Here is a 123,624-nt window from a genome sequence, read left to right as displayed (position 1 = left end):
TTGTACAAGAAGAAATTGTTAAGGAAGGAAGTTTTATGTAAAAGAAAGGAGAAAGAGAATCATGCAACCTCCAGTTTTTTTTTCTTCCTTACTTGGTGGAGGTCTGTGGCTATTTTCGCAGAAACACTAGGACCAGCTTTAGTTGTTTGCATTTGTGGTGGCGGGAGCAATGCCCTCAGGTAGTACTGCAGGACTCCTGGCTGGGTGGATGAACAGATGTTCTGGTGGTAGTCACCAGCATGCTGTAAGGACCAGGAGCAGTTCTGATTGGTTGGGGCCCATGCCATCTGAGCTGTTAAATATTTTAGGTATAGTTGGGCATATTGTGAAAATCATATTCAATTTTACAATAGTTTTATAGATGGAAAATAGAAAAGGGGATTTCTCTTGTAATTCAAACTACAGGAAGTGAAGTTCAGTGAAATCCTTTGACTGTTGACAATGGTGACATTGGGGTAAAGCAAAAGACAGACGGAAGGGAAGAGACTACTGGGGACCAATCCAGACTTTGGGACAGTGGTAGTAAGAATTTTGCACTTATCAGAAGGGCACTTGAATGCAATAAGGTTGAGAAACACTCAGTTACATAAAACAGAGGTGATTTTGGCTAGGCATCAGCTGGGGTAACAGGTGGAAAGTAACCTTATTATAATAACCTCTTCTGTGTATGTTGACTGTGGGGGAGGGGTATATTGTCAGACATCGGGATTGAAATCACTCATCCCTGTAACCACTGGAGGTGCAAATGGTGTTCTTGAGTCTGGGGGCTCCTAAGTGGTCTTCCAATATACCCTTGTCTGGTCTTGTCATTCTGTGCCTTTAGGCTTCCATGCTGAAAAGGGGCTTTCTGAAGCAGAGATCCATGGAGGACAGTGCATAGTGGACAGGAGCATGGTTTGAGTGTCAGGCATACCTAGTTTTAGTCCCTTGCCATCACTGACTGGTCATGTGAATTCAGGCAGGTGACTTCACCTCTCCAGCCCCCAGTGTCCTCTTTGATGGACAATATTAGATTGGACAATATGGGATCCTCCCTCAGAGGAGAGGTGAGGATTACATGACATAATATACTGAAGTATTTTCCATAGTGCCCAGCCCACAGTAAGTGCTCAGTAAGTGGTAGCTGGTACTGCTAATATCCAGGGTGGGAGAGAGATTCTAGGGGTTCCACTTTCATGCATGTAAGAAGAGACAGAAATGTTATGAAGGTTCTGGAACTTCTTAAGTTTAGGGACCTGCAAAGGGTGGTGATCAGGAATAATGAGCATGAGAAAACTAAGACTTCTGAATCTTAGCTTGTTTATTTATTTTTGGGAGAGAGAAAGCACTAATGAGGAGGGGCAGAGAGAGGGAGACGGGGTCTCCAAAGGGGGCTCTGAGCCATGAGATCATGACCCAAGCCAAAGTCAGATGCTCAATTGACAGCCACCCAGGCGCCCCAAGACTTCTGAATCTTTGAATAGTTCCCAGTCCTCAGTATATCTCTAGTTCTAATGAAGAAGAAAATCTTGCTCCTCATCTTCAAGAGTGTCAAAGGTAGCTGGAAAGATGTGTCCTAGGCCCAAAATTAGCAGAGGAAAAAACTCCCAGGAAACAGAAAGAAAAACGAAACAGCTGGTAACCGGGACCTATAGGAAGGAAGAAAAAGTAGCTGACAATCAGTCAAGGCTCAAAATGTGGCCCTGAGGATCTGGTCAGTCTGTGGTACTTCCTGACACAGTGGATCCTGGAAGTAACCCTCCCCGCATGAGCTCAGTCCAAGTTCAGCGCTTACTACAAAAAAACGTTTGTTTAATGATCGCATAGTTGAATGGGCAGGGTAGCTTAGCTAATGGTTCTGTTGACTGCCAAAGGTATCAGGTGCGCATTATCCAATCAGCAGGGGGAGCAGCAGAGCTGAGTAGGTGGTGGGAGTAGCCAGCTGTGGTGTTTGCTTGCTCGGCGTCCCTTCTTCCAGCAGCAGAACCTATCTTTCCCTTTTGGAGAACTGCTCCTGTCCTACTAGTGGCCCTTGGTTTGGGTTCTACCCTTTAAGACTCAGTTCTAGCAGGACACGACTTCTGGTGAGTTCTCAAATCCCACTGTGGGGGTGGGCATGCGACACAGGCTGGCCCATCAGAACCAAACCAGTATGTCCAAAGTGAGGCACGTGATACCACCAGAGCCTATGAGATGCAACTCCCTGGAGCTATTGGGATACAGGTGTTCTGTTCCTGGAAGGCTTTACGTTTGTATACCTCCACCTGTTGACATTTTGCCTTCCCTTCAGGAAAGTCTGAGTGATGATGAAATCAGCCAGAATAAAGTGGAGACAAGAGAGGGAGAAATAGGTACCTGATAAACTTATTGGAACACCTGCCTCTGGTTCAGCATGATCCAACCCTGAACCTTTCCATTGCCTGGGCTTATCAAGTCTCTTTTTGGCTGAAGTTGGTTTGAGGTGGGCTTCTTTCACCTAAGTATAGCAGGAAACTTAGGAGGAACTTTCTGTTTTCTTTTCACAAGGGTAGTAGAAAAGCAACAGGGTCCTTTTCCTTGCGACCTAGATAATAGATTTCCCACCATTTTTAAAGAGTTGATCTTTCTGTGCTCATTCTTGGTTTTCCAAACTCATTTCTTGACTTAAAGTCTTGAACCTACTCTGGAAATAATTTCACATTTTCTAAAATAAGGGGAAACAGAAGTTGGTGAGAATGAGGAAAAAAATTCAAACTGAGATAGGTTTTTTTTTTTTTTTTTTTTTTTTTTGCCAATGTCTGCTAGTGTATCCACTGCCAAGCCTGGATCAGGGGCTTGATCAAGCTTGGATCAGGCTCCCAGGAAGGAATGTTGCCTTTTTCTTCATTGTATTTTGACAAAGAGTAGGAAATGGCTTTAAGAAAGTAAGTGAAAAAGATGAAAAAGAAAAAAAAATGCATCTGGACTATGGACATGAGTATTCTGTTACTTTTCAAGATCTATGGCTGTGTGTTTGGGTTTAGTAAGTATGAAATATATGTTGCATCTGAGGCTCCATGCCTGTGTCTCTGCTAAGAAAAAAATGTATATCTTAATTGAACCTGTGAGGCAACTGTAAACTGCCTTTAGGTTCACCTGGCTTGACAAATATTCTTTTTTTTTAAATTTTTTTTGAGGTTTATTTATTTTTTGAGAGACATAGAGAGAGCACAAGTTGGGGAGGGGCAGAGAGAAGGAGACACAGAATCTGAAGCAGGCTCCAGGTTCTGAGCTGTCAGCACAGAACCCGATGTGGGGCTTGAACTTACAAACCGTGAGATCATGACCTGAGCCAAAGTAGGACACTTAACCAACTGAGCCACCCAGGCGCCCCCAAAAATATTCTTTTTTAGCCCGTGGGTCAGAAGAAATTTGGTTCTTTCTTGTTCCTTCTTCTCTCTTTTTCATCATATCCAAAATGTTCCCTACTGTGTGTGACTTAGGGAAGGTTCCTATCCTGCTAAGTGTTCTCATTTGTAAAATGAGAAGTTTGGATTAGACCAGTGGTTCCAGCTTAAAAAGCAAGCAAACAAACAACAAACAAACAAAAACCAGAAACAAGCGTCAGGGTTCTTCAAACATGGCTTGTGCAGAACTCAGCCTTCCCAGGGGACTCCTGAGGTAACTCCTTGAAGCCCTAGGACTCTGAGGGACTGTTGGGATGCCCCCTCCCCCTAGATGTTTGCCAAGGCCTTTCCAGCTCCAAGCATTACACTTCTGTCATTCTAAGTGCCACCTCCCATGAGACTTCTTTCTTGCCCTGGTCCACGCAGATCACATCTTTTTCTGTGCTGCTGTAGCATTTGGGAGTATAGCACACACACCGTGGCCCATGTTTGTACACTGACCTAGATATGGAGGTCTGTCTTTTTTTGAAGTTAGTATGTCCTTGTGTTTCTTTTGGGAAGTGGCCCAGAAGTTACTTGAGAGACTGAATGTAATGGAAAGAACTCCAGGAAATGGGGAGAGAAGCTTTGTTCACAGATTGGGGCAATCTGGAGTTTTGCCTCCTGTGGCAAGCCGCCTGTCCTGGCAGAGGCTGAGCTTCTACCCCAGACCACATACCAGGGCAGAGCAGGGCCATCCTACTGGAGGCCCCCACAGTGGTCCTTTGCCTAGACCTTCTTTCCCTAGCGCACATGCCAGTCAGGCTGTGGTAGTTGGAAGGTCATGGAAGAGCTCTTTGTGAGCTGGTTGCTGGCCTCACCGTTCAGCATCACTGGGCCAGTCCCTGGAGTGGGAGATTAAGTTACTATTGAAAGCATGACCAGGAAGAACAGCCTGGGCCAGTCACTTCTACCCCACCCACCTTAGTCATTTCCTTACCACTGTGGGTAGACGTCTGCTTTTCTGAATAGAGTACCTTACCACTATCGTCCTCGCTCTGGGGATCTGGGTCAAGTTTATCGGGCTTAGAAACATACTTCATAGGGTATATGGTGCAGTTTCATTAAAATCTGGCCGTGTCCAGTGTGGGGACTAACCTAGGACCTGGTGAAAGGCAGATGCTCAGGTAGAGACGTTAATGTGTGAGCACCACCTAGTGGTGGTGAAGAATAATGTGTGCGATGAATGAATCTGAGGAATCTTGCCAATGGGTGGATAGTAAGATAAATAGTATTCAGGAATCTTTGATCTGTAAAAACAGTTTTGTTGAGAATATGCTTTAAAGAAAAATTATAATAAACATACTAAATTATATACACTAGTTAGACTAAACATAAACATAATTTTAGTTTTTCCTGAATGATTCCAAAGACATATGAGTGTCCATGATGAAGACCGGTTATTATTATAGAATGCTGTAAATGTAACAGATTGGGGAAAAATATATATAAGAAATGCCATCCCATCTAAGGTTTTATTTTTTAAAAAAATTTTACTTCCAGAAATAATGTACCATGTCACCATTGAAAAAAAGAGGCTTATATAAAGAGCTAAGAGATATTAAAAGATAGATGTAAGATGTAGAACAGTATCAATAGAATGTTGCAATTCACATGGGAAGCACAGAAAAAATATATATGTATAGAAATCCATACATACATATATACTATATACACACACATATATATTTATGTGTATATATGTGGGATTTACAATATATCAATACATACTTGTTTTGTTATCCTGGAAGGATACCTAATGAACCAATAATTGTGGTGGTCTCTGGGGAAAGGAACCAAGGGACTGACGAAAGGAACTGAAAGAAAACACACACATACATAACACACACACACACACACACACACACACACACACATTTAATTTGTTGATGCTTTGTTTCTTTTATAACTTTTGTATTCTGGCAAGTAATATGTTACATATTCAAATAAAGAAAAAACTTAAATATAAAGTGCTTAATAGTACTTATCAATAAATAGTAGCCATTATTATGGTTATTGGTAGTAGCAGTATTAGCAATAGTCATAATATTGTCAGTTTTCACTTCCTCCTAGAAAAGCTGTATGCAGAAAATAAATCTGATTCTTTGAGCTCTTTGGTTATTTGCATCCTGGAGAAGTGGGATTGAAGATACTTTCCAAGCTAATTAATTCAATTGCCTAGAGCTCAATGTTAATGAGTCTAAGGAAAGGGTTCTCAGTGACAAGATTCTTAATACCAGCCTATAAATGACTATCATCATTTATAAGAGAAATTAGGAGAAAGAATATAGCTGATTCAATGGAAATTCACTGCTCAAAAATAAGTCAAGCTGCCAGAAGCTCTTTTGAAATATTGAATCTTAGAATCTTTGTGTTGTAAAAAGTCTCAAAGTTAATACAGTCCTGTACTTATTGTTTTCTTGGCCATGGAACTCTTTTCTAATGAAATCTTATTCTGCACTCTATATTTAGGTTTGTAACCCATAGCGTTTGCAAGAAGGGAAGCTATGCAGTTGTCTGTTTGAATTCAGTGTACATATGAGGTATATCTTGTGCTGCATCAGAGTTTTACAACAAACATACTGATGTATATAATAATTATCATTAAAGTAATTATCTTGAGAGGCACTTCATGTATTCCAATGGCATGTCATTGATCTTTAAAATTTGGGGACTCCTCTTTTGGAATTGCCTCTTTATCAGTTTTCACTGGTGAGGCGAAAATCACATTACTTTGGGCCATACTCCTTTGGAGCTAAAAACTCCGTTATGCAACTTGGCCAACTTTCTTAGTCATCACATTTATTAGAGATTGTTTATTTCTAAAAATTCAATCTCCCCAAATTAGGCAATGGAACTGTTCCTCCAACTCCAACAGATGCTTCAAGAGAAGGAGTTTAAGATGCAAGGAAAGGGATAGACGGGCAAACAAGTGCAATAAATTTCCACTTAGAAGATGTTCCTCATGTGGGGCTTTAAAATGGTGGAGTGGGTAAGTCTAGGATGGGTGGAGGGGATGCCAATGAGAAAGTCTTTAAAAAGAGGAATCCCACTCACTCCTTCCAGATGGTTTTGGTATAATGTGTAAAATTGTAGAGAGACAGAAGATGCAAAAATTAAAAGGCAAATATATTCTTTTCATCATAAAATATTCAACATGAACAAAGCAATTTGCTGAGGTTAAAGGCAGATCTCTAGTTAAACCTAGCATATAGTCATAGTACTAATCACAGTACTCTTTGAATTAATATTTGTTCATTTAGTTTAGGTGGAATGGAAAAATAAGCTTTACAAATATAATTTAAATAACTTGAATTATTTTAAATAAGCAACCTACATCAATAATTGGTTTAGAACTCTGCCCAGCTGTTAAGAGGTTAAGAGTGTGGGCTCTGAACTCCCCATCCAGGTTCAAATTCTTGACGTTGGGCAAAATACTTAACATTTCCTGTGCCTCAATCTACTGCTCTGTAAAGTGGGGATAATAATAACTGCACTATCTGAAAAGGATGCGGTGAAGAATGTAAAGGGAACTCTTCTGCTTACGGCAGTGCTTGCTTAGGAGAGATCACAATTGGCAGTGTGTTTTTCACAGCTGGCTCTGACTAGCTGGAGCTGATAAAGGACCATGACCTTGGATTGACCCTGAGACATCAGACTTGTGGTCCTAACTGAAGATTTTCCTAAATAACGGGCAATATGGTTTGTTTTAGCTGTGTTTCAAGCCGTGGACTCATTCTGTCCTCTCCAGAGTACTAGATTTCAGTCCTTAGTTAGCAATAACCACATGAATACGTCCTTACCCTCAGGACTTTAAAAGCTCTGACTTCTGGGGCACCTGGGTGGCTCAGTTGGTTGAGTGTCAGGTCATCATCTCGCAGTTCATGAATTCAAGCCCCACATCAGGTTCTCTGCTGTCAGTGCAGAGCCCGCTTCAGATTCTCTGTCCCCATCTCTCTGCCCCTACCCCACTCGTGCTCTCTGAAAAATAAACATTTAAACAAAAAAACAAAACTCTGACATTTCCCTCTCAGTGACCTCTTATTTACTCAGTGAATTTTTTTTCACTAGCCTGTATTCGTTTGTGTGGCAAATCAATAGACTCAGCTTTTATTTTTATCTATTTATCCATCCATCTGTCCATCAATCTATCCATCCATATATCTATCCATCTATCTCTTCTCCACTTATTCATTACCTCTGATGGCCTTTTTAAAAGAATTTTTTAAAAGATTTTATTTTTAAGTAATCTCTACACCCAAAGTGCGGCTTGGATTCACAACCCCAAGACCAAAAGTCGCATGCTCTGTTGATGGGGTCAGCCGGGCACCCCTTACCTTTGATGGTCTTTGTTTTACTTGTTGACAGGCACAAATAAATTAGCATATGTAAAGCACTGAAATGTGACAGTTATTATTATCTTATTCACTCACTGGTATCTTGTGTATATTATAACAATAACATGTCACTGAAATATTTTAACTCTATCTCTGTACAAGTATACATGAATAATAACACAGACTTTAGATGATAGAATGTTTCTAACTCAAATTTGTAAGTATGATGTGGTATTCGGGAGCAGGAACAGGAGCCTCATTTAGCATCTAGAGAAATGGCTAGTAAGATTTTGAGTCTGACCGACCAGTGGGGATGAGGCTTACACATTCAGGTCTAAGTTCAGGGTCAGACACTGACCTTCAAAAGATCTGTCATTCTGATTCTAACTTACGGGTTTTTGAAAATTATCTCTGAACTCTTTAAAGAAACAGGGTTAAAAGGCAGTTTGTTGGTATACAAGCTTCTACAAAAAACCTGTTTCAAAAGCTCAGCATATGCGTGCATGCACACAACATAGCCTTAGCCTTTTGCTGTAGACTCCTAGCACAGCACACAAGGACATGCCTTTGTTACCAAGGAAATGACTGTTTCTCAGAGCGAAGAGATATTGAGGACACTTCTCAGTAAGTGATACAGAACAAGGCCCTATTATTTCCTAGACCTGCTGGTTGTTGTAACTTGAAGCTCTCTGTCCTGTCCCTCTCCACCTGGCCCATCAGTGCTATGGTGGCAGCAACCAATCCTGGCTTTCTTGGTCAAGTCCACCACATAGCTGACAATCCACCTTCTCTTCCTACTTTCTCAGGCAGTTGTGGCACATGTTTAAACTGACTAATGAAGAAAGGTCTTAGGCAATTTTGAATCAGTCTCCGAGTGTGGCAGAAACTTCAAACACAGATGTGGCCAGGGTCACTGACAAGGTCAGGACTCTAGATGCCATTGCCTTGTGGTCAGATAACCTGTTTCTGCATGTCAGGTATAGGACCATTGGGGACTGTATGACAAAGACGATAATAGGGACACTCAGGGACATCACAAGCTGGGAATCAGCTTTGCTTCACATGTGAGTTCTTCTGCTTCTAATGGTCCTTTTAGTTGAAATTAATTATTTGGAATCTGCACTTCCTGACAATTGTTCGCCTGACATGACTGCAGCTCCTTTCCCCAGATCAACACTGGAGAAACCGTAGAAGCAAGAAAGAAACAGATTTTTAAAAATTATCAGGAAACCACCCGCCTCCATAGTCTTCTCCTAAGGGTGTTGCAAATGGGAATGAATAGGAGCAATGGTTCTAGTGCTTGGGGCTCATCACCTCCCCTTTTCTTTTCTTTTCCTTTTTTTAAACATTTATTTATTATTGAGAGACAGAGACAGGCAGAGCATGAACATGGGAGGGGCAGAGATAGGGGGAGACACAGAATCCAAAGACAGGCTCCAGGCTCCAAGCTGTCAGCACAGAGCCCGACGCGGGCCTCGAACTCACAAACTGTGAGATCATGACCCGAGCAGAAGTTGGACACTTTACCGACTGAGCCACCTAGGCACCCCGTCACCTTCCCTTTTCTTTTCTTTTTTTTTTTTTTTTTAATATATGAAATTTATTGTCAAATTGGTTTCCATACAACACCCAGTGCTCATCCTAAAAGGTGCCCTCCTCAATACCCATCACCCACCCTCCCCTCCCTCCCACCCCCCATCAACCCTCAGTTTGTTCTCAGTTTTTAAGAGTCTCTTATGCTTTGGCTCTCTCCCACCTTCCCTTTTCTTAAATGCTTTTCCTGATGTGCAGTACCAGAGAGCGGCCGAGTCCCCCTTTCAATATAAGCTCAAAGGAAAAAAAGACCAAAACTGGACAGTACATACTACACAAGGCAAAAATATTAGAACAAACAGAATGAGGATATAAAATGAGGTTGATGTAAACATCCTGAAGGAAATGAGAATATATTAGTAATTTGAAACAAGCATAGGAAATCATAATAAGAATCAAGTGGAAATATTATTTTTTAAAAAGTTGAAATAAATAACACAATATATAAGACAAATAATAGGATAACTATAGTTGAAGAATAAATTAGATAAGGTTAAGGGAACTTTCCCAGAAGGGAGGAAGAAAGGAGAGACAACAGTATGAAAAGAAAGCTAAGATATAAGGAGGAAAGAAGAGGTGCTAATAACATCCAGATCACAGGAGTCCCAGAGAAAGAACTAAAAACCAAGTACAGGAAATATTTGAGGAAGTGATGGAGCCACATTTCCCAGAATTAAAGAACTTTAAAGGTTCTCAGATTGACTAGACTCGTGGAGTACCACACAGAGAGAAAGAAAAACCCATCCCTACACAAATTTTAGTGCAATTAAAAGTTTCATAAACCACAGGAAAGTCTGAAAGCTGCTAGAGAGAAAGCAATCATCTTGTAAAGGAGCAAGAATCAGATGACAACAGATTTCTCACAACAGTACTGGATATAGTTAACAAATGGAGTAACCCACTGCCAACTTAGACCCTTGTATTCCAGCCACATTCAGATGGGAGGGGATTTTCCAAAAGAAGGAGGACATTCAGATCCTGGAGGAGGGTGAATGACAAATGTCCACTATGGTAGCTTTGGCAAGTTTCTTTAGCTCTCTGAGCATCATTTCTCTAGGAAAGACAATGACCCTGTGAAGTCATCAATCCATCCATCCATCTATCCATCCATCAGCACACATTTATTGAGAGCTGTTCTAGTTATCTATTGTTTTATAATTACCCCAAAGCTTAGTGACTGAATCAACCATTTTATTATATATCATGATTTTATGAATTTGGAATTTAGGCAGGGTAAGCTTAGCTGAGTGATTCTTCTGCTCCATGTGGAGCCAGCTGGAGTTCTTTGGGACATTCAGTTGGTGGCTGATCTGACCTGGATAGTTCAAAATGGCTCTGATTGTTTGGAAGGGGTGGTTGGAAGGCTGGGATCATTTGGGCTCATCTCCCTCTCCATGTGGTCTCCACATGGACTGTCCAGTAGGATAGCTGCATTTTGTATGTGAAAGCTCAGGGGTTGAGGACACCAAGTTCTCTCTCTCTCTCTCTCTCTTTTTAATATTTTTAAATGTTTATTTTTGAGAGAGACAGATAGATCATGAGTGAGGGAGGGGTAGAGAGAGAGGGAGACACAGAATAGGAAGCAGGCTCCAGGCTTCATGCTGTCAGCACAGAGCCCCGTGCGGGGCTCACATTCACAAACCGTGAGATCATGACCTGAGCCAAAGTCAGACACTTAACCAACTGAGCCACCCAGATGCCCCAACAGCAAGTTCTCTTTAAGGCTAGGCTTGGAGTTGGCATAATGTCACTTCCACTCTACCCAGTTGGTCAAAGCACAGGCCAGCCCAGATTCAAAGAAAGGAGAAATAGACTACATCTCTTGTTGAGAGTTGTCAAAGAATTTGCAGCCACCTTTAATCCATTGTAAGAACCAACTATGGACCAGGCATGCATAGGCCATACGAAAATAAATAAGACATGGCTTTGTCTTCAAGAAGCTTATAGTCACTGTTACATGGCAAACAAAACAAATGAAAGTAGTAAATGAGATCAAAGCAAAGATGCATTGTAAATTGCAAAACACCTCTACTATGAAGATTTACTCTAAAATAGGATATTACAGACTCCTCTAATGCTCTCTAATATCAGTTACCATTTCTTGACTGGTTTGCCAGGAATCAAGAACTTAGCTAAGAGTTTTTCCAGCATAATTTTCCCTACCTCTCAAAAGAACACTTCAGTTACAAGTTGTACACAGTAGAATCAATGCTTCTTGCTTAATTCCACATCTTGAGATCTTGTTAGATATCAGCACCCATCACTCTACTGCCCATCAACACCATTTTATAGATGCTTCTCAAGATGCCCAGACAGGCCTCTGGCTACTTAAGGAAAGATTTTCAATTCATAGTGACTCACCCAGCTAATCTCTCAAGGCTCTGATTCCTTCTTCTCAAATTTTTTATTTTATTTTACATTATTTTAAAGTTTGTTTGTGTAGAGAGTGCACACAAGGGGAGTAGAGGTAGAGAGAGGGAGAGAGAGAATCCCAAGCTGGCTTGTTGCTGTCAGTGCGGAACCGAAGCAGGGCTCAGTCTGCTGCCCTCTCCTGAGCCGCGAGGCAACAAATTGTAAGACTCCAAAGCTGACAGAGGTGAAGCCATATTTAAAGGTCCTTGTGTTTTATTAGCAAAATGTATTAAGTTCCTACTGTGTATAAAGAACTAGACAACAGAACACTTGGAGCAAATATATTTTCTGCCACAGAGACTAGTCACCCAGAGAAGATTTTAAAACCATACGTTTGTTTCACCTGGTTGACAAAGTGATACATAATAAAAACAGACAAAATTGTAATGTAGAAAATTTGAAGAGTGAAAACAAAAAAGAAATTAGTCATAATTGCATCATCCAAAACATGGTACTGTTAGCATTTTGATTATTTCCTTCTGGTTTTTCATTTATTTGTTTTTAGTTTGTTAGCAAAAGTAATGGACTTCATTCTTCAGCACTGTTTTAGGGTCACAGGAAAGTTGAGCAGACTTTGTAAATACTTCCCATATATACTTCTTCCCTGCACACAACTTGCCTCATTTGCTTTTATAATTGATGAACCAATATTGAAACACTATTATTAACTGATATCCCTTTGTTTACATTAAGGTTTATCTTTGTGTTATAGGGTTCTGTGGGTTTTGACAAATGCGTAATAACATGTATCCACCATTACTGTATCCTACTCATTAGGTTCACCATTTATGTTTTGTACATTCACAGGCACACAGCTGTTTTTCTCTGCTTTTCTGTCACAGCCTGACACAAGCCTTCCTTTACACAATGGCGCTTCTCCTCTATGTGGTAGTAAACTCTCACAAACATCGCAGAGTATAGCGGCCTATACTTAACCATTCCCCTAATGGTGGACATTCATGCTGCTGACAGTTTTTCAGATGTCATAAGGTATTTTAAAATCAGCTCATGGAAATAGCTTTCAGGATGTAGATAACATTTAGAAAAAAAAATATTTTTAGAAAGAAACGTGTTGTGTGGCATCTCCCGGCACCTCCTAGACAAAAGGCTTTTGTGTGAAGGCTTGAGGCCTGTGCCACCTAGAGTACCAGCGTCCTCCTGCTCGCTGCTGGAGTGTGGGGGGCGGAGGGGAGATGGGGCGGATGGGCCTCGTTAGGAGGCCAGGGAGAGAGAGACTAGCTGCGTCTTAGCACCCCGTTTCCACAGTGAAGCTCAGGCTTCTGCATTCACTCCCCTCTCACCTTTCTCCCTCCAGTGCTCCTCAGAGCCTTCACTATTTTCTTTTGCTCTTAGGACTGATTGGTCTAATGGGAAATAGCACTGGGGTTGGCAGAAGCGACCTTGGGCTGTACAGGACAGCTTTGATGAGCGTGTCAGTCTGGTGAGCTAGCCGGGTCAAACTGCCTCACAGAAACCCCAAACTATATAACTCCATCTGGAAAGTTTTCACCAGAGGGCAAAGCCTGCGAAGGTAATATCCCTTTACTATTTCTCATAAAAGTGCATGCCAGAAATAATGAGAACAAGTTGGGTTTTGTGTGTGTGTGTGTGTGTGTGTGTGTGCTTTGTTTTTGTTTTTGTTTTGTTTTGTTTTGTTTTAGCTGTGGAGCTGATAACCGTACAGCTATATCTGCAGAGCCCTGGAACATAACAGCACTTGCTCATACACCGGTTCACATTACCTGACAACAGTTTAGCGTGGTGGAGGTCATTACTGCCACTTTACAAAGTGAGAAGCTTTGGTGTATCTCAAGTTCTCAGAGATGCCGCCATATGCCGTAGGCCGCCCTTCACGTCTGTCCCACGGGTTCACAGCTGGTATGTGGAGGAACTGGAAGCTGAATCCAGGACAGTGTTTTCCTCGTCCGCCCCAGCTACCTAAGAACGGGGCAGGCCACCTTTCATACCCAGGGATCCTATTCCGAGACACGTGTGCAAGCCCCAACCTAACAGCCCCCACAGGGCACCGAGAGCCACTTTGAGAGGCCTTGTTTGTCTTTGCCCTGGGAGTCTGGTCTGTACCCTGACCTCTGACCTAGAACTATTTGTTCCAACCACTCTTAGTCTGTCATCCTGGCTCAAAACAAAGTGAGCGAAAGTTCTCTCTTCAAGCCCTGCTTTCATACTCAAGGGGTCAGTGAAAATGAGTGGTGTGGTCATGTGGCTGATGAGTCATTTTGGCCCTGAAATACCAAGTTAAAATATTCTATAGTTCAGGGCCTATCCGGGCACTAACAGCTGGGGAGCAGTAAACATTAGGAGCATAGTCTTTGGGCCAGAGAGACGTGGGCTTGAGTCCTACCTTTACACCTCTGAGCTGTGTAACCTTAGGCCACTTAAACTCTCTGGGCCTCAGTTTCCATATCTGTAAAGCAAGGCTAAGCCTCGTGCTTATCGTATAGAGCAGTTTCCACATCCGCCTCTATCGTATAGAGGATTACATGAGGGAAAACAAGGTAAAGTACTTAGCCTACTGCCTGGCATGAGTAAGCCCTCATAATACTGTTTTTATTATTCAGTCACCAGGAAAACCCAGAGGAATCAATCTGTTGGGTCACAGGTGTTCCTAGAACTGTCTGCAAACACTTCCACGTTGTCAAAGCAGCCCTATTCTTCACGAAATACCTTTGCTTTTGTCTTTCAGGCCTCCTGCTTCAACAAATGTCCACGGTTTTAGGTCAGTAACCTGTAGGTAGGGAGATTCACCTCATAATTGTGACACATGTGAGTTATATCTCTGAAGCGCCAAAGAGGTTCTGGCAAAAACCCACACATGCAGGTTTGTCTGAGTTTCCCGACATAACCATTACCAGCCTGTTGGAGGTGGTTGAGGTTTGATCGCTGGCTTCTTCCCACAGCGGGCTGGAGTTTACTTCATGTCAGAGTCTGCCCTTGATTTCCTCCCCCGTGACGACCAGTCTTGCCTGGCCAGGGGGATTGTGACAGTCTTTGCTTCCATGCGGGTGAAGTCTTTTGAAAAGGGAGAAAACTCATTAGTTTGCTGTCATCCTCAAATGTGCTTAGGTTATGAGTAATTCTGCCACGAGAGCCAGGGCCCTGGCCGTGCACTTGGCTGAGACTGTTTTATCTACTTGTACAGGGTGGTGGGAGATTAAATGGGATAATTTACGAAAGAGTGTCTGTCCACTGTAGACTTCCCTACAAATCCAACGAGGAAGATGACGATGATCACGCTTTTCCCACCTCTGAGAGATCACCTACAGATACCCTCAAATGCACAACCACACTGTATCTAGACACACATGCGTGTGCACACACACCACACTGCATTCTATAGTGAAGAAAGGATTGCGTTTGCCCTTGAGGACTGGTTTGGATAAAGAGTGCATATTTCCGCTAGTGTTTCTATTCTCCTTCCCGTCAGGCCTGGCTGCTGCCTCAGAGCAAACGGGGCACCGACAGCGCTCAGGTCTCCGCGGTCAGCTCCAGTCTGCTGCTCCATAGGCCGGCGTCCAGCAGGTGGCGCTGCACCCCGCGCGGTCCCAACCGGCCGGCCCACGCTCCCTAGGAGGCCCAAGAGTTCCTGGGAAGTCGGGATGTGGGTTTTCGGCGGACTCAGAGCTGCAGCCACGGCAAACGCAAATGCTGACACACCGGCTTGACGAGGGCCTTTGTCAGAGGCACGGGGGATCTGGCGTCACCGCACAATGGAAAACAAAGTGCTTTGCCTGCCTGGCCAGATTTCACATTTGCTCACCATTGATTCTGGGGCATTTACAGGCAGAATGAGTTCATGTGAAATTTCAGGCCCTGTCATGACTCAGATTCACTTTCTGTAAACCAGAGTCAGCATTACACTTCCCCTCATTTTGGGCCATTACTTGAACTTTTAGGAGACCCATTGTATTTGTGCCCACTGAAGAGCTTTGAGTATTTCCTAAGCACTTTTATTTTTTTAAAGGGTACTTTCATTTTTTAAAACCATCTTGGGGCAGATATGTATTTTGAGATATGTCACTCTTAGCTCCAAAAATAGGTTTGCCTTGTATATTATTTACATGTTCAAAAGTGTGCCATTTAGAAATTCAAGGGAAACTTGCGAAATACTATTCTGGCAGGAAGCCCAGGAGGGGATTGTTCTCCAAGATGATGATTTGGTTGGTGCAGGAGCAGGAAATGTGGGTGAGGAGGGAGTGAACTGAGGGGACCTCCCAGAGCTTTTTTTTTTTTTTTTTTCTACACCTAAAGAAAAAAGGTAGATGACTGGAGTTGATATGTTCTGAGGATTATGGCAGAATTTTGGTATTGGGGAAAAGACCCAAGATGGGGTTAGTATTGGAGAGAGAGAACAGACCTGAGAGGATCTGAAAGGGGTTGAGCAGGTGATCTGGGAGCCTATAAGCCTGGGTTTACAGCAGGAGAAGCACCTGAAGAGAATTAACTTGAATTAACTTGGGAGGAGGGTGGCACAGGAAAGCTTTTCACCTTCGGGAGAGGGGTGGGAGCAGCAGCCGGGCTGGACAGGAAGGTACACTGGGTAGCATCTGGGCCATGCAAATGTGATTCTCTTACCTGCCTCTTGCCAGCATGTTGCTCTGACTCTTCCTTCTCCCACATAGAGGGAAACCAATTCTGGAGAAGTTCCCCACATCCTCATTCTTAGTTTCAGCTAATTGTTCCTCCTGGATTTTTCCTACCCTGACCAATCCCCTTTCACACCTTTTACACCTTGTGTAATCTCCAATCTCATTGTTCCCTAAAAATTCTCCTACAGAAATCTATATATCTGGTTAATTTTGTTGTGCTTTTATTTATGTTTTTTTTTTTTTTCCCCTGGTTTTGGGTTCTTGTAGGTTTTTATTGAGAAAAATGATCTTTGGGGACTGGAAAAGGTAAGGGAAACCCTGGTTTCTCTTGAGCTCCCTTTACCTTCCAGGGCTCCCTGGTGGGGGAGGAGGGAGGAGCTCTCCAGCTGCCCCAAGGTCTACTGCTTTAGTGGAATTGGATAGGGGCCCATGGGAGAGGTGTGAGTGCAAGCGCTGAGCTCCTTTCAGACACGAGGATGTGGATGTGTCAGGTGAGTGAGCAAACAAAAACACAAACACTTTGAAAACCAAGTCCAGCAGAGTTTAGCTTGGTCCAGATAAACTCACCCCCATCCCCACCCCTTAGGGCACACAGGAAGAATGATGCTTGTGTGTGTAATATATTCTCATGGAGGTATGCAATGTTATGAGTAATTCTTGTCTTGTGATGTCACTTCTATGCTGTTCTTACTCAGAGAAATGTATTGGAGTTGAAGAAAATGAAAGAATTTGGACTCTTTATAAGCGTGTCTGTTTGAGTGTGTTTTATATGAGACAGGAAACAAATGGAGACAGAAACTTTGCTAAGACATGACTGATCCCAATTTATCAGTATAGCAGGTAAGAATAAGGCCAGAAAACAACAGTCACCCACACAAAGTACCATGCTTTTGTGTGGCATTTTGTAATATGTGACCTTTGTAGAGTAAATAGGTCAGGCAAATTCACATCATTTTGGAGATGATGAAACAAAGACTTTTAGAGGATTTATGTGAATTTTTTAAGACCATGGTATGTCAGAAGTGCAATGGGGTATTTCAGCTTCTGATTTATGCCTTTAAACACCTCTTACCCTTTGGGAGGTGAGTGGGGAAGACCAGGTGCAGGTGTGAATCGTGCCTCATTCCATTTTCAGAGAGGCTGAGGTCAGGTGTCTCCTACAAGTCAAGAGGGCTTGCCAAGAGGACGGCCATGTTCCCCAATGCTCAGGTGAGCGTGCTCTGAGTGACAGTGTGTGATGAATGGAGCATTTGTGAAGCACGCAGGCAGTAGGCTGGCTAGAATTGTGTTGAGTATTCTCAGGTTGACAGCATTGGTTTTATGTAATTTGAGACGTGTGTGGCATGACAGCCAGGCTTTTATCACTCACCCCTTTCCCCTTCCTGAGAATTGTTTGTGTTGTTGAGATTCCCGGTCTGTATTTTTAGCATCTGATTCTCCATGGTTGCTCAAGTATCTGTGGCCATGTTTTACTGACTCACGCAGATGTCCTGATGCCCCCGATAAAACTGATGACTGCTGAATGGAAAGCACTCCGCGTGGAAAGCCAGGAATTGTCCCCATAGCTTGCCTTATTAGTTCCAGCTGATTTTTCAGAACAGGGTTTGCAGAGAGCTTAACTTTGAGAATTAGAGTTCTGTTAGCTTTCTTCATGCTAAATTGGGGGGGGGGGAAGAGGTGATATTCTGGGGTAAAGCAAAAGGGATTGGGCGCAGCAGATATTCATACAGCATTTCTTTCAGTGTCCCCTCTCCTTGCTGCTGCTTTTATGCCAGCTGGAGTTCCCCAAGCCCCGCGTCTGTGGGCAAGACTACATGGTGAAAGAGCTGAGTCACAGCTTTGCTTCTCTATAATTATAAATTTTTATCACCTCATCTGACATAGAAAGGGTGTTGGTTGTAAATGAAACACACATTAGGAATAAGCTCTTTAGATATAGCAAAAAAACAAAAACAAACAAAATCCATACAAAAAACAGCTTTCACAGAGTGAAGGGTCTTCCCCGCCGCCCCGGTTGTTAAGGTCATGAAGAGACAGAGGAGTCATTTCTCCTTCTCACCCATGCAATCATGAAAATTAAAACATCAAAATAAGCAACACTATACATTTCTCATCAAACCCTCTTCTAGTTGTTTTGTTTAATGTCCTCAGTGCACATGCCTGGATAACCTACTATGCCAGCTGCCACCACCCCATCTTTTCTCCCATCTTCTTTGCTGTTCTCACCGTCTCTCAAGACCTTATTCAAAATCACCTTCAACATGAAATCTTGTCTCCCTAGGAGATAATGTTTTATGGTACATTATTGTGCTTCTGAATCTTAAAAAATTGTTCTCATGTCATTCTCTGTGTACATCACATCTCCAACAGATTGGAAGTTCTTCTAGAGTAGAGGTAGTGTCTTCTAATGTCTTATTATTATTATTTTTTAAATGTTTATTTACTTTTGAGAGAGAGTGTGAGTGGGGGAGGGGCAGAGCAAGTGGGGCAGAGGATCCAAAGTGGGCTCTGTGCTGACAGCAGACAGCCTGATGTGGGACTCAAACGCACAAATCACGAGATCATGACCTGAGCTCAAGTTGGGCAGCTTAACTGACTGAGCGCCCAGGCATCCCTTCTAATGCCTTTTTATTCTCTTTGTGTGTCTTCCTTCCATGGGGCAGTCTGTAGTATGAGTAGCATCCAGTCTCAAATGTCTTTCTTTTCCAACTTAGACCAATCAAGATGCCCCCTAGCCACGCTGAAAACGAACTCCTTTGCCAACTGTGTGTGTAAACAACCCCTGAAAATAGCCAGGACATGCAAACCAGTGAAGTTTCCTATTCCACCTCTACCCAGATATGACCTTGTTGATACCATCTCCTGTTAGATGGCAGATATGAATGTTTCTATTGCTTGGTTGCTATTTGCTACACGCTTCCTGGACAGGTTTCTAGGTAACCTTAATGGCTGTGCTTCTGGAGAAGGAGGAATAGAAAATAATTCACCTCTTCAGTAAGTGGTTGTAAAAATATAACCGCATTTAAAAGCTTTTATAGAGCAGCTCTCTTCTTCCGGTGGCTCAGGCCCTGTTAGCTTTGAGATAGGAGCCCCCATAGTGCTTTGTTCTTGGCAACCTCTGACTAGGACAGAAGGCAGATTTAAAGGCCAGAAGGATTGATTTTTTTTTTCAGTGGAGGGCTTTCCATGAGGGGTGTGGGAGAGGAATCACTCGGGGAAACAGTGGTCAGTGAGGCTTATTCTCTATCTGCTCCTCATTCATGTGTAAGGCTGAACAAGCTCCTTGTCTCAACAAGTGAGTCCCAGACCACAGAGGGGAGCAGTTTATCCTGGAGGTCCTAGGCTGACGGGGGACCTGGATGGTAAGAGGTAGGGACTGCCACAGCCTCTCCTCCCACTCAAATTCCCATCAAAACTTGCAGGGCGAATGTCCCCAAATTGCATGTGTGTTCTGCTTTGATGTGGCCACAGTGTGGCCACCCAGGCTTACTCCAGTGCAGCTGGATCCCATGGTTCAAACTAGGCCTGACTGTCCAATTTTGGAAACTGGGAGGCGTTTTCCCGTCTGTCAGGACTTGGAGTTTACCATCCCTAGAGCATTGAGTAAGAACCTCATGTTTACAAAATCCCCAAGCCCCATGATTTCTTCCTGCCAGGTCTGGAGAACAAGTAGGCACATAATGTCAAGTAGACCTTGCAACTGCTGTCCCTTCGTTCCTGCCCAGCACAAAGTTACCAAGGAAAAAATAGGTATAGGTGAGGTGAGGGATGTACTTGTTTGAGCCCTGAAAATAGAATTTTAAAATTCTCACTGAAAAGTCCCTGGATTTTCTGCCTATAATTTTATTTTTTCCAAAACTATTTCTAAAAGCCAAATATAAATTGAATTTAAAAATGTACACTGTATTTTAAATGCTTTGGGTAATGTAGGGTTTTTTTTTTTTTCTTTAAAAATTTTTTTAATGTTTTATTTATTCTTGAGAGAGAGAGAGAGAGAGAGAGAGAGCATGAGCGAGGAAGGGGCAGATGGAGAGGGAGACACAGAATCCAAAGCAGGGTCCAGGCTCCGAGCTGTCAGCACAGAACCCGACGTGGGGCTTGAACTCACAAACCATGAGATCATGACCTGAGCTGAAGTTGAATGCTTAACCGACTGAGCCACCCAGGCGCCCCCTTTTCTCTTTCTTTAAGAAGTGCTATTGTGAGTCCTCTAAACGATGTACACTCTCAGGATGCCTCGGTGGCTCATTCGGTTAAGTGTCCCACTCTTGGTTTCAGCTCAGGTCATGATCTCATGGTTCATGGCTTCGAGCCCTGCATGGAGCTGTGCTGTCAGCATGAAGCCTGCTTGGGACTCTCTCTCCCTCTGTCTCTGTCCCTCCCCCTCTTGTCCTCTGTCTCTTTCAATAAATAAATAAACATTAAGAAAAGATATATACTCTCCATATGATTTATTTATTTATTAATGTTTATTTTTGAGAGAAGGAGAAACAGAGAGTGAGTGGGGGAGGGGCAGAGACAGACACACACACACACAGAATCCAAAGCAGGCTCCAGGCTTTGCGCTGTCAACACAGAGTCCAACGTGGGGCTGGAACTCATGAACCGTGAGACCATGACATGAGCCGAAGTTGGATGCTTAACTGACTGAGCCACCTAGGTGCCCTGTCCATGTGATTCATGTTTTGTACAAATTTATCTATATATTTTTAACACATTTTTTTGAGAGTGAGCAAGAACAAGCTGGGGAGGGATAGAGGGAGAGGAGGAAAGAATCTTTAAAAATTTTTTTTTCACGTTTATTTATTTATTTTGAGAGAGAGAGGGAGGGAGGGAGAGATTCCCAAACAGGCTCCATGCTGTCAATGCAGAGCCCAATGCAGGGCTCAATCCCACAAACAGTGAGACCATGACCTGAGCTGAGCTCAACAGTCAGACGCTTAACCTACTTAGCCACCTAGGCACCCCAAGGATGAGAGAGAATCTTAAGCAGGCTCCACACCCAACCCAGAGCCCAAGGACTTGGGCCTCAATCCCACAACCATGAGGTCATTACCTGAGTTGAAATCAAGAGTCAGATGCTCAACTGACTGAGCCACCCAGGCGCCCCTCTATATTAAAGTTTTAAAACCAGGTATTCCATATTTGACAATATCTAACAGCTACTAAATCAACCCCAAATCTTCTCTAGGTTTTTTCACCCTTTGGTGTCACCTTGAGCAGAAAACCACTTTTTCAGGGCAGCCCTGTGCCCATCCATATTGACTCTCATGGACATATTGATCATGAGCTTTTCCACCATAATGTGCAAACTGCTTCTCATGGTTTACAGAGAGCTTGGTTACATAGCACCTCCTAGGTCTTAAAGTTAAAAATATCAATGTCCATTTTATATAATGGATCTTGTGGGACCTAATTAAAATATGCACATAAGTCTTTTATAAGACATGAGAGGTAGGGGTTGTGCAATGTTCTATCTGTGAAGACGTAACCAGGTATATTTTGGTGCTCATCAACTCCATGAAGATAAAGATTCCAAACAACCACCAAAATATCATTTGGCTTTGAACATTGAAAGTGGTGGGTTTCTATAATTTCCTTAGATAATTGGGGCCACGCAAAAGTAAAACAACAGGAGCTGAAAAGTTCATGTTAAGGCAGATTGAGGCTCACAAAGTCCCACATTTCCACCAGGAATAAATTCTTTGAGTCACATTAGTATTGGGCAGAAGATGTACTAAGGGGGGGGGGGTGCAAAAAAAGGACTGTAGGACACAAGGAAGTCTAACGGCTTTAGAGTCCCCACAAGTAAAAAATACTAAGATTTATTCTCCTCTCAGGAAAGTGGGTGATGGGCATTGAGGAGGGCACCTGTTGGGATGAGCACTGGGTGTTGTATGGAAAGAGATTTGACAATAAATTTCATATTAAAAAAAAGATTTATTCTCCTCTCACCCCACCATATATATAAATATATCATTTGAAGTCACGTCAGAAATGCAAAAAAATTCTCCCATGGTAATCACCTGGTTGATTAAAATGTTTTTAATTCTTCCTTTTTCTCTGAATTGCTGCCACCGTCAGTACGTGCTTGGTCCACCTGTTAGCTACCTTAGCACACTAGCAAGGTGGGGAGATGAGGAGAAGGGCACCTATGGAGGTGGTCATTTGACAGAATGTAGGGCTCTAGCTGGAGTGTCATGCTCCTGCCCAGCCATGGGGCAAACAGAATAAAGACACGGCCGGCAAGAACTCTAGAGTGGGTGGATTTCAAAATGTGTAGAATAGGTCTTGTAGGTCTCAAGCACTGGGTACTTAGTTTATAATTTGCACACATTCATTTTCTGGCTGGAAGGCTGGAGGCAAACAGACAGCTCATTAGGAAAATAACTGAAGAGCTAAATATAATGGAGGAAGTAGGCAGCAGGTCCCAGACAGAAGAGCATGGCTCACAGTCCTTCACGGCAGATCAGAGGCCAAGCCAAACCAATGTGTCTGTCCCTCAAAGGTCAACACTCTAGGGCTTTGTCAGACCAGGAAGGGAACAGAGTTTCAAAGGGCCTTTTGTGGAACACACACAGCTCTGGCCCCTGAGATTCAAATCAGGATCTGGAAACCTGTGTAGCAACCACTCACATGCACACTGCTTAGAGACCGGCAGGGCCCTCCAACCTCCTTTTTTTTTTTTTTTCCTTTATATGCACACCAACTTTCCCTGTAGTTGGGAAAGAGATTAAAAAACAAAACAACCAAAAGATGAAGTTATTTACTTATATTTGAATAAAGTCAAAGAATGTTACATAATTTTTTTGGATATTATTCAGAAAACTATATAGGAAATACTGTATATTTAAAAACCACTGAAGACATTATTATTATTTGTATCATAGGTCATATTCCCTAGTGGGTAATACAATATACATATATTATGTTCCAATACATATAAATGAAAACCAAACCTATGAATAGATAAGCAATAAACTTGTTAAAAATTGAGATACAACTTAAAGTAGATTCTAAATGGTTTCTTTTGCTTTAAAGCAGTTTCTTTTGCTTTAAATGGCCAACATTGCTTCTCTGTCCTCTATCTTGAGTCAGTGTTAGAAACATTAGGAAGTGCTTATGTTTACTGTTTTGCTTCTGAGTCTCATTTAGTTTTCCATTAGTACACAGTTCTTTGTTTTGTTCAGTTTTCTAGGGCAGTACCCTCAAGGGCTCTGGGCTTTTCAGATTTGGGGTTGTGTGGAGAAGCCCACACCCCGAGAGTGGAAAGCCTAGCCCTCTGCTCTGGCTGGTGCTCTACTTTCTAATTTGGGGTGTGTGGCTGGTTCCTTATGTTCTCTGATATTCAGCTCTTGTAACTGTTTTTGGAGTTGTTAAGGACATTGAACCAAATAATGACCATATAAACCCTACTCACATGTAAATTATGTGTTATTCTTAGTAAAGTTTCTATTTTATTCCAAGACAAAGAGCCACTGGTAGTCATTCATTTGTTATACAGTTTATTCCTATCATTCATTTTACATGTTTTCCCTTCTATTTCTGTCCATGGTTCCCTTCAAATTTTATAAGTTTAAAACGATGTCGTCATTATTGAATCATGACTCTGAGTCAGCCACTGAAAATATGAATCAGCTGAAATTAAGGGAAGAATTATCTCAAGTCCAGTAGGACCTGACACTATGGAGTCAACTTCTCTTGGAAACAAAGAACCTTCTTTCATTGTAAAGTTCTAACTGAAACCCTGAGTCAAAGGAATAAGCTAGAACTTCTAGGGCCAAGACCAGGGAACTCAATAGGCAATAAACAAAGAGCCAGAGGAATTTACAAATAGCTGCAGAAGGCAATTTTGAACCTGCAGGCCTAGTAACCTATAATCATTCCTGAAGACAAGAATATCATAATCTCAGCAAGCTGAATAAAGGAGGCCAACCAGCAAATCAAGCCTATGGTTATGCAATAGCTTGCCTTGCAGTTCTGAAAGCTTGCTGACGGTAGGTTCTCTTTCTCTCCACCCTTTCATTGAAGTTCCTTGACCCAGGAGAGTAGAACACTTGTTAGAAGCCCATGTCTAAATCAGATTTCTTCAGCTTTAGTCATTATCATTTGCCATGTTTCAATTGAGATGATGTATTTATAAACTAGCAATTCAAGTTCATCTGTGAAACCCTGGCGCATGAAGTCTCAATCTTTGATTTTGAGCCATAGTCCTGTTGGGAAGTCTTGGTGGAGCCTATGGACCATTCCTCAGAATGATGTTGTTAAAAGTACAAAATAAAATAGGATGCTAAGGAAACAAATTGTATTGAAGAATATTTTAAAAAATCATATGTGAGACAGTAATATAGATGCTGCTTTATTAATACATTAAATAAGATCTGGTGGGTTTAGTAAGAATTGTACCTTCAAAGTGTTGATGGATATTAATGATATTTCAGGGTACTGGCAAATACTAATGGTGACAAAGTCATAAGGAACTATTGTAGTTTGTTACCTATCTTAATAATTAAAAGAACAGCTAAATTTCAGTTATAGGGTAATGAAGATAAATAAGTGGGTTTTTCTTCCCCCATCCAAATTTTTAGACCCCTTAAACTCTATCCCAAGAGCCCCTTGGGTGTTTGTGGACCTGAGGGTAAGCAGCCCTGCCAGAGGGGTGTCTTTGCTGCTGATTCAAAGGACAGACTCACGAACTAGGAAGAACAGCTTTACTTAAAATCTTCTTAGTGTATCTCCTTAAAAAACCCAACTCTACCAGCTGATTCCCAAACGTCATACTTCTGTTCAATGGAAAGAAATGAAAGTGAAATTCATTTGGTAAGTAGAATATATAATTATTTTGTGCTTTTACTATGGTTACCAGATATCCCTATAACAGGTAGTCAAAGTATTAGACTACTTGACAAAATAAACTTTCAGGGCCATCTTGACTTTATTTGAGGGCTTCCAGGCCCCATAGGAAAGCTGAGGAGATTAGTACAAACATGGGCTGACAGCCAGACAAAGGTGAGTGAAGGCCCCAAGTAAAGATCTGACGTGAAAGTAGGAGCCAGAAGAGGCAGGAGACATCCGAGCCCAGGCATCGATAGGAGCCCAGGCTGGGCAGAGTCTTCTAGAACTCCAGCTCCCAGGCCTGGGCAGCCACACAGTGTGGGCCAAACAGACATTTTTACCAGTTTCACAGTGAACGCATTTATAATCATTTCCCCAGCGTGAATGGAAATACCACATGAGTAGAAGTAAACACAGAACCTGCCATTTCTTGGTTTGGGAGCATTGGTTCTTTTCGGGGGTGGGGAGCCTAAAAGGAGGCAAATATGTACTAATATCCACAATTTGGCAATATACATATAGTGTACTTAAGGCACCAGAAGGATTTAATAGATCCTAGAAATAATATGTTCTATTTCATCTTTTCAGTGATGTAGTTTTAAATTTCAGCATTTTTGTTTTAGGAGATGTTGCTACCATGCTTTCTCTTAATGTGCACATCTTTTGCAGATTAGCATCAACCAAATTTCATATGCATACATAAATACGTATGTACATAAAATATGTATTATATATGCACATATGTATATGTATGTATATCTGTATAGTTTTAGGGTTTTTTTTTCTTGTTTTCTTAAGGGTATTTATTTATTTTGATGGAGGGAGGGGCAGAGAGAGGGAGACAGAGAATCCCAAGCAAGCTCTGTGCTGTCAGTGCAGAGCCCCATGCAGGACTCAAACTCCTGAACCATGAGATCATGAACCGAGCCAAAGTCAGATGCTTAACTGACTGAGCCACCCAGGGCGCCCCTGTATAGTCTTTGTATGTGTTACTAGCAAATACCTGGAAAAACATCACTTTTAGCAAATAAAGGATAGTAGAACAAAGGGATGATACCTGAGCGCTCTTGTTTGTTTGTTCCTGAGTCACATGCACAGTATTTCCAGACATATGTCTGAGAGGGTGACACATGCTTTGATAAAGGTTGAATCAAAACCAGATGAGCGAACTGTTATGAATAGAAAAGGGAATTCAAGTTGTGTGGTAGGTTTAGGAAATTGTGAAAATAACTTCTAAAATGGTAAATAATGTGTGGCCTAGCCAGTGGACAGTACTCGGGGTGATGGAAGGGCTGCCAGTGTCTCCAGGAAGTGGACTCGTTTGGCCTCTGCCGAAGGCAGAGATCTGGGAAAGCTGGTGCTCCTCTTGAGAAATGGGTGCTTTGAGGGAGCAAGGAGGCTGCTTTCCAGGTTAGCCTAGCTGTCGTCTGTGTGCTTTGTTCAATGCTGCGTCTTTCATAGCAGTCTCTGTGTGCCCCATGGCATTCTCAGAGTTTGTTTTGGTTTCTAGGCTTCTGAGAAGTGGCGTAGTCCCACTTTGGTCCCAGCTTGGTGGTTTAGTGTAAGCTCTCTCCAGCCGTGTTTGCACCATCCTCTGCACTCACGTGTGGTGACACTGGCCTCTAGAATCCTCTCGTTTTCCATTCTCTGTACAGAGGGCTAATGGTTAAAGTTCCCGCCATGGTTGTATCCAGGGATGGAATTTCAAAATCTAACTACAGAAAATAGACCAACATGAAGATTCCCTAGAACTCATCTTTGCAGTGTTGTAAATGGAATTGTGACACATTTAGGGGCCCTTGCTGCCATGAAGAATGTATTCCCTGCTTTTCTTTATAGAAGCTATTTCCTTCCTGGAACATTTGAAAAACCATTGCACACAGCGTTCTGGGAGCTGGGGGGAGGATTAAGAATGACCTTTAGCGGAGGAAAGAGGCCGCTCAACTAGAGGAGATTCTGACCTATTTTTCTTTTTGTGTGTATAATGTTGCATGTCTATGGAAAACACTGGCAGGGTCCCAAGGCAGCATCAAACAGACTCTAAATATTCTCAGCGAAATGGCCTCCAGTCAGTACAGAAATTGTCTAAATACACAGCAGGGTAAAACCCAGTTCAAGTCAGTTAAAGGTGTCTCTCTTTCATAGGGCTGGGATTTCTTAATAAAGGAAGGAGCATAACATCAGGTATACATTATGATAATACTATTTCCTTACACTGTTTATTACTTAACAGTTTGTGGAGCACTTTCATGATGGTCTCATTTGATTTTTCAGAGATAGAATTAATAGAGCAATGATATAGTTAAGAATTATGCAATTATATGGCAGGCAGGTATAATTAACAAGGGGTGAGAACACTCATTTAAAAAAAATCCTCCCATGTATTAAATAGTTCATATAACAGACATGGCAATTAAGGGGTGAAGCCTGATAAACAGAGTTAATTTGGCCAGAAAATAAACATTTATAAAAACTACCTGCTGTGAGCCAGGCACTGTGAGGGGATGTTGACATGCATCATTCCACTTGGTCCTTACAACAGGTTGGTAGTATTGGGTATTTTTACCAAAGGCAAAACTGACAGAGGAGTTTTTTCACTGAGAGACATGGTAATTGTACGATTTGAGAGGTGAGCCTGTCTCTGTAAAACTCCAAAGCACATTGTCTTGTCATCACGTCGCCCTACCTCAAGTTATGTAGGGTGCATGTTGCTTATCAGTTTTTCTTTCCCTTTGATTTTTGTCCTCCCTTCAGTTGACCTGGATCACACTCTTCCATAGGTCCTGTCATCATCATGACAGCATCATAATAATAGTGATCATTCCTTGGCCTTATTTAATGCATCTTACTATTGTTACTTAGAGATTTCTCATCTTACCATGTCATACTGTAGTGTTCCCTGAAAGAAGGCCTTGAGTCTTATTCATTTTTGTGTTTTAAGCAGCATCTTACATACTGTTCTGCATCTAGTATTTACTCAATACATTTGTATTCTAAGTTATTTAGTGGTGTAAATGACTCATGCCAACGTTACATTCTAGTACTATTGATGATTTGTGCTGGGGGCAGGGAGCCTTCAATAAGCATAATAAATGTTTAGTAAGTGATTTTGAATGAAACTAAGTAAAGCAAAATGCTCATAATCCAGGGAGCCTGTTAAGCAGGGAGTTTGGGGCGGGGTTGGGGGCGGGGGGAGTGATCTAGCTAAAAGATGATGGTGTAAAGTTGTGTGTTCTGTAAACGTAACCCTTCCGTGAAACCTACAAAATGGATGAAGTTAGACTGGATGAAATTTTGATGGGAAAAATCCACCTTAAGTAAAACTAGGAAATTGCTAAAATCTCAAATTACATTGTCATCCAAATATGGTGAATCTGGACCAAGTCAAGGGAGACTGGAAAGAGCCGAAACACACCTTTTGGGTTCTAATTAGGATTCAAAGTTTTCTGAAAACAAGTGATATCAGGGTTTCAGGTGATGCTCTTTTACTCAGAGCAAGGACTGAGGGTGTGGATGGGGTACAGGAGAAATCCAGACCGTCCCTTCAGGGGTTTGCTCTACAATGCAGAGAGGATGGTCAGACAGATGGAAAGGAGTTACTGGGCAAGACATACTTATTTCCCAAAGTAGAATTCCTCTTTAGGAGGTGAGGCAGGAAGGATGAAAAGGTGTAAGTGGCAGCCAGCTTTGTGGTAGTTGGTTGATTCAAACAAGCAGCTATAGATAAACATAAATAACCCAATAAAAGGTTAGAGAGCTGGGAGACTCCACCATGGTCTTTATATTTTGCTTGAGCAATCTGCTCACCCGAGAGGTCAGAGAACATTGAGAATATGGCTAAAAACTATTGAAACCCAATAAAAATCTGATTTGAAGCCTGTGGCTGTTCTAGCTAACCCCCTGACTCTTCTCCATAATTAAAAGAAATAGCAAGTTCAGGAGAGAACAGCATTCCTTTTAGAGCAGAGTCTATGTTTTCAGGTAGACTTAGGTCCATTAATAATACCAAAAACAAATAAAAATAAGGAACAAAAAGGAGCAAAGAAACTCAAAAATCAGAAGGCAAGTGAAGAATACTCTTTAGAAGAATTATTGCAGCAAACCAAAGCATTTCAGATGCATATTTACCTGCACCCTGAAAGAACTTTTAAAAATACACAAGGTCTTTGTGAAATAATTCTAAGGTGAAATATAAGATCAATGAAGAATAGGCAAAAGAAGACAGCGTAAGCTAAGAGTGATGAAAGAAATGGAAGATAATAAAACTATCCTAGAAATGAAGATCACATTAGAATAGATGTTTGCTGAAAACATATCCAGTGATGCAGAGGTCAGACTAAAGAGAATAAAATAGCATTTATGGGAGGGATTGCCAAATAAATAAAAACTAAGTAGATAATGACAGCCAGACAGCATATGGGATGATGGTGTTCCTGAAGTAGAGAACAGAACACATGGAGCAGGAAATAAAAATATCACAAATAAAATGAAATAAAACTCCAAGGAAATAAAGCATGATCTGACTCTGTACATGGAAAGAGATCTTAAGGGGAAAAATACTCGTAACAGAATAATCAACACGAAGATACATAGTGAAGCTACTTGAACTTTAAGGACAGTATAAGAATCCCATGGGCATCTTGGCAGAAAAAGCATGTTTCCTACAAAAGGGGGAAAGAACAGACTGACCTCACATTTCTCAGTAGAGATATTTAATTAGGGGAAAAAAGTGCACAACAAAATCTGGTTAACCATGAGATGACTCAAAAAAAAAAAAAAAAGTCTCAGGAAAAGGTAAGGGTGAGAGTCAAAAAACTGAAGTGGACCCTTAAATCCATTTAATTATAGAACGGAACCAAATGCACACACTTATGTTTAAGAACACAACATAACTAATGTAAATCCTAAACATAAAGTATCATATAAACATATAATAGTCCAAAATTGTCAGTATGGAAATTTGCTTTTTGCTTCTCTCATTCATAGCATGGAGATATAGTTACCATCAAAGGTTGTTGAACTCAAGAAACAAAATGTACTTGATGACTTTTAGAGACTGATGTACAATATTTAAATTTTTTGCACTTGTAAATGATTCCTGAACATCCTCTGAACACTCTTTATGTTTTGTGGTTCTCTCATGCTTAAAGATTTGGTGAGTGAGGTAAGGTAAAGTAGGGATATCAGCAGGGTTACTGACTAAAATGTCAAACTGTTCAGTTTAAATGTTTCCATTGTGGGTGAAGATTTCAATTTTTCACTATTAGGAATAATCCTGAATCTCACAGGTGATGAAATCACAAAGTTAGGGTATAAGTGCTAGGATACCATGCAGCTGTTAAAAATAATGAATTTAGCCAACAGGGACTAACATGGAATGATGTGCAAGTAGGGGTTACTGAATAAAAAATTAAGTGGCAGATTGTAGTTTGCTATCCTATTTGGACAGAAGAGAGAACTGTGTATGATACTGTGTGTGTTTAATGGCTCTGGAGCTTGAGGGAGATGAGTGAGAACAGGGGGCTTCTGCTTTTTATTTACTATGTACTTTTGGAAATTTTTGTCAAGAGGTGAAAGGACTTTTTTTAAAAGAACAGATAAAAAGACAAAGGACATGTGTTAATTTGTTATTGGGTGGCCATAACAGTCATGTTATGAGTTAGGAAATTGATTTGCTTAGGAGTGTCCTTTAAGATTCTGTTCCCACTGCTGGGGGAGACGGGGGTACTTAGTCTGGCTATGAGGGAGGGCATCCCACCGCCCAGTAGAACACAGGAGAAGGGGATGGTTACAGTCATGGATGGGAGCCTGGGAGGGCTGCCCGTCATGTGGAATGGCCTGAACTCAAGGGTGGTGTTAGCAGAAAGGGGCATTTTCATAGCAGACTGAGGAGACTAACCTGGTTGAAGAAGCCAAGGCAATGAGGAACACCTGATTCAGAGTGCAGCGAGGGGAATGGAAGTTTCACCCTCTGTAAATGGGGGTTTACTTCAACACTCTTACAGGGAAACTAAATCTCAAGGAAGCAGAACACGAGTTGGCTGTGAGGAACCTTGTTGGGTCCCCTTAGTAACTAGGTAAGTCTTGAGGGTCGGCACCAAGTCCAAGAGGGCAAGCCCCTGAGGCAGGAAGTGGGGAACAGTAAAGCAACCAGATTGGCATTCTTGTCCTGGTGTTGATAGAATGTGACCCCTCTAGGCCTGTTTTTTCTTGGTGGGATATCCCACCTCATGCTACAAAGGTTTAAAGGTAGGATTGAGAGTATGTGCAAAAATGCCTGGAAATGGCACAAAGCAACATAGGCTGTAAAATGGTCTCTCAGAAAACATCTACCTTGCTTCCCAACTTTTGCTCATTTTGATTACCAGAAGTGCTCTTTTTTCAGCTTCTCTGACCTTTTGGCCTCTTTCTCCACTCCTCTTGTTTCGGTTTCCTCTCTGCCCACCAATTACCTCCTTAGAATCACACCATACAGATGGTTTGCCTGGCTGCTGGTGGCAGAGAGAAAAGGCTGGCTGTTACTTCTTTTTCTCAGAGAAATTGCCTCTGGCTGATAGGGCTCTATCCCTGTGGCCAAAACTTCTTGCTGTAACCCCAGAAACCTCTATCAGTGGAGGGCACTCACCAATCTTGGCTCTCTGTGCACTCATTCTGCACTAGCAGAATTCTCCAACCTCAGGGGAGAAGAAGGTGGTCTGGCTAATTCCTGGGTAAGGTGGTTACTTTCCTCCCCAGCTTACACTTTGCCATGTGAAAGCTCTTGGGCCCGTCTGAGATCAACTGGCCACTAAACTGATATGGGTCTATTTTGGAAACTTTCCTCAGAACTATTAGCAATATGATAAGGCCACCAGATAAGAACCCCAAGTACGAAAGTGCCTGAGATAAGGCTATAACCTCAAGTGCTTGGACCTGAGGAGTGAATTGCATCTGGGCTTTGTGTCCACAGAAATGCTTAGTAAGGGTGAAGCAGCAATTGAGAAAAGTTCAACGACAAAAAAGCAAGACCCTAAATGGCTTTTGTTAATGAGAAGCGATTTGGAGGAACATGCATTCAGCGAGTGGTAAAGGCCTTCTTCTCAAGGCCTTGCCAGCGTGTTCTCTCTTTCTGGTACAGTCTCCTCTCATCCTGCTTCTCCTCATCCTCCAGGTATTAGCTTCAATGCCACCTCCCCAGGGAGACCCTGCTCCATTCCCTCATTGCCTTATGCCCCCTCATTATTCATTCTCATAGCTACCCTTTGATTTTGCAGCATTTACCACAAGTGGAATCAAATAATCTGTGTCATTTGCATTGGTCTGGTTCAGTGAGAGATTCCCAGCACCTAGCACAGTGCCTAGGTGCACATAAATATTTGTTGGGTTAATGCACTGGGGCCATGACTGAAAATCCACACGCACACATAATAGGGTTGAACATGGGACTCCTTCTGACAGCTTTGGTGGAAGTCACAAGGCAACAACAGATTGCTGTGCACCCACAGCTGTAAAGCATGATGCTACATCACATATGCAGGGCTTGCAGAAGTTGTCAAAATACCCAGTTTTGCTCCCCTTAGCTTTTGGCTCCTCTAACTGGCATAAGGGCTTTTAGTTGAGAAGTCAGCTGATGTGAGAAATCCGAGGGCTTCCATAGAGGGCTGGGATTGTGCTTCCCCTTACCACAGGTTAATGATAGCAGCTTCCTGAAGACCACTTGGATGTTGGCATGGATATAGAGTAAAAGAAACCTGGTGCACTGCTAGTGGCAATGTAAGTTGGTGTAGCCACTGTGGAGAACAGTATGGAAGTTCTTTTGCAAATTAGAAATAGAGCTACCATATGATCCAGCAATCCTGCTTTCTGGATATTTATCCAAGGAAATTAAGTTCTCAAAGAGAAATCTGCACTCCTATGTTCACTGCAACACTATTCACGATAGCTAAGATATGGAAAGAAACTAAATGTCCATAGATGGACGAATGGATAAAGAAAATGTGGTGTGTATGTATACACATCACACACAGGAATATTTCAGCCTTAAAATGAAGTCCTGCCATTTGCAACAACATGAATGGACCTGGAGAATATTGTGCTAAATGAAAAGCCAGAGAAAGACAAGTACTGTATTTTCTCGTTTACATGTGTAATCTAAAATAGCAAAACTCGTAGAAGCAAAGTAGAATGGTGATCACTAGGGGCTGGTGGAAGGAGGAGATGAAGAGGCGTGATGGCCAAAGGGTACAAAATTTCAGTTATGCAAGTTCCGGGGATTCACTATACAGCATGGTGCCTGTAGCTTACAGTACTATATCATATACTTAAAATTTTGCAGGAGGGTAGTGGCACCTGGGTGGCTCAGTTGGTTAAGCGTCTGACTCTTGACTTTGGATCAGGTCATTGTCTCCTGGTTGTGGGACTGAGCCCTGCATTGGGCCCCGTGGTGGGCGTGGAGCCTCCTTGGGATTATCTCTCTCCCTCTGTCTCTGCCAAAAATAAATATTTTTAAAAAGTTCCTAAGAGGGTAGATCTAATGTTAAACATTCTTGCCACATACACAAAAATAATGTTAGTAAAGGGTGTGAGAGGAAACTCTGAGAGATGATTTGGTATGTTTGTAGCCTTGATGGTGGTGATGGTTTTATAGGTGTATCCTTCTCCCCAAACCCACTGAGCTTTTTACCTGTCAGTCATATTTCAATAAAGTGGTTTAAAGACACAAACAAAATCCCTTATTTGTGATTCCTCAAGTTTGGGGGACACAGAGGGCTGGTATTTGCCTGAAAAAATACACAAAATGCCCCTAAAGCAGGATGGAGGATGCATTTGGGAAGTTGCTGCACTCTGAGGGTGGCAGGCCCAAAGTGCTAATTTTTGTTTATGGCTGGGGTGGGAGGGTGGATGAGACCAGATGGAAGACTTCTAGTTGCCGTGTTGGTGTGGTTTAGAATGAGGCCATAGGCAACTGGCTTCCTACCTGAAGAGGAAGGTGTGTGTGTGTGTGTGTGTGTGTGTGTGTGTGTGTGCGTGCGCGCGCGCACGTGTGCAGGCATGTTTGCGCACACAAGCACGCTCTTGGAAAGGCTGGCTAAAGAGGCCCTGTCAAAACCTTGCAAGGCTGGAGGGCACCTTCCAAGGTACCTGGGATGGGTTCTGATGATGCCTGTAGGAAGTCAAGTCCAGGTTCGGGAGGTGCTAAGATCTCTGCGGCCCTTAACTCTCCTCCCTACCATCTCCTCCATCAACCCTGGAGGTGGCTGAGTGGTGGGAAAGTAGGGAGGGCAGCAGGAAGCACTTGGCTTCCAGCAAGCCTAAGCTGGAAGAGGGGAGAGGCTTCAATTTTAAATGCATTTCAGAGTTTTGGCTGTTACAGAAGGCTGGACTTAGTAGTTACTGAAAGGAAACTGATTCGAAGAGTGACCACAGGGCTTATCAAGAGCAACTGTCCTGGAGGGATTGAGATCTGCCAGAGATTTCCTCCCTGAAGGCAAGGAAACAGCTGCCGGAGTGTGTTTGCAGGGGCATGTGTGAGAATACATAGTGTTGCTTTATGATTGCCCCACCCGGTCCCTCTCATTGAATGCACCCATCTCTCTTGAATCCTTGCGCAACTACGGAAGATAGGTACTATCCTAATTTATCAGAGATGTTGGAAGGGAGATCTGGGGAGTAGGCAAATTGCTCTGGGTCACAGGTTGGTGAATCTCAGATCTAGGACTCTATTCTTTACTCTCTATACCACAAAGCATTTTCAACTTCCCGCACTTTCACGTCTTGCTGACAGGTCTTTGGTTCTGAACTCGCTTTCTCATCTATAAGCCAAGTCATCTGTAACCAATGACAGGAAAATGCTAAGATGTTAACAGAAGGGAGGAGCCATAATAGTTCATTCAGGCAAGAGCAGTGAATTAAGAGAAGGGAGGAGCAGGTGAGGTGGTGATGACTGGTTACCAGGGCAATAAAGACTTGTCATCAGTGGCAGAGAGAGGAAGGAAGATGGGGGAGGTGAGGAGGTGACTTTGCCAACAGTCCCCAGTGTGCTCTTATAGCTGCTCTCAGCTGCACAGTTCTGTGGCTCAGGTGGCCCCAAGACCCCTGGAGACCCTCTTGGCACTACTTTGACAAGGATGACTTAAATGAACTCTGCCTTTGAGAGGAGAAGGAAAAGCTTCCAGGTGTAAGAGAGTCTTTTCCATAGCAGGCTTTTCCCCAAAGCCTCTTACCTGAAATGAACTGTGCCAACCCGCTCTGGCACCTGCCTGGGCAAGAAGCACTCAGGCTTACAGACAACAAGGCTCTTTTTAAAACTCTCCTGTATGAAGACAAATGGAAGAAATAATTAATAGAATATTCAAAGTTAAGCTCAAGTTTGGAAGAAGTGCATCAGCACTAAGTTACTGGTAGCCATGTTGTTAAGTGAAGCTAACTGACACTTGGAAAGATTCACAGAGAAAACTTACTTCACAAGGCAATAACTTGTAGAGTCTTGAAAATGTTCTGGGCTGTGTTTATCATACATAGGGGCTCAGTCACAGTGATACAAAGATCTAAATGAACCTAATAGGATTTTTAGTCCTGCTTTTAGGCTGCTTGTTTGTCAGGTATATTGTAACAAAACTTTGCAATCCAAATAAAAGATGGAAAGACATAATTAGAAAATAGTGAAAAATATATAGAAAACTTACTAGGTCCCATGCACCATTCTACCTATACATTATCATAATCCTCTGATGTAGGTACCGTCCGCTTCACGGATGGGAAACAGGCTGCAGGGCTTTATAAATTTGCCTGTGGTCTGTAGTTTGTGAGTGGCAGACCAGGACTCTAAGCCAGGCTGTCTGGCTTGATCGCTCTGAATCACATGTGTACGGTGTGCCTTGTTTGGTACTTTATGACTCTTTGTATTGTTGGCCATTTGTAGCTATGGGCTGCTCTCAGTCCCTCCCAAGGAAGAGTGTATAAGCTCCTGGGGTCTCATCCTGCTCTGTGTGGCCGTCATTTAAACATCTTCGTTTCATCACCTATGAAATCCAGACAGTTCTGGATGCTGTTAATGGGCTCTGCTCGTTCTATCATTACAGGAATCCCTAAGTCCTTCAGTTGTCCTCAAAATGTCTATGCTTGGAAGATTACAGAAATGCTAGGCATAAAATAAGTGTAACCAAATCTCATGTCGAATTTAAAGAAATGTCAGACCAGAGTTGCTTTAATGAAGATAAAAAAATGATATATAACATCTGTAGACTGCTGTCCTCTACCATGTCTTTGACAAGTGGGAGAATAGCTATAGAAAAAATATAGTAGGAAATGAAATCAGAACCTGTCAGTTATTATAAATAAAAGTAACTTTTAAAATCAGTTCATTTTATATTACAAACCATTATATACTGTTGAGATGCTTAATATTCCAGAGGTGACTAGAGGTGTGAATGCCAAAGTTGGAAAGAGACATCCCCTATGCAGGTGTCCAGTTTGTTAAACATGACAAAGGGACTCTCAAAGTAAGGTCAGTCTGCCATTGGTAACTAATTCCTAAATCACGAATTTGGGAAGATATGGCAAGGCACATAGACCTAACTGACACAGCAGACTCTTGTAGTAATCCAAATCCTCTGGCCATGTTAATTTTAAATAGGACATATATGAATAGCCTGCCTCATTTATTCTTTGAATAAATTATTATTGAACACCTCCTCTGTGCCAGATCCTGGGCTAGGATCTGGGAACAGCCTAGAGAACAAGATAGTCTCTACTCTCTTGGAACTTATTTAATAATACAACTAGTTGTTAGTTATAATTGTGATAAATGCCACAAAGGGGAAGTAGAAGATGAAAGAGAGCATATACCATCATGGCCTGAGTTAATCTGAGATAGGTTGGGGAAGGCTTCCTGGAGGACGTGATGTTAAGGGGAGATCTTGAGTGTGGGGAGGACTTAGCTAAGTGGGGAAGGGGTGGAAGATGGACCTTGTGGGACAGAAGGGACAGCAAGTACTGAGTAAGGCCTTGGGATAGGAGGAGCACCTGAAGGCAGGTCTGTGTGGTGTTCAGAGGGTGGGATCAGCAGGTGATGAGGCTGGCGAGGTGAATCACGCTGCCTGTTGATACCACGGTGGAATTCTGTAAGCCCTTAGGAATCCCTAAGTCTAGGAAGGCAGATGGCCATTCCTCTAGAAGCCCGAGCTTTAGAACTCAAGCGTAGTGGCTAATCACATGAGCTCATCTTTAGGAAGCACTCTCCTACATTTCACAAACCCAGAAATGGAATTCTTCTTCATCTACAAATACCCATATTGCATCAAGGATCTAATTACAGTAAGACAAACCAGCCTGGCTGGCCAGTTGAATTCAGTAGGCAGGAGTTATAAATGACACATCTCTATTGTCATGCATAGCAGAATCATCTGACCCCAACTTGAGGATTGAGCAATCATAAAATAACAGAGCTACTTCCTGCCACTGCCAGTCTCCTGTCCCAATCTCAGAAAGGTAAAACCAGTGGAGCAGGTCTGCATAGGTCTTGGCATTCAATAAAACAAACCCCAAACACTCCACCTGGAAGCCTCAAGCCTCTCTCTGCCTTTGCCCCCACTGCAATCAGTTGAAAAGGACTCATTCTTTTTTTTTTTTTTTTTAATTTTTTTTTTTAACGTTTATTTATTTTTGAGACAGAGAGAGACAGAGCATGAACAGGGGAGGAGCAGAGAGAGAGGGAGACACAGGATCCGAAACAGGCTCCAGGCTCTGAGCTGTCAGCACAGAGCCCGACGCGGGGCTCGAACTCACGGACCGTGAGATCATGACCTGAGCCGAAGTCAGACGCCCAACCGACCGAGCCACCCAGGCGCCCCAAAAAAAGGACTCATTCTTACCAGAAAACTAATACTCCCACAAATTCTCCCTATTGCCTTCAGCAGACAATCCATAATTTAGATGGCTGTTTTTCATGGAACTCCCCTGTGCTTTATAAACAACGATGAAGCCTCTTCCATGCCCCAGTAAGAAGGCATGTTTTCACTTTACCTGAGGAAAGGGGTTAAAAGACAAGTAGTGTTAAATGTCCAGTGGGGGAGGGCTACGGACGCAATCATAACATTGGGGACCTCATTTGCTCGTGAGGCTCTTTGTAGACCTAACCAGAATCACTGCTGGCACCGACCGACCGATTGTTCTAGGTTTTCATATCAGCGTTTAGTTGAGGATTTCTTCCTTTCCCTCCTATTATTCCTTCAGAAAATGTGTAAAACCTGGAAGTTAAAGATCTAGCTAGGAGAATATCCTTATGTCTAATTCAGACTGGTTAGCCTCTGGAGCAGGAGTCTGTTACTGAGATGGCTTTTTTTTTTTTTTTTTTTTTTTTGAAAGATAGTGAGCACAACCGAGGGTGGGGCAGAGGCAGAGGGAGAGAATCTCAAGCAGGTTCCACACCCAGCACAGCGCCTGATGTGGGGCTTGCAGGCTCGATCTCACAACTGTGAGATCATGACCTAAGCCAAAATCAGGAGTCGGGATGCTTTAACCAACTGAGCCACCCCGGGGCCCCTGAGATAGCTTTTTACTATGAAGAAGAGATAGTGTGATTCCAGACCCTGCCTCCTGTCTCCACCTGCACTGTCCCAGTCTCCTTCAAATAGTCTGTTAAGACTGCACACATTCAAAAACAAGGGAAACATACTTTTTCTTAAAAAGTACTTGGCCTTCCTTCACATTTGCCATTTCTGACAAAATCAACTTACAGACAATAATCTACTAGATATTACCCCACCCCCCACATTCTAGTCTCCTTTGAATCAAGAGTTTGTCTAGCCTGTGTGGTGTCACTGGAACGGTCACTTTGTGAAGCTCATTGTAAGGTACCAGCACATGAGGGGCAATATGGAGAAACGGTTAAGAACGCAGATGCCAGGGTCAGGTTTCCCAGATTCCACTGTTTACTAGCTGTGTCATGGATGAGTTTCTTAACTTCTCTAAGCCTCAGTTCACTCACCTGTAAGATGGAGATAATAGGGTTGAGGTGAGGAGTAATGGGACAATGCACGTGTAGGAAACGCTTAATCGGTACATGATTCTTGTTCTCCAAGTAGATGTTGCCTCTGGAGGGCATGCCCTACACTTTGAAAACAGGCAGGTCCTGGAGCAAATACCCTGCCCCCACTTCCTAGAGTCGCCAACAAGAAATAGCTCTGTCCCAGGAGGATCATTTACATTAGGGCATCAGAGAGCACTCTGTTAGGGGTTTTTTGTTTTTGTTTTGAAAGATAAATTTAAGAGCCTTGAAAGGAGACAAAGGAAAAACAATTCCCAGAATTGCAAAGTTAACATTTTTATTGAACTGAAATTGGTGTAGAACAAAAGGGACCACCACAGCTGCTGAAAAGTCCTTGTGACATTTTATCTTTGAGGGTCCTAACATGGTTTGGGTGGAACAACTGAGAAACAGTGTGTTACGTGTGTGTGTGTGTGTGTACACACACACACACAGAAATACTTAGAAATGAGCCTCACATCCTTTTTTAGTTTTGGGTTACAAAGAACAATGATAACATCTTCTGTTGCCTTCATTTAGTAGTGTCAGTTAATATTCTTTCACAAAAGGTTCCTCAAAATGCTGGCTAGAATTTCCCCCCCATCCGGTACACATAAGAAAAGGATTCAGTAACACTTAGGCAAGTAATAAACCATAAGAACTTCAATAGTAGTAAGGGCATATACCACGCATACATGACTCAACACTCACACTGCCAGAAATACAGTGAACTGGCTAAAGAGTTTCAGCCAAGTTCCAGAAGCAGAGAATGCACTAGTGGAAGGGGTAAGGCAACCAAGGAGAGTGTTGGAACTGATGGACCACTTGTGTCTAACCATTTCAGCATCTTGCTTCCAACATGCAAGTATCACATTTGTTTTACATCATGAGGTGAAATGCTTTAAGGGAAAAGAAAACTATAAAGTTTAAAAGATCAGAGATGAAAGGAAATGAATACTGAATTTTTACAGTCACTGTGCATGGAGCAATGATATAAACTGACCACACCAATTATTTTTGTGAGAGCAAGTATTGAACCACCATCAAACTCAAGAGTTGGAAGTTACCCCCAAGTATTCCAAGGGAAATAAATAACAAGATAGGAAACAGAATCCCTGCTTAAAAAACAAAACCACATCTAGTGAATGTTGCTTTTGGTTTGTACTCAGTCAGCTGCTCATTCAATCTGGAGTTAATCTGGTGTTGGTAAAAATTTCCAAAAGTGCTTCAAATTATTTTAGATGAAATGTGACAAATGCACACACACACGCACACACACATACACACACCCCTCATTCTCTCATCTTGATAATGCTGTTTTATACTTACTGTGTCTCTCAAAACAACTAAATAAATCTTTCCACTAGAGTAACTGGTACTAAGTGGCCACTCATTCCTGTAGCAATTATTTGAGGGAATCTAAAAATCTTGCAGTAGGAGATAAAGGATGACTATAAATATTTTACTAGGCTCATGGCCATCTTCAAAATAGCAGATTCAGAGATTTATAGCTCAAATTTGCGCCGACAAACACACATTTTGCAAGGATCTGCCCAATGTATATAACAAATATCTAAATTAAGGCTTTTATAGGTAGGTGGTCAGGTCTGTGAATGTGCAACGCTGGATTTTCATGACCTATCTCCAGCTTCCATTATCACCCAATCTGTAAACCAGAAGATGTGCTGTTGTGGGTAGGTGGGAGCTCCAAGGGCTAACAACCAGGGAAGGCTTGTTCGTAAACAAGATCTGAAATAAGAGTTGGCAGTGAAGCAATTGAGAGGATGCCTCATATCATGTAGAGGGAAGAGTGATTTGTACCTGCTGACATGGATAGGCATGAGATTTAGAGACCTAAAGGTTTAGTGCCATTACTAAACCAATGGTCCTCACACTTTGACTTGCAAAAGTCACCTGGAGCATATTTAGGAAAATGTGGATACCTGGGCCCTATACCCAGAGATTCTAATTTGGGTGATGCAAGTGTTTGTCCAAGTACCTTGCTTTTGAAAAACACTGCTCATAGCAAATAGCAGCAATCTTTGATTAAAAGGCCAAGATGTCCAAGAAATGACACCAGTGAGGTCATTACCTATAGACAAATCCCTCAGGAGACTCCACCATAATATAAGGAACACATTTATTCCCATTTCCTATCTTTTTTTAACTCAAAGTTTGAAATCAATGAACATTTAGTAATGATTGTACCAATTCTGAGGTAAAAGGAAGAGCACCAGGGATCTCAATGCTAAAAGAAACCAATTCTTTAGGACGTCTGTGCTACAGAAAAATCAAATTCCTGTAGTAATGTTACAGAGTTATAGTGTACAGGGTCTTGTATCAGTCTTTGTATCGTCTTTTACTTCTGCATACATTTCTATATTATCTACTTTTTCCAGTTAATGTTTTAGAAGAATTCAAAGAGAAAAGTTCATCTACATGCTCTCAGGTTCTCTAGATACCAACATTTTCTGGTTTATACCGATACACAACAAAGTTACTTATTTATTTATTTATTTTTTGGATGCTGGAGACAAACATCTTTATTAAAGATACTACCAAAATTTTGGCAAACATTTCAAAACAGATTTGTAAACATAATGCTTCCCTTTTCAACTGGCAGCACTTTGAAAAGACAATACGATAAGACAACACAACTTGAATCAACATTAGTTCAAAATCCTTATATTTTTGACCACATAACTTATGTTCCCACATGATAAAACAAATGATAGTTTAAATCAACGTCAACAGATAAACTCCATGAAATGAAAGTTTGTGCTGTTTGATGAATCACAGTATGTTATGGTTAAATATATCTGCTCTTTTTTATATTCCTGGCTCCCAGGATGAAAAAAAAATCTTTAAATATACATTTCATGTAGGTAATAGCTTCTCTGCATATCTCTCTTCAAAAAATACTTTATAGCAGTATATAAATAGGTTACCTACATGTTTAATTTTATAATTTTGCCCCAAAACTATAGATCTGTTTCATTTTCATAACATATTGATTTTGCCCAACATTAATAAAGCTGACAAACTGTTGAAATGGAAATGCTTTTGTCTTCCACGATAGAAGTAGCAATTTGACAGAAAAAAAAACAAAAACAAAAAACCCTACAGTAACACTCGTCTGTTGTTTAACCTGAGCGTTTGGCCTACTGAGAGTAGCAGCTTTTTTCCTCCATGCACGCTCACATCCACACCACCTCTGCACACATACTGGTCGAGCACACGCTTTCAGACGCTGGTAGGCCACAGTATACTTCCCATTGCTCTAACCAAGTGGGAAGTAGTGTAGCTAATGATTAACCACACTATGTACACAACTAGCAAACACCTTAAGGCAACCATTGCAATGGGGGGTTAACTTGCAGGGCGGATTTACTGTTCTAGATCAAGTCAGCCTGTATGTACATATGTGTGCATATTTATACACATACACATACACCTTTCTATTTCTTAACCCTCCAAAACAATGTTTTAAATTTTTTTTTTTGTATTTTGTGCAAATTTCTAAATATTCTACCATTTAAGGCAAAGAGTTTGCGTTAAGAAAGGTCAGAAAATAGGCTTATGTTTATCCAAAAGCATTTCACCTTGCACATTACTGTTTTTTTTTTTAAACACACATAACTTTGAAGTATGGACATTGGATCCCCAATATCTTAAAAAAATCATTTCTAATGACAAACATAAGTTTTTAAGGAAAAGAGCTGATTTGAAGTATAGACACTGGATCTCCAATATCTAAAAAAAAATTATTTCTATTGACAAACATAAGTCTTGGGGGTGGGGTAGGCATAGGAAGAACGACCAGAAAAAGCAGCTTCAAAAATGCAGGGAAGCAAAGTAAAATGGAAAAAAAAAAAAAAAAAAAAAAAAAAGTAAATAACTCAAGTTTACTAATACTGAAACTTTCAACAAGCAAAGTTTCATTTTTTTAGCATCTTAGAGCAACTCATTTGGAATTTTAAATAAATAAGCTTAAGTTTATTCACATCTTCTGGTCCAAGCAGAGATCTAGTGCCATGACTCTGCTTGCTGTTGGTCAAATTCACCTATTAGTCTTTTGATGTGAGCCAGCTTGTTATGAAGATACTCGCATCTGTATTTTTCTTCATGATAATTGGGACTGGACTGCAGAGGAAACAGACGGGAGGAATTAGGTTGCAGAATTTATAATACTGCCCCAACTACGGGTCAGAAACCCACAGCGATGATTCCTACCTGCTTGATCTTCTGATATTCTTGTAAGACTTCTTCATGAACATTCTACAAAATTAAAAATTAAAATCAGAAGGGAACAATTTTTTTTTTTTTTTTTTTTTTTGGCAATATAAACAGCTAACACACATTCAGCAAGGGTGGGGAAATACTGATGATGGGAATGTAAATTGGTACGCTCTTTAAAGAAGGCAATTGGCAACTGCTATCAAAATAGCAAATGCAAAACTGACTCAGCACTTATACTTCTCTTTCAGATTTGCTTGCTCCTGAGTGAAATGCTGCACGTAGAAGGTTATTTGCTGCAGTACCGTTTGTAAAGCAAAAGACAGTAAAGAAAATTTAAATGTCCATTAATCCATACAAAGGTATACGAAAAGGCCATTAAAAGGGGTAAGTGCTTCATGTACTTATATAAAGTTCTCTAAGATGCATTATATTGTTTAGTGAAAAAAAGCAAAGTGCAGAATGACTTACACATTTTGATATCATTTGTTTGAGAAGAAATATAATACATTCTAACAACTTCCTTCTAAGATGCACGTTTCCTCTCATTTTAATGCAATCAAATAATGTGTGACAGTTTAACTTACTGGAACAGAAGACAATATGTACATATTGTAACTGATGACATCTTAGATTCAATTACATATAGCACACAGGTGAATTTGCTTGTGTATATACATGTGTATATACATCTTACACACACAAACCTCTGAAAGAATGCACTGGAAACCAGTACCATTGATTGCTTCTCAGGAGGGAAATTGGGTGGCTAGGGAAGATGGCTAATACTTATCTAACCTTATGTACTATGGACTAAGCAGTTTCCAAATACTTACGTTTATTCTGCACAACTCTATCTAATCACTTTATTTTATGGATGGGGATTCTGAAGAAAGTTAGGTAATTTGCCCAAGGTCACACAAATATTCAATGGTAGAGCTGGGAATCAAACCCTGGCAGTTTAGCTCCGTAGCCTGCTCCTAACCACTAAGCAATCCTTGGAATTACATTTTAGTTTAAATATAATCATGGTACACTGGTAAATAACTACATGTTAAAAAAAAAAGAAAGAAAGAAAGAAAGAAAGAAAGAAAGAAAGAAAGAAAGAAAGAAAGAAAGAAAGAAAAAAAAAAACACCCCACCATATCAATGACCTCTTGCACCCTCAAACACAAATTCCTCTGGCAAAGTCTTCCATAACTCTAGGCAGCCTGTTTAAAGATTAAGACCCACTAATGGAAGGCATGGTCTTTAGAGCACAGATGCTCTCAGGTTGTTTTGCCAATTGTGGGAAACCCATTCACGTTCTCTCATGTGGGTCCCTGTCAGAACAACAGTTACTAGGCCAGAATGAAGGCATCGTCTATGGTTGTGAATTGTGACAAATTTATCTGGCCTACATAAGGAGGGACACATTCATTTGTATTAATCCTTTTGCTTGTAACTATGAGAAAGAACAACCAGTATGTGGGTCTGGCTTTTACTGGTTTGCCAGCTATGGTAATACTACTAATTAAAGTAGGGAAAGGAAAATGGCTTAGTATCTGTTAACAAATGTCAGTCTTTGGAATAGCTGGAAACACCAAGCTTTTCTTCACTTAAGCCCCAAATCTCTGTGGTATTAAACCCTTTTTATATGTTATGTCTATATCTTCCCTATTCTAGGCCAGATTGAGTTTTTTTCTAAAAAAACATAGACTTGAAATAGCAATTTTTGGGAACAGCACAAGATCTAACAGCTATGGTCTGAGTTGGCAATGCAGTTAAATATTTCAATGAATTCCAAATCAACTTTTTTCCTATTTAGTTGTGTTTGCTTTTTACCTTGATACTCTATTATGTTATAGTAAATACATAAGCCTCTATTACATATTTTATACATATTATGTTATATAAAGTTATTTTCCACTGACAGAAATACAGTTCGTTGTGTTTACTTATTTTAGAGAACTATTTCAAATACTGTATTTAGTTTCCTAGCTAATTTTCAATGAAGACCAAAAGCTGCAGAGAGGCTGGTTTGCCAGAGGACATTCTCCAAAGGCCAGTGGGATGCCTGGGGGTGGACCGGGTAGAGAACAAAGAAGGTAAAATATGGAAGTGAGCCTGTCTAGGAGCAAACATGTTTACCTGATACTCTTTTGAGCCCGGAGAAAGCCGCTTTCGTTGTGCATCAAGTTTGATAAATCGTCTAGCTACAGTCTCCATCCTGGCATGCAAGGCCCTGTATTCATCATATTCAGCATTGAAGTCATCCTTGTAATTCTGGCGTTGCTCATAGGAGACGATAGCAATGTATTTTCTAATAAGAAAAAAGAAAAAAAATATAAATGGAGAGAAACTACAGAATAAACATAATGCACAAGTCTGACATTTAAAACAAATATTTAGAAACTGTATCCAAGCATGTTTCCCTGGATTGAAAGTTGCCCTGCCACTGTTTGCTGCCATGTCACTGCTTCAAAGAACTTTCAGGTGAAATTATCCCACAGGAGAGCTTAAGATGTTCAGTGAAGGAAAGTTAAATGTGAAAAGAACACGGTGGCAATGGAATTGAAGTGTGACTAGAAAACAACGCTTATACAGATTTAGCTTCCTAAACCTTTCTCTATCCAAAATAATTCACCACCACTCTAGCGGCAGAGGCCAACCCATCTGTTCCGAGTCACACGGAAACAGAAGGACTTGGTGGGTAACATGAAACCAGGAGAGTGTCACCCAGTCACTAAGTAAACGCTGAAGTCAAAGCTCTCTCTAGTTGTGCGGCTAAGAGGAGGTCTGTCTTTTGGCCGTTTACACCTGCTGCCAGTAAGGTGCCTCAGGCTTGTTCCCTCTGCCTCTTTCCTCCCATGTTTGACTAGGCAAATGTATAGAATACAAAAGGGAATGAATAATTTTCTTCTTTTGAAATGACAGACTGGAAGAAAAAAAAAAAGAAAAAAGGGCATATCTCTCTAGGTCTTTTCAGCCCTAAAGGGTCATATTCTATGTAACTGAACGTCAGTGTCATAGTATTATTCTAACTTAGTTTCTTCACGAATCTATTTTACTTTAGGGTGTAAATACCTCTAGGGAACTGGTGAGTGAAGGCCATTTTCCCAGCGTGTCAGTTTATTCAGTGGTAAGCAAATTAAAACATCATTTTAATATTAAAACACAGTATTATTTGCTTGTGGCTCTGGGAAGTGGGATCACACCAGGGGCTGGCCTGGGTCTCTGTACTCTGCGTTCCTGCCATGGAATGCTAAGTTCCCTTGACTTTCTGAGATAAAAACTGACATTCCAAAGCAATTCCATCAGGGGCAGGTGCTTCAGCACTCCCGGACATGCACAGATATTCTTAACTGTGGGAAAACCTTGGAGTTCAGTCCTTCACAAAAATGGTTTTAGATAACCTTACCAGTTTTATTTAAAATGAGATGGCACAAATGTCTGGTTGGCAATGTGAGAAAAGTGATGCAACTGAGCACTTAATGTCCTCATTAATATTTTTATTCATGCCAAGTTAGCCTCTGTGGAGGTTCGGTTTCTAAGTGTGAGGGAGACAGCACTGGTATGCTGATGTCTCTGATGTAAGAAGAGTGTGGTGAGCCAAGCAGTGACGCAGGGCTGTCCTGATGTCACAGCGGAGGAAGCCCGGGGCGGGAAAGAGCTTCCTGGGGACAAGTGCAGGTAAGCAAAATGGCTACACTGCTCAAGAAACTCTGGCTTAATGTGTTCTATGAAATATCCTGCTTTCTCAAGATCACACACAAGGCTACACCCTCAGTATTTTATTTAATAATTTCCTTAGGGAAAAACACCAATCTGGCCAACAGTTGTGTTGCTATTATAGAAGATTATTTGGTTATATTGGCACTTTAATGAAAGGCATTTCACTATTTTTAACAAAAATTGTTATGGTTCTACAGCTGGCTCTAAATGCAATGACGGAATAAAATTTTAAAGGGTTTGGATATTTCACAGCCACAAGTAACAAAAGTATTCTTATTATATAAAAATTAGGGATATTGTGGTTTAGGTATGAATTATTCAGAGGCTGATCATTAAGGTTTTATTGTATGTCTTTTTGGTTTTCTTAAGAAACAGCTTAAGTTCTGTAATTGCAGTGATTTTTCTGAAAATCCATGCTTTCTCACCATTTTAAGAAAATTGGCTATAATCATATAAGACAGTTTTGTGACAAAATAAATTGCTTTTACTTTAATAAATTAAGCAAACAATTACACAGGTTACATACTTTTGTGATTTTTGAGAGCCAGAAACGTGACAAATGTGCCAAAATGCACTGAGGCAGATGCAGTGACCATCCCTTAGATTAGGATGTTAAAAACCACTTTTTAAATATAGAATTAACTGGTTAAGTTGACAAAGCACAGCAACATCCTGAGTGCATGAGGAAAGGGTTAGAATTCTTTTTTAGCCTCCCCACACGATTCTGTCACATAGAACTAGTTTACATCACTATTACAAAAAAGAGGAATTCAAAATCCACCACAAGAGAATAAGAGCACAGTCCTGCAGTTGTCAACGGAGGGGGCCGACTTCCGCAAGACTTTTAAGAAGTGGGTTTGCAGTAGGAGAAGCGAACCCCCTCATCAGTGGAGCCAGACGCTATGCTGTCCCCCAAGCAACCTTCCCTGGGCCAGCTTGGTGGTGGCCACTTTTCAAAGCTCCCCCACGCCCCGAACTCTAAAACCATATACCACCTCCGATGAGAGAGTGCTCGGTATGGTTTCTTGGGTTCTTTTTAGTCAAGAGATGATAACCAGCATTATGGTTTCATGCTGTATCATTCCCCAATAAGTATAGCTTTCACACTACTGTTAAGCAAAAGTAACACATTTTAAGTATATTCTTTACTCTGGAAATCAACATTTTGTGGTATACGGAATGCTAAACAGCACAGTTTAACTTTGTCCACCATGAGATGCTAATAGAGAAAAAACGTTCATACAGCTCAGAGTCCATTTTCCAATCTACATTCAAATTATTTTGCACACTTGTTCATTTTCAAAGCTATCTGCAGTCAAATCTGTTTGTTCTTCCACTCTCCATTTTTCCAGGCTCTTGCAACTTAATTATTTCTTCTTACAGAAGCCTTTGAGTCTATAAAAAAGCTAGAATTATGTCTACAAGTTATAATTTTTGTGATAACCAGTTACAAAAATGTCCCCAGCTCAGCATTTAGCAACTTGTTGTCATAACGAGAAAAACATTATAACTGGTACTAAAGTGAAATGATCTGATTTTACTCTTCTCTCCTTTTAAAATTAATTCCATGGCATAACTTTATTTAAATGAAAATCAGTCTATCTCTACTTTGTATTAACTGTGGAGATTTAAGCACTTTATCAGTAATAAACTCTCTCTTTGGGGCAACAAGTGAATGTGCATTGATAGACTGTCAGCTTTGAAGAGTCAGACCCCTGAAATCTTCCATAATCAAATGCCTGACCTGGCTACAGAACAAAGGACAGGCTTCTCTATACTTAAAGGCCACAGAGCAGAACTCAGCGCTGGGGGGAGACACAACCTGCTTAGGCAGACAGGGGTGGATTTGGGACGAGCAGGCTTAATGGCAGCCTTTCAAATGCAGGGGTGGCTCTGGGACTCTATTTCTGGAACTTCTTTTCTCATTTGCAAATTATGGGAAAAGAATTTGCAAACTTTCTAAAATTAAACAGTTCTCTCCCATTGGCAGACATCTGAACTTACATCAAATAATCTGGGAGTTCAATTGTTGAAGAAGGCTCCGTGGAGGCAGTGCAGCCCTCTTTAACTCCTACAAAGAAAAAAAAAAAAAATCAAGCTTTCACCCAACAGTATGGTTATAAAATGCCTCTAATTCTAAAATAGATCAGAAACATCTGGAACACTCTTCCTCAAATTCTATTCTTCCATCTCAATAAGCAACAGTGAGCAAGGAATACAATTGCACACGAACAACAGAGGCCCTGTGAGCAGGGCCAGCAGAACTGACGCCAGGCATTGAAAGCGCCCTGGCTACCGCAGTGTCTGCACAATAAAGGAATTCCGTCTTAACCCAAGGTCAGTCTTCTATTCTTTCAATAACAGTTGTGGCATCTGCCCAGCAATTCAAAGACTGTGCTGGCAGATGCAGCCACACAATGGAAGATACAAATTTTACATCAACATCTACTTTTCATAGGATTCGAACAAGGCAGATGAGACAATGAAGTCAGGTAGCAGACCGCTTCAGTCACTGTATTTTATTGCTACCCTTTTTGTATGCAGACAGTGGAAGGGGTAGGAAGTTTTCCCATATGGGTTTTGAAGTAATTTAAAATAAGTCATTACTGAACACCGATGTACACTCCTTTGGTCTCTTATCTCTAAATCTCATATTACTACACAGATTTGTTTAAAAAAAAAAAAAAAAGACAAATAAAGTGCCAGTCATTCATGGCTATGCTATGAAAATGTGTAAAATCCCTCACTCAGGATTCTATTTATTTGAACACAACCAACATTTCCTGAGGGTAAGTTTAGACTTTTTATTAGGGTAACTTTTTATCATTCAAACTAGAATTAAATTAATAACTCACATCCTAACCCTGCCTGCTGGCAAAATGGACATGTTCAATATAAAACAAAAGTGAGTATTTGATAATTCCTTAGTTCAACATTTTAAAAGACCAAGTATACGAAATAAATTATGCAGACTCTGTGGCCTTATTGTTGTGTGTGTGTGTGTGTGTGTGTGTGTGTGTGTGTAGACTTTGAGACTCCCCCCACTCCTTTTTTTTTTTTTTTTTTTTTATAATAGCCTGAGTCTTAAAGGAAAAGGCATTAAGTGCATGTCACCTGGCTTCTTCTTTGCCATAGATCTAGATAAATTCCAACAGATTCAGGGGATGTGGGTCTAGATCTATCCTCAGTTTGTGATAATCTCAAATGGCTTTGAAAGGTACTACATCCTTAGTGAAGGATTCAGAGACTCAGTCTGTTTCTTCAAGTCTCCAACTCTGAGAACACTCAAACTTTGCTGTACATCTCAACATACTGGGATCCAATCCTCCCAGCACTAGCCTGACTCAGGATCACCATCTCAGCATTGGAAGTGTGTGGACTGGGATATATCCAGGTATACTAACTCTGAACACAAGGTGTTATTACTGCTTGCCTCTTCCTGACTTGGCAAATTTAAGTACAACAGTGTTTGAGGGAAAAAGCTTACACCTACCTTTTGGGTCACTATATAGTATCACACCGATCTAAATATTTCAACAGATAAGCTGTGATGTGCAGTATAGTCAATCCAGGTCAGTGAAGGCACTGCATTTTACTATGCTGCAAAGCTCCTCTCATGTGGTAAAAAATGGTCAGTTAAATCTAAGAATTACAGACTTCCAGTATTATGGGCAAATTACAGAAAGGCAACACTCTTTAACCTCTTCATTAAAGTAACTTTTCTAAAGTCATATTTTCCTCGAGAATTTTGCTTTGGTTATGCCGAGTTTAAAATTGGCAGCAATGCTAAATGAGGGGCTTGAATCTTGGAATGCTGTTTGGGGAACATTAAGGTTTAGAGCACAACTTTTTTTTTTTAAATAAGAAAAATATAATTTTGTTACTAGGTGTTAAAAATCATTACACCTTAGGTAAGTGGTCTTCCTATGATTAGTTTTTCTTTAGAAGTAAAGCATTATTTTAAGCTTCTTTGCATCTCTAGGTTATCTGGCTTTTTAAGTTTTCAAAAGCTTGAAATGGTTAAATTTTACTAATGCTAGTATACTAAAACAGTGTTCTCAAAATTGAAAAAATAATTTCTTAAGCTCTATCAAGCAAATTGCCAACAGCCTTGCATAAGACAAATTGCTTGCTTTCCCTCTGAATAAAGATGATGTTATGGATCTGCATATGCAATCTTACTTTGCTGGTTTTATAAAGAATTTGACATTTCCCCTGTGTTAACATTAATTAAGGCAGGGGTGACCCTGTTTCTCTGGCAAAGAAGGAAAAGAATTATTTTTATCGCTAATTGTGTGTCTGGTAAAATTAGTTCACGAATGGCAGAGAATAGGTCACGTTGAGGTTGTGCAATACCCTGACAGTTATGGAAAAGAGCAACAAAGTCTACCTTTTAAGAGGGGGTCTCTAGAGGATAACAGTCATTTTCAAATGTTACCATGTTATTATCAAATTTAGAAACTATGTTTAATAGTTGGTTAAAAAGAGACCAAAAATTACTGATGTTAAATATAAGAAAAGAAAAATCTGCTCCAAAGCACAACACTAAGATTATTAACACAAGGTCATTTGACAAAAAAGCATTACTAATTATATAAACAGCATAATGTCCCTCACGATAGTCTGCTCTGCCCGATCATTTAACACATGTAGTTAGTTTTACAAATGTAAAGTGTACCTTCATTGGAATCTGGACTGGAGTTGTTCAGCTTGGCAATTTCCTCTTCTTCTCTTTTAAGGTCCTCTTCCTTTTCTTCAGTCATCTCAATGTCGTGCTTTTTAATTTGGTCCTTTTCCTTGTGTTTTTTAGACTTCTTTTTGGACTTTTTGTGAGACGTTGAATGGGTTTCTTCCATAGGCTTTGGACACTTTAGTAGAACTGAACCAGGGGGTAAGGTTTCCAGAGAAGTCCTAGAGGTATATTTGTCTTGCTGGTCCTCATAGATACTACTGTTTTGACTAAAACTGTCAACAGGTAGGTCTTGAGTCCCCCGGCCTTCTGGAGTGCTAGGGGAATTGGAGTTAGAATTTACAGTCTGAGGAGGGTTGGAAACGGGCAGGTGGGTTGAAGGCAGTGGTGGAGGGGTAGGGATGGCAGCAGCTGCAGGAGGCGGCAGGAGGCCTGCAGCAGATTTTTCACTCGTGGGATTCAAATGACCATTTAATGTTGGCGGCACTCTATTTGTCAGGTGAGATATTCGAGCTTTCTTATTCATTAAAGGATCAATGAAATCTGAATCTAAAAGCCGTTTCTGTTGGGGAGGGGCAGAAAAAAAAACGAGCCACTTTGCATTAAAACTCAATACGTGCATCATTGGCTACCATATGAACAACTGTACTTATACTTTCTGATCATATAGCCCCACCCTAAGTTCTTCGAGAGACTATGCCATTTATGTGGACTGTACCACTTAGGAGAGTACTAAGAAGAGGTAACCTTCTTCCTCAGAGGGCTGTGGCTGACCTAGTTATATTAAAAGAGAGGAAGGAGAAAGCAGTTTGTACCATTTCACTTGGTGAGGACTAAGAAGGGTAGGTAAAGGGCAACAAAAGCCTACACTTATTTAACCTCCTCTAATGTGCTAACATGCTCTACTTATGAATATTTTGGCTGCCATTTATTATTTTACCTGTCTTAAAATGGGAACAGCCAGCACCTTGAAAGTAATTTCTCTAAGTATCTCTATTATTGCTGAAATGCTATTCAGTTTTTTTCCCTCTAAATATATCTCTTCATCAGATTGGAAGGTAAGTTTTAATAACTAGTCCATAAAAATGATATGGAATTAGTATTTCAGAAATTTAAAAAATTATGCTAATACTATCCCAATCCAGCAATAACAATATTTAAATTAAAAAGGGAATTCAGATAGTCGAAAAGTACAAAGCATACATCCAATGTAATAATGTGGCCTAAGCTTCACCTTGAAAAAAAGTAACAGTTAATCATCCCATTAATTATTCTGTTTCCAATTTAGCACCATTGATTTGGCAGCCATTACATAATTAGATTACAGTATAAATAACTTCATGGCAGTTGGCATTAAAAGTGAGGATTCTATAGACAATGTACATGCAAGGACAAAATTACTTTTATTTTGTTCTCCCTCTGTTCCTCACAATAGGTTTCTAACAGTTTTTGACATGTGAGTAGCCTTTTGCCCACAGCAAGCTTACTGTTGTCCACACATCTGTCCTGTCTCCCGAATCCTTGGGAGGAGGGTCCAGAGAGAGGAGCACTGTGTGAGCAGCACTGGGGTAGATAGGTTTGTCCCACTGTCAATCCCCAAATCAGGGAAAGGGAAATAAAGAATCTTTTGGGGGAAATTTTAAGCTGGAAGGAGTGAGGTCTAATTGGAATATTCTGACTGGGATTTAATTGAAAAATACGTTAAGGACACACATGTATGAAAAGGACAGAATTTTTTATTTGCTTATTTTATAAACATTTTTCCTTAAGAATATTTTTCTGGAACATGTTTCAGGTAGTATTAAATGCCTCCAATTTTCAATATAATCTGAGACTGAATACAGGACTGGGTAAGTCTTCTAGGTAGTGACCAAATAAAAAAGTAGATAATCTTATAATAAAATGGAAACTTCAAATATGGAAAAGCAGAGTAGATATTAAACACTTTGACAAGCAGTGCTGTGTAGTGAAAAAGAGGTGTGGGCTGTGAGCCAGGACCTGAATTCTAAACAGAGCTCTGCCATGATCTGGCCGTGTGACTTTGGGTAGGCAAGCTGTGCGGCTTCTCTGGGCCTCATTTCTCTCATGCATAGATCAGACCACGTGAACTAGCTGGTCCCTAGAGTTCACTTAGGGGCTATGGTTATGTAATTTTAGGAATACCTGAGGAGAAGATGCAGCCTCTCTACTAGAACATACAGGAGATTCTGAACGGCTGGTGCTGGCAGCATTCTGAGATGGATTTAGTTTTCTGTAAAGGATACATACATATGTTCCAGTTATGAAGAGAATTTTCAAATGTTCATGATAAAAAGCTTACCCTTGCTTCTCTTTTCCTTCTCAACACTAAAATAACAATAACTAATATTATCACTTACTTGATCGGTTTCAAAGAAGAAAAATTTACCTTGAGAGCACTGACTGTAATGACCGTCTGTCGATTTCATTGTATCCAGGCCAGTCTTTTTGAAGTTCTTTAAAAACATAATCCTTTAAGGTATACGAGAGGTCCTTAGGATTCAGATTGGCTACCTGGCACATAGTGTGAAAACAGAGCATTAGCCGTTTTTGCTATTTCCTAACCCAAAACAGGCAACATTTTGCATTTACACTGAAAACAACTGTACCAGTTGGCTACAAAGGGACTGCTACTTTTGCATATGACAGGTCTCAATAAATGCTGTTTGACTTCATTGGGGAATTAAAACTTTATATATGCAGCTAAATATTTTTTCCCTGAATGTCCACCACATGACATTTCTATTCAAACAGCCTACTGAGGCAAAAAGTGGAGGAAGATTTATTTATTTATATATATTTTTTAAGTCAAGTTTTTCTAGTCAAAGGAGTTAGATTAACAACTTCATTATTTACTTCTGGCCATTAACTCCCGTTACTTGTGAATCACAGTAAAAATCTTTGATCATTTTTATTACGTACAAACCAAACAGTGCCCAAATGTTGGGTTATAAACTTTCCCTTCAGCAATCAGCAGAAATTATCTCCATAAATAGTATCAATTCTGATGCCCTTGTCTGTCATTTCCTTGGCTTGCTAAGCTTGCTTCTTGTAGTTGCCAGATCTCCTGAAGAACCACTTATTCAAAGTCCTTGAAATTCCCGAAAACCAATAAATGGAAACGTACAGCAAAATAACCCCCAAATTACTGTTATTAGTCAGCTAGTTTATTCTCAAGTGTAATCTCTTCTTATTGCTTAACTGCAATTCGTACAGTGTCCAGGCCTAGATTCCATCAACAATACAAATGTACAGATTCAGGTGCCAAAGCAAGAGTCATGTTTAAGGCTGGTGGAAAGTTAATCCTCCAGTTATTTCCTACGGAAATGTTTTTTTTTTTTTTTTTTTTTTTTAAGTTTATTTATTTTGAGAGAGAGAGAGAAAGTGAGTAGGGAGGGACAGAGAAAAAGGGGGACAGAGGATCCAAAGCAGGCTCTGTGCTGACAGTAGACAGCCTGATGTGGGGCTCAAACTTGCAAACTGCGAGACCATGACCTGAGCTGAAGTCAGACACTCAGCCAACCAACTGAGCCACCCAGGTGTCCCAAAAATGCTCTTTTTAATAAATTGACTTCTTTCTGTGTCTTTTTAAAGTACTATCAACTATGATAGTTTATGGTTTTTTTACAGCTTAACATTAATCTAACATTAATACTGTTATAAAGTAGAAAATGGTAGGCTTAAGATTCAAATTTGCAAATAAGATGACACAAAACCAGATTTCTCAAAGTGGAAAAATACAATGCTTAGCTTTTTCCTATTATCCTCAGGACTACAGACTATCCTCAGGTCCTCATAATGGGACCTTCTCCTGCTTTCCTCCTTCTCCCATTTTGTCTTTTTTGTGCACTCTTCTATATGCTGGAGTGCTTAGGACCTATTGTCTGCCTTGTATTCTTCATTGTCATCATTATTTCATTCAGCCTTAGGGCTTTCTTCTTTGCTTTCTTTCATCTCTACAACAAACATGGGCCTGGAACTCATGACCTTGAGATCAAGAATCCCATGCTCCTCCAACTGAGCCAGCTATAAGGCTTTCAATAGCCAACTGATATACTGCTATCTCCTAATTTATAATTCTACCTCCAATTGTTGTCTCAACACCATGGCCTTATACGTAACTACTAAACATCTATCACTATTGGGTTATGGCTAACAGACATCTCCTGAACAGAAATCCTAGTGCCCCTCCATACACCTGTTCCTTTGCCATCCCTCCCCCTCTCAGTTAATGGTCAGTATCCATTCAGTTGCTCCATTTAGTTGGTCTGGGTTAGAGTGCAGACACTGGCATTTTTTAAAAGCTCCCCAGAAGATTATAATGTGCAGTTAAGATTATGCTCTAGATTCTGCCAAATGATTAACATAAAGACACTCATGTCCCATTTGCTGCTGAATTAAGCATACCTACATTTTAATGTACTTATGTCTATACATATAAAGAATCACATAACTACTGACATCAATAATACCCTCTGTGTGAATGAATTGCCTCTGCCACCATTTTACATTTTATCGTATAAACTTAGGAGGTAATTTACAACCTCCCTGGAGATTCAGTCACCAGATATTTTGTGATATGTAGCCTGAACCTCCCTCCTTCCCCCCCACCAAAAAAAAAAAATTAAAACACACACACACTCTGACACTCATTCATTCTTTCACCCTGTCTTTTGAGCTCTTAAAACTGCTATGTGACATATGGATTTAAATTAAGTGTTTCCAAAAAGTGCTCAAACAATTTAATAAGATCCTTGAGAATGTCCAAGATACACTGGGGGTTAATTAACCTAGAATTGGAGATTTTGGCTTTATTCTTTCATAATATTTAGTATCATGACTTGAATGTAAGAGAATAGATGAAAAAATGGACTTAGAAGTGTCATTCTTTGAATAATAAATGAAAACCTATAGGTTTATTTTTTTTAATGGTGAAATTTAAGAACTGTGGAAATGTTACTGCTTTAGAAAAAAAATCCTTTGATTTGAACAGTAATCAATATTTATGACCCCAAATCAATATGAAAAATATAGCAAGTTATAGTTTGACAAACTAGTGACATCAACAAAATCTATGACCTACTTTAATACTTAAGCTTGTGATTATAAGGTAATTGATCAAAGGTAATACTTTACATATTCATATCCCTTAATAAAGACAACTGAATGATCTCAGCACACTCAGTGGCAAAAAAAGGTAGAGTAAAAAACATGCAGGGCAAGACACATTTGAAACTATTTAGTAGGTAAACATATTCTAGCTTATACAAACCAAAGACTGATAAGAATAAACCATACAACTTCACCTATATAACAATAAAAATTACAGCAGTACTTTAGTGACTCAAGACCAAAATCAGCCAACAAAAACTTCTTACCTTTTTGGGGTGCCCAGGTGGCTCTGTCGGTTAGGCATCTGACTCTTGATTTTGGCTCAGGTCACGATCTCACACTTCATGAGTTCAAGCCCCGCACTGGGCTCTGCGCTGCCAGTGCTGAGTCTACTTGAGATTTTCTCTCTCTCCCTCTCCCTCTCCCCTGCATGTGCATTCCCTCTCTCTCTCTCTCTCTTTCTCTCTCTCAAAAATAAATAAGCTTAAAAAAACTTCTTTTATAATGGAATTTCTGAGCAAAATTTGTTTAACCCAAATGAAGATAATGACTTGAAACTTCATTTTTAAAGCTTTTTTTAAGCTTCTAGCTTATAAGACCTACTATAAATGACCACATTTCAATGAGCTTTTCATTAGGTGTTTAAAACAAGATGGCTTAATATTCAAGAGTTATAATTCATATACCATTGAACAAAATGATCCTGAAATTTCTCTATCTTAAATAATACTAACGACAAGCCTTCTGAAATGAACTTCTCAACAAGAAGGCACACAGAAGGAACTCTCTCCGCGTGTCTCACCTGTTGCAGAATTGCTCCAAGGGAGTTCTTGTCTTTCTGATTGACACCATCTTTCTGCAGTCGAGCCAGGAGCTCCGGTTTCTTGTAAGCCTTCAGTGCCAGTAAGTGAATCACCCTGTCCCTATACGGACGCTGAGAAACACTGCTGCCTCCGTGAGTCTTTCGAATCGTATTTGCAGGATTCATGGGGGTTGACCGTTTCCTCTCAGGCACTGCATCTGAAACAGCTTGAGGCGCTTTCCGAATTTGCACTCTTTTCCCTAAAGTCCAGTGGAAATGACATTGTTACACATTTGTGGGTAAGATTATAATGAGCATCTCAGTTTCCTCAACTCTGATTCAGGTACTTATTCATTTCTGGAGGGAATTATAGGCCACTTTGTTTCAGTTTTTACATTAAAGAGATATGCAAACAGAAAGCTTTTTGAATAAATGGCTAAGATTATGGATTTGAAATTGTCTTGATAGAAGCATTTATTGGAATATATGTATATAGAATCATTCTGTCCATTTAGCTACATATGGATATTAATTAGTAACACAAACTGTAGCAAGTGGTTGGGAATTTTAAGGTTGTAGGTAGTTCATGTTAAGTGCAAATAAAGTAATTTCCATGCTTACCCATGCTATTTACTGACCTTATTACATATTATATGTACATTTTACATATTATATACATATATGTATATGTACATATTATATGTCATTTCTTTGGCAGAAATGAATATAACAAATGTGAAATGTGAGCAATACCTGTTGTATCTCACTAAGAACACAGTTTTGGCTGAGATGAAAAATTATCTTAATCTCACAGATTCAGGGACCACAAAGAGGGGAGTCAGACATAATTTGGGGTCAACATTCACAAGGGCAACCACAAGACATACTCCTTTTCAATAGGCCATAACAAATTTTAGGAGTCAAAAGACAACCAAAACCAACAAAAAATCTCAGAGGGCCAGACAAGCAGATACCTGCTCTGCAGGGCTGAAGCTACACAGGTGAATTAGAGGAATGGAAAATGGTAAAAATGAGGCCTTCCCATCATTCCTGCCAGGCGAGTGCCATTTGGTAATTAACCCACTTTCTGCTTAAACTTAACACTGAGAAGTGGCAAATGTTTCTTTCTAGAAAAACAAAACCTGGTAACAATTCCTTGTTGAAGAAAAAATTAGAATTGAACTGCTGTGTAAGACCCTCATTTTATCATTTTTGAGGTGGACTCTTATAGCACCTTTCATACACTCTGAACCTCCAACTCTATGCCATGTGGTTGGGGGGCGGATATTAGTAACATATAATGTAGGACAACTGCATTAGGAACAAGACTAGCAACTAGAAACAGCAGATAAGCAAAAGCAGTCTCTTAAGTGCTGCAGTCTGGGGTGAAAACAGCTTAATGGAGCAGGAGCAGTACTGATAGTAACTCTGTCCATGCAGGGGTCCTGAGGCCTGGCCAGAGGGGCTGTTAGTTTGACACAATCCTATGTAGAATAGAGGAGAAAGGGTGAATGATCTCACTGGCTTTTGTATTTCCCTACTGCCTGAACATAACAAATTGTAAATATCAGATCAAAATATTGCACAACAAGAGAACTCAACATTAAAGGAGCACTACTCAGTGATAAGAAAAGCTATTAAGGTGCAATTAGAGTTTTGGAGATAGATTTAGATCTGGTTTCTGTATTTTTCTTAGAGACAGATCAATGTCAGATGGGCAGGGAGCTAATATTTATCATGAACCAATTATGTGGTGGGGGAGCACTATACTAAGACCTTTACACTCATTAGATCTCACAATACAGTAACCTGAAGAAACAGGCATGGTCCCACTCACAGATGAGAAAACTGAGACTTTCAATGGGATAAGCTCAAACGGTAAAGTGCTCACTTAACATGTGGAAGGTTCTGTTATTAATTAGTACCTAAGTTTTCCTACATGTACTTCTTTGTGGGAAAGGCATTATGAACAAATGCCTAATGTCTGCCATTGTTTGATCTTAGGCTGTAAACTCCCTATGGGCAGGGCTGTGGCTGCTTTGTCCACTAGCAGACCTTGATTCAGTATTTGATGACTAGCAAAATGTCAATGTGAATGACAGCAAGAGAGCAAGTAGACAGCAGAGAAGCTGGGATCAATGCGGTCTGTATTTTCCCACACTGCCAGGATGCTAGCATATGAAGACACACTAAAATTTCTAAAACAGCAAACATAAACCTTCCAATCTACCACTTCTTAGTTATAATCGTATTAACAAACACTACTGTTCCTTGAAATTTGAATAGGAATTTGTGGGGAAAAAAATCCAGGGTCACAAAAGTTTAGAAGTGCTATAAATCCCACACTCCTACCCTACCCTTTGTAACCTGTTTAGCTTATACTTCCCCAAACAAAGCTGACTATGGAGCCCTGCCCACCACTCTTCTCTGGGGAGGTGAGTGGACAGAGAATGTTTTTTAGCTGGGCTCACACACACCATGATTGGTCACTTAGAATGAATTCAAGCCAGCAAGGAAGGCAAATAAAAACAAAAAGTGACAGTACTACCAGTGTTTTCCAGGCTGCCCTACCTCCTCTGTATGTCTGACCCACCTTTGATCCTCAGTCTCCAGAAAGCCCCAAAGTCTCCTGAGTTTGCCCCTGCCCCTCCCTGAAGTAAGCATAGGGCAGACAAATAAGGGAGACTCTCTAAGAGGAGCATGGGTATGATGTTTGACCAAAAATTAGAATCTGGCCTGGGATATGACAGCAGTGGAGTCTCACCTGGGGCCTAATGCTAGGCTGTCACTGGTACATGAATCTCCTACCCCTAGTACTTCACCTTTATCTCATTTTTCCTTTATTTATTTTTTACTTGTTATTTTTTTTAATGTAAACTTTATGCCCAAAATGGGACTTGAACCCAGGACACTGAGATCAAGTGTTCCATGGTCTACTGACTGAGCCAGCCAGATGCCCTGTTTTCCCTTTGAACAGCCACTTGTGGGGTAACCCATTTCTTTTAAATACTAAAAGAACAATAGAGCCACACTAGGCTACTGAGTTTCACACAAAGACTGCCGCCCCATCAATCTGTGCCTATTTAACCAGGAAGGAGTCCTCTAGTTCAAGGTAGGACAGGCTACAGATGAAGAAAACATCAGTACTCTAAGTAGTTACAGAATTGAGATGCTAAAAAGAAAAGCAAGAAAATGTCAGTTCAAAGTGGGCAGAAGAAAGGCTTTATTTCTTTACATTTGCTTCAGAAAAGCTCTTTTAATAAAGCCCATGGGAGAACTTAATTCTCTTCCCAGACCCAACTGCTAATCAATTCCCTAGGCTCCTTATATAAACAGCAGCAGTGGGTCTGATAGAGTTGGGTAATCTGGGACTATATCTGAACTGCTGTTTCATAACAAGGAGTCTACTTCTAACTTCTCCATTTAATATGAGATGGTGAAAGTATTTATCCCTTTGTCTAACGGCTGTGAGTAAACAATCTGAAAGGAAGGTGTTAAAATAGTACATCAGAAGGAGAGCAGGGACTGCCATCTTCTGTAGTTGTTTTTCTGTTCTGTGGAACCTGATCAGAAGCCCTGGCAACACGGACCCAATGCTTTAAAAACACTGGCAGGACCTTGATGACGGGGTGACTGTCATGGTTAAATACATAAGCCAATGCAATGGAAACCATCTCCACATTTGGCATTTATGATCACTTCTTCCAAAGGTTTATTATTCAAATATATATTCGTAATGGTCAAAAATGTTATAATTACAAAGGACTTTCGATGTTATCCAGTTGAAATACCCCTTATCTAATAACTGAGAAAATTAAGGTCCACGGATGTTAAATGATTTGTCGAAGGTCATTCAAACATGTACTACATCATCAAAAATAAGCAAGATGAGGCAGAAGTTGGGAAAATTGGAAAAAGAATCCTAGAAATTAGGTTGATTGGGTTATTTTATACACCTAAATAAGTATTAGCATGTATTACCAATTGACAATTCAATAACATTTCAGAATTTAGGTACAAGTCAGTGAGCAGACTTATTAGTAAAATGGAAGCAGTGATTAGTGATTTTGTTTTTTTTAAACAAAGGGAAAGGATTATGACAACACAACAATGCTCACCACTGATATAAATGTCATGACTAGAAGTGGAAATATTCTGAAGAAATACTAATGATGTTTTCTAGGTTAAAGCCTCTCCTGCTCCTCTCCAGGCAAAATAGATTTTGGTTTTGCTCAGTCTACAAGAGGGTCGCAAAAGCTTATATTTTTGGGTGACTAGGCCAGGTGACCCCTAGGGGCAGTCTTCACCCTCTTACACTGAGCTTGTGGCCCAATTCAGCTGCCAGAGGCCTGGCCTGGCACTGTGCCACCACAGCCCCTCAATGAGACTAGCATTATTCCTATTTGTCCTCCACCCAGGCTGACGCTGTTGAAAGAAGCCTTGTTCTGCAGGTACTTCTAAGGTGGCAGAGGTGAGCTTCTGTTATCATTTTATATGATATATTCAATTATGAACTAAAGGAAATAACACAACGTGTTAAGAGGCCAAACCCGTATTTGATATTTGTTGACTCTAACTATGTGATACGTAAAATGGAGAGGCAATGATAACTTCCCTTATGGGGTGATTTTGAGATCTAGATGAGTAACTACATGTAAAGAGCTAACCAGTGTCTTTGCATAGCAAGTACTCCATAAGTACTGGGTACTGTTAGTATTGAAGGGTGAATGACGAGCATTCCAAAGTAATGAATGAGTCAGTTTGGAGGTACTGAAAAAGGCAGGAAGACACAAACTGAGCTGCCTAAAAGAAAGAAACATGGTAAAGGACTAGCAATGAATAAGATTAAAAGAAAAAGGTCAAAATATACCATAACAAAGAAGAGTAAAAAATTAAAAAGTTTTGAATTCTGAGGTGAGGAAACGGAGGCAGTGCAGAGGAGGCAATAAAAATAATTAAAGAGTTGGGATACAGGCCATCTTAAGAAAAGTTAAAAGGAGCTGGGGTTATTTGACCCAGAGAGTAAAAAGCTGAGGAGGTTAATGACAAGATTTAAGACCAGAGAAGAACACTGTACTGTGCTGGCGGGCCACCGGGGCACCGAGGACAAGCAGAGTGGAGCACGTAGGCTGGCAGATATCACTACAGGGCTCTGTGGGGCAAACATATGTGTGTGCAGAGGGAGGCCAGCTTGTCTGAGAATGGCATGGATGTAATCTGGTTCAAATTTAAGCTTAGATAACCTCAAATTTTATGTAGTCACTCCTGAAAAATGTATGTAAGTTATCTGTAATGCCTATAAGAAACCCTGCAAGTTCTAAAATTCCTTGAAGGGTATGGTTTATGTGATTTTATGTGTTGAAAAGTCTGCTGTGTAACATGCTGTGCAGATAAACTGTATCTGACCCTATCAAAACAAACAAACACACAAACAGAGGGGACACCCAAGGATAATTCTATGGAAAGGTACAATCACTGCTTATTTGCAGACTTTGGAACAAATCAAGGTAAAGTTTTTCAGCTAGTTCCATTGAGAGGGAAAAAAAATCATTTTGATGGCTTCAGTCTTCTTTTCCTTTGTCAAACACACCAATTTGTCTCACTGTTTATAAATGGTGGTATTGGACAGAGTAGAAAAATATTTCACAGTTTGTACTTAAGTGTGCCAGATTGTGTGTGTTTTTAAAACAATTTAAGATTTAGCCTACTACAGAGAAACTTAATTAAGTTACTTGTGAGCATAAAGAGAAAGAAAGGAAGTTGGAAGTTGTTACCTCACTCAGCAGGAAAGGGAAGGTGAAAAATCTCACTGCTGGTAACTTAGTGGGTTGGGAATGGGCCCCATGGGTACAGATACCTGGGGAATCCATGAATTGTTGTTAAACCAAACTAAATGTATCTAAGCTAAGCACCAAATCCCAAGAGCACTGGCTGTGTTCCAAAGAAATACTTATTAAAGACACCAGTGGAGCTTCTCAAAGCTGAATGTACTGTAGCTGGGTCAGCAATGGGAAAATGCAGAAGTAAAATTAAACCAAACCATGGAAAGATGTTAATTAAAGAATTTGGTTATTCAAGAGACTCTTTTTGTGTGCACTTACATTTCCAAATTAATATTCTTTCATCATTTATGTATGGTGACTTATGTCATTAAACTGACCAAAGCCTCAAAGAGCTCTTCTTCACTCCTGATAATTCTCCCTATTACTGTTAATAGTCACTGTCAATCAACTCTTTAAAATTGTTAGGGTCACTGCTCATAAAGGAGAGATTCATCTTGCTGGTCTGGTCCTACTTCCCTTCATTCTGATGGATATTTGTGTGAGCTGATGATAAAGATGATGGGGCTGGGGCAGACTCTTAATTAATGGATACATGAGGATGAGAATCCATAAACGGCATCACAACTGAGGTACCAAAAAGGCATCACCCTAATGCTTTGCTATAAGCACATTTTATATTTTGCAATAAAAATTCCTTGTGCAAAAGATCCTCTGAAATTCTACCAATGGATTTTACTGTAAAAATAACCCTACAATGCAAAACAAGACCTATACTGTCCATCACTGAAATGACATCACCCAGTGTCAAAGAAAACACAATGGTACCACTATTATAACCTCAAAAGTAACATGGCCAAATCCCAGTATTGTGAAATAATAACAAACAGCTAACAAAGGATTCAGGATTTTCTACCTGTTGAACTTACTATCAGTGTAAAGAGAAGAGAGGATTTTTGACCATGTTATTTAAAATGTTCTAGAAATGAATTCTATATTAAAATTAAATTAATATTACCAGTATTTACCTACAGTGGTCTTGAATTATTCCAATAATTCAATGAGAAGGAGAATGATATCTATACAAACCTACATATGGTCCACCGGGTTTGATAACTTTTGTGCTTCGGTTGCGGGATTCCTCCTCTGCCTGGGTCATTCTTTCTCGTGTCATCTGATACGAGTCATTCGTTGCACACACTGTAATTTTATCTTGTATGAATCCCAGGCAATTGAGCTGGGAGGCTCCAGAGCTGTCAAGTAAGACAGTGGCTTTGTTAGAGACATCCCTCATTTTGCACACTAAAAGCAAATGAGAGCTGTATAACCCTAAAATCAGCAGCCCAAATAATAGCTTTGCAATCTGGAAATAACTAATATTAATAACTTAAGATGTTGAAATTTAAAATATTTAAATTTCTCTCCTTCATTTCATATCACTTTTTTTTCATAATCTGAATAGAACAGGTAAAATGAACTCTCAGATACCAAATCTGTAAAATTCTGAAAAAAACATTAGTATTTATGTTAAAGACCAGAGTCTCAATGAGCACTGTAGTTCTGTCATTTTTAAAAAAAATTATCTACCACTGATACGAAAAATGTTTAGTTTACCCCTATAGAAACCATAATATGCATGCTTTAGAACTAACTAGAAGACACAGACCTACTGTAATGCTTTTTATTTTCAGTAAGATAATTAATTTTAAGACCAAAATATTGTTCAACACTGGGATTTCTTATTAGCCCAAAGATCCTAAACATTTGTATCCTTCATATTTACCATTTTGTTAAATCTCTATAGAAGATGACTTATTTGTATGGCAAATATTGAAGAACATTCTGGACAAGAGGCTTTTGCAAATATTTTTTTGAAAACTTTTATTTAAAAAATCATGCATATTAACACTGGCCTAGAAGATGGCTCTGTTTCAAAGTATTATGGCAAAATTAGGGGATCATGGTAACAGTTATACTGGTATTTTAAAAAGAAATTGCTATGGCCTTAAAACAGACTGGAATATAGAAGTAGTAAAAATGTCACTATAGCTCTGATAGTCTATTTCCAAACTTACTTGGAAGCAGATTTGTTATGATGTCAAGAAATAGGATTAATAAAATTTTTATAAATTGCGAGTAACTGTACAAATGTTATTTAAAAAAACAAAACAAAACAGTTCCTTCATCTCATAAATATTTTTTAGGCAGGGACTGCATGCCAGGCAATGTGTAAGGGACAGAAAGAGACAGGGACTAAGACAGATGTGGTCCCTCCTTCAAGGAGCTCTCTAATGAGTGACAAGGATGAGCACACTAGAAATTATGACACAGTGTGATAGATGCCGGGACGGGGGCGGGGTGGGGGGAGAGACAGGGAATCCCAGGAAGGTACTTCATCAGGATTGTGGGCAAGGTGGAGGCTTTCAAAAGGAAGTGACGCCTTTAGAAAGGAGGGGGAGGGGCAGGGAGGACACAAGTTTTCTGGGAGTATAACCAACCTGTGCAGGCCCAGGGGGAAGTGTGGAGAAAGTTTTCAGTTTGGCCAAAGGGAGTTGGAAAGGACAATTAGAGATGAGTCTGAAGAGGGCATGAGAAGTACGTCATATAGGGCTTTGGAGGTCATGGCATAGATTTTGGATTTTATTCCAAGAAAACAAGAGGCTGAAAACAGGGGAGAGAAAATATCTCATTTGGACTGTAAAAAGATCAATCTGGATGAAGAACAGATTGGGAGGTAGGGGGCACAAAAGTGAATGCAGGAGACCAGTTAGAAGTCTACTGAAGGATTACTGGCAAGCAGTGAGAACTTGAACCAGTGTAGGGCAGTGTGAATGCAGAACAGTAAAGATAGTCCAGACAGTGACGAGAGGCAGAATTGACAGGATTTGATAAGTGATTAGCCACAGGTAGAGACAGAAGTTAAAGATCATACCTAGGCTACTAGGTGTGTGGAGCTGCTATTTATTGAGGCACTGGGGTAGAGCTACAAGAGAGAAAATGAGTTCAGTGTTGGACATGATGACTTTGAAGAAATAAGGCAAGGTCTCAGGAAGGAACCAACTGTGAAGAACACTAACATTTAAAATAATCAAGAGGAAGACAAAAAGATGACCACAGGAGGCTGAAAAAGTATAACTGAAGAGGTAGAGGGAAACTCTAAGAACAGTGTGTCATGGAAGCCACTGGAATAGCATGTTTCAAGAACCAGAGAGGTCTACAGTGTAACATGCTGGCAATGAGTCTAGAACAATAGGAACCAATAAGCATCCAATAGATGCTTCTCCGGTGGTCAAGGCCCTGTTGGGGGGTGCATGTTTCCACTGAATGGTGTGGAATGAAGCCAGATTTCAGGTACACAGTGAGTGGGAGGGTGGTTGTTTTTGCTCTTATTTTCTTTTTTATGAGAAAGACTTGCACATGTCTGAATGCTGAAAGACCAGTGAAGGGAAGTGAAGGAGGGAGGAAGGTTTAACTCTCAGAGAAAGTGGGAAGAAGAAGAATAAGTGAGAAGAAAAACTACAGTATGAAGATCTGGTGACAGGAAGTTTGGATTTCAACATCTCCCACCAAATTATTTAAGTAATTTACACAGTGAGAATAAGCTGAACCTACTGCCAATCATGATGAAGTTACAGCTTATACCAAGTAAGAACCAGATCATTACATGAAAACACAGTAGAGCTAAACCCTGCAGGCAAGAAGGGGTACTCTCTTGTAGAACTGTCCACTCATCCCTTTTCAACTGAGCTACCTTAAAAGTTTAAATACTTTGACATACACATGTAAACATTCCTAGAGTCTTTCTCTAGCCTAGCTCACTGTTTCCTGTAATAGAGTGTGTATTACTGTTCAAGAGGCCTGTGAATGGAGAGATTTAAGGAATTTTTTAAAGGTTATTTTGAATTTTAGATATGATTAAAGTGAGGTTCAAGGAGATGTAAAAACAAAGAAAGGAGATTAGTTAGTATCTATTTTGTGAACATCTACTTATAGCATTTAGTTTGAGCTCAGCCAGCATAGTAAGTCTAGAAAAGGGGTATAAGGAAGCCTCTGGGCTGGAGGAGGCTGCACAACTACAAGAGAGACAAGATTCATGGGAAAAATAAAAATTCAATTCAACAGAAAAGGTGGAACAAAATTATAAAAAAGTTTGCTTGCCAGGGTGAGAACTGAAATCTTCAGTGCTTTTGTTTTCATAGTGGCAAATTTCAATTTATACCCATACAAGACCATTTTATAAAGCACCTTAAACACTTTCATAGTTGGATAATACTTTATAAAACACATTTGGATCATACTAATGTATTTGACCCAATTTTCTCACAATAACTGTTTCATTTCTCTTGCTGCATCATGTAAGTGATGTAAGTGACTTTAACTCAATTCTCCAAACAAGCAAGGTAGAAATAAATACACAGGGTATTTATGATCTGAGGGAGAAACCATATTACCTATGATGCTATCACTGGTTTTGAAGAGGGGACTGTTGCTCAGAATTCCTAATGGGACATTTAGCTGAATTTGAGGTCAAAGTGTTCTTACTATAATAAAATTCTCTAAAGACAAGCATAATAGGTGATATCACCACCATTAGAAATCAGTGCGCCTTATGGTATGTAAAGGACACTGGACCAGGAGAACCCAGTTCTCATTCAGCCTTGTCATCAACTAACCACCTGTCTAACTGTAAAATCGTCATCTGTGGAATGAAGGGGCTGAACTATACAATCACTCAGGGCCCTCATACTTGATGCTTCGGTCATCTTTTACAATGCTGTCCTATAGCACTTTCTGCAATGTTGACACTGTTCTGTATCTGTACTGTCTACTATGATAGCCACGAGCCATGTGGCTATTGAGTTATAATATGTGGTAAATGTGAGGAAAGAACTAAAATGGCGATTTTATTTCATTTTTATAAATTGAAATGTAAATAGCTACATACAGCCAGTAGCTATCACAGTGGACAGTAAAGAAAGATCTAGATAATTTGTAACATATACAATTTATACCAAAGAATATATGTTTGAGGTGGGCAACTTTTATATAGCAAAATTAACATATACTCAGGGAAAATAGCATATTAAGATAGAATAGAAAGTTATTTAGTACCCTAAATGGGAAGAGAAATTTAGAACTCTTTCAGTGAAATGTCTTATTTTGTATCTCTGACTCCCATGCTCCCCTGGAACACAGCTTTCTTTTCCTCTCTCCCACGCACAGCAAGCGCTTACACAGTTTCAAGTACTGCACAGAGGAGAGATAGGCATGGATGATGTCCTGGGGCACTTTGGGCCAATTTCAATGTTCTCGGGATGTTGCGGGTTCTAAGGCCTTGTCTTTATCCATGGGCAGAACAAACTCCCCCTCCTCAAGGGGCACATTCTTTAATCAGAAACAACCATAGCAAAGAAGAGTCAAACAAGTAGCTTATTGTTTACAGAAGACCTGAGTAGATAAGGGTTCCATGGTACCCTGGGATATATATGGGTATATATTCTTGTCTTCCTCCCTGCCCACCCCCCCTTTTTTAATTAGAAGTGACTGCTATCCTGGGGTTAATTTCTAGTTTCCATTATGTTGCAGCATAAAAAAGTTTGAAAATCTATCTTAAAACAAGGCTTGTGCAGGCAAGAAAGAAAGGGATATGTATTTATTTTTTCCCCCCTCCTTTACCCTTGAATATTAATATAAGCCACTCTTAAATACAGTGAATACAAACTTTAAAAAAATGCTTAAACTTGTTTTGAATTAAAAAATGTTTTATAGATAAAAAATCTATACCTTAAAAAATCCCTGAGAGCAAGAATCTTAAAATTTTTATAACTGTATCCACAGTGACAAATGTAATTTGTAGCACATAGGTGCTCAATATTTCTTAATAAATGAGCTCTGTAATTCAATTCAATAAACATTTATGGAATGGCTATTATAGATTTTATTGTTTAATTAAAAAAAAAAAAAAAAAAACAAACCTCTCAAAGAAAAAGTATTCTCCCTTCAGCATACCTTGACATGTACTTACCTGGAAAATGTTTGCTGGATGCAGTCAAAACTGCCCTGAGGGTTGTCCTTACCCACATTTGACAAATAGAAGTTAAAGGTATGCACTTCATTGGGGGGGTCATTTTTAGGGATTTTGACAAGCTAAAGTGAGGGAAAAAGAGAAACACCTCAAATTACAAATTTGACATACCATTATCTGATGACTGACTTAACTGTTTTTCAAGTGACATCCATTTTATAGGCAAGCCCTCTTGAGCATTTAAATTCATAGCATTTAAATCACCAAATCATTGAAGGAATCTAGCAAGTATGCCTGTAACTCACCACACTCTTATTTCCATTTTTCTACCCTTAAGTATCAGTAATCACTTCTGCTCAATAGTTTAAGAGGAACCATCTTCATTTCAAACTAGCAAATGATTACAGTTCACAAGAAAGAGTTATTAGTGAATTTGCTAAAAAGCTCTTCCTCTTTTGTGCTACAGGTTCTGTCTGGCTGGCATGCCTCCTTGCTGAATATCTTCTAGATATTTAAATAGTCTCTGAGACAAAATCTATATTTCACTCTTGACCCTCTTATTATATGCACATTTAACTTTAATTCTTGCTTGAGTAATATTTTTGAAGAATAACTAGCAGTGTAAGATGAATGCCATAATTACATTCACACCAAAATGCAGATGGACGTTTCTCCTTGCCCTAAGATTCTCTTACTCATCCTCCTGTTTACTGAACAGGGTTGGCAGCCTGGAGAGATGCTTCCGTAGGGCACTCCAAAGCTGAGCCCCACACAACACTGTGGAAAAGGCAAATGTTTTTATGCTCTTACTCAAGGTCTAATTTCTCTATTAGACGGGAAGCCCAATTAAGTGAAGGGATGGGGTTGCTCTAGATCAGTGCACCCCTGTATTAGGCACATCATCCTGGTACATGGTAGGACCTCAATAATCATCTGTGAACAAATGAACTGAAAACTTCTTTCAAATGCTCCACCCTTTCCAGCTCCTAAGACCTTTCTTACCTTGGTTTTGCAGGGGCTACCATGGTGTTAAGTGATAATTATAAAAAGGATTCGTTGGTAAGAATGAGTAAAATATGACTTCTTGTTCTCCAGCCCCCAAATACACAGGGTTGTAGCAATTTAGTAGAAAAGTCGGGGGCGGGGGGAGGAGGAAATACTTTTCAATTCTCATTCTTTTCCCCCAAATTTCCATTATAGTAGATTAAGACTCAGAACTGGCTGCCAGAGAGATAGATAGAGGAGAGAATATTCATGAATGTGCTAGAAAGATAAACACGTATAACTTCTGCTTGGCTCTGGAGGACACTGACACTGCAGGCAACTCTGACTTCCTCGCTCTAAAAGACTGATAACTTTTGACCGACAGAAAAGAACCTGGAGGTAAAAATTCCAACCCCCATGCTACCAAAAAAAAAAAAAAAGTAAAGAAAGGTAAAAAGGGAGATAATTTGTAGTGTCTAGTGCATAGTAGATATGCAATAAATGTTTGTTGAAGGAATGAATGAACGGCAATAAATAAGTCAAAGAAGGGGTGCCTGGGTGGCTCAGTTGGTTGAACATCTATCTGACTTTGGTTCAGGTCATGATCTCATGGTTCTTGGGTTCGAGCCCCAGGTGCTGACAGCTCAGAGCCTAGAGCCTGTTTCGGATTCTGTGTCTCCCTCACTCTGCCCTCCCCAGCTCACACTTGGTCTCTCTCTCTCTTTCAAAAATAAATAAACATTAAAAAAAAAAAAAAGTCAAAGAAAAACATCTTGACAGATGGGGATTCAGAATACTATGTAAAGTCTGAGAGGCCAAATTTTACCAAAGATATTGAGTACTACATAATAGTACTCCATAGAGCCTCCATCATCCATGAATTTAAACTATCTTTGACTCCTTATTATAAGTTAGTTCCAGTTGCTAGGGTAATAAGCTTCTACATTTATTATCTACTCTATAAATTATACCTTTTTGGGTCCCTAAAGTTACTTTTATTTCTCAAACTTTCCCCTAGTTCTAAAATGTTGGAACCTGGTGAGCAAGTCTTAAATCTACCCTGTAACTACTTATCAGGCTGTCTTATTGGGTATGCAAACTGAATGCTTAGCTGGTACACATACACTGGTGAAATAAAATGCAATGTTTTACTTCTTAATCCTATAGAGGTGTGGGAGAGCAGGAGCCAATGGAAAGCTGTGTGAGACACAAGGGAACAAAAAGTCTGTCCTCAGGCTAGTGTAACAGCGCTCACTGATGTCTGTCTGCTTTTATTTTTTGAGGAACTGCAGGGCTGTTCTCTGCTGGGATAGAGAAGGAATGTGCACTGTAGCTAAAGCCTCCTTAAAGGCCTAGGAGAGAAGGGGGACAGGTAAAGAAGGTGTGAACACTTGAATGGAATGCCTTCTCCAGCTGTTAATTCACTTAACTTCCATTCCCCTTCCCTGTTAACCCTCACAGAGATGTGCAGAACCTGGCTGGGGACACTGTCACAGTGGCCGCAGGCTCATCTCAAGGCCAGGCTGTGGTTTCGCTTTAGGTCTAAGGTCTTCGTTCCTGTGCAGCTCAGGTCTAGAAATGCAGGAGTACTTCACCCAGCAAAGTATGGAAGTTTGTCCCTTTGGGGAGATTCTAAATTGCACAGTTTTTTCTATTTCTCAAGAGTGACTAGACTTTTTACTCAAATTCTACAAATGTTCAGTATTCTTCCACTAAAAACGTTTTACCTTAAGGGAGTCCTTAAGCTCAGACACCTATGAAACACAGCATTTTAGGAAAGCCCTTAACAAACCTTTATATTACTTAAATGTAGGGTTTTCCTTTCTCATCCTCTAAACCACTATTCTTCTTAAGTAACACTTAACACTTTTTAAGGTAAAAAATGATCTATATATTAAACATTTTTTTTTAACACACACAGTGTCTTCTGTAAATCTGGAAGGTTCAATAACAAAAAAAAATATCTCATATGGATCAATTACTGTGTACACCCCTCAAAATATTAGGGTCTGGCTTGATGGTGGGCACAGAAGGCTTTCATATTCTCTTTCTTTAAAAGTTTCTTGAATAGATAAAAAAACCTATAGTCATTTAAAAAATATAAACAGAATAGGAAAGAATCAGATTAAAAAGAAAAGCATACACAACCCATGCTATACATCCACTGAAGATTTTGGAAGCGTGTATTATGCATATATCAGAACAGTTGCTCCCAACAAGGGGAAATTTTGTCCCCTGGAAACATCTGGTCTGGGTTGGTGCTACTGGTACCTCCTGGAGGGGAGCAACATTGTCTGACACCCTACAGTGGACAGGATAGCCCCTACAACAAAGAATTACCCAGTCTAAAATGTCAGTATGGCTAAAGGTGAGAAATTATGGATTATAATTCTCAGTGACTTTTGATTAATGAAGTAGAAGGAAAAATAGTATCTTAATAAAATTTCCTAATCAAATGGCGGGGGCCATTTTAACTTATTTGAAACACTATTTTTTAAAAATTCTGATCAGAAGACAGTGAAAGGCAAATAAGTGCACCTGAGCCATATTTAAAGTATATTTAGTTAGAGAATGAAGATTTAAATACCTACTGCAAATTAATTTCTGCAACTTCTTCTAAACATCATGAAGTCAAGCATGCCAAATAAACAAATCTTTTTAAAAAATATTTATTTAGAAAGAGAGCATGCGTGCATGTGCACACATACACACACACATGCGTGAGTGGGGAAGGGGCAGAGAAAGAAAGAATCTCAAGCAGGGTCCATGCTCACAGTGCGGAGCATGATGCGGGGCTCGAACCCATGACCCTGGGACCATGACCTAAACTAAAATCAAGAGTCAGACGCCCAAATGACTGAGCTACTCAGGCACCCCAGATTAGCAAAAGTCCTAATGGGAGTTATTAAAACAAACAAACAAACAAACAAACAAACAAACAAAAAAAGTACTTTTGGAATGCCTACTTTATTATTTTATTCAATGTTTATTTTTGAAAGAGTGCAAGCAGGGGAGAGGTGGAGAGAAAAAGAGGGACAGAAAATCTGAAGTAGGCTCTACACTGACAGCAGACAGCATGATGTGCGGCTTGAACTCAGGAATCATGAGATCACGACCTGAGCCAAAGTTGGACACTCAACTGACTGAGTGACCCAGGCACCCCTGGAATGCCTACTTTAGGTATCAGTAAAAAAAAAAAAAAAAAAAAAAAAAGTTCTTACAAAGAGATAATAATTTACTAAGAACCCTCAAAATGTGAAAGGATAGCTTTGGAATAAAGAAAATGAATCTCTGTAGTGATGGTCTCTGACAATTCTGTTCCCCTAGTAAGTTCCAAAACCTTTGATGGCAATCAATAACGCTTAGAAAAGACTGGTATAGTTTTCAACTTTGTTTCAGAAAAACAAAACAAAGACTTATCTGGAGAGTGTTTGTAGTCCTTACCATTCCTCCTTATTCATACATATATCACACATGTAGATAACATTCTCAGGCTGCTAATTACCAGAGACAAGCAAGCTTTATCATCAGTTCTTTGTAAGAAAGGGAGCATGATGGAGAATGACAGAGATTCAACAATCTCTCCTAACCACTATTCCACTCTGTGGGTGTGTTTCTAAGTGAGCACTGTGCAGATGGGGGCAGGGGCAGGTCTCTGGGCAAATCACATTCACTTTGGGACTGGGCTACCATCATAGGAAAAGAAATACTGATATCTGACTTAGAAACAATCTTGGAAGAACATCCCATCGTGTGATAGGAACTTCTCAGTTTTAATTATAGTATTTTAAGCTTTTCCTACAGATCAGTGAGAATGCCATCATATTTAGGGACACACTGGGTCTATGTGAAATTTTTAGCTAAATGCCTTAAGAATGAAATACTACTTAATAAGTATCAATGACTATGATTATAAACAGTTACTTATTCAAGATGAAGAATATAAAAATATACCATCATTTTCTGGGCAATTGGAAAAGTAGATTCTAATTTTCATTCCAAAAATGAGGGGCTGAAAATCAAAGGCTTGGGACCACAGTCCACAGCCCTCCTTCCAAACTCCAGTCTGTCTCTGATAAAAAGCTACACAGAAAGTTTCAGGAAACTTTCAGACATTTATAATTTACCTAAACACTGTATACCAAGATGTATAAGTCAAAACTTCTAATTATTCTGAGATACAAGCTCAGGCATATAGCAATGGAATACTGTCTAGAAGGTCATTTCAACATCAAGTCACAGACCTCCTATTTACATAAAGACTATAACAACAGTAGCACAATCTGCACACTGCTGCAAATTACTCATACAGACATGCTAACATCTGCTTAAAAGCCATTGATACCTTTACTGCAGAGGTTTCTTACCCTTAAATCAAACACTATCTACTTGATACTGGACTGAGGTACATGCCAGATTAAAAATGGGACCATCAAGGGTTTTTGTTGTTGTTGTTGTTGTTGTTTGTTTGTTTGGGTTTTTTTTGGTATTCATTTAAAATGAATGCTTTGTTCTTTTGTGGGTATTAAAAAATGATTAAACTTACAGACTTTTTGAATTTTCATATCCAACCTTTTCTGCTAAAGTGATCAGAAAAGCTCGGTAAGATGCTCATGAGCCAGCAGTAACACACTTGGATTTGACAGCTCTTGGTCCTTAAAGGAAACCTATAGTTCTGGCAGGGCTTTGAAATAAGTTAGTTGAATTTCTTCATTTTAGAGATTAGGAAAACAGAGACGCTCAGTGATTACTCAAGATTATGACTATTTAAAATTGTAACCCTTGTACTCCTGACCCCCTGATCCTGCTCCATGTTTGCCTAAAACACTTGGTGACTGTACTACTTACAGATTATGTTTGTCTTTCTCCCCGACCAGAAAATAATCCTTGGAAGGACAGAGCCTTCTGGTTTTTTTCCCTGAATATATCACCAACATCTCAAACAGTGACTACTACAAAGTAGTCGCTCCATACATGTTTGTTGAATGAATGAAAATGCTGATTAATGTGTGAGCCAGGACTAGAACTGAAGTATCTGCTTTCTTTTCACCAATATTTCCAAAGTAGGCTGAAAAATTTCCTTACAAGAAAAAGGAGTTATATCCTGAAATAAATTTGGGAAATGCCAGGTTAAATAAAATGACTTTCTTTGTTGTAGGTCCTTTCACACTGAATAATACTTTTCCATTTGTAGAATCAACCTCCTCCATTTCTATAGTATCTCAGGGGAATGAATAGCTTATATTACTGTTACATTACTAGTACATCTATTACTTTACTATATATAAACTAATATGTTTTAGCTTGGATTAAAAAAATGCTACAAATATTTAAACATTAGAATTCTCTATTCTCAAACCCTCTTAACGATTCTGTGATTTCCTAAAAATCTAGAAAATTCAGTTTAGTTAGAGAAATGTATTTGCATGTACTGTTCCAGAGTTTGGGGGCAGAATGAATAATCTAGAATCAGAACAGAAAATAGAAACCTCAACCTGAAAGCCACAAGTCTTATTTTTCAAGCTAGAGCAGCAGTTATGACTTGAGGCCTAACATTATGGGTTTAGGGAAGGAAAAAAAGCCTGTCAGATCAGCCCAGATGTGCAAACCAATGCGGGGGTGGATGTGGGGGAGCAGAGATGGAAGGGTATCTTTCACCATCAATTGAAAAAGTTAAGTATTAGGGAAATCAGTAAGAACTAAATATTCCTACTGACACGGAAGAGCAGGAGTTGAAGAGGATCCCACACGTACTAGATACATCTGAAATTTCCACATGATAGATACTGTACTCAGGATAGTAGTGAAATATGCTAACTTTAGCACAAAGAGAAATATTGGTAGTTATCCAAAAAAATTTACACCAGGTAGCAATTAATATGAATAATTTAGGACAAAATAAATCCATTTATTTCCTGCATTCTTCCTCTTTATCAAGAAGTTATTATGGAAAAAAGTAAAGTGGAATAGTTTTCCCTATTATTCTTCATATAGCTCCTTTAGATCCAGTATTAGAATTTCTTATAAAGTTCTCAATGAAAGGGTAGAGTAGGCCAATACTGAACTTCCTTGTTTCTGTTACTTCTGTGGGATATAGTCTTATTAGAAAAATCGTTTCTGAGAATTGCATTCTCATCTCTAATGTATTCTTTTAAATTTATAGCCATCATGGGAAAACATCACTGATAGCAACATTTCAAAACTAATTTTAACTGGTTACAGGATGATGGTGGTTTGGATCAGGAGATGGGGAGGCGTGGAGGTATTCAGGATACGTTTTGCAGGTAGGTGAAACAGGATTCCTACAGCTATTGAGTGCGAGGAATGAAAACAAGAGAGAAATCAAGGATGACACCAAGGTGTTTTCCCCTGGAAGAATAGCGTTGATTATGAGTGTGCATGTTGTCTGTGTATGTGTGTATATGTATATATAAATGTACACACACACACACACACACACACACACACACACACACACATACATACAGTATCTTGGATATGATGATGAGTACCCTTAATATAACTGAATTCATACTAGTTAAGTACACTAAAATACAATTAACCACCAGTAAAAAGAGGCTTCAAAGTGAGTTTTGCTATGACTCATTTTGTAGCTTCATGGTTAGAAGAGACCAGGTGGCTGGGTATAGTAGACTGGTACCTGGTTATTTCCAGGAAAAAAAGGGGGGGGGGGATGACAGTTATTGGCAGGGGAAAGACACAAACAGCAGGTACTAGAGTTACTGTATCAAAGAAAAGGTATACAGACTATGGAGCATAACAGAATAGAAATTTGGATTAAAAAAATGACTACAAAATTGAGCAAATGCCAAAGCTTTTAGAAGGAAAGTGAGAGAACCACTGGGAGAATCTGAGAAGTTTTTTCAAACTTCATGGCTGGGCTAATCCACAAGTCTGTCTTTAGCAACAAAAATTAAAATGTCCCACTGAGTTCCATAACTCTTATCATGAAACTGTTGTTCACTTTATTTCCTTTCTAAAATTTATATTCTACAGAATCAAAGTGTATATAGAATTCTCACTCTATCCCTAAATCTGTCCACTCTCCCATGCTGTTTATCTCCCAGTTAAAAAACCACCATTTATATAGTTACTGAGGTTATTGGCATCCTAGGGAGTCAACTGACTCTTCTGTCACACCACCCCACACCCCTCAATATCCAGATAATCACACATCATACTGCTTTCACTTCCTAAATGATCTCTCAAATATATGTCCTCATCTCCTTCCTCTGCTTTGGCTCAATATCACCTTTTACTTGACCTTGTCTTTCAGCATCTATTTTTGTCTGTTTTTGTCTTGTCTTTAACCATTTGGCTGCCAAAACTACCTTCATAAAATGCCAATCTGACCATGTCATTTCCAAACATTTATTTCTTCATGAGTCTCTGTTACTATTTATCTACCACCCAGTCTGAGCTCCTTAATAGGATATATGAGGTTCCTCCCAATAGACCTAGCCCTCACTCTCCACTTGTGTATGATATACCCACTTCTTGCCTAGGCTTGTGCTAAGATTCAGCTCAGGAGCTCTTCTCTCAGGGAACCTTTCCTTTCCCAGTGAGGTTAGTTTAAAACTCTTTTTCTGGGTCCCCATAACCCCTTGGGTGCACCTTTAGTGCTGCCTTTACTACACTGCATGCATAAGTATTTGTTTATATGTCTTCTTCCCCACCAGTTAGTTGGGGGCAAAGACCATGGTCTTACTTTCATATGTATCTGGAACACAACAGATACCTAATAAATATTTTTGGATTTTTTTTTTTTTTTTTTAAGAAACTTGGGAGTAGATTACATTCATTCAGATGAAGCCTTATGCCAGGGATACTAAAAAACTAGAGACGTATCTGAAATAGATCACTTAAGAGTCTGTGGAAAACCAGAGGTCCCCAGAGCAGGCAAAAACAAATAACAAAATGAAAGGCGGAGGAAAAAAAAAAAAAAAAAAAAAAGTCCCACACAGCTGTGTGCTGTGTGGTACAAACGTCAGGATGAGAAAATTTCTGACCTGTCTTGGTCTATGTTTAGCCCTGAAACCCAGACCAAGTGGTTGCCTGGGTTTGTGGAACTTAAATTTACAATATACATTTCTTTTTTAAAAGTATTTTCATCTTTATTAAAATACTCACAGAATACTCTGCCCTCACTGAATTCCATTTGGAAATATGAGTGTTTTTAAGACCATTTTGCATTTCAAAGGACTTAGGGAGACTACACTAAATAATTCTAAGTTTAGTAATTCTCTTGGTCAAGTAGAAAGCAGAATTTTAATTAAAAAAATGATTTGTTTCTTGGAAACAAAGCCCAAACTTGAATTCTACAGGGAAAAAAAAAAAAATCCTAAATAAAAATGTCAGTTTCCAAATTCACTGCCAATCTTCTCTCCTTCTTGCTCTCCTGGAGTCTTGAGGAAAGCACTCTTTGCATATGCCAGGAGGAACTGCTGCTGAGTGGAAGTTAAGAATAGAATTCATGCATGGCCATCAGCAACAGTTGTGTAAATTTGGGGGAGAGACTGGTACCTGACAGATGTGAATCCTCAAGATTAACATAAATTGCTAAAAGTGGCCTAGGCCCTAGATTTTGCAAAACACATGGTATTATCCCAAACCAGTCAAAGTTACAATGAAAACTCATTAAATTCAATAACATAAACAGTATCAAAGTCTGAGGAATATTTTCATATAGATTTGGAAGTATATTCAATTCTTAAATCTGTTTTTCAACACCAACAGTAATCACACTTTTTTTTTTTTTTTTTAAAGCTACCAAATGCTTTTTCAAAATAAATCTTACAGAGAAATCTACCATGTATTACAAAGAGAGTCAGCACTGCTCTGGTAGAGGAAAGGGATGACAAGGGACTGGGACTGCTGAGGCAGCCACTGTGGTGACATCACAGAACCCCCAGGCTCTGGGGGACCGAAGACACAACATCAAGGCTCTAAGCTAAGGAAAAAGAAACAGCAAAAAAGATGCACAATAGTTGGGGGCTATAATTTTATTAATTACATTTTAGTCACATCTTAAATGACACTTAGAAAAGAGTATACACAAAATATGAACTTTTATGTGCCATATTTTGATGAGAATTAGTGCCAAATATTTGAAGGATACCAAAGATAAAAATTAGTGTTCTGCTGCCTTGTTCTCTTTTTTCCTTTTTAAAATGCTTTCTTTGGGGCCTGGGTGGCTCAGCTGGTTAAGCATCTGACTTCAGCTCAGGTCATGATCTCCCAGTTCATGAGTTCAAGCCCCACGCTGGGCTCTGCACTGGCAGTGCAGAGCCTGCTTGGGATTTTTCTCTCTCCCTCTCTCTCTGCCCCTGTCCTGCTCTCTTCTCTCTCTCTCAAATAAACTAAACTAAACTAAAATAAAATGCTTTCTTTATTATTGGATCCCTTTGTATTTCCAGTTCTAAGCTGGGTCTTCCTCAATGGCTTAAGAAGAGAAGAATGAGTTTGCACTGCTCTCTTTTCCTCTGTATGTATGTATCTTTTACATACAGAATAAAAGAAAAGAGAGCAGTGCAAACTGGCCATATCTAGCATGCGATATATTCTGGAGCAGACTGCTCAGTTTCCAACGTGGGCCCGGATTCTACCATCTGTGTTACTTTGAGTAAATAACTTAGCCTTATTCATCCCTTGTTTCCTCATCAGTAAAATGTGGATAATGATATTATTCACCTAATAGGACTGTCGTGAAATCTAAAGAAATAGCCCTCCTCAAGGTGCTTGGCACAATGTCCAGTATGTGCCTCAAAATGTTTGCTCTGGTGATATAAAGACACTATTGGGGAGCTCCCGCTCTGATTTTCGCTTGTTTGATTCAAACACATATGTAATGATGTGTTTGATTTTTAAAGTAATGTTCAAATGGCAAAGGACCAATGATAAGTGTCCTATGGATAATCAAATATTCTGAATCCTCAGTATTTACAAAAGTAAGGGATTAGAAACCTTCAAGGTCAAACTTTAGTGTTAGCTTAAATAGAAGTCAAGGAAACTATCTGGGAAAACAACAAAAAGACTAGCAAAATTTCTAAATATTTCAAACTCAAAGTACAGAGATATTAGGTACAAGAATGAATAGGCCACAAAAAGGTGTCCATGAAAGGCTGAAAAATTACAGATACCTGGTGCTAATCTAGAAGGGGAGCAAACACTTTTCCCAAGTGCCCTACCTATAAAAAAATATGCTGCCTTCAGAGCCCTAGATAGCAGCTACAGCACAACAAAGAAACAAAGAAAACAGAATTAAGAGTTCTCATGAGGACCAAAACTTTGTGACTTTAAAGCATTCAATCTTCATAAATGCAAACAATATTTTAAAGTTTGTAGGGATTTTTAGTGTCAAAGCTACTGGTAGTCCTAAAGATGAATAAAGCCTATATAGTATTTTAATTTTTATGGATGTCTTTTCAAACAAGTACCCTGAAAATACATTGCTGAGATAGGGTCTATTTCATAAAATTTATTTCTGTTCAGTTTTCATATGTCAATTTCACATGCTAATTTTCTTCAGGACTATAAAGGAAATAAAATGATTTGGTTTAATGGGTATAAAGCTATTGATATATACAGTGCATCAAGAGCTAAGCTGAATTAGAAACTGCAGTTCTAATCTCTATGACACTTAGCAGGTCTGATGTAAATAAGAGAACATTTCAAATCTCTTAGATCAACTCTAGTGTGGTTGTAAGAAATGCATGACTAAAAAGATTCATTTTTAAGGATGGTGTGCTTGAGCTACTGGCAAAGCCCTCAAATCTTTGCCTTCAAATAAAGGAATATATGTTGTCAAAGAAAGGGCAAAGATTTACATATAGACAGCTAATTACTGTACTTAGATAATTCGTAGCACAAAAGTGTTTAATTATCTTCTAGATGGTTATGTGATTTTGTTAAGAGGCAGAATGACACAACACAGGCTCCTCTAGAACACTGAAACTGTTATCAAGTAGCAAAATATTTTATCCCCTTGCTAATAATTCACTGCACTGACCCATTAAAACAAACAAAAAAGAAAAGCATGGGTTTCATGAAAAAAGTAGGTTTCTTGAGAAGTCTGTAATGTTCTTTTCAGGAAGATAGGCATCTAATGATGAGGATGAAAACTCAAAAGCACTAAATTATGAGGACTATCAACAGTGGGAAAGAGAAACAGTAAAATAGCAAAATATATACAAAGTTAGAGAATTGAGTAATTATTTTTAAAAGTTAGAGAAATAGAGTATTTATATTTCAAAGAAAGTCCTTGAATTACCAAAATAAAATTACCAAAATAAAAAATTTTCCCCACTATATTGGGAAAGATAAATAATATAATGAGTACTCAAAACCACTCCTAGCAATATCAGTGGAGACAGTAAAACATATGACAGTATTTCAACTATTTCTTAAAATATTGCATTTTACCTGTGCCAGATATTATCAAGCAAATCACAATGTCAAACACTTTTTAAACATTACCAAATGATTATTTTTGAAATTAAGAACATGTATTCAGTATTGGTAAGGGAAAACACCTTGTGACAGGTATTTTCAAACAGCTCTGGAAATAAACAGCAGCAGCTTTTGGGGGATAGAGGGGAACATGTGGTAGCAATTTAGCAACAGTTATCAAAAATTTTAAAAACATTCATACGTTCCGACCCAGTAATTCCGCAACTAGGGATCTAACCTGAAGAAATCATTAGAAATGAAAATAAAGATTTACACAAATTGGTTATCAAACCATTACGGTTGTATAGAAACTATATAAGTAATGGGAGAATAGCTAAAGAAATGTTAGTTTATCTATAAAATGAAACGTTAGGTAGCTATTTTTTTTTTTAATTTTCAGTGTTTTTATTATTTTTATTTTTGAGAGAGACAGAGTGTGAGAGGAGTAGGGGCAGAGAGACAGGAAGACGCAGAATCCAAAGTAGGCTCCAGGCTCTGAGGTGTCAGCACAGAGTGCGATGCAGGGCTTGAACTCAGGAACTGTGAGATCAGGACCTGAGCTGAAGTCAGATGCTTAACCGACTGAGCCACCCAGGTGCCTCTAGGTAACTATTTAGAAGTAACTTTTCCTATTTCGTGACATAGGAAAATGCTCCTATGTTAAAAAGAAAAAGTAGGATATAAAAAAGCAGCAAATACACCGTGACTACAGTTTTTTAAAACTTAGGTGTAAATATAAAAAAAAAAAGACTAGAAGAAATCCAGCAACACCAGCTCTGTTTTTCATTGTTAGGACATTTACTCATCTTTGTCCTTGTATGTACTTTACATACAATCCTAAAATGTGCATTCATTTGTTTTTCAATCAAAAAACAATAAAGACTGCTTTAAAAATAATTAGATTTTAAGTTATCACAATGACATTTGCCCTTCATGACACTATCACTTTAAATATATTTTTTTTTAATTAGAGATTTTTTTTTATAGAATTAGAAATTGTGAAATGTAAGACTATCCAAAATTAATCCTGAATACATGATTATCTTATGCTTCAAGTTCTCTATGAAGGAACAAAACACTACCTTCCTTAAAAAAAAAGATAAAACAAAATACCAAGCCTCCCTAGAACAAACTTATGAATAACTGTGGAAATGTGAAAAACGGAACATTGTTAAGTACCATCCCTCATTCCTAACCTGTGAAAACTGACTTGAATGAATTACCAACACAAGAGAAAATTAACAAGCATTCAAAGAATTTCTTAGTATTAATTAGTAGAGTATTACCATATTTATGAATATGGCTATGCCTTATATTCTCAGTCCAAAATAATATATCCCCAATATTAATTTATTGAATGATTAAACACTAAGCTGTGTAAATATTATAAAAGATTGCCCCTTTCCTCTATGGCTACTATAAGTACCAACCCTCTAATAATACTACGGGCCCAATTTAGTTATCCTACTGCAGGTTTCTACTGCATTCTGAGTTTATTACCTAAAAATCCCTAAGGATTTTATCTTTTTAAATTCAGCTGACTGCTACTTTTCATTCCCATAATTTGTCCTTTCTAGACAAAACCTATTCCTAGGGCATGTCACAATACTACTGCTCCAAAATGTCAACTGTTAACGCCAAAAGAAAAGTGGCCTTTCCTCCCATACCCTTGTTAACACCAATAAGTCAGCTTGTACTTTCTTTCCAATGGGGAGAAAGATCACAGATGGAGAGAAAACTTTCTTTCTCTATTGATAGATGACAAAGCAACTCTATCAAGTAGTTGACAAGCAAGATATTTAGCTGGTGTCCAGCTATAGATAACTTTTCAAGACCTGCCTTCTTTATTTTCATTGTCAACATGTTTTTTAAACCTTTAATATTCAGCCTTTCTCCTAGATTCTTGACATATTTAAACTTGGCATCTCAAAACATTTATGTTTATAGAGTGATTAGGAAATACAAACATATATATATATCTATATATCTATATATATATATCTCATGTAAATTATTAGCAATGACATTTTGGTGTAGAGCATTTCATATTTACTTTGTAGGTTTACATTTGTGTTTATGTATTTAAAAAAATAGTATATATAGGATATGTTATTACCTACTGATTAACTAGGAAGATGAAATGACAACTTAAAAAATTTCTTACCTACATACATGGACAGTCTTGCCATTTACCACTTACATGTTCTTTTATACCCACTAGGAAAGTCATATAGCCCTTTAGAAGGGTCTAGAATAATATGGCCTATACTTAATTTTTGGTATTTCATTTTGGTAATTTTTTTGTTGCTACCATAAATGAGATCATTTTTATGTTGAAATTCTAATGGCTAGCACTTAGAGAGGCCAGTGATTTTTTTTAAAATTGTATTTATCATTTATTGGGCATGTTTCATGTGCCAACACATTGCTAAGCTCTAACATTACTGGACAGTGGCCTATGTAATTTATCTTTAGATGGGAGATAAGGCCAAAGAAATGATCCAACAAATAACAGGAATTTCAAAATCTGCACTCAATTACATGCCTTCCTACTAGCCTCCATACACAAACCTTCTTTGCTCCTATCTAATGCCAATCTCTTCTCTGAGCTACTATCTCTCCAACCTACAAAGGGGCACTGCTCTAGCAAGTCTTTCTTACATTATCAACTTTTGCTTTCTACTAGATCATTCCCATCCATTTACAAATGTCCTGTTCTTTCTTCCATTTTGAAAGAAATGTCTCTTCGCTTGAGCCACCCAATGGTTTTAAAAGTTATTTCTCAAGTGACTACTTTACTGGAAGAAATCCTTAAGTTTTTAAAGTTTTTTACTTGGTGTACTTGGATTACCTGCAGTTACTGGCAAACTTATCGATTATCCATGGCTTTTATTTCATTTTCTTTTCCATTACTGAGCATTCTCAGAATAATGTTATATTACAGAGAGAGTAGTGGGCATGTGTACTTTATTGCTAACACTAATAAGGATATTTCTATTGTCTTATGACTAAGTGTGGTAATTGGTTATTAGTTTGATAAAGATATTTTTAATAGTGTTAAGGAAGAATTCATTCTATTCTCTACTTATTGCCTTAAATTTTAATTCAGATTTAATACTGAATTTTTATCAAATGCCTTTTAGTATCTGTTGAAATAGTTCTGGATTTTCTCATTTAACCTATAAAGATGACAAATCACATTTAAGGTTAAGGATAATGAGAACAAACTATGTATTATTTGTTTCTCCAAAATAAATATAGCTTGAGAGTCATGAAGTTTGATGATAAAATGAATACCTATGAAGTCACTGCCCAACTTAAATACATTAGCAATGATCTATCTAACCATGTGCTCCACACTTATGCCTGCCTTTCTCTATCAAAGGTAACAACTACTCTAACTTTTATGATGATCATTCCTTTTTTTGCTTTCAATAATTTTATCACATGTGTGTATACTTATACAACATATTAATTTTGCTTGTTACTAAGCTTTATAAACATGCTGTGATGCCATCTGCAGTCTTCTGCCCACATGAGTTTTTTCTGTTGTATACTCTTCCACTGAATCAATATGCAGTTTATCTCTATTAGTTTGCCATTATTCTTAATTAGTGTGAACAAAATTTGGCAAAAGGAGCTTCAAATTCCCTAAATGTTAATAATTAAAAGTACCAACACACATAAGTATTCGTAAGTTAACCAGTATTTTTAAGAGTTAAAAAAAAATAACTCTTTAAATATAGCTTTGTACCAGAATTCCATCTGTAAATACACCTTTCTTCCTTCTTACTACTGAGTTTCCAAGTATAATTAAATCCTATAAAATGTCCTTTGGAGTTGTTTCTTGAAAATCCTTTTGTTCCAAATTCTCAGATGCCACTGATTCTTGGAAAGCTCCATCCTGACAGAATGAGGTATGGATTATTACCTAAACATCTCACGTATAACATGTCCCAAACGAAACATACCCCCTGTGCCTCCTGTCTCAATCTGGTTTTTTAATCTGTTTTGGGTTTGTAGAATAGTCCCATCATCCAACCAAATATTCACCATAAATATGGAGTCTTGACTCCTGCTTTACTTCCTTCCCAAATAAAAAGAGTAAGCCAGGGAGGTACTGAATATGCATGTTACGATGTAAGTCTGACTACATGGTTCCCTGGCTAAAATTTTTAAAAAAGAGGATAATCTCCTGCAGTGCTTTTTTAAACCATAGACTGTGACTCACTGGCGGGTCATGACATTAATTTAGTGGATTGTGATTATGATTCTTTTAAAATGAAATAGAATAGAATATATCAAACTACACAGATAATAAATATTGTGCTGTGAAACTTCTGTTTCAAGTTAGGTCAATGAGTACACCTATAGTGTAAAGGTTCATAATGTGAAATGTTTTTTCTTACCATGAATTGTTTCTAAATATGTTTGAAAGCAGTGACTGCAATAGGTTCCACCCAGAAAATAATGAAAACTGTGAACCTTCTCCTGAGAACTGAATGTACATACACACCTTTACATACACATATTTTTATCATGTTCTTCATTATAGTGAACGTAGCTATCATAAGAAAGCCTAGGGAAAAAAAATTTTAAAGTCATGATTTCCAGACCTCATCACAGACTCAGGAAATTTTATAAATAAGAAGCATTGATCTCCAAGGTAAAATTAAAATTCTTTAAGAAGGTGGGAACATTTGATAAACCTGTTTACCACTTTGCTCATGCTGAACTATTGGACTGAATGGCATTTTCTTCCTCCTCTGATCAGCCAATTCCTGGTAATCCTTCAAAGCCCAATTCAAACATTATTTCTTCTCTGAGACCTTCCTGACTTTTGCTCTTCCTCTTGCTGGTTGGGGAGATGCTCAACAAATGTTTACATGAATGAGAGAATGAATAAAATGCTTGGTAAACATTTATTATAAGCAGGTGAGGATCACTGTAGTGATGAGAACAGGCTCTGGAATCAGATGCTAGAGTGGACTGTAGGCTCCTTTATTCACTAATTTGTGTGAACTTCAAAAACTAACTTCAGAGCCCTGATATGTATACACACCAGGAAGATGAAAGTATCTGCTTCACAGCATTCCTGTGAGGATTAAACTAGAGTAATATATGTAAAGTGCTTAGTATAGAGTACTTAGCACTAAATATTTATTGTAATAAATATTAATTTTAATTGTAATTATTGAAAAATAATTCAAATATAAATTTGTTTTCAAAACAAATTACTTTTATAAAGACTTTTAGCTTAAAAACAAATTTGAGATTTTAGCTTCAAATTTTTGTTCCTTCCAGTTTAATTTTTTTTTAAGTTTATTTATTTTGAGAGAGGCAGAGAGAGTGAGTGCATGCACAAGTGGGGGAAGGGCAGAGAGAAAGAGAAAGAGAGAGAGAGAAAGAGAGAGAGAGAGAGAGAAAGAGAAAGAAAAAGAGAAAAAATATGTAGGGTTCGATCTCAAGAACCATGAGATCAAGACCTGAGCCAGAATCAAGAATCAGACACCTGACAGACTCAGCCACCCAAGTGCCCCCGTTCCAGTTTAAATCACAATTCAAGAATGGTTGTAAAAATATACTCTTCCCTGTAAATTCTCCAGATTATCTAACACAGGGAGCTAACCATGGAAGCTAGTCAAGGGTGGGGTCAGAAGAGAAAACTTTTGAAAAGATTTTATTTAGATAAAATCTTATTACACAACACACAGACACTAAATACTTCCACTGCTCTGCTGTAATTCACTGAGTCTACAATGCCAGCAATTGTAAGACGATTTATGATTTTATGTGCTACCACATAATATAAAATGCTGACAAACTCTGACACAATACTAAGATGCCAATGAGATGCATTCCAATTCCAAAGACATTAAATGTTAAAGAAAATCTCAAAACACTGTTTGAAATAAGATCTAGGGCTTGGACATATTCTACTAAATTGTTTTTCTTGCTTATTTAAATTTCGACTTTTAAATAAAGCTCTTATAAGCTCATCTTGTATGCCTAGAATAGTGTCTTGAACATAGTAAGAGGTCAAAAGATATTTAAGTAATGCTCATGATCCAAATTTAGGGGTGGTTTGGCTGTAAGAACCACAAGGTGTTATAGAATGGCAAAATATTATTTTCCAGGCTTAAATGAGTGCTATTTAAAAAAAAAAAAAAATTAACGTTTATTCATTGAGAGGCAGAGCATAAGTGGGGGAGGGGCAGAGAGAGAGAGGGAAACACAGAATCTGAAGCAGGTTCCAGTCCCTGGGCTCTCAGCTCAGAGCCCGACTCAGGGCTTGAACCCACAAACTGTGAGATCATGGCCTGAGCTGAAGCCTGATGCTAAACCACTCAGGCGCCCCAAGTGAGTGCTATTAAAGTGACAATTTCTGTAACATAGGTGACTCAACTTCACAAGTTTCAGTTTTTGGTGGGAAACAAAAAGGCAAAGCCATCAGTGGCAGATTTTATTGACAACCAGATGATGTCAGTTAGGAACAAGAGCTGGCATTTCAAAGTCCTATTTACCTTTGTCTACACAGTATCTACTGTGGTGCCTGGTACACAGTGAGTATTCATAAATACTTATTGAATGCAGACAGTAAGCTTAACTCACTGCTAAGAATGCAATTTATGGTATTTGTGGCTGCTTCAGATTTCAATCATAGTTCCAATTGCTGCTTTCCAAAGTAACTGCAGTTTGGTGAAGGACACAGCAGAATGCCTGCATTCCTGTTTGTCATCATATTTCGGGAGGCTTGTCCTGCTGTAGCCTACATTTGAGTCTGTGTGAGGGTGTGGTAAGCAAGCACTTCGAGATAGTTTCTGCACGTACCACAAACAAAGTCAAAGTCATCTTCCCACCCTCTGCCATCTTGCACTCTTCCAGAGCAGGGGATGGGCCTGGTGCCTGGTGCCTGTAGTGTTAGCCAGCCATCATGTGAGGCATGGATGGTGAATTTAGCTCACTGCTCTCCTTCTTTAGAAACCCTGAAGCTAGTTCTTATCTAGAAGAAAAGGAGGGCAGAGGTGTGGCAGCATAAAATATACAAATTGGTCAATTTACAATAGCTTCAAACTGTGTCTGATTCAATTATTGCGTGAAATAAAATAAGTTTCTACAATGTCAGCCCATATTCCTGGTGAAATGAGATTTTATATAGGTATAAGTTTTATGTCATATATTATATGATATGCAAAATTATAATATGTTATATATAATATAATCTTATATATGGAAGTTAAATATTTCTTTCAAATTAAATTATTGTATTAATGTCTTAGTAAATTAACACATGGTTGAAGAGTTATAATTCAATCAAATATTAAAATGCTATCTATTCATGTCAACCACTGTAACATTAAAAAGATTAAAGCACAACTGCCATTACAAAAAGATATAATTTTAACATCCTTCTAGTATTAATTACACTCAGAGCTGAGTGTATAAAGGTAGTTGTTAGTCAGCAACCTTTGAGCAGACTGACTAAACACAACCATTGGCCAAATCAGTGGGCTAGCCAAACCAAAAACAGCAGGGGAAAGCAGTCAGAGTACAGGCGTATCATCTAAGAAGGAATGGCAGTGTTGGGGATTTATTTTTATCTCTGCTGCTGTTTCAAACGGATAGTTATCTCTGCTTCCCAGGTAGCAAGTACGTTAGAGAAGGGTAGTTTGCAGAAAGCATTTGTAGGTGGGTTGAAATTGCCTACTAATTTCAAATACTGTATAATTTAGTTTTTCAGACCTGATCTCCCCAGCCCCGCAAAGAAAAATAAGCAATTGACAAAGTATTTCTGAATGCTTACAAGAAAAATGCAACCCTCTGTTCTTTAGGGTTAATGACTCTACTGCAAGAGTTTTATAGCATTATTCAAGCCTTTAAAGTTAGCAGTTAAATGCTGATTTAATCTTCAGAAGGTCACAGTGCCTTTTGGAAGACATACATTTAAAACTTGTTTGGCTGGCTATTCCTTGTTCATTCCTGGAAACGCATGTGTGACTCACTATTTTACAGGAGACACTACATGGTACTTACAGAAAATATTTTCTATTTTCAGGTCTCCTCTTAAAAATAATTTCTAGGGGCGCCTGGGTGGCTCAGTCAGTTAAGCGTCCAACTTCAGCTAAGGTCATGATCTCACAGTCCATGAGTTCGAGACTCGCATCAAGCTCTGTGACAGCTCAAAGCCTGGAGCCTGCTTTGGATTCTGTGTCTCCCTCTCAATCTGCCCCTCCCGTGCTCATGCTCTGTCTCTCTCTGTCTCAAAAATAAATAAAAACATTAAAAAAACATAATTTCTAAATTATGTATGCTAAACTAGCTTCTATTTTCTAAAGCCTCTGGGACTGCTGATTCTGAAGTAACCAATTTTATTAGAAAATTTTGGAACATTCTCACAACAAATACTGAAGTCTGGAATCCTATTTACTGTGACAAAGTTAACATTATTTCTTACTGCCCTGGGGTAGTCATTCCCTGGACATGAGTCCCTGAGGCTGCAGCCAAGTGCATTCTGCAAGGCCACCAAAGGCCCATGGGATGTGGTCATTATTTGCCATTGAAAACCTTGCCATTTCACTTTTTATCTGAATGATACCACAGATTTACCTTTTTATGTATATGTACATAGATTTTAGTAGGCCCTCAGGAATTTTACATACCTATCACCAGGATGTGATATTTTGCATTTAATGAAATCTTTGTTTAAAATGCTGATTCATACCAATCAGAAATATACACATAAGCCTTATTTCCGACAGTACCATTTATATAGAAGTTCTGAATGGAAGGTTCTGGATAAGTCCTACATTATTAATTCTTTCCTGAGTATTAGTGTATATGTGTTTGTCAGACTCTGAGTTCCCTGAGGGCAGAACCCATGTCTTACACATCCTTGTATCTTTGCACACTAAGCACTTAGCAAAGTACTTGGCACCAGTAAGGACTGAAAGAGTGTGCAGTAAATAAGAAATAAATAGCACAACAAACCTTTTAGCACAACCATTGATTAGAAATGTGTTTAAAATTAGGTTAGCACATAACTGCATCAGTGACAACTGCCATCACTTAAAATCATGAGTTCAGTTGCTCCCAGTGCCTTTCCTCTCAAAGCTGTACAGTATACTGGGGAGAACTTCCCCTGATGGTGTCAAGACATACACCGTAACTATGCTCTGTCTCTGTTGCGTCTTTAGACAAGAAACTTTCAGCAAACATAAAAATACAGAGTGTAGTTTTTAAAATTTCACTGGAACAAACACTTTTGGAAATTTTTCCCCTGCTACATTTGCAGAATCCAGCTAAAATACAAGATAACTGTATTTCTATATTTCTATAAAAATACAAATGATTTGTATTAAAGCTTACCTGACAATCAGGAGATGGCTTTTGGAAACCAGGTACATTACACCAACACAACTCTCTGAACATTATAACTTAAAACACCTTATTACTATAGCCCATGTGAATCTTTCCTGCTACCTTTTCTGTTCAATTAGAATAATCTGTAGAAATTTATAATCCTAATAAACCTTTAGTTATGAGTTTCCTAGGTATCATCAGAACTGTGAGGATAATTGGTTGATCCATACCCTTCAGAATCCACAAGGCATTTTTGGCTGATTTATTCAGCTCCTGATATTTATGAGTTTAGAAATCATACTCAACTGCTCCCATAGATATTTCCTCATCTTTCTGAATCCAGAAAATGCCTTCAATGACCACTCAATTTACTGAGCACCCTGTTCCACTAAGAGAAAGGGGTGAGATGGATTGTGAAGGACACAATTTACATTTTTTTATGATATAAAAGCTGCAGGCCAACTGTGGTGATAAAAATCTAGGTAGTCAATGGTTCTCAGCATTTTCACTCCTTAACAGCATACTGCTATAGTTTGTTTAATGTTCCAGGCTACATTTATTTAGAGGAAAATTCAACCTTAGAGAACATGTTCAGGCACAAAAATAAATATGCTTAAAAGTTAACCTGCCAAGACCTAAATTCTGACCTTCTAAAGACATTACCGAGGCAAGAAAAATCCTATAATTAGTTACTAGGAACAGCAATAGCCACGCCGTGCTTAGCATCAGGGAAACGAATTACTCTTAACACTAAATGTTCACTTTTGAAATGATGTTTTAACAGTACTTCAGTTTTAACAGTACTTCATATGTTTCAAATATGCATACATATGACACTACCATGATAGTTCATGTCTATTTCCAATCACATATGATGTAAAAAGACTATAAATTTCTTAGATTCGCCAAATCCTTTCTAGGAAAACTTTCAAAGTTTCTGAAACACTGTATTAAAATATAACTAAAATTTCTCATTACGAAAAACTATCGTTTGTGGGAAATCTAAATTTAAACCTTCTTAAAGCCTTCTTAAAAGTTCTAAATATTTTCCACATAGGAAAACTGTAAGCATACTTCTTCAGAGCTTTTAAAGCAATCAGCACAGGCAATGTTAAATTATCATGGCTCTCGAGAATAACAGAGGAGCACTGTACATAAGACCCTCACATTTGTGGCTCTGCGTACTCCCTGTAGGCTGTGCCAACCCACTCTCTCCCCTGTAATGACTCTTTGTTTTTACTAAGTCCCAAAAGGCTGGTGAGAGCTCTGCAAAGAGAAGGGGGGGAAGGGTGGATGGAATGCAGCTGCAGGCTCAGAAACAATGCTGAGTCCATATATTTTGTTCCCAGTTAGAATAATAAAAAGGGGGCCATGGGTGGAGGTAGAGGGGTAGAGGAGACAGAAAGCAAAGTAAGCAAGGTAGGACCAAGTATTCCATTGCTCTCAGTCTACACCCTCCTGCACCAACACCCGACCCAATCCAAAAGCCATTCATTTGGATTAAAAAAGCTTATTTGTTAAAATTCAAACACCATTAAGATTTAAACCTATCAGTCATTTACATCTAAGTTATCTTTATCAGTGAACTACACCCAGGCAAGGAATGGAGTAAGGAGAGAGAATGGAGCTAGCAAAGATACACTGTGGAAGCCTGGACACATGAGACAGGAAAGCTTGGGGGAGGCAGGTAGAATTCAGAAAAGGATGTCCAAGTTCTCAAATAAAAACAGCCACTTTTGCAATGGTGCCTGGGGCCGTTTTGGGGGCAACTGGGATGCCAGAAAAAAAAAAAAAAATTCTTTTGAAGACTGCTAAAAGCTGCATGTGCCTGAATCAAGAGTTTGGAAGGCTGCACATGTTGGTTCCTCATTATTCAGTCTAACTTGATGCCTCCCTTCTAAGAAAATGTTCTTGTCTTGCACTTCCCTGGCCTTCATGTTCTGATTGGGAAAACAAGGAATTAAGGGAAGAGGCTGATCCCAAACAAGGTAACAGCTGCTAGTGAGGGAAAAGCAGCTCAAACATTACTCTCTTCTCCCAGGTCTTGCCCTCTCATCTCAGATAACCTTTTATCTGAAAATCCTTGGATCCCTCCAGGGCTCACAGACTGAGGCTTGCCTCTGGAACACCCTTTCAGATATTAGTGATACCATTAAATTTTGTGAGAAAACTTAAGAAGCCTTAAGTAAACAACCAAAACCAATACCTCAAAAATAGAGTCAGCAGGTGCTAAAAACCACCTATGAAGCTATAAAACAAAATTCAGAAGAATGCTGATAGTAATTAGGATCCTATTCATGAACACTCAGTTACTAGGCAGAGAAAGAAAAACAAGACTTCATTGTAAAGCTATCATGTAGAAGCAAAGCTCTGAAGTCCACACACAAACACCTCCTTGAAGTTAGCATTACTTAGAAGTACTCTTAGTTGGTATTGAATGATATAATTAATCTCTTGACTCTTGAAATGTTTTCAAGTTATAAAGTTTAGAAAGACTGTATTTACATTGAGTTTTTGCATTTTGTGACAAACAAAAATTCACAAATGTAGATCTACAATCTATTTATAAATGTAGGAATACGATCTCTCTCCCTCAGCTTGCACTTTTTTTCCACAGCTCTAAAATCCATTTACAGATATTCCAAATCTCCATACTATAGTCAATATATAGACACAAATTCAGAAACACATATTAATTTAAGGGAATGGATGATTGAGTCTTTATTATTAAACATTAATAGTAATAACTTTAAAATAATACTGATAACACTCCTGTAAAGTTTATCATCCAACATAAACATAAAATTCATAGATATATTTTATTAGGAGTTTATTATGCTTTTAAATGCAACAACAAAAAAAAAGACACAGTACTTTGCTTATTCTGTGTACTGGAAAAACTCAAATTTCTTTGTACATTTTGTTTCTTAGTATGTATAATCCAAGAAATTAAGTCTACAGATAGCAAAAGTTCACTAATAATAGCAATCATGTAATCAGAACTTGCCTGAAATTAATTCCTCTTATGTTCGGTCAATTGTGGTAAAAGAAACAAACAAACAAACAAACAAACAAAACGTTTCTCATAATACTGACTCATGTGTTATACTTTGAAACAAGGTAAAAAAAAAAATCCTATTATTCATGATTTGGGGGGAAAAAACTACTCTCAATAAGTCTCTGAATTATTTTTTAAATAAATCAAGAAAAGATAATTCAAGTGTATTAAAGGTGTCAGAAATTTACATTTAGTCATGAAGTTCACAAAATATGAGTGATCTTATATTTAGAGGCACAAATGAAAACAAATTTTAAGAGTTTCAATATAATAGTATGTGAGAAGAAGATTAGATTTTCTTGCTACATCAGTAAGAGTACTCACCCCTTGGAGCCCTTGGAACTGAATTGAAGGTCGAAAAGGAATTAAATTCTATTAAAAGAAACATAAGAAAAAAACAGGTCAACCTTGGTTATTGTGTCACAGAACTAAATGTTTAAACTTTAAATCTGTGTATCTGGTCAGTGCTATAGTCTGTGAAAGTATCTTTTCATTATATACTTAGTTTACATATCATCATATTAAAATGCCTTAATGAACAATACCACACACACTGTTGACATTTCTCTGAATCACACAACCACAGGTATATTTTGGCAGTGTAGTCAGGTTTTTTTAAATGACTGACACAATTTGGCAAAAAATGATGGCTACACTAACTCAATGTTACATTAAAAAAACATATCTTGCTTAGTTTCTAAATATGTTTTTAAAAGGGGTAATGAGAGGGAAGAGCTAATTGGAAGAACTTTATAAAACTCTAACAGGATGCTATAAATGTAAAATTGAAGTATTTGATAATGAACTGTGGTTCCCAGGCTCTCACAATTTACCAGAGGTTAGTTTCTACTTGAGGGTCAAACAGATGACCAGTTTTCTCACAAGATTTTCACCAGGAGAATATAATTTCTAGAACAATTTTTTTTATGAGCTTTGTCCTCCTCATAACTTTAATATTTTATCATAGAGTTGTGTATTTAGAAGAAATGCGGTAATTGTGAATATCTGCTGTAGTCTCAGGCACGATTTCCTGTATCCAAAGTCACCAGTATGTTTCTCTACCGGAATGCTTTTCTGCACTCCTGTGAGGCTAGTTTTAATTTCCTCCTTGACTCTTTGCAACCCAGAAGCTGTCTTCAGCTCACCACTGGAATTTGAAATTCTCTATCAATGTCATCAGTTCTTCTTGGTCAAACAAATGCTAACTTCTCTCAATTTTCAAATCGCTCACTTCTCTTTTGGAGATCACAACTTCCTTACACTTAGAGACACCAGTCCTCCTGGTTCTTTTATCATGTCTTTCATTTCAAAAGCAGTACTCTTTGCTTTCCGCTTTCTGGATCCACTCTCCCTCCTGGAGGCTCACCTCACCTGTTTGGCGATGACTTTGAATCTCTATTCCTCAATTCTCTTCTCTCCACAGCCTAGTACTTATCACTGCCCAGGAACATTTTGCATTAGAAACTCTTAATAACAGCAACACTGGCAAACTAACTTCCCTTCCCCAGCCCTCCCTCAACCAAAATGGCACCGGTTTCCTACTTTTCTGGCAAGGGTACTTCTATCTTTTTGGTTCTCTGGGTTCGTAACGTTAAATTTAATTTCTAGTCTCTTTTCCCTCACCCCACCCATATTCTATTAGGCCACTATACACTGCTAGAATTACAGAATTCTGAATCATAGATAATACAGTCAAGGCGTATCCCCCACCAGCCCTGCATCCCATTCATTAATAACTAAATTGGCACCAGAACCCGGGACTCAATCCTATTTTGCCAGGCTCTTTTTCTTCTACTACCTTGTGCTCCACACACATCTGCTATGGGAGATTCAAGAGTATGAGGGCCCATTCCTTCATGCCAGAGTTCACAATTTAGTTGGGGAACATGTGAGAGAATGATTAAATACTAGGTTAAGTACCACTAAAAATTCTCAAAAAAGGAGAAAAGAATATGGGTTAGAAGAAATACTAGAAAAGACAAAGAGCTTATGGAAAAGATGAATCTTAGTAGCAATTTTGAAAAAAACAAATTCAAGGAAAGGGAGTGTCCTCAACAAAAAAGCAAGGACACAGGAATGGATATTGTGTGAGCAAAGGGCAGGTCTCTGTGTGTATACAGAGTTCTTTCACACTTGAAATACAATACAAAGGATGAGAATTGGACCTGCCTAATCTTTCCTTGACCTCAAAATTTGTCTTCAGTTTTAGCTTCTATACACTACAGAATAAATAGGACAGTAATTTAAATTTCAGATCTCAGGATTTCAAAAGGTTTATCACCCTGTGAAATAACCCTGCCCTAATCTCCTCTATTACTCCCTCAGGGATGGTCTTTAAGTCTTGCCTTTGACAAGATAAACAATTGGAGGGGCTTCTAATTTTTGGAATAACAAAGTGAGTTGCTGAAAGAAGTGTTTCAGGGAAAGCAGCTCTTTCCGTCATGTGTAAGAAAGAGGGAGAGAGATGGATTGAGGCTAGGGAAAAAGATTAGACATCAGTTCCAGGGGATGCTTTATTTAGAAATACTCTGGTGATAAAGGCCTAAATTAGTATGACTTCATCCACAGCAAACGAGATGGTGGAATGAGCAGACTTTCCCAAGGAAGAATGATAAAATGTGCTGAAAGCTTGAATATCAGGCACCAAAGGAAAATGAAGCAAAAGTGGCTTCAGGGCTCTGAATAATCATCTCTGGCCAGTCAGCCCCAAATTGCCTCATATTAGGCTCTTAGTCTCTGCTTTGAAAACCCCTGGACTGTTTCAGGTCCCTACCACTGAACACCTAGATAAAGGCCTTCCTTCAATTCCTTCCAAATGCTGCCCATCATTCAAAGAACTAGCAGAAGCTCTCTGGGATACCATCTCAGCATAGCACACAGACTGCAGTGGGTTCCTTCTCAGTGGGCTCTATCAAAGCAAAGCAAACTCCTCCACTTGGAAAACAGCCTTTCCATCTACAGGACCAACCAGTTTCATCTTCCACTTCCTCTCAACTGTGCCTCAGCCACTTTTCTCTTTCTTTTTCTAAGATTTTATTTTTAAGTAATCTCTACACCCAACATGGGGCTCAAACTTACAACCAGGAGAGCAAGAGTCACATGCTCCACTGGGCACGCCAGCCAGGCACCTCTTCCCCTCTATTACCTCCTTCCTTTCCTTCCAGATGGCATGCCTTCCCAAACACTGTTTTGTCAATCCATAGTAATAACGTATTTAACATTCAAGTTTCAGCTAGGCCTTCCTTTGGATAAATCAGGAATCAAAGACTCAAATGTATTTAAGGACCCAAGGCAGATAAATGTGGAAGAGACAATGTCATGCAACAAGGAGTGGCAAGTACCGGGAGAATAAATGCCCATCTCAGAAAGGATTCAAATTTTAAAATGTTAAACCTTTCCCATTCAAACCAAACACTGATGCCACCATTTTGCTAACTCTGAAATATGCCCACTTTGAGCTAACTCTCATAAGCTGTTGTTTTTCCAGATGCCTGTGCCTAGTAGGGTTCCAAAACATTGGGGGGTGTATTATTTTCATAGGCTGCTTTACTCCTGGTTGTTATGATACAGAGGAGTCTAACACATATTTAACTTATATGTATTTACATTATGCTCAGCTAAAAAAAAAAAAATCTATTGTAAAATCATTTTGGCCATGTTCCTTTTATACTACTTTATAGCAGTATACTACTATACAGATATATTTTACAGGTTACTATTCATGATTATATAGACAATACAATCACACTTTACATCCATTTGGGAACTTTCAAGAGTAATTTTGACTTTAACCAGTTTTTGTTTCAGGACTTGAATTTAGAACCTAACCTCCTGACATACTTATAGTTGTATCTGTATTGCATGATTCCTCAACAGAAATGATAACTTTCGTTTAGTTTTGTAATGTGTTGGGCAATTTTTATAACCATTGTCTCAAGTGAGCCTCCTAAAATCAGCCCTGGGTGGTAAGAAAATATCTTTGTTACCCATTTCAGAGGGAGATAAATGAGTCTCTAACAGGTAAAGGGCATTACCCATGGACACCAACCTAGTGATTAGCAAAGCTGGACTTCAAAGCCAGTCCTCTGAATCCTAAATACAGAACACTTTCCTTTCCTTCTCTTGTCTCTGTTAACAGGTTACCTTCCAGTGCCGAACATCTAAAAATTCTTAAATGCTCATTCAGTTCTGGCATTTTGTTTCCAAGGAAAATGAATTTCATAAAATCATTAAAATTTCCAAACTTCAGTTTGTTTTTTTTTTAATGTTTATTTATTTTTGAGAGAGAGACAGAGCATGAGCAGGGGGAGGGGCAGAGAGAGAGGGAGACACAGAATCCGAAACAGGCTCTGAGCTGTCAGCACAGAGCCCAACCATGGGGCTCGAACTCACAAACTGCGAGATCATGACCTGAGCCGAAGTCGGACGCTCAACTGACTGAGCCACTCAGGCACCCCCAAACTTCAGTTTCTGAATAAAAACTAACCAATAATATTTTTTTTTGCCATAAGGAACATGTATAATAAAGGAACATATATAAATATGTGTTATCATTTTTCATTTAAAAAGTAATAAAACCCTCATCTATGGGATAGTTATGGGTGCTTACCCAAACAGGACAAACTAAGGTCACTGTTACTGAAAAATTCATTTAAGATTATCCAACAACCCAGAGGAGAAAAATACATAAAAGAAAGGCCAATGCATTATTGATTTTAATCCTGATTTTAGACAAGAAGATGCTACTAAGTTACCAGATGTTACTAGCTCTTGAATGCTTTGAAAATGCAACAAGAGGAGATAGTTAGAACTTTATACCACTTATTATGTATGCATCTGACCACTTGTGTTAATGGGATAGCTACCAGGAATAAATTCTAAAATTCAATACCATTATAAGTAAAAGTCTCATGCATGTTAGTTTTTCTAAGTGTTCTTTAGCCTAAGTTTAACTGCACAAACATGACCTCAATTCTGTTTTAAAAGATAAAGCAATTACAGGTGATAAGGCATGTTTTAAAATAAATGTTTAACTTACTAAGTACATTCCCATTACAAATGAGTTTCAATAAGGGCTTCAACTTTTGATTTTTAGCTTTTATTAGATATATACACCAAGTAGCTCATTTGAAAATCAAGTAACTCTAGAGTTTAATTGAATAGTGGTTGAGCTATAAGTAAGAAAGTGATCTGGTATCTTCACTCAGTCAAGAAACAACATAGACTGAAACTGGCTAGGGAAACTCCTTTAGACAAATGGTTCAACAATCTCATAAAGGTGGTGTTTTGTAGTCAAAAGGTTTTGTTAAACTCGTAGTTGTTTCACTGTTTTTACAGCCCCTTGAATTAATCTTCTGTACTTCATAGGAAATGTAGGACGTTCTTAAGCATAGACTAGAGTGTAGGCAACACTAAAATGCTCAGAAGTTTGGTTATACTCTTGACATCTGCCCATTACAAGCCAATTCTAGTGAAACAAAAACTTCTCTATGACCAAAGAAATCTATGCCCATTTATATCCAGAAACTATTCCTCACAATATATCAGGACTATAACAGTAATATGTAATTTCCTAAGTAATTTTATTAAGGAACCTTAATTTGCTGCATAATATTCATTTCTGACATGATACTTAGAGGGTGGGAGAGAAGGAATAAAGCTAAGGTTTTTTGGATTGCATAAAACAAAGTTTTTTATCCTATAAAAGTTGTTATAACTATCTCTTCATTTTTTATATATTGCTTATTGACATAGACAAACTAAATCTATGGCTACTTTTACTCTATCAACCACTGTTGGTTTTGTGAATATGCAAACATAACAAATAGCATTCTGGGCCTAGAAAAGAGTGATGATTTCTCTAAGAAACACATTATAGAGACCTAACTCTATTCCCCTGGGTTAGATGTCTACTTGAAACATCTCCAGCTTTCGTTCTGAACCCATTGTGGGTCTCTGACTTAACTGAAAGTTAACTTCAACTTTTTAGCAATCAACAGACATTTATTAAATACTTGGTATTTATCTGAGTGCCTAAGCTGCATTACAAGTCATGATAAAGATAGTGCAAAAAGATTCAAAAGTCAAATGTAATTTCGGAACTTTGCCCAAACCAGAAAACTTTCTAGAAATGGTGTCAAGTGATTATTTTAAGTGGAATTGCTTATAGCTACTTAGTTACTGTTTATTGAGTGCTTAAAATGTGTCAGTCACTATAATCATTTTTACTATCATCATCAGGAATTCTAAGAATACTTTTGTGGGGTAGATACTATTATTTCCAATTCTCAGTTAAGTCCTATGAATTACCAAAGGTTACATAGCTAGTGAGTGGCCTGGGACTCAAATACTGGCCAGTCTCAATTTAAGAAATGTGCTCTTACCTACCACTTTATACAGTAGCCTCTCTTGCCACTTCTTGATAACAATGGTTACATAAAATGTGAAACATCTAAAAGTTAGAGAATTAAGAATTGATAATAACTGATAAGCATTGATAGATTTTTAGTTTTGTACTACAGCTTAAGGAAAATACCAAGTACTTGAATTTGGTGTCACTTATACAAGTAAATAAGAAAATGTATTTGTGATTTTTCCTGGGATACAATTTATATAAAAGATAATTTTTCTTTCCTAAAAGAGGTACTACACCATTTTAAGAACTTTTTTTTTTTTTTCATTTAGAAAGTCATTTTATTCTGGTCTTTAAAACATCACCTTACAGAGAAACCAAAGACTCTAATAATTATATTTTAACCACTGTAATTAAAAATATATATATATATCTACGTGGGGACAGAAGAAAGAAAACTGGAGCTAAAGCAGGAACCAGTGCAGGAAATCAAACACTTGACCCTGAAGAAATCCAATATAGTTAGCACTTGTCAAAAGCTGGTAATGTTTAGAAAGATACCATGAATGTAAAATTTACTGATAATCCAAAGCTACCTTAAATAAACATTATCTCCTTCTTTGCCCCCAATATTTTATTAGATGCCAAAAAAGAGTCACCAGGCTTCACAAAATCTAGTATTTTGCTTGGTGAGTCAATCCAACCTGACACATATGAGAAACTTCTCTGCAGATCTGGAAGAACAAGATTAAAGTGCATGTGCAATAAAGAATAATTTATTTCTGGTCATTATAGCATTGAAAAGAATGAAATATAAAAGGATTGTCAAAACAGTAATGAGAAGAGGTCAAAACCTAAACTAGTGAACACAATCCTTGTCTTTAAAGACAGCTTCTGGAAAACTGTAGTTATCTGGTGCCGGCCAAATTAAAAATATATATCTTATATTTTACTATTTCAAACAGTTATTAAAGAAACATAGAAGGCAAATCTAAACTGAAGAACCAGTTAAAAAGTTAGTTACTGTAACCAGCCTTTAAAACACCAATACTTGAAGCATAATATCCCATTATCTTTTTCCAAGAAAGTCTGATGTAGGCTTTGTGATTATATAAAAAGCTTACGTGTCAAATCTGACTATAAATGCAACTGAAGATTTCTTCCTTGGGATCATGATCTCTAGAACATTAAGTCTAAGCAGAAGCAATAAAATAAACTTGGGAGGGAAGACTGAGATTATTTTTAAAGTACTAGAAATTTATAAACCATCCAAAACATCCAAATAAAACATCCAAAACAAAGGGAGCCCTAAGAAGGCTTGAAACCAGGAAACTACATTTTCATATTTAATGTTTTTTTGTTTTTGTTTTGTTTTTTTTTTTTTTGAGAGGATGAGTAAGTGGGAGAGGGCTGGGAGAGAGAGAGAGAGGGAGAGGGAGAGGAAGAGAGGAAATATTTTCAGAAAGCTCCACTCCACCCCCAGCACAGAGCCTGGATCTCACAACTATGAGATCATGACCTGGGACAAAATCAAGAGAATCAAGAGTTGGACGCTTAACCAAGCCACCCAGGTGCACGCATGCTTAATGTTCTAAAAAGATCACTCTGGCTGCTGTGTGTAGGATGGACTGTGGGGGTAAGAATGGATACTTGGGGGCTGATTGGAAGTCCATGGTGTTGGTCCTAAGAGAGCACAGTGGCTGAGACTAGAGTAGTGGTGAAGGATGGGGTTAAATTTTGAAAGTTTGGAGATTTATAGGACTTGTTGATGAATCAAATAAGCCCAGAAATGAGAAATCAAGGATTATTAGTTGATTACTAGGCAACTGGTGACAGGTGCTGCCACTTACTGACATGGGGAACACTTCTGAAGATGTAGGTTTGAGGAGTGAAAGCAAAAACTGTGTTTGGATTTGTTAAATTTGAGATGTCTCTTAAACTTTGATAAGGAGATGAGGTGTTGGAAGTAAGTGCCTGGAGTTGGAGGAAGGTCAGAGCTGGAGATAAATATTTGGAAGTCATTAACATATGGATGACATTTAAATCTATAGGACTAGATGAGGTCACCTATAGAGAATGAATAGATAAAGAGGAGGAAGCTGGGATCTCCAACATTCAAAGACCAGTCAAACAGGGGATGGCCAGCTGAGACTAAGAATGGGCAGGGCGGTAAATCAGTTTCATAACAGGAAGGAGTGGTTAACAGGATGGAATGCTGCTGAGGTCAGGTAAGGGAAGAACAGAGAGATGTCCACTGATCTGAGCAACAAGGGACCTAGTCAGGTGTAATCTTACAGGTGTGGTGGAGACAACCCAAAGTGATGGGAGGTAAAGGAGCAGACACTGCTTTTCAGATACATCCTTAAACATCATCCTTCTCTCTTTAGGTGTCCCCTTGAACACAGACTTTATTGCAGTTATTTTTTCACATGTCTGTCTGTTTCTACTAAAGCACAAGCACTTTCTTGAAGGCAAGGACCATCAAGGACTTAATTGGCTTTATATCCTCACTGTGTAGTTGTGTGCCTGGCATGACTTAAAATTTAAAGTGTTTGCTAAATGAATAAAAAAAATTTGGTAATTATAATTCTGACTCCTATCTCTTAATCTTTTATTAAAAAAAACTTAAGACACTCAACTAAGTTTCTACTATATGGATGTATTTTCTGTTTCTCTGAGACATCATGGTTTCTGATAATGGAAACCAAAAAACAATGATACTAAGTACAAGTTATTTTAAAATAGGCTAACACTTGGGGGTGCCTGGGTGGCTCAGTGGGTTGAGCTTCCGACTTTGGCTCAAGTCATGATCTCATGGTTTGTGAGTTCGAGCCCCAAGTCCGGCTCTGTGCTGACAGCTCAGAGCCTGGAGCCTTCTTTGGATTCTGTGTCTCCCTCTCTCTCTGCCCATCCCCTGCTTGTACTCTGTATCTCTCTCTCTCAAAAACAAAAATAAACATTAAAAAAGTTTTTTTAAATATGCTTAACACTTAACTTTCCAGATAAGCCTATCTAGATCCTGAAGTATCTCAGTGAATCTTATCAAAAGTTTAAGCCTGGCTTCACCTTTGAATAAGCTCACTGTTGAGGGGAAAAGTCCTCTAGACAAGATTACCTCCATGAACCATGAACTAAGCACCCATACCTAATCCATTACAATGTATAGGTATAAGGAAAGCTTTATGTAGTAAGGATTATTTTTTGTTTTGTTTTTCCACAATGACAACAACAACAAAAAAGAAGAGCATCAAAGCACCAAAACGGAAATGGAGACAATCTGAAAGAAGTGAAGACACTGACTCAAGGCCTTCAGAATCATTTCAAAATGATGACTGAAAAGTAAATCCAGGTACTTTATACACAGTTTCTTAATGTTTCAATAATCACTAAGGACAGAAACCAGAGAAGGTCTGATCTTCAGGTTATAATCAAATTCTATTTTCATATTATCTGTGCTTGATGATTGTCTAAGTGCAATTAATAGAGAAGGTTATTAAATAAAGGAAATGCAAACAAAATATAAATACAAAATTATAAACAAAAAAATCCCTTCTCAAAACCAAAATTTCTTCCAATTAATACTTTCACTTTCCTCCCGAATATCACCAATCCCATTGTCATCCAAATTTCCATCCAAATGTCAGAGTTTATAGGAGACATACAAACAATATGGCATTGTTCTAGTCTAGCCTCAAACCCCCAAATATACTTCTCAAATATAAAACACCTAATCAAATCTAAGTCTCTTGGTCAACAAACAAGAGACTGAATGAATGTTCACTAAAATGGTACTCATCATATTTATGGCCCCTGTGCCCAACCCACTGTCCCAACTGCTTCTGATTTCTCCTTTTTCTACTAAGAATACCGCTGGTGATGATGGCTAGAAATCTCAATTCAATCCTATTTCTTTAAAATATGTTAAAAGTCTATAGATTCAATTCATCTCTAATGTCTCCCACAAGCATCCTACTTTAGACTCCAATCATCTCTCACCTGGACCACATAATTCCTCCTAATTTGTCTATTTCCTTCCTGATTCATTTTATATTCATCATGTAACACTGAGGACAGAATAATCCTAAAACGCACCTTCAAAACACTTTAGATTTCTACTCAGTGTCTCGTTAGTGTTGACAGAATAAAATTTAACCTGCTCCAATCTCCCTTTCCTCTCTTAAATCCAACTATATTTTTCTCCTATATTAACTTCGGGTTAAGTGGAACACAGTATTCCTTGGGACTCTCACACCCTACCCTAGCTTTTCTACTGCTGTCCTTTCTTTGCCTGTGTCATTCCCTCTGCTGGAGATATGGTCCCTCATCTAGTCCCTGCCTTGCTAAAATCCTTTAAGACCTGAGGATGTTTTTTAGACCAATAATATGTAAGATCATCAATAAGAAAAACTTAGGCCATTTGTCTAACAATCTGGTTACTATATAACTGGTAGTCAAATGCTCTGACTGTAGAGTTCAATTCAAGGTGCTTAATAGGACTCATGAATCTTTAAGGAGCATATAGCCTAATTAATAAGATTCTCTCTTTTTATGTCCTATATTAAACTGCCAGCCATGGAAATGCTAGTTTGGCCTTTGCTGGCAAAGTATTGTGGAGGCTCTTAAACCAGTTTTTCCTACAGGTTTCACATGGCTCTCAAGGCCCATAATGCCATGACAGAAATTATAGATGGGTAGATAAATTTGAAGGAAGGGAGGGAGCAAAAGAAAAGAAAGAGCAATTCTCCTTGGTAAATTTGACCTGAGTTATATCTTTTTTTTTTTTTTTTTCAGCTTCAACTTGGCTGTGGAGATAAGCCATTAATTTACTGTATTGTACTCCAGACCTGCTTTTCTACATTTTTGCATTAAGTCATGGAAAATGTAGTATGGATCTGAGGTAAGCAAGAGAGTCAAATGTGGGGTTATATACACACTGTTTTCTTTATTCTAAAACTTAGTTGATTTTAAATGCAGAAATGCCCATATCATCACATTTTAGGAACATCTTCTCAAATACTCTAAATACATTTGGCCCAAGTGGGCAAATACATTGACTGGACACCAGTGCCAGGCTCCTGAGCCACTCTGTGGTCACTGCAAATTGTTAAAAATGACCTAGCATTGGTTAGGCTGAAATTCTAATTTTCCTGATTTAATCACAAATTACCTAGTAAGCATTATGAGCATAGCTTTCATAGTTTTTTTAGAAGTGCAAATGGAACAAATGGAAAGGCTGGATCTGGTGATTGTCTTCCATAAGCTTTCCTGTAAATCATTCCAAGAATTCTACACCCCTTTCCTTTTAAACTCTTTTCTTGAACATGTTCCAATCCTTCACATATGTTCTTTCTTTCTCCTCCCAATTCTGGTGCCAAAGTTCCCTGTCTATCATTTTAGGCAATCTGGCTACTGCTTTCCACAGGGAAGAGCACCCTTCTTTGCACTGAGTATCTGATCATTTGAATAAATGTTTTAAACACCGGAACATGAGGTACAAATTTGACTTTACTGGATAAAAAGCACTTTAAAATCAAGTTTATCCTGAAGATGGGTCTAAGTTAAAAGTAAGATTAACTTTTTTTTTTAAATCTTTTTTTTCTTTTTAATGTTTTTTTGAGAGAGAGAGAGAGAGAGAGAGAGAGAGCGCGCGCGTGGGGGTGGGGTGGGGGGTGGGGGGGAAGTACAGAGAGAGAGGGAGACACAGAATCTAAATCAGGCTCCAGTCTCTGAGCTATCAGCACAGAGCGAGATGCTGGCTCAAACTCACGAACTGTGAGATCCTGACCTGAGCAGAAGTTGGAAGCTTAGCCAACTGAGCCACCCAGCCCTTAACTTTTTTTTTTTTTTTTTTTTTGAGAGACAAGAGTGTGAGTAGGGGAGGGGCAAGGAGAGAGGCAGACACAGAATGTAAAGCAGGCTCCAAGCTGTGAGCTGTCAGAGCCCAATGAGGGACTGGAAACTCAGAAACTGTGAGATCATGACTTGAACTGAAGTCGGACGCTTAATTTACTGAGCCACCCAGGTGCCCAGATTAACGTCTTAAAATAAAATCTGGCTACACATAAAAGTGCAAGAAGAGGTATCTGATAATGCAAACCTCTTTGTTTTAGTTAATAAACATGTCCAATGGCAGTGGCAGTTTGTGCTGGCAGTTCTGGATGCTTGAGCAGTGCTTTAAGAACAGCGTCTTCTATATTTATAAGGAAGATTACTGAATACATACACACATACTCAAAACTGTTTGAGGACAGGAAGAAAAATGAATAAGGAAGAAGGTATAAGTTTTTTCTGTGCCTTAAATCACAATGAATCAAATGCTAAAAATTTCACCTGGTAGAAAGATAGGCTAGGAGAGAAAATCACCTACCTCATGACCTATAGAATTAGTGATTTTAAAAGATCAAGTAATGCTTGATCTAAAGGGAGCAATTGTGAAGGACAGTAACTTTGGAGATTTGAATTAGACTTTATGCTTTGACTGGCAATAATAATATCTGGTAATACTGAGAGAGACTGAGTTCCTCATGCAAAATTAAATGTAAGTGTATTTGTACACATTTTCAAAGCACTATCATTTTCCTAGAAGACACTTACCAAAGAAGGAAAATTCTTTTAAAGCCAATAATTAGAGTTGACAAGAGACTGTGTTAACAGAATCCTCCTCAAACACTTCTGCTTTCTTATCTTTAAGCACAAAGCATGAAGAACCCTTGCCCCCAAAAACATCTATGCAAGACTTTTTATGTAATAGTTAGGTAAACATGATGATATTATTTGAGCCACCATCTTTGAAATTTTGAATAAACATTTTTAAAAAATAAACTGACAGGCTCAGCAATGAAAGAATCTGATAAGAATATTTTGATAAGATTTTTGTTACTATAAATGTCAGCATATGACAGCTACACATTACTGAATTAGCTAAAATATATTTAAAGTTTGGGATTTTAATTCTAAATGCAGTTTTAGGATACATTTTGGAGAAATATGTAATTACAATAATATATGTCCACTTAAAATATGTAGTGCTTACACAAACCATGTAATCAGAAACATCAATTTAGAATGATTATAAAGTGGTAATATGTGACTTTATTTAGTAACTTTCCTCTCACTTAAAACAATCTACAGTTTAAAAAAAGTACCTTTGCAATATATCCTAGATATCTGTATTAGTATGCCTAAATTTTCTTTCTTTTTAACATTTTTAAATAAACAATCATTTTGAAACTGTTTCACACTTAGTGGAAAACAACTTCTAGGAGGTATTTACTCCAACTAAAACTCCCATCGCTAGATTCAGTGTCTCTCTCCCCGACTCCAGTCCCTGTTTTGAAAGATTCTCAAGTTAGCATTTTTCATTTCTCTAAAAATAGATAACTTGAATAATGATAGTCAATTACATTTGATTGTCTTTTGAAACAGTGAGGAATTGTTCCCAATCGAAGATTGTTTCCATGCACCCTAACAATTTCGTATACTTATTCAATTCAATTATATCTAAAGAACTTCTGTATTCTGCTTAAATCATAGTTTACTAAAATCCATGAATTTACTTCCCTGAAGTCTTAGGTCAAGTGGTTTAATTTATAAGAGTAAATCTAGTGTGCAAAATAATTTGGATAAAAATAACTTTCTGATGCTTAATTTAGGAAATTGTTGAAATTTCTGGCTCTTGGAAAGTCATTAGAAGAGGAGGACTAATAGTCATAACCTTGCACAGGCCAAAGCCACTTGGAGGCCACTTGTCAAGCACTGAGCATCCTCCTATCTGAGCACAAAAATGGTGGGCACAGTTTTATATGAAAATGAAAGCAATTTTCCCCCCAGAAGGAATTGGCTTGATCACCAGAAACAACTTCCCACTTAGCCAACAAGTGTCAACATATTTCGAAACAGCTGCTACAATTTCGAGTCAGGAGCTCCACTTCTGATATGGATATAAGGTATAAAGACCAAGTAATCTATCCTCCTACTGTTAGATAAAAGTCCAGCCAGATGCCTACTGCCAGCAACTCCCTGATGGGGGAGCCCTGGTCTGGCCTAGCGTGGAGGAAGGTCATGAGAACACATTTGTAGGAGACCTGGCTGAACACACCAGAGGATCCTGCAGTAAGTACCAACAGTGTAGTCACCTGAAGGGTCCCTCATTTCTTTATCTTCAGTCTCTTCCCACTTTTCAACCACCTGGGATTAACATTCTTACCCCGATTCCTGCTTTTCCAAGCCCCTTACAAAGTATTTGTAGCTGAAATGACAGTGAGGCCTCGGACAGAAGCTGGTTAAGTCAGAAACAAGGCAGTGTCCAATTGCAAAGGCCAAGTCAGTTTATTTCTTCCCCCTCTCCTTGCATGCCACTGCTTCCACCACCAGCCCTTCAGGAGAAAAGGATTACCAGGACTAACTCAATCTGCCTGGCTCTAACCTCAGAAAGGTGGAAGGACTTGAAAAAGTGTTCTCCGTCTCCCTTCTCTGCTCCTGTACATATTGATCAGACCCATTAATCTGCATGCACAGAGATGGAAAAAAGAGAGCAATAGTAAATGGCAATTGAAGTAGTTAGCAGCAGAAAAAGTAACTGACTTCCATACCTTTGGCTATAAAAAGTAAAAAGAAAAAAAAAAATCAAGAACTAAGTGGTGGGTCCCGAGAGAATTTTTGATTTCCTGTTTCTTGGAAGACACTGGTATATAAATGTGAGGGTTTCTGGAGTCAAAGGACTCCAACCTTAATCCCATGCATGTAAACACTAAGGTGTACGAGGCAGAAATGAAGGTAGAAAAAACACTCCCTTCCTGGGCCCCAGCAGTCATGCAGATCATTGAACACTGGAAGCCTCTGGCACCTCACATTGCTGAGCACCATCCCTTCCTGGTGTCGCTCTCCTCATCCACCTCTTCCCTACCAAGTGTACAGAGTCTGTCAATCTTGCTGTAATCAAATGTACAATTTCCCTATTGTTCCCCCAAGGTGGATGGTGGCCTACTGTCCTCATAGATGAATCTCCCTACCCTCTATGTGTCAGTCTTTTTTTTGACTGGAAGTTGGCCTTCTCCTGCTGGCTTCTTCCTCTTCAGCCTATGTGTTTTTCTCTTTACACCCCTGACCTACCTTCTTCCCAGTGCCGTTCCTTCCCACGCCCTCCCTTTGGAACTGGCAAGCTTATCTCTCCATCTTGCAGGGCTGAGTTTCTCTCCATTGTCTGCCTCGGTCCCTCTGCTCGCCTATCTGGCTTCCCCCACATGGGCCTCCCACTCCATGCTAGTTGCTGGTCTTTCCTTACAGGTATACCAGTCTGGAAGCAGTTATTGACATATGAAGTTTTGTATTTCTTATATCTCCTTGCATTCCTATTACTGGCTGCAACTATCTTCCCAGCCACAAATGAGACTCTTTTTCCCTAGGATTTCACAGTGTGTAGAAAGGTCCCCCCCCCCCCCCCCCCCCCCCGCCACCCCCTACATGCACCCTTCCCTCCCCTCCTCAGTCTGAGTGTTTTTCACCATACACTTCTCTGGTGGATAACACATGGGCCCTGAAGTGTACATCCATGTAACCACTCAGTTCTGTCAGTGCCTTCCTGAGCAAGCTCACCTCTGTGAGTCTCTACTGTTCACACCTATACTACCAAGAGTTCATGTACTTCCCAAGCTGTTCACAACTGTGTGCTTCCCCCTGCATGCACCCACGTGTAGGGGGCTTCTCTGAAGATGAGTGTCCCCTTGGCCAGCTTCACAAGCTCCCACTGAACCACAGGGTTCACACCTCCCTTGCAGTTCTGCTTCCAAAAGCTCTGCTTTCCAAATTCCTTCTGTGTATTCCTTCTATGTATTTAGTGGGAGCTCAACAGATGTTAATTCTGTTCTCCACTTTTATCTGAACAACTATATGCGTCCGGGTATCCCTCTGGCCCTCTGTGCCTGTTTCAGTTAACTGAAGCAGGTTTCCTTGGTATGGAGTGGGCTATTTGTCAGTATGCCCTGTGGGTTCCATTTCCCTCCGATTGTCCCTCCCCTCAGACTAAATGTTATCCATCTCTCATATCGTATATCCTTCCTTTTATACATCCACACACAGTACTGCATGCCCATAAACGGCTTCCCTATGCACCCTGGGTTGTGGCACGTCTTTTCCGTGTCTCTCTCCCACTTTTCCCCCTCCGCCCTAACAAGAAAACGCGTTTCTGGTTTGTACTCCCCAATTGCGGTGTGTGTGCGGCTACGTGGACCTTAGCTGTACTCGAGTTCCGTGTGTAAACGGGTATCTCTACCCAACGCGGTGTGGGGAGCGAGACAGGGGTCTCTGCCCAGGGTACAAGGTACCTTTCCCCCACCCTCACCCTCGATCCACGTTCCTATCGCCGGGAGTCAACCCGACACCAGCGTGTCTTTTGGGTACGAAGAGCCTCCGCGAACCTTTGTCTTGTTCCTGGGTGAGCGCTGTGTGTGTGTGGCTCCCTCGTACACGGCGTTGGTCCCTCTTTGGGAAGGCGAAGCGCCCGTGTCCCCGAGTTCCTGGGAGTGCAAGGTGTGACTTCCCTTTACCCCCCGTAGGCGGGGTGTCGTGTCCCGTCCTTTGGGACTACGTGGTGTGCCCCCTCCCTCAGGGTGTGTTTGTGTCCTCAAGTCCTTGCGAGTACAAGGTGTGTCCCATCTCCATATGCGGAGCTGCTGTGTCCGAGTCTCTGCGGATCCGCGGTGTTTTTGTGTTAACACCCAAACGCGGACGGCTTATGCCCTCCGTACTTCGGGGTTCGTTACTGGTACGCCGCACCCGCTCCCCCTCCCCCGCCACAGACAGCGTAGTCATCTCCCTTGTCTCTCTGGTGCTTCCCTTCCTCAATGGGACAGAAAACGCCAGGAAACCCGCGGGCGCCGTCGGAAAGTCCCGCAGCAGCCGCGCAGCCGAGCCGAGGCTGCGGCTGCCTCGGCCCTGCCGCCAGGGGCCGCCCGCCTGCCCGTCTCCCAACGCTCCGGCTCTCGGCCGACCCGGGACGGCGGCGTCAGCGACCCTACCCGGCCCTGCCCAGCCTGCCGCCGCGGACGCTGACGGCAGCTGAGGCGAGCCACTGCTCCGCGGCCCCGCGCCGGTTGCTCGGAGCCCAGGGTGGCGCCACCGGGAGGCGACGGGCGCCCTCTCGCTTCCTCAGCCCTGCCGGTTGGCCGGCCGACCCGCTCACCTTGTGGCTCTGGTAGGTCTCGAGCGCCCGGATCGCCGTCTCGGTGAGCTTCACATGCAGTACGGTGATGTTGTCTTGTCCCAGCCGTCCGCACGACAGCCCATAACGCTGCTCCTCCCGCAGGCCCGCCGCCCCCCCTGCCGCCATCTTAAACTCCCAGGGGTGCGGACGCCGACGCCGCTCGGGCTCTAGCCTCCACTGCGGCCGCGGCTGCTAGGGCTTCTGCAGCCGCCGCCACAGCTACGGCCATCCCGCTGCTGACGTACTGTCATATACTGCGCGCAGCCAGACCTCCGGCTGCCACCGCCGCCACCCGCCCCACCCTCCGGCCCGCGCCCCGCCCCGGGCTCGTCTCATTGGCCTTGTTTCCTCACAGAACCTCCTTCATTGGCCGTCCTCCACTCTCACGGGGGCGGGGCCCAAAGTCGCTGGAGTTTTGCTCCCGGGACGGGACGTCCGAGGTGAGCGGCTGACGTCAAGGTGACGCGCCAATTTAATCACATGTGACGTCACATTTGGACCTCTTGGCTCGCTGGCCGCGATTGGTCAGGCTGCCTTCGGGGATCCCTTGTTAATTGGGTATTCACTTTGCCTGGCCTGGTAACCTAGAGTCGGAGCCCCGCCCCTTAGGAGGTGGTAGTGGAGAGTCGGGGGAGTAGGGGAATCTCTTCCTCCCCGAGTGGTCCTTGAAGAGGAAGGCCCCCACCCCAAATGTGTGGCCAAGTAAGGACTTCGTCCCCCGACGGTTGCGGAAACTTGTGGAGCTGGGTGTGTGCCTGTGAGGGCGAACAAAGTAGGCGGGGTCACTGGAAAGCATCTTCTCAAAACTCAGTTTAGTGCCGTTGAGCAGATGGAATTGAGGAGAACGCCCTTCTTCATTTCACCCTAACCTTGAAATTAGTGAATCGACCCTAGGCTTTAGGAGTTGTGCTAGAATATATGTAGCACCTTAATTACAACACCATGCCTAAAGACTTAAGTGTCTTTGGCGTGGTGGGCACAATACTATAGAAAATTGAACTTCTAGTTCTTTCCCAGTTTATGCCGGGTTCTAATCCCAGAGGAACATATACCGCATCTCTGGAAGTCGCCATAGGGACAGGGTTGTGCCTTTTTATGGAATTTGGAGTATCTCCTTTCAGAGGACCATTTAAATTAGACCTGGGCTGACCTAAATTAAAAGATACATCTACAGCTGTCATTTTTCGGCTTTGTTTGAACTCTGCCCATTTTATTCCACAGGGATGTGGGAAAACCTAGCTAGAGTTTAAGCAATTGGAGGTTAAGTAGAGGAGCTGGTGGTGTGAGGGTGTGCGGAGGCTGGGCATACTTTTCCGTTCCTCGCGGTGCTCCGTGTGTAGGCGTGGCTAAAGCAGGGAGCCTGATCCAGAGCCCTCTTCAGGCTCTGTTTGGGTAGACTGACAGGCTTCCTGTCGGAGAGCAAGAATTAACAGGGTGATGTGAAACACCAGATGAAAACAAACCATTGAAAGAATTCAAACCGTTAAAAGGCAGTGTAAAAATTTTACTTTAAAAAAATTGATAACGGTTGTTGTTTCCATCAGATTGTAAAACCTTATTGTGTTTTATAGGGATTCCCCAGAAAAATTGATAGGCAGTTAAACAGTTTTTCCACCCTTTTAAATTGGATAAGGCTGTGATTTTCCCGAAAGATCCAAGTGGGAGTTTTTCATGATTCATCCCCCCACCCCCCACCCCCCACCTGAATTAATCCCTTCCCCAGCTTACAGGTACATTGCCTTTTGATTCAGACCTTCAAGCATTGAATGTATGTAAAATGAATTACAGAACTAATTCTCCTTCCACAGAGTATAGGTTAAGTGGAAACATCTGTATTAACTGTTGGTTACATCACAGGAGAGCATTTTTAAAATTGACTTAATTTCAACCCACTAGAATTTGCTAGCTGTTAAGACATGATTAACATTTATTAATTCAGTTTACTAAAGTGTAAATTATCTTAAATTAATTGAATAGAGAAATTAAGGCAATCACCAAAAATAATTTTGTATTTGAATTATTCTTTTCTTATGTTTACTTTACTTTAATAGGGAAGGACTGACCACATATCTAAAACCTTAATTATCCGGGGGCGGGGGGGGGGGGGGTGGAAATGAGGGGGAGAGATTTGACCAGAACAAGGAGAACCTGTGTCTCACTACTTTTCTGGTGAAAGTGGGTAAATCCCTGCCCACATGTCATCTTGGCCTCTTGTTACTCAGGACTTCTGATGACACACAGAAGGTGGTGGAAGATCAAGGGTGATTTTCACTGTAGTTTTCAAATGTCTGACCTGCAGCACCTTACCAGTAACTGATTTTATTTTTTTTCTCTGTTGCGGTAGGTATATTTTTCTCATAGCCGATTTAGTAGGTAACATAATATTTCACTGTGTAATATCTTATTATTAAGATATTAGGAATATGTTATCACTTATTATTAGTGAATTATTGTTTGTTTATATTTTTCCCCTTTTGAGCTTTTCAAATAAGGAAGGAAGCGATAACCATGTACAAAGTAATACAGTAATCTAGTACTGTGTCTCTTCATTGTGTAGTACCATTACGCTTACCTGAATCAGATGGGCAAGCTGATAAGGGTAATTGTTTTGGGGGAGGGGGACTCTGATAAAAGTTGCTTTTTGGGAAGTTTTCCAGTTTATAGATATTTTCTGTATCATTCAGAGTAAATAATTAGCAAATAATTATTGAATGCCAATTAAGTGTAAAATGCTGTCGAGGATTTAAAAATTAAACTGCATAGTCTTTTATTTAAAGGAATTTTGTCTCTAAATCTGGCAAATGGACCAATGCACTCAAAGCAAAACAATTGAGAATTAGTAAATGCTAATTTGGGTGGTGGTGGTGGTGATCAGTTCAAAAATTCAAAGAAAGAAGTCTGGAGTCAGTGGAACTTGAATCTCTCTATAGGGCTGAGTAGATTCTAGATAAGAAGACCTGGTATAGATGGGGAGAGGCCAACTAAAAATTATCTTAATGGTAATTCTAGTTGAACACATTCATATTATGAGTGAGGAAACTGAGATTTTGTTTATTAAAAAGCACCCTATTAAAACCTGGAAAGGTAGGTCTGAATTGGCTTTTCTAGTCACTATATATACAAAGTAGCTCTTTGGGGTGCCTGGGTGGCTCAATCGGTTGAGCCTCCGACTTCCTCTCAGGTCATGATCTTGTGGTCTGTGAGTTCAAGCCCCGCATCGGGCTCTGTGCTGACAGCTCAGAGCCTGAAGCCTGCTTTGGATTCTGTGTCTCCCTCTCTCTCTGCCCCTCCCCCGCTCATGGTCTGTCTCTCTCTCTGTCAAAAATAAATAAACATTAAAAAAAAATACACTACATACCTCTTTGGAATTAATAACTGAGAAGAAATAAATATTATATGATAATTTAGTGCAAATAAAAGGCAAAAAGAAGTAAACTGATATAAGGCCTGCTTCATTTGTTGTATTTAGCGTACAAAATGGAAAAAGGTCAGGGTGCCTGGGTGGCTCAGTCGGTTAAGTTTCTGACTTTGGCTCAGGTCATGATCTTGCAATTCATGAGTTTGAGCCCCTCGTTGGGTTCTGTGCTGACAGCTCAGAGCCTGGAGCCTGGAGCCTGCTTCGGATTCTGTGTCTCCCTCTCTCTCTACCTCTTGCCTGCTCACACTCTGTCACTTTCTATCTCAAAGATAAACATTAAAAAATATTTTTTTTTTCAAAATGAAAATAGGACTGTGAACATCAAAGTCTTTGCTCGTCTTGAAATGCCAGGCCATGCCTCTTTCCTGATTGCCATGTATTTAATGACCATTTCTTACTTCTCTATTGGAGCTGAGATCACCAGTTCAGATGCCTTCAGGTGTTACTAGGTTCACAAGATAAATGAAGTGGACCAGACAGTACCACAGGGACTGAAGGTGCTGGACTGTGGTGAGCTAGGGGTGTTGAAAGAGTTTAGCAGTTTCCTAGTCCAGCTGATTTTTGTAGGGTGAACATGAAGGGGCCCAGTGTTGTCCAGTTTTTAAAGAAAACTTGAAAATCTCAGATTTTTATGTGGGCTTTCTGATTTCTACTTGTTGGCACCTACCTGAAATTTTCCATAAACATTTTGTGAATATTTAAAAAAAACTCTTTGGGCCTCAGGTAACCCACAGCTTTCTGGTTTTCAACCTTTGCTTTAATGATTTCCATTGCACAAGGCCATTCTTTCTTATACCTGTCTTGGTAGTTTTGTGAGTGTTTCTTTAAGGTACCTATAAAACATTTCCTACTAATGTCTTAATATAATGCGTGGGCTCCTGTTAGGAAAAGAGAACACATAACCTTATAGAAATACAGCAGAGGAGCTCTCTGGAAGAAGAATTTCCAGGTGGAACTTCTTCCCCTTGGAATTCTCTCTCCTTGATGCCTCATGTCCCCATTATGTTTGACCTTTTACCATTACACTGCTGTCCTTTCAAGGACTTCCCTAATTCTGTGCAAAAAGTCTCTTCCTATCCTTAGACACAAGTGAAGTAGGATCTCTATGGTTTTAAAAGAAATTCACTAAATATTCATGGAGAAAGTGAAATACCTACAGGAGAGACATAAATATTTGTTGCCTAAATACAGATTTTAAGCTAAACAATTACTATATCGCATGTGATTATTTTCTACTCCACTCCATTTAAGTGTAAGAAATGTCACATTGTGTTGCTTATCATCATCATCATCATTGCTAAATCTGGCTCTAAGCCCCCCCCACCCCATCTCACTGTGTGGTAGAACAATAAATCCACAGGTGTTACAAAGGTCCCAGAATATATGGGGAAGACTATCTGGTCTATGTCTATCACTGCTGACGTAATTCATGAGAAGCTCAAAAATTTCCCTTCAGGAAGGGTTTATTGGGTATGATCTAGATGGAAGGAACCAGATGACCTGAATTGAAACTGGGCTTATGTAGCAAACATACTGGTTTTACTTAGATTGTGTATTTGTTTGGCAGTTGGGTTGAGGGTGGCACTGATGGAAATTATAGAAAGGGAGACTGAAACTCTAACTGCTGCTTGGCACAAAATATATATGATGATGGTCCATTTGATTTTCGGGAAGGTATGTGCATCTGGGAACCTTGCTGAGACTGGCAACTTTGGGGGACCAAGTCTAACCTGCTCCTGGTGTGGTCTTTCTAGAGGAGCTGAAAGAGGACTTGGGGTGTAGTCTTCCTGGAATTGGCAACCTTTGCCCTTCCTCATCCTGGGGGAAGCTATTTAAACTCTAGACTTGTACCTCTACACTCTCTTAGTCTCTAAAGTCTTTTCCTTCTCTTAGGACATTAGGGTTCTTCTCAGAAGTTGTGATGTGGGAGTGAGGAAAGTACCCCTCACCACACTTTTATCCTCCCCTCCAGTTCAGATCCCTTCTTCTTGGTGGAGCTGAGTAGAGAAGGCTAGGTGGGCAGAGCTGTCACTCAATCTTCCAGATATACCAAAGACAAAACTCTGGCTTCCTGAGAGGGCGATGATCGGTATTCACTAATACTTCTTTGGCCTGCTTTCCCTCTTTGTTGCTTGCCTTTTCCTACTTGAAAAGCAGTCTCAAGGAAGTTGTATGTTCTTTGGAAGCAAAAGACTCAGAGTTAATTCTCCTGCACTCGAGGAAAGTTCTCCCCTCCCATACTGATTGAGAAACATGTCCTGTCCATAGAACTGCACACTATAGTGACCAAAGTGTCCCTTTCTTGCACATAAGAGTTGTTTTTATGGCTTTTCAATGCAATTCAAGATGCCCTGAAAGGTGTCAAATAAGTTCTGAAAAGGGGAAGGGTGATAGAGTGACCTCACAATTCTTATTGTTTCCATGTTGTTCTTACTAAAAAGGAACACAAATGTATACCTGAATAAACTGAGGAAGTAGGAAGACCAGAGGAGACAAAACACCTCTTCACCTTTTCACTTTTAAACATGCTAATAGTGAGCCAGATGCCATCAACATGAAGAACAATATTGATAATTAATAATAGCTTATTTTTTTAAGAGTTTGATTTTAAGTAACGTCTACACCCAAAACTCAAACTCACAACCCTGACATCAAGAGTCATATGCTCCACCAACTGAGCCAGTCAGACCCTTCTATAATAGCTTATTCTTGATGGAACTTTACAGCTTAAAAACAACAAAGTTCCATTGTGTTTTTGAATTCTCTCCCTATTCTGTGAGGTAGCCATTGTTTTATATATTCATTTTACCTTTGAGGTACCTGAGACTCAGAGACACTGTTGGTTTTGTTTTTGGTCTTGAAAGTAAAACTAATTTGAAGAGGGCATCTTTTGGGATGAGCACTGGGTGTTGCATGGAAACCAATTTGACAATAAATTTCATATATTTAAAAAAAAAAGAAAGTAAAACTAGTCATTTGAGTCACCTACCCCCCACACACAAACATCAAATATCATATTAAATAGTAAGATGGCAAATAAAGTTATCAATTCATCTTAGGTTCATTATAATTAACATATTGACTTTACTGAGATTTATGAAAACTAATTCTATTTTTTTGTTCAGCATAGATAATTTATGATATATTAAACCTCAGTATAATAAATATGCATAGTATGTGGACGCCCATTTGAAAATGCTCATATTATAATTTTAAATTATAAAGGTTTACAGTTGTTATATCTTTGTTTTTATTGAATGTTGCTCCTATCTATGATTTATTTGATAATGAGTCTTTGTTGAAAAGCACTATCCCCAATAATATCACTGTTCCCATGGGAAAATGATACCTTATGACCTGGTTTCTAGAACATGTTATGGCGAAAAGCACAGAATAAATATATCACACATATAAATTCAGAAGGCTTTTTGTTTCTACTTAAAGAATTAGAATTGCAGCTGCCTTGATTCCATTTTGTTTTTAATCAAGTATCATATTTATCATCTTTGATCTTTTGATCTGTTGTGGCCTACTATTTTGGGAGCTTTTGCCATTGCTTTGGATTTTGGAAATTTAAGAGTCAACATGACCCTTACAGGATAAAATATTTACAAAATTAGAAACAAAGCAGGGCAAAGTATGAAGATGAGTGTTATTAGATGAGAAGTACCATAAAGGCACTAACTCAGTGGTATAGGAAGTTCTGGATTGCTAGAACATATTCAGCTTAGGTGTTGGTGTTGGGTGTTGGGAAAAGCTTCATGGAAAAGTTAGCTTTGGAACATCAGAGATTTGTAGCTGTGATAATGAGATTATTGAAACATTCCTTTTTTTTTCTTTTTTTCTTTTTTAAAGATACTGGCTCCTGTTTTCTTTTTAATTTTTTTTTTTTTAATATTTATTTATTGTTGAGAGACAGAGACAGAGTGTGAGCAGGGAAGGGACAGAGAGAGAGAGAGACACAGAATCTGAAGCAAGTTCCAGGCTCTGGGCCGTCAGCACAGAGCCCAATGTGGGGCTCGAACTGACAAACCGTGAGATCATGACCGGAGCTGAAGTCAGACGCTTAACCGACTGAGCCACCCAGGTGCCCCTGAAACATTCCGAATTTAGGGATCTTAAGAATACTGGTTTGCTATCACAAGGTGTTTTGGTGAAAGACTGTAATCTGGTTTAACTGATATACAGGGCATATGAAAGCCGTTGTGACAGATGCAGATAGAAAGATGTGTTGATGACAGATTGTGAAGAGAGTTTTCATTATTGAATTAAGTACTATGGAGCAATGCAGAACCATTGGCATCTTCTGACCAGATAGTGATATACTCTAATCCATAGGTTAGGACTATCCAGATGATAGCAGTATGATTAATGAATTGGAATGGGGGAATACTGGAAAAAGGAACCTAAATTAGAAAGGCAAAAGGTAATGAGGCCTATGCTAGGATATTGATAATGGGAACAGAGAAGAGAAGAAGGATATGAAAGACTTTCTGAAGGCAGAGTTGACTGATTTGACAGCTTTATTTGGGCATGAGAGGTGAGTGAGCATGAGGAACCAAAAATAAGTAGTAGCTTCAAGTTTGTTTGCTAGAAGATAGTATTGATTTGAAAAGAAATAAGGAAATCAGAAGGGGGAGCTGATTTAGGTTAGAGGTGGTGGTACAATATATGAGTGAAAATGTTCAGACATTTGGAATTGTGGGCCTTAGGCCTCGGAGTCAATCCCACTGAAATAATAGTAAGAGTCATAGAACTGGACAAGTCTTCTGAGGGAAGTTTTGAGGAAAGAGGAGGAGAAGAAAATGAACAGGAGAGTGTACCCAAACTACACCTACTATAAGGGCTGTACACCTCTTTCACATTGAGAATCACAGCTATGGTGGGCCACTGTTACTGACAGGAGTATTTAATACCTATGATATGTATGTATCCCTGTATATATTTCCAAGATTTTCCCAGTAGTACCATCATTCTCAGTCATTTACATTCAAATGTATTTTGGAGTGGGAAAAAAAAAAAGAGGGTAGGAAATTAACAGGTGCTTCTCAGGCATTGCGCTTATTTAGGGTACATCCATGGGAATGCGTTGACCTTGGACACTTTATCCATTAGATATATTATGACAGAAAGTAAGTGTTGTAGGCAGTAATGGGGTAGTCTGAAGGCACATTGATCTGAAATGTACAGGGAACATGAGATGATTGAGGAGAGAATAAGCAGGGCGACCAATGATCAGAGGTGGCTGTATATATCATTTGGAAGGTGAAATAGAGTACTATCAGTCGAATAATGACAGTGTGAAGCTGAAGTGATAATTTGCAAAAAGAATTTAGTAAGAGGTCATTGCTGTTGGTAGTAGCCACATACTTATTGAATAAATTTCGCTGGGTGTACATTGTACTTAAAGTGATAATGCCCCCTTTAAGTTGTCGGAGCAAATTATTTTAATGATAACTTATTAACAGAAATGTTTTTGTTTTGTGTTTGTGATCTTGAAAGCAAGGCCATTAAAATTAATAAGATAAGTTGCTCTCTGTTTTTGATTCTGTCCTTCTAACCTTTACCTTGAATAAATCACTTCTCTAATGTGTAAAATGATTTAGGTGATTTAAATATGCTGGGTATTTGAATTGTGATTTATCTTCAGGATTTCTCAATTGAGCCAACATTAAAAAATGTAAAAGGTATAAGGTATGATATGATTTACCTGCCAAAGAGTTTTAGCCTCTAACAGGGATATTCACATTTCTTAAAAACAACAACTGTTCAGAATGTTAATGATTTGTTATAACTCTGACTCCTGGTGAAAATACTGGTACTACAGTCAGTGGATTGTATCAAACTTCAATAGTATAGAAAGCTAAGCAGCATGATGTAACTTTGTTAAATGTTGACAAATTGTACATGGAAGAAGAGGTCTGTCCTATGTAATTTTCACTTGGTCAGTATCTTTGCTTCATTTTTAGGTTCCTGAACCTTTAAAAAAAAGTTTTTATTTGTGATTTAAAAATTAACCTTTTTTGGGTGCGCCTGGGTGGCTCAGTCAGTTGAGCATCCGGCTTCGGCTCAGGTCATGATCTCACAGTTTGTGAGTTCGAGCCCCGCGTTGGGCTCTGTGCTGACAGCTTGGAGCCTGGAGCCTGTTTCGGATTCTGTGTCTCCCTCTCTCTCTGCTCCTCCCCTGCTCGTGCTCTGTCTCTCTCTCTCTCTCTCTCTCTCTCAAAAATAAATAAATAAATATTTAAAAAAATTTAAAAAATTAACCTTTTTTGTTTTACATACTCACTCTAAACATATAGGTTTCAACAGATAGATGTTATTTTTTAATATTTGCCAAAAAAGAAACATGTCATTGGAAACTTACTTTAAAAATAGAAAATTTGAGGGTTTTTTTTTTTTTTTTGGTTTGCAATGACAGATATCTCTGAAAGTTTACTGTAAAGTATTCAAGTGTTCAGAATAAACTCTTTAAAATTTATTTTTAATTTACATATGGTAAAATTTGCTTTTTTTTTTTATACATTTGACAAGCAGGGCAGTTCTGTCACCCCCAGAAAACTCCCTCGTGCTGTTCCTTTGTAGTCAGACTTTTCTTCTTGACTCTTGTGACAACCACTGATGTGTTCTCTATCCCTATGGTTTTGCTTCTCTAGAATGTTGTATGAATGGACTCATACAGATGTAGCCATTTCAGTGTAACTTTTTGCACTTAGCATAATACATTTGAGATTTATCCATGTTGTTGCATGTATCTGTAGTTTGTTCTTTTTTATTTACTGATCAGTATTTCATTGTATGCATGTTCCACAGTTTTTAGCCACTAGTTGAAAAACATTTATTTGCATCGTATTCAGTTTTTGGTGATTTGGAATAGAGCCACTATAAACATTCACAAATGATTTTTATGTCAACATAAGTCTTCTCTTGGGCAAATACCTAAGAGTGGAATTAACTGCATATAGTAGTGTATATTTACCTTTTAAGAAACTGCCAAACTGTTTTCCAAAGTGGCAGTACTGTTTTGCATTTGAGTTCAGGTTTCTCTGCATACTAACCAGCACTTGGTATTGTTAGTCTTTTGGTTTTAATTTTAGTCATTCTACAGGGTCCATATTAGTATCACGTCGTGGTTTAACTTGAATTTCCCTAATGACTAATGATGTAGAGCATCTTTTCATGTGCTTATTAACCATCCTCATATCTTCTTTGCTGAATTGTCTTTTCAAATATTTAGTCCATTTTTAAAATTGGGTTGTTTGTTTTCATATTTTTGAGGTCTGAAGATTCTTTATATAATCTGGATATAAATTCTTTGGCAGATAGGTGATTTGCAAATGTTTTGCTCCAGTCTGTGGCATATTTTAAATTATTTTAAAGTGTCTTATGCAGGGGGGCCTGGGTGGCTCAGTCAGTTAAGCATCTGACTCTGGATTTCTGCTCAGGTCATGATCTCACAGTTTGTGAGTTTGAGCCCTGTGTAGGGAGGGCTCTGCACTGACAGCGCGAAGCCTGCTTGGGATTCTCTTTCCCTCCCTCTTTGCCCCTTCCCCGCTCATGTATAAGCATTTTCTCTCTCAAAATAAATAAATAAACTTAAAAAAAAGTGTCTTATGCAAAGCAAAATGTGTCTTTATAGGGCATTTTTTTTTTTTTAATTTTGATGAAGTCCAGTTTATAAGTTTTTTATGGATAGTGCTTTTGGTGTTATATCTAAGAACTCTGCCTAGCTAAAAGTCACAAAATTTTTTGCATCTATTTTCCCTAATGTGTTATAGTTTTACATTTACACTGAAGTCTGTAGCCCATTTTGAGTTAATCTTTGTGTAAGATGTGAGGTATATGTCTAGGTCCTTTTTTTTTTTTTTTTTGCGTATAGATTTGTACAAAGTAGATGATCTTTTCTCTATTGAACTGCCTTTGCATCTATGTCAAAATTAATTGATCATAGTATTTATGATATGGTTATATTTCTGGACTCTCTATTCTTTATTGATCTATGTGTCTATCCTTTTGCTAAATACCACACAATGTCCTTATCATAGCTTTATAGTAGAATTAGCTTTCAACCATCTCTGGCAGAAAGAAACAAGTTCTCTGCAGCACACTAGTCAAATTCCTTTTCAATTTTCTTCCAAACAAATGGATTATTCCTACTATCTTCATTCAGTTTGCATATTCATTATAAATTCAGCATGGGCTGTGGTCATACTTCTTATATCCCTTTCCTAGAT

General features: G+C 39.2%; 1 protein-coding gene across 1 annotated transcript; it reads right to left on the bottom strand.

Annotated features, from left to right (window-relative positions):
- Positions 1-39,453: 39,453 nt before the first annotated feature.
- Positions 39,454-112,270, bottom strand: ELL2 (elongation factor for RNA polymerase II 2). The gene is made up of 12 exons (XM_019428837.2): positions 111,952-112,270; positions 94,745-94,792; positions 69,550-69,671; positions 64,614-64,777; positions 57,745-58,004; positions 54,220-54,344; positions 53,976-54,063; positions 51,801-52,374; positions 49,127-49,193; positions 45,539-45,710; positions 43,406-43,450; positions 39,454-43,315 (listed from the first exon to the last, which is right to left on the bottom strand). Exons 1-12 carry the CDS (start codon positions 112,096-112,098, stop codon positions 43,199-43,201), a joined length of 1,929 nt encoding a protein of 642 aa, XP_019284382.2. The 5' UTR covers positions 112,099-112,270; the 3' UTR covers positions 39,454-43,198.
- Between the last annotated feature and the right edge of the window lie 11,354 nt (positions 112,271-123,624).

Source organism: Panthera pardus, unplaced genomic scaffold (genome assembly GCF_024362965.1).
Source record: "Panthera pardus isolate Hobbes unplaced genomic scaffold, ASM2436296v1 HiC_scaffold_2, whole genome shotgun sequence".
Taxonomy (NCBI): domain Eukaryota; kingdom Metazoa; phylum Chordata; class Mammalia; order Carnivora; family Felidae; genus Panthera; species Panthera pardus.
This window is presented reverse-complemented; position numbering and strand designations above follow the sequence as displayed.

Bases quoted from the DNA above. Each gene is read 5' to 3' on its own strand.
- ELL2 (XM_019428837.2), bottom strand. From the start codon at position 112,098: ATGGCGGCAGGGGGGGCGGCGGGCCTGCGGGAGGAGCAGCGTTATGGG. The intron at 54,064-54,219 runs GTAAATTTTTCT...TATCCTTTACAG, and splicing joins TTACAGTCAGTGCTCTCAAG to AAAACTAAATCCATCTCAGA. The intron at 45,711-49,126 runs GTAAGTTCAGAT...TTTTCTTATTAG, and splicing joins GAACTCCCAGATTATTTGAT to AAAATACATTGCTATCGTCT.